The following is a 113,547-nucleotide window of genomic DNA, read 5'->3' on the forward strand; positions in this document are numbered from 1 at the left end:
CCAGTTTATCTAAGTCACTTTGACAACCTCCACTATCAAATCTCCAGCTTTAGACTGGAACATCCAGTTTATCTAAGTCACTTTGACAACCTCCACTATCAAATCTCCAGCTTTAGACTGGAACATCCAGTTTATCTAAGTCACTTTGACAACCTCCACTGTCAAATCTCCAGCTTTAGACTGGAACATCCAGTTTATCTAAGTCACTTTGACAACCTCCACTGTCAAATCTCCAGCTTTAGACTGGAACATCCACTTTATCTAAGTCACTTTGACAACCTCCACTGTCAAATCTCCAGCTTTAGACTGGAACATCCAGTTTATCTAAGTCACTTTGACAACCTCCACTGTCAAATCTCCAGCTTTAGACTGGAACATCCAGTTTATCTAAGTCACTTTGACAACCTCCATTGTCAAATCTCCAGCTTTAGACTGGAACATCCAGTTTATCTAAGTCACTTTGACAACCTCCACTGTCAAATCTCCAGCTTTAGACTGGAACATCCAGTTTATCTAAGTCACTTTGACAACCTCCACTGTCAAATCTCCAGCTTTAGACTGGAACATCCACTTTATCTAAGTCACTTTGACAACCTCCACTGTCAAATCTCCAGCTTTAGACTGGAACATCCAGTTTATCTAAGTCACTTTGACAACCTCCACTGTCAAATCTCCAGCTTTAGACTGGAACATCCAGTTTATCTAAGTCACTTTGACAACCTCCACTATCAAATCTCCAGCTTTAGACTGGAACATCCAGTTTATCTAAGTCACTTTGACAACCTCCACTGTCAAATCTCCAGCTTTAGACTGGAACATCCAGTTTATCTAAGTCACTTTGACAACCTCCACTGTCAAATCTCCAGCTTTAGACTGGAACATCCAGTTTATCTAAGTCACTTTGACAACCTCCACTGTCAAATCTCCAGCTTTAGACTGGAACATCCAGTTTATCTAAGTCACTTTGACAACCTCCACTATCAAATCTCCAGCTTTAGACTGGAACATCCAGTTTATCTAAGTCACTTTGACAACCTCCACTATCAAATCTCCAGCTTTAGACTGGAACATCCAGTTTATCTAAGTCACTTTGACAACCTCCACTATCAAATCTCCAGCTTTAGACTGGAACATCCAGTTTATCTAAGTCACTTTGACAACCTCCACTATCAAATCTCCAGCTTTAGACTGGAACATCTAGTTTATCTAAGTCACTTTGACAACCTCCACTATCAAATCTCCAGCTTTAGACTGGAACATCCAGTTTATCTAAGTCACTTTGACATCCTCCACTATCAAATCTCCAGCTTTAGACTGGAACATCCAGTTTATCTAAGTCACTTTGACAACCTCCACTATCAAATCTCCAGCTTTAGACTGGAACATCCAATTTATCTAAGTCACTTTGACAACCTCCACTATCAAATCTCCAGCTTTAGACTGGAACATCCAGTTTATCTAAGTCACTTTGACAACCTCCACTATCAAATCTCCAGCTTTAGACTGGAACATCCAGTTTATCTATGTCACTTTGACAACCTCCACTATCAAATCTCCAGCTTTAGACTGGAACATCCAGTTTATCTATGTCACTTTGACAACCTCCACTGTCAAATCTCCAGCTTTAGACTGGAACATCCAGTTTATCTAAGTCACTTTGACAACCTCCACTATCAAATCTCCAGCTTTAGACTGGAACATCCAATTTATCTAAGTCACTTTGACAACCTCCACTGTCAAATCTCCAGCTTTAGACTGGAACATCCAGTTTATCTATGTCACTTTGACAACCTCCACTATCAAATCTCCAGCTTTAGACTGGAACATCCAGTTTATCTATGTCACTTTGACAACCTCCACTATCAAATCTCCAGCTTTAGACTGGAACATCCAGTTTATCTATGTCACTTTGACAACCTCCACTATCAAATCTCCAGCTTTAGACTGGAACATCCAGTTTATCTAAGTCACTTTGACAACCTCCACTATCAAATCTCCAGCTTTAGACTGGAACATCCAGTTTATCTATGTCACTTTGACAACCTCCACTATCAAATCTCCAGCTTTAGACTGGAACATCCAGTTTATCTAAGTCACTTTGACAACCTCCACTATCAAATCTCCAGCTTTAGACTGGAACATCCAGTTTATCTAAGTCACTTTGACAACCTCCACTATCAAATCTCCAGCTTTAGACTGGAACATCCAGTTTATCTAAGTCACTTTGACATCTTCCAATTACAATTACAAACTGGAGACTTTTCTAAAATAGATTTCTTCATTTTTTCCCCCATTTTTTTCTAAGCACAATTCAAAATAAGTGAAGTTGTATAACACAAATCTGCAACATTGTAACCAACAATCTCCAGCCTGTGGAAGTCTTATAAACAGCTAGTTTTGACCCTTTACATACAATATTTGTCTGGCCTGCTTTACATTCTTCACCTAGTGAGGATTACTATTGTAAGTGATATCAAAACATTGACAGTTCTGTGGTATATAGATTTTTGATGAAGACATGTTGAGACAATTCACATTGACCCAACCCACGCGCTCCACCACACAAACTCACACCATGAGGCATTCTACACAAAAACACAACCCACCCGCTCCACCACACAAACTCACACCATAAGGCATTCTACACAAAAACACAACCCACCCGCTCCACCACACAAACTCACACCATGAGGCATTCTACACAAAAACACAACCCACCCACTCCACCACACAAACTCACACCATGAGGCATTCTATTTTGAACTCCTCCACTTTGGAAAGGAAGGTGTTATTTATAAAACCATGTTTAATCAGTATGATGGTTGATAGTGGTTGATGATACACTTTCATAAATAAAAAGTGTTTTGTCTGACACTTCCTTAATTTACTAGGAGACAGTTTCCATATTTTGTAAAAACTGTCATGACACTTTGTCAAATCATATGCTGACAGTTTACATTTTTTACTTTCACAAAATAAACATTTGGCAGAAGGTTACTAAGTGGGGAGTTGGACTGCATAATTCAGGCTGAGAGGAATATCTTATGAGCAATATAATCTCTCATACCTTTTAATGTGAATGAAAATAATATCTTCAGGACTTTTGCGGTTACTTCAAAGCCGCAGCAGAAGTTACCACTACCGTTTGCATCTTGGGGTCAATAGGTCATTGAGTTATAGGTCAAATTCTAGAATGACCATCATGCTTCTTTATGATATGAATGGCTTTGTGTAACTTACCAGAAGAAATAAAATGGGATTATAAGAATTTGGTCAGCATGCAAGGGCCTTCGTTAATATTGAACAGTACAGACAGCGGTGGAGAGATTGTTTAGTAAACTATACGTAACATCAGGCCCTATATCTGTGTGTAGACAATCTGTTAAAGCTACCAAGTTTGATATTTGCTAAGTTTTTTTAACTACTTCAATAAAATAAAGGATTATCTGTGTACATTTCATTTGCAAACTTTATTAAATGTTTTACTGACTATATGTGTCCTCAATTGTCTGTTATATCAATGATCTAGGTCAACATAACGGTTACCACATCGTCAGAACTGCCTCCCGTTATCTGTTACCGTTATATCAAACGTCAACAATAGTGGTCACCATATCGTAAGAAAGGGTGCGGCTTATATTCCAGTGTGGCTTATATGTGGATCAAATAGAAAAAAAATCGGTAAAAATTCACTCTGTGACTTACATACAAGAGCGGTTAATAACCCGTAAACATGGTATACATAGAATATGAAGTTGTTCATGTACAACCTGACAATTAAACTTGCATATTATTTTACAACTTTGTATGGTTGTCCTCTAAGTAAAGGTTCCATCCTAATGTAACATTTGGAACATCTACCAACGACATTTACAATAAATCAGTGTCACTCTTTATCATTAGTAAGACATTACTCTCAGCTCTTCCGACATCCACTCACCCCTTAGTTACCTCCTTCCAAATGTTTAATTTGGGAAAGAAAAAGGTGTAACCTGCCATTTGTGATTTCGCAAAGAGTCATGACAGTTTACACTTTTCAAAAAATGTGTAACATATCTCCTAGTAACCTTACAAAGTGTCAGATATAACACTTTTTACCAAAACGGGTTCTTTTGTTGGCTGCTATCGTTAAACAGGACACGATAAAATCATGCCGCAATGTTTATTTGTGTCTTGCTCAAAATGATATCATGTCAATTATGACGTTATCACAATACCAATTAAAAAAAACTGACGAGCCTCTGAAGAGATGAAAGCACTAGTTCAAGAAAGATGTTGACTTTGTTATCGCATTCTTTACATACTACATTTATATATATATCATTTTAACATTTTCTGGAAAATTTAAATTTCTTAAAGGTTTATTATATCTATCTGCCAGTGCAAGTTATATGCTCATATCCGAAAATAGTTTGCCCTGCATTAACATTTACTGAAGTTGTCCTGTAATAAGCCCATCCCCCGATTTGAGTGGCAAGTTCAGATTTTAAGTTCTATTTTTAAGGATGGATATGCTATAGATATGATATTTAGAATATGTCTTGAAATCGCTTGAGTAGAAAATCCTTTTGAGTAAAATAATTTTCAAATCCTGATTTCTTTGCTTTTATATCTTGGTAATTTTAGTTTCGGATGGCTGAAATTTCATTGAAACACAATTTTGGTTAAGTCAAAGCAATTTTGCAGTCCTTTCAAATGTAAAGCAAGGAAAAAAGTCATTCATTGTCTCGAAATTAGTTTTTGTCAAAACATCGGCACGTCTTCTGATTAAATTAGTCAATACATACACAGAATAGAAAGTCACCTGTGCATAACGCATGACTAATTACCGCGTATTGGTCCTTCGTACACACAACACTTGGTCTCTGGTGTTTAATTACCAGTTTAATTATCCAATTAAATGTTGGCTTCTGAATTAGTGTCACCATCCTGTGACAGTGACTTACCTGTTCATTGAAAAAGTAGTGTGTTTACACAAAACAAGAAAATATTTAGCTTGGTTGCATGCATCTTCAGGAATGATAAAAACGAAACTGTCAAACCTGTACAAACTTTTTGACAAAATCTGATTCCCACATTTCAAAGAGAAGCTGATTTTGATCTAGCTTGTTTACTTATAGGACTGTGATCGAGCACTTTGTCCAATTCATTGTTCGAACAATATGAAGTGCTGAAAGTATTTTTCATTGAGAGACTATATCTGTGCGTATTTGTTAAGTCTAGTGCTTGTACAATGTTTTCTGTAATGGGTAAAAGCTTTCTAGGGCCGCGTTTTACATATGTTTATTTATTTACAACAAAGTCATATTAACACGATCTGTAGCTTCATGCATCGTTTCTTGTACTGGATCAAAAACAAATTTTAATTTCATATTATTGTCATTCTGTAAAACATATGCATATGTGCTTGGTCAGTAAGGGTATTGTACACGTGTGTGGGATGGAACAACACGAGTACGAATGTATTTGATTGGAGTTGTTGTTATATGTTTTGTTGTTTGGATAAATTAACAGGAGAAAAAGAAGAAAGTAGAAATCAATTTATTTGTTATTTACTGCCATTTCAAATAACAGATTAAACAACGCTGTTTGCCTGCTATCGTAGCCCTACTTCGTTCAACTGTAATCGACTTAAGGATACTGCTATTGTCAACCTTATTTATACATATAAATAATATATATTTGTAAGTCGAAATTTGGATAAGTTGAAATGTTTTCTACGGTCCCTTGAGTTCAAGATAAAGAGTTTCAACTGTACATGTACAAGAGTTAATGTTCACAAGAATTTATAAAATTCTGCCTAAACATTAGAAGCACGTCAAATTATTGTATTAATCACAATATCTTAACAAAGCTTTTTATACATTTATAGACATGCATTTATTCAACAAGAAAAAAATAATGAGGGTTTCTAATCATGTCATGTCAACTTTTATGGGTCAAGCTGTCTTCATGAGGTACTGAAAGACCTAGTTGTGCAAAAATTTGACCTTGAGTTCAAAATTGAATTAATTACTGATACCAGAATGAATTCATGTTTTTTGTAACGAGTCTTACTAGCAATGAATTATGATATAATTGTCAATTAGCTTTTCAATACTTGTTCTAGTCTGATATATATGTATATTTTCATTTCAGTAATAATTACCATAACTTTAGTATAGTATGCAAATACAGTACCTACACCCATCTTTGTATCCCAACAACAAAAGATTCAAAAGAAAAACAATCCCGCCCTCCCTACGATCCATGAGCCATCACGACAGGAACGCAGAGTGATCTCCCTTCCTCTTACCTTTATGGCTGCCGACGAGTGCGGAGGTGTCTGAGCTAAGTGCTTTTCTTACTCCTTCTCTTCGTACTGCCATTGTCGTTTGAGTATATTGTTACTCTATTAGTAGTCTATAAACCCATCTCCCAACTTATATTGTGAAATTAAGTATTGTCATTTGTTTATTTTGACCGTATTTCCGGCCGTTTTTTCCTCCACGTATTCGAGTGCGTGACTACTTGTCTCGTTGCTCGGATTTGCGTTAAGTTGGAATTTGTTTTCTTGCTGCTTTGTCGGCCGTGTTGTACGGCCGTTTTATTTATGCAGTGCAATCTTGCTGCGTACGGTAGGCTTTGTGCTCTCGTTCGTAGTTTTTTGATTGTTCGAGAACTTCGTTTCCGGCCGTGTTTTTACTCCGCGTGTTCGAGTGAGTGACTACTTGTCTCGTCACTCGGATTTTCGTGAAGTTGAAATTGTTTTCTTGCTGCTTTGTCGGCCGTTTTGTACGACCGTTTTCTTTTTTTGCAGTACAATCTTGCTGCGTACGGTAGGTTTTATGATCTCGTTCGTAGTTTTTTGATTGTTAGAAAACTTTTTATCCTTGTTTTCATTGTTACAATTTTTTATTGTTTCGATGCTGGATAAAGGTGCCGGGTTTACGTCGGGGGTCAGCGCATGGATGTTCCTATTTCTATAGATAATGGGAACCCCATGATACCTGTCCCATTTGCCGACATTACAGCCAGACCTCACTATGTGAACTTTGTTTGCACATGGAGTCTGCTGCTTAGGCTTCCATGCCTTTCCAGCTAACTTTCCGCCGGAAGAGGGATTCGTCCTCTTCTTCCGGTAAGGGAAGTAAGCTTTTTAAGACCTCCCTCCTGAAGTTCTGAACCAGAGCGTTCCTGCTGGGGGTGCTCTCGTTCCACCGAGCTCCGCCCTTCAGCAGGGGGTGGCTCCCCCTGTCCAGGTGCGTCCTGGAGTAGGGGGGGGGCAGCCCGACCCTGACTCGGCGCAGTCAAGGGTCGAATTGGCCGGTAGCTCTCGATAGGCGGCGGTGTTACCGTCGGAAAGGGACTTCCGGTCGAGGTCTCTGATTCCTTCAGGGACCTCGGCACGCCAGGTGGCGTCGTTGGTGGGGGCCGCTTTGACTCCAGAACTGTGCCTTCGGGTATAGGTTCAGGGGCCACAGACTTTTTGTCAGGATTGTCTGTGGCTACGGGGATTAGTGACACTTGAGTTCACTAATCCTGGTGTCAGCGCGGGGTCTGTTTTCCCACCCTCACAGGCTTCTGGCTCTGGGACTTCCGTCCCAATCCAGATTTCCCAGTGCAGGGTTTCCCAGGGGGTTTTCCTCCAAGGGTTTGGGGCTTCAGGCCAGGAGTCCGGTTTCCGGTCTCCCTTTCCCCCAGGCTCAGGGAGTAGGGGTGCCTGCGGGCACTTATTCCTGGGTCGCCCAGGCCAACCTGCGGATGGTTTTGGGTACCAACAGTTACTCAGCAGTTACGGGCTTAGCCTGTACATGTCTGGGTTTCCACCTGGTGGGAGTGGCGGTTCATCCTGGTCCTTTGGACAGGATGTCCAGCCCCAGACTCAGGCAGGCCATCTTGGCCAGTTCTGGGGTCACTCCCGGCCCGCTGGACCGTTCCCATTCCCTCAGGGGTTTGGGTTTTTACCCCATGGGTCTTCACTCGTGGAACCCATAGGGGTTGGTCTCTCCTCTAGGAGATGTTATAGCAGTGCGGAATCCCCCCAATGTTCTGCTACTTCGGGGGCCTTGTTGGCCGGTCCTATAAAGGTTTGCCAGACCTTAAGGACTTCCGCCTCCAGCGCGGACCCGTCGGTCTCCTGTTCCCAGGGGTCGGCTTCGGGTCTCCGACCCAAGCCTACAGCTACAGCTGTTGGTCGCGCTGCGTCCAAATGCCATAAAGAGGAGTTCCCCTCTGCGGAGATGGCTCCTCTGGCGGCCCCTGTTCCTCCCAAGGGGACTTCGGTCTCTATTGAGGAGGAGATGGACATCGAGGGTGCGGGCTCGGCAGAGGAAGACGATGTCATTCATCTTTCTCCTGGGCCAAGAGGGTTCACAAGGGGAAGATGGCCCTGAGACTGCTGAAGCTGAGGCTCAGCATGTGCTTTCTGGGATGCGGGTCCTCCGGGCCAACATCTCCCGGATTCTCAGGGCGGAGGTTTGCCCACCGCCTCAGCATCGTCGGCGCCTGAATCCACCATCCTTCTGGGTTCCCTGGTGGCTCCTCGGGCTTCCGTTCGCTCAGATCGGTCTCTGCCAGAAGGCAATATCATGTCTTCGGTTCTGGCCACGGCCCGGGCTCCGGTTTTAGAGAAGGACTCCTTCTCTACCCGTGCTCTCGGGTTTGTCGGTCTGCAGCTCAGTGTTGGTGAATTGTCGGAGGCTTCAGCTTCCGACTATGCCACACATGATGGGCAGCTGGCCTCTCAACCAGCACAGCTGGAGTTGAGACAGCTGGCTGCCTGGCCCGGCAAATCAGTGGACCAGGTGGTGCTCGATCCCAAAGAGCACCACAGGATGGAGAGAATGTTGCACCTCTCCATCCAAGTTCTGTCATACATAGACTTCCTGACAGTTTGTCTATACAGGGTATCCGATTTGCCTGAGTGTCGGTTATCCGAGACAGAACAGCCGACATACAGGACACGGCAGCCTTGCAGGTTCTCTGCTCGTCAATGCCGTGTTGGCTAGGCAGTTTTCAGTTCTGAAATTCCGCCCAGTCCAGTAACCCTACCGTTTCCGCTTGTTGAATGCCCCCTTCTAGGGCTCTACCCTGTTCAGGGGAGCTCTTCCTTGGGTTCAGAAGGATATGAAGGAGGACTCGGTCGCCTCAGCACTTCTGGTGAAGAGGTTTCAGGCTGAGAAGGCCAGTGCCTCGCAGGGGTCAGTGCCTCCTAAGAAGAAGGCGAAGTCTTCGGCTGCTCAGTTTTCTGCACAGCCCAAGTCCCAACCTCACTTCAACGGCAACAAGGGGAAGGGTAGGAAGGGTAAGAAACCTCCTGGGGGCAAGAAGAAGGGTTCCTGACTATTTCTGCTTCTTGGCCGCGAAAGGCGAAGGGTATGGCCGGGTGGACGGTGGTTCTCCTTTCCCGGGCTCTTGTCCTTCTCCTGCAGGCTCAGGCTCCGGGTGGGCAGACGATTCTCTGGTCTGGCAGGGGCTCGATCTGCCCCATCCGGAACTCCCTGTGGGCGGACGTCTCTCTGCTTTCCTTTCCTAGTGGCAGGATATTACAGAGGACGCTTGGGCTTTTGTCGGTGGTCAGGGAGGGTCTAGGTATTCCCCTTCTTCAGGATTCGTCCCTCACCTCCTGGCCGTTTTTGTTTCTTTCCTCCTCCCGGGGATTCAGAAAGGGCACGGGTGCTCCAGGAGGAAGTAGGGACCATGCTGCCAAGGCAGAGATGCCCTTGGGGCTCACGACAGCTCCTTTGGTGTTCACCAAGTTGCTGCTGGTGTTTCCTTCACTCCTGCAGAATAGACGTCCACATCTATTTCGACGACTCCCTCATGCCTCTTTTGGTGTGGGAATCGTTAGTGAAGGACACTCGTCTGGTCCTGAAACTCTTGCTCAGAGTCGGCTTCATTCCTTCCAGAGAGAAGTCAGAGGTTCCTTCATATTAGGACTTCTTCTTCCTGGGGAACCATTTTGACATGGTTCGGGGCTTAGCCCTTCCACCTCTGGAGAAGTTTGAGAAGGTCAGGGCTCTGGCTCTGACTTTCATCACTTGGTCACTTGTCCAGGTACATTGGTTCCTCAGTTTTCTGGGGTATCTCAACTCCTTGGCATATGTGGTCCCCCTAGGGAGGATTCACATCGGACCTCTCCAGATGTTCCTCCTGTCTGACTGGGTTCCGTCATCCAGGAGGCCTGGATCCCGCTTACCCAGTCGGTCAGGGAGTTCTCTTGCTGGTGGACCATTCAGGAGAACGTTTTCCACGGGGTACCTCTGACCAAGCCTATCCCCTCTATGATCCTGTTCATGGACGCGTTCATGACAGGAATGTGAGCTTACCTCGATGGGGGAGTGGTCTGGCGAATAACTCTCGGAGCACATCAGTGTACTCGAGATGACACTGTTCATTTGGCTCTGCAGTCCTTTAGGGGTATCCTGCAGTCCAAAGTGTGGCTACCGACAACAGTTGTCGCGTATCTGGAGAGACAGGGGCCACCAGGTCTCATGTCCTGTGTGCCCTCTCCATCCACATCCATCTTCTCTGCCAGGACATGCAGTTGACCATAGCGGTCAAGCATCTTTCTGGCAGGCTGAGTGTGTTGGTGGCCACTCTCCAGGCGCCACCAGCCGGTGTTGACAGAATGGCAGCTGTGTCCCTTGATTTTCAAGGGGAATTGTCAGGCGTGGGACAGACCTATTATAGACCTGTTTGCCACTTCCCTGAACAACCAGCTGCTAACCTTCGTCTCCCCGGTCCCAGACCGTAAGGCGTGGGCTGTGGACGCCCTTTCTCTGGAATAGGAAGGGACGTATGCATATGCATTCCCTCCCTTCAACCTGGTGGGCAGGGTTCTACAGAAGTTCTGGGAGCATCACTGCTCCTTACTTCTGAGAGCCCCTCTGTGGCCGAGGCAAGCTTGGTTTCAGGAGCTCTTGTCGTTTCTGGTGGAGGAGCCCTTGGCTCTCCCCACCAGACCGAATCTCCTTCGCCAGCCTTGGCCCAGAACGACACACTCTTGACCAGAGATCCTCCACCTTCACGCGCTGAGGCTATCTCTGGAAGCCACGCCAAGGCAGGCTTTTCTCAAGAGGTGTCCGATTGCATTGAGCAATCAATCAGGGCTTCCTCTTCTGCCGTCTACCAGTCACGTTGGATGATCTTCTGTGATTGGTGTGTCGGCAAGGAAGCTTATTCATTCGAAGCCTCTGCATTTGATTGCGGAATTCCTAATCTCTCTGTTTAGGTACCGCTATCTGCCACCTGGCACTATTGCTGGCTATCGTACAGCTATTGCCAGAGTTCTTGCTTGTTATGGCAGGAAGGAGATCGGTTAGTCCTCCTCTCTTTCTGCCCTAATCAGAGGCTTTGCTATGAATAGAGTTGTTTTTAGCGAAGAATCAGGTTCCGGGGTTCTCGCACGATCCCATCAGGATCCTGGCTGTGACTAGCTCGGAGGAGCGAGATAGGTTGCTTTGTCCTTGTCGGGCTCTTAGGTTTTATCTTGATAAAACCAGGGGGGGGCGGGGCTCTCGATCCCGTCTGTTTTGCCCATTAAACAGGGGCAATGAGATATCTCCTCCCAGTCGGTTTCCAGGTGGGTTTGCCAGGTGATTTAGTATGCTTACGAGCATTTTGATGATCTGGCTCGGGCGAGAGTGAAAGCGCGGTCTCACGAGGTCAGGGCCCTTGCTTCATCCTGGGCCCTTCTCTCAATGAGTCCTCCTTTCAGGAGGTCATGTCTGCAGTATTCTGGCAGGGCAGGGATACCTTAACAGATTTTTATCTGTGATCCCTAGCTTCCCACTCAGAAGGCCTGTATCATTGGGACCTTTGGTGGTGGCATAGTCAGTGGCTGGGCCTCCTCGTTAGCCCCGGGCCATGTCTTTCCGTACGGCGGCATGTGGGTACACCTGCTCTTTCACAGAGAGGTCCCTTCCTTCACTTTAGCACTCTGTTCTCCCTCCCTACTACTTTGGTTGTGCTGAAGGGGCTGCCTGGCTTCTAGTCACCACTACGGTAAGACGAATTCGCATACTAAAGTTATGGTAATTATTACTGAAATGAAATTGAGGTTTTTTAATGTAAAACCAATTTTCATGATGTAATACTTACCATAACTTTATGGAGTCCCACCCTATCCTCCCCTCTTCCTTATCTGCCTGGCTGCCCCTCTGTGGGGTTTACGCCATAAAGGTTATTAGAGGAAGGGAGATCACTCTGCGTTCCTGTCGTGATGGCTCATGGATCGTAGGGAGGGCGGGATTGTTTTTCTTTTGAATCTTTTGTTGTTGGGATACAAAGATGGGTGTAGGTACTGTATTTGCATACTAAAGTTATGGTAAGTATTACATCATGAAAATTGGTTTTACATTAAAAAACCTCAACTCACTGGCGACAATGAATAACCCACTCACTGGTGACAATGAATAACCCACTCACTGGTGACAATGAATAACCTACTCACTGGTGACAATGAATAACCCACTCACTGGCGACAATGAATAACCCACTCACTGGTGACAATGAATAACCCACTCACTGGTGACAATGGATAACCCACTCACTTGCAACAATGAATAACCCACTCTCTGGTGACAATGAATAACCCACTCACTGGTGACAATGAATAACCCACTCACTGGTGACAATGGATAACCCACTCACTTGCAACAATGAATAACCCACTCTCTGGTGACAATGAATAACCCACTCACTGGTGACAATACACAGCCCACTCATTGGTGACAATGAATAACCCACTCTCTGGTGACAATGAATAACCCACTCACTTGCGACAATGAATAACCCACTCACTGGTGACAATGAATAACCCACTCACTGGTGACAATGAATAACCCACTCACTGGTGAAAATCAATAACCCACTCACTTGCGACAATGAATAACCCACTCTCTGGTGACAATGAATAACCCAATCACTTGCGACAATGAATAACCCACTAACTGATGACAATACACAGCCCACTCATTGGTGACAATGAATAACCCACTCTCTGGTGACAATGAATAACCCACTCTCTGGTGACAATGAATAACCCACTCACTTGCGACAATGAATAACCTACTCACTGGTGACAATGAATAACCCACTCACTGGTGACAATGAATAACCCACTCCCTGGTGACAATGAATAATGAATAACCCACTCACTTGCGTCAATGAATAACCCACTCACTTGCGACAATGAATAACCCACTCACTGGTGACAATGAATAACCCACTCACTGGTGACAATGAATAACCCACTCTCTGGTGACAATGAATAACCCACTCACTGGTGATGTGTGGTGTGCTTTGTTATTGAAACTTTCTTGGGTAAAGTAGTTCTGTTGTAGTAAGTAAAATATTTCTAAAATGTTCTTACATCTGTTGATCTTGCACAGCTGGAGTTACACATGCATCAAGTTTGAGGATGTGATCCACAGAGATTGTGTCAGTGTTGTCAGTGCTAAACTGACTTCCAATGAAGGAGACTTCTGGATTGATGCTCTCACAGTAATAAAACAGGATCCCTTTGATTATGAATCAGGTAAGTTCATGTATTTCAATGGTGATTAGAAGTTGTCAATTTCAGTACGAGTTGTGGTAGGGGTGTTGTCTAAATTATACATTTTTCTTTAATGCACAGTGAATAATTTTCTTGAATTTGGATAAAGTATCTTTTTTTAAGTATTTTAGATGATATAACTACATTGTATGTTAGGTGATAGAGCTACATTGTATGTTAGATGATAGAGCTACATTGTATGTTAGGTGATATAACTACATTGTACGTAGATGATATAGCTACATTGTATGTTAGGTGATATAGCTACATAGTATGTTAGATGATATAGCTACATTGTATGTTAGATGATACAGCTACATTGTATGTTAGGTGATAGAGCTACATTGTATGTTAGATGATATAACTACATTGTATGTTAGGTGATATAGCTACATTGTATGTTAGATGATATAACTACATTGTATGTTAGGTGATAGAGCTACATTGTATGTTAGATGATATAGCTACATTGTAAGTAGATGATATAACTACATTGTATGTTAGATGATATAGCTACATTGTATGTTAGATGATATAACTACATTGTATGTTAGATGATATAGCTACATTGTATGTTAGGTGATAGAGCTACATTGTATGTTAGGTGATATAGCTACATTGTACGTAGATGATATAGATACATTGTATGTTAGATGATATAGCTACATTGTATGTTAGGTGATATAGCTACATTGTACGTAGATGATATAGATACATTGTATGTTAGATGATAGAGCTACATTGTAAGTAGATGATATAGCTACATTGTATGTTAGATGATATAGCTACATTGTATGTTAGATGATATAGCTACATTGTATGTTAGATGATATAGCTACATTGTAAGTAGATGATATAACTACATTGTATGTTAGATGATATAGCTACATTGTAAGTAGATGATATAACTACATTGTATGTTAGGTGATATAACTACATTGTATGTTAGGTGATATAACTACATTGTATGTTAGATGATAGAGCTACATTGTATGTTAGGTGATATAGCTACATTGTATGTTAGGTGATATAGCTACATTGTATGTTAGGTGATATAGCTACATTGTATGTTAGATGATATAGCTACATTGTAAGTAGATGATATAACTACATTGTATGTTAGGTGATATAGCTACATTGTATGTTAGGTGATATAACTACATTGTAAGTAGATGATATAACTACATTGTATGTTAGGTGATATAACTACATTGTATGTTAGGTGATATAACTACATTGTATGTTAGGTGATATAGCTACATTGTATGTTAGGTGATATAACTACATTGTATGTTAGGTGATAGAGCTACATTGTATGTTAGATGATATAGCTACATTGTATGTTAGATGATAGAGCTACATTGTATGTTAGATGATATAACTACATTGTATGTTAGGTGATATAACTACATTGTAAGTAGATGATATAACTACATTGTATGTTAGGTGATATAACTACATTGTATGTTAGGTGATATAACTACATTGTATGTTAGGTGATATAACTACATTGTATGTTAGGTGATATAACTACATTGTATGTTAGATGATAGAGCTACATTGTATGTTAGGTGATATAGCTACATTGTATGTTAGGTGATATAGCTACATTGTATGTTAGGTGATATAGCTACATTGTATGTTAGATGATATAGCTACATTGTAAGTAGATGATATAACTACATTGTATGTTAGGTGATATAGCTACATTGTATGTTAGGTGATATAACTACATTGTAAGTAGTTGATATAACTACATTGTATGTTAGGTGATATAACTACATTGTATGTTAGGTGATATAGCTACATTGTAAGTAGATGATATAACTACATTGTATGTTAGATAATATAGCTACATTGTATGTTAGATGATAGAGCTACATTCTATGATAGATGATATAACTACATTGTATGTTAGGTGATATAATTACATTGTATGTTAGATGATATAGCTACATTGTAAGTAGATGATATAACTACATTGTATGTTAGATAATATAGCTACATTGTATGTTAGATGATAGAGCTACATTCTATGATAGATGATATAACTACATTGTATGTTAGATGATAGAGCTACATTGTATGTTAGATGATAGAGCTACATTGTATGTTAGATGATATAGCTACATTGTATGTTAGATGATATAGCTACATTCTATGTTAGATGATATAGCCTCATAGTATGTTAGATGATATAGCTACATTGTATGTTAGATGATATAGCTACATTGTATGTTAGATGATATAGCTACATTGTATGTTAGATGATATAGCTACATTGTATGTTAGATGATATAGCTACATTGTATGTTAGATGATAGAGCTACATTGTATGTTAGATGATATAGCTACATTGTATGTTAGATGATATAGCTACATTGTATGTTAGGTGATAGAGCTACATTGTATGTTAGGTGATATAGCTACATTGTATGTTAGGTGATATAACTACATTGTATGTTAGATGATAGAGCTACATTGTATGTTAGATGATAGAGCTACATTGTATGTTAGATGATATAGCTACATTGTATGTTAAATGATATTGCTACATAGTTTGTTAGATGATATAGTATGTATGTTAAATGATATAGCTACAATCTGTTTTTGATAGATGATATGGTGAACATGATTAGACGACAGCCGAGACCTGGAGGTCAATTACTGAAAGGTATTGATGTGACAAAGGTTAACAATGATGATGGCAGTGTCAGCTATGGTATAACCCTGGATCCTCAAGAATGTGGCCATGAATTGCCCCGTTTCAAACTATTTGGAATTGTAAGTGTTCCTTTCATTACTATCATAGTCCTAAATTTTACAGAAATTTAAAAAATTTACAAAAAGGCTTTGTAATTTTGAGTTTCCATTGCATGAAGCTTTGTGTTTGCTATCACTGTGAGGACAGTGATGATCAACTCTGTTTGGTGTATAATTACACAGGAAGAGCAGAACAACAAGTTCCTGATAGGATCAGGCGGAGAGATGACCAATGAAAGGCTGACTGCTGCTAGTTACCCTGTGGATGGTTCAGTCACATTCGGGTTCATGGGCAAGTCGATCAGTGAGTATTTAATAAAGACTGGTCAGTTGGTGACAGGTTTTCTTCCATTTTCACGATTCTTCTTATCACTAGGAACTGTTTTGCTGGCTTATTTCACTGTTCTGTCTTCATGTTTCATAAAGAAATAAGTGATTAATCTGATAACATTGACCTTTATACCATGATCGTGTTTAAAACAGTAATGAAGTGAGAACTGCTTTCAGCACAACATATAAAACATTTCTTTGGAGTGACTTATATTATTGGTTCCAGTGGTTTTAGGTTTAACCTGTAACCATGGTTTCACCTTGTAACTATGGTTTTAAACTATAGGTGTAATCTTAATCTAAACTACAGTTTTAACCTGTAACTATGGTTTCACCTTGTAACTATGGTTTTAAACTATAAGTATAATCTTAATCTAAACTACAGTTTTAACCTGTAACTATGGTTTCACCTTGTAACTATGGTTTTAAACTAGAAGTATAATCTTAATTTAAACTACAGTTTTAACCTGTAACTATGGTTTCACCTTGTAACTATGGTTTTAAACTAGAAGTATAATCTTAATCTAAACTACGGTTTTAACCTGTAACTATGGTTTCACCTTGTAACTATGGTTTTAAACTATAAGTATAATCTTAATCTAAACTACAGTTTTAACCTGTAACTATGGTTTTACCTTGTAACTATGGTTTTAAACTACAAGTATAATCTTAATCTAAACTACAGTTTTAACCTGTTAACCTGTAACTATGGTTTTACCTTGTAACTATGGTTTTACCTTGTAACTATGGTTTTAAACTATAAGTATAATCTTAATCTAAACTACAGTTTTAACCTGTAACTATGGTTTTACCTTGTAACTATGGTTTTACCTTGTAACTATGGTTTTAAACTATAAGTATAATCTTAATCTAAACTACAGTTTTAACCTGTAACTATGGTTTTACCTTGTAACTATGGTTTTACCTTGTAACTATGGTTTCACCTTGTAACTATGGTTTTAAACTATAAGTATAATCTTAATCTAAACTACAGTTTTAACCTGTAACTATGGTTTTACCTTGTAACTATGGTTTTACCTTGTAACTATGGTTTTAAACTATAATTATAATCTTAATCTAAACTACAGTTTTAATCTGTAAGTATTTTTATTTTTAGGTGTAGTGCACATAAAGAATCACTCTCTTTTGTATAATTTAGGAGTTATGGCCCTTTGCTATTTTCCATATTTAAATTTTGTTTGGAGTATTACACTAAAACTGAAAGTGGCATCAACATGAAACATAGGTAGATATATCTCAACGTTAAGTGCTCAAGAACCATGACTCGTCTTTTGCATTTTATAGGAGTTATTACCCTTTGTTATTTTTCGTACTTAAACTCTGTCCAATTCGGAAAACATAGCCTGTCTCTGACAGCCCTTGTTTTAACATGTTACTATTTTTAATCTCTAACGATGGTTTTAACCTGTAGCTATAGTTTTAACTTGTAGCTATGGTCATAAACCTCTAAGAATGTTTTTTTACCAGTAACTTATAAACTTTTAACTATGATTTTAACCAGTAGCAATGGTTTAAACACTTAACTATGGTTATCCTAACCTCTTACTATAACTTTAATGATACTTTTAACCTGTAACCATTGACTTGACTGGTAGGTTGCAGTATTTCTTCACTGATAATTCATATTAATCACTATGTTGGGTCACTTTGGTTTTACCTGTACTAATGGGTTTTTCTTGTATGGTTTAAGGGGTCATTTTACGTCATATTTTACTTTGTTATATTTTGAGATCCTCCATACTTTTTGTTAACTTTTTTATGAGGAATTGAAGTTTTTAGTACATTTGTTATAAAACAAAACAAATCTAAAACAACACCCTCGTCCCCATCCAAAAAAAGACTCTACTTTCACTCTGTATTAAGTATGAATTATTTGAGTTTTTAATTGATGAACAGGTGTGCCAGTCAGAGCAACAGCACTAGAAATCGAACAAATATTTGGAGACAATGGAGAAGATGTGGATGTTGTACATATTGGCAACTGTTCCCACTTTGAGTGGCATGTAACATGGGTCTCACGTACAGGAAACCTGCCAGAAATGACGGTAAGTTATATGCATGATAAAAATGACAATTATTGCATTAAGCTTGCAATACCAATAAATTCAATACCTTTACAGACATTAAAAACTTTTTTGGTCATTATTTATCAAATGGTCAATTTTACCTGGTGACCAATTATCAATCATTGGTCAATTTTACCTGGTGACCAATTAACAATCATTGGTAAATTTTGCCTGTTGACCAATCTTCATTCATAAATGGCCAGTTTTACCCCTTAATCAATCTTTGCTCAATGGTCTACTTCATTTGTTTACCATCATCAGTCAGTTTAACCAATCATTGCCCATTGGCCAGTTTTACTCCCTGACCTACTTTTCACTCAGTCTTCAGTTTCTCCTGGCAACCAACTTTACCTAATAGTCCATTTTACCTGCTGTCCAATTTTCACCCTATAGTCAATTTTACCCTGTGACCAATCTTTACCCAACATCAATTTAACCTGATGACCAATCTGTACCCAATGGTCATTTTTACCCATAGACCAATCTTTACCCTATGGTCAGTTTGGCTTTGTCGATAATTTTCAATATTTTGTACAGGAAATCTTCCACCAAAGGATGTTTACACTCTCGATACTAACTTTCAATTTTCATAAGTGTTAAATCAACCCCAAAATATATACATTTCATCACACTTTAGACTGATTGTATTTATGAAAGATTGAAGTCCGGAAAATTTAAACTATGCCGAAATGTATCTTACATACCGGTACAGGTCCTTTCCTATATTTTTAACATTTACTGTGTGTTTAGTTTTTCTTGTCTAATAACAGCTTTTCTTTATCTGTCTGTTTCATTTTCTTTGCAATTGAAAAATGAATATTAGCGATACCAAGACACGGGAAGTTTTTTAATAATTATTTGTGGTGGTTATATCAACAGGCAGAATCTGTTGGCCTGACGGGCAATATCCCAGATATGGCAATATCAACTATGATCCATGGCTGTACAAAATTAAAGGAGCTTGGAGGTGACTGGACATGCGCAGCTGAGGAAGGAGAACAGGTAAGGATTATCAACCTTTTCATATGCACCTACTCTTGATGGTGGACGAGGGAGGGAGAGATCTGTTCTGGCATTTATGGATGTTATAAATGCCAGAGCATTTTTATGGGCAAATGTCACAATAATTTTATGGGAGTTATGCCCCTTGAACCATAATGTAAGTGGAGTCCTGTGAAAAGTCTTTCAGGTGGTATTCATAGACAGGTGGTCTTTTCAAAAAGGTGGTCTTTATAGACAGGTGTTTTTTTTTTTTTTTTTTTTTAAAGTTGGTCTTAAAAAAAGGTTTCACTCTATCATGTAGTGATAAAAATGAGTTAAGACTGTTCACATTGCGTAATGAATGTATTTTACTTTTATGTTCTTAAATACAATATAAGTAATATTTGGTGTAATATTTAAATATCAAATTTTTGTTCGTTAGGTGACAAGTTCAATCAATGGCATACCGGCGGCCTGTGGTGGGAGTTGTACGTTTACCTATTCCAGTGATATCACACCGATTATTACTGGTTTAAGTCCACTCCAAGGTAAGACAGATATAAGGTACTATAAAACAGTACTGTAGAATCATTCATTTTCATGAGAGGTATGGGGGGTGTTTCATCATAGTCCTCAAATTTATATGTCTATGAACTATTGAAATCAGTGGTAGTAGGTTTATTGTGCTGTATTTAGTATTTTAGGCACAACATGAAGTGCCAATGAAATCATGAATTTTTGAAAAACCGTGAAAATTGAGCCTAATGATTATATATAGAGAATACATGGTCAGTGTCTCAAAGTATAAACTGTATTTTGGCGAAGGTGAAGAAAGACACAAGTGATGAGCCACTTTTGTCGTTTTGTCTAGAACCAATGAGCAGCATATTGTAAGACATTGACCATGTATTCTATTTATCGTTTATCATTTACTAAATATTCAGAAATTTTGACAGTTTGTATTTTAAAAAACAATTTTCTGAATTTTTGAAAAGAAAATTTTTTTGTTTTAAAAAACAAGTTTAAAAAGTTTTTTGTAATTTTGATAGAATTCTTTAAGTAAACAAGAAAGTAATTTTCTCAAAATTAGTGCATATGTTAAATTACAGCTGTTTGCCATCACTGCAGCACACAGAAAAAATATGTGGCAGATGTATTCTGACAATGGAATTGTGAGTCGCAGTATAAATGATTTTACAGTGTATATTATGCACAAATCCCAACATTTTAAATTTTCCATTTTGGATATTGTGTGTCTCCAAATGTTCGAACCTCATGTGCAGTTGTAATCCTTCTTTTGGTGAACTAAAATCTATGAATTCATATGTCTATCACTAGTTTCTTAAATTAGTATCAGAAAATCAGTTGAGTCATATTTCAATAAAATCAAGTTTCCACTAAAGAGTATTTCTTTAAAATCAAACCTCAGATGTCCAGGTGAAAGGCGATTTTTTTACCACTGCGCCATCAGACCACAAATGTTTTTTCAAAGGATAGGTGTTGCCCTTTATGAAATTCTGATGGCTAGATTTAAATAATGAAGAATTATCATATTGCAACAAAGGTTTGAGTGTTGATATAGGAATATTTTTTCTATACAAAAGTGGTTTTTACTCAAACTTTCCGAACTTGTCTATCTGCTTTAATTCACTCAGGATGGAGCTGCTGGGGGATTACATTGATATTTCTGTTGCCTTGTTTTATATACATAAAGGTTATGCACAATTTTTTATGATTCTTAATACCATATCTTTCTGGATGTGTTACCAGGATCACAAGTACTTGGCACGGTTCTGACGGTGACAGGCATAAGGTTCAGTTCAACACCTACAGTGCGGATTGGTAATGTCTTGTGTGAAGTAATTTCTTTCAAAAGCACTGAGATCCAGTGTAATGTTCCTAATGCACCCTCAGGACCTTCCAATGTTGCTGTCCATATTGATGGGGTTGGAAATGCTCCCATAGATTCATCAACTCAGTTTACCATCTTGGAGGGTGTTCAGACTATATCTCCAGAACTGGGAAGTCTGGGAGGTAAGTCTTACTGTATAGCTACAGTACAGGGAAGTCTGGGAGTTAAGTCTTACTGTATAGCTACAGTACAGGGAAGTCTGGGAGTTGAGTCTTACTGTACAGCTACAGTACAGGGAAGTCTGGGAGGTGAGTCTTACTGTACAGCTACAGTACAGGGAAGTCTGGGAGGTGAGTCTTACTGTACAGCTACAGTACAGGGAAGTCTTACTGTATAGCTACAGTACAGGGAAGTCTGGGAGGTGAGTCTTACTGTACAGCTACAGTACAGGGAAGTCTGGGAGGTGAGTCTTACTGTACAGCTACAGTAAAGGGAAGTCTGGGAGGTGAGTCTTACTGTATAGCTACAGTACAGGGAAGTCTGGGAGGTAAGTCTTACTGTATAGCTACAGTACAGGGAATTTTAGTAAAAGACAAATATACAGTTTAAGGATCGCACAACAAACTTGAAGTGCTGTTAGCATATAATTTGTACACAATGTATTTATCATCAATGTCGTCACAAACAAAAATAAAAAAGAAAAAAAAAACGGGAAAAAAAGAATGAAAGCAATGTCATTATCCCGTAGTTATGGAGTTAAGGTCAGTATTTTGTGATGATGATGAATAACAGACCTTGCTCCTTATCGTTAGTGTGTTAACCCTTTTCTTGCTGTCTGTGATTTACAGGTGGAACAATATTGACGTTGACTGGCTACGGTTTTCATCCAGATGCCACTGTGAAAGTGGGAGGAAATCCTTGTCAGGTGACATCAATTGAGTCAGGACAGATTATTTGTACCACACCTGGTTCGGTAAGGAAAATTTTGACATTGTGTCCATTTCTCATACCGTACAGCCAATTTGTTTTGTGTGGATGATATTTTTATCATTTCATGGTTTCTTAACGTGATCAAGAAAATCTAATTCGTAAAGTGATAAGACACAAGTGTATTAGATGTCTTTTTCATCCATATCATGAAATCTACATTCCTTGTAAGAAAATCACGAAGATATGGACCTGCAGAAATTAGCGGCTACATAGTATTCTCTGTGCTGATGCTCCATCATTTCTCAGGAATGATGCGTTGCATGGATACAGTTTTTGACACAAACAACTCCAACAACTCTCAGTCGTGTTTGTTCTATGCTGTAATCGTCATTATTTGTATGTCTTCTGAGTAATGACAACATCTAGTGACAGATTTGGAAAATACTACTTTCATTCATATAATTATTTCATTCATAAAATATCAGAACTTTGACCAATCAAAAAACTGCAGTAATAAACTAAGAACTTCGGGTTATGAAATTTGTTATAAGCATGTTAATGTCATAATAGAATTTAAGATGTATTCTGGGAAGGGTGAAGAAAGACAAAAGTGGTGAGCCCCGAGCCGAAATACGGCTTATATTTTAAGACACTGACACCATGCATTCTATTTATCCTGCAACATTGTTTTAAAGTCAAATTATATTCATTTAAGTACTGAACGAAACTGTGACTTGAATGAAATATTAACACTTGCCAGTTTTGTTGATTTCCGTTCAGGACACAGCAGGTGCAAAGGATGTTGTGGTATCTAACCTCAACCAGGATTTGACTTCAGATACACAGTTCACCTATGACACATCCTCTACCTCTCAACTTCTCTCTGCTTCACCATCCAGTTCCAGTGTTCTTGGTTTGTACAAAATTAAAAAAGAATTATTTGTATAAGATGAGAATTAAATATTTGTTGTTGAAGACAGTGGTTTATTGGGGCTATTCCAGGAAATGTCTACTTGTTTCTTTGCCATCATGTTCCATTGTTTTTATACACTGGTTGAAAGGCTGTAGGGCGGGCAGTGGTAGGGCTGTCGGTTGGGCATTGGGGGCCGACGGGCACACATGGTGTTAGCATGATAACTTGAGTAGTTTTCAATATATAACTTCATAGGGAGTTCATTACACACATAGCTCGGACAAATTTTATCAACATTATTTTTAGTCCACTGTCATTGAAACTGGAGATAACTATAGTGTTTGTTTCTGTTTGACTGTCTGTCTGCCTATCTGGATGAAAAGGTAGATTGATTTGAATGAAACCTCATTTAATGTTAGCTTATGAGGTAATACTGAGTTGGACTGAGTTAGGGGTCAAAAGGTCTTTGATGCTAAAAATAGACTTTGGCAAGTTTCGGTTTCCAGATGATAACTTCAGAAAGTATAGATATATATGGTTGAAACTTCACAAAATATTAGCTTATGAAGTTATGAAAAATGCGATTGAGTTTGGGGTCGAAAGGTTAACTACGAAGGTAAATGTTACCAAAGATCAACGCTTATCCTCATATTTTGGCTTCCAGATGATAACATGTGATAGGGTTGACTGATTGTATTGAAATTTGATGCAATTAAATATTATTAGGAAATATATGACAGAGATTGAGTTAGGGGTCAAAAACGAACCTCTTCAGGCTGTGAAGGTCACTTACTACAATAGACATTTATCATTATTTTTAGGACCCTGAATCAAAGATGCGGAAAATGAAATTTGTCAGAATAACACCAGTAGCCTCCTAATCAATGTCAAAGGTCGAATTTTACATCTTGTCATGCATATACTGAATATGTGACTAGAATGGTTGAATTTACCCTTAAAGGTCAGACACAAAACCGGGTCCTTTCTGACATGTCAGTGTTTTAGTTTGTTTTCCAGATAATCACTTAATTGAATTAGGGATGATAAACCTGATTTAAATTTCATACAGAATTAAGCACAAGGAAGTAGATTAAAAGTTTTTATATGCCTGTCGTTTGATGGGACGTATTATGGTATGGCGTTGTTGTCCGTCCGTCCGTCCGTCCATACGTCCATATGTCCGTACATCCATACTTTGTACACATATATATCTTAAGGTGACAGAGTGTTGTGTATAAAAATTCCCTTAATACATAGTTTTTGAGTTATTCCCCTATGTTGATTTTTCGTAAACTTCCCTTGTCCGCGTCATAATTTCATGACTCCTTGCTCTCTGGTCACCATAATTTGTACACATGTATTTCAAGAGATGCCGGAGTGTTGCGTATAAAAATTGCCTGCCTTGCATGCATAGTTTCTGAGTTATTCCCCATTAGTTGATTTTTGATAAACTCTCCTTTTTAGTATATATTGTATAAAATCATAAGTTCACATACTATATTAGCAAATGGTGGTATGAAATGGCTAAAACTCCCCAAAATGATATTCAGATTATTCCAAGACAACTTTGTTATTCAGGCAAATACTGCTTCTCCATCGAAGACTGGCGACAGGCGTATGTTGTGCCTCAATTCGGCCCTGATTTTTCCATGTTATTTTCTGGTTATTTTGTCCTTCCTGTCAACACACTGGCTTCTGAAGGCAAAAATTTATATTGTGAAAATGAGACATCTGTTCACTGCTATCAAGGTCAATGTTGCTTAGAAAATTTAACTAATGGCTGGGGACGAGTGTTACATGCAACACTAACTTTAAGCTTGTTCAACCATAGTGAACGGAGTTATGGCTTCTTACTGAATTATGTGTATGTGTGTAGCTCTATGAAAACCTAGTTTTCTTATTGTGCACACATCCTGCACACATCACATTACATGTAATAATGTGTGATCCTAACCTTGTAGCTATGGATCCTTGTTCTCTAACAACTGAGGTTTTCTGTTTTACTCTGTAGGCGGTGGTACGTTTACACTCTCCGGTGTTAACTTTGGAACATCACCATTAGTTCTGATTGGTGATATCTCAGCAAATGTAACAGCATCTACAGACACCTCCATCACTGGTATCTTCCCATCACAGGGAGTTGGATCCTACCCAATCAAAGTCAAAGTTGGCAACAATGGCTATGCAGTAAGAGGGTAATTATTGCAGATAATAGTTGGATCAATATGTGTATTTGTTTGAGGGTGCATGTATGTATAAATTCTGAAAATTTTCTTACAATTAAAGGGAATTAGCTTTCAGTGATGTCCCTGGAGGAGATATCGCATCTAGCTTTTTCAGGTGTGGGGTTTAAAGAATATCTCCTTGGGTGAGATGTCTGCCATCCACAGGGGAGGGGAGATAAATGTAGGTCAACAGTCTGTGTGTAGTTTAGTGACAAGTCTTCATTAATTCATACAATTGTTCTTTTGTTTTGATACAACATTTTTGGGGTCACAAGGTCAAGGTACTGATACAAAGTAGCATTGGTTTGAATACAAATGGGTGGGCTTACCAAACATGGACTTCTTGCCAGATAAATACATTTTAAATTTTCAAAATTTGTTAGAATTTGAGAGTATTTACAATATTACGATATAGTCTTTTTTGGCGTTTAATTCACAAAATTGTAGATGAATATTGCAGCAGATAATGTTTTCTTAATTTAAACATATTAAGCAATTTATCATAATTTTACATCCATGCACATAAAATGACAATTCCAGAAGTTACAAAATGCAGAATCTAAAATTTCATACTTTGTATGGCATATTTAATCAAATGTTTTTTCTTCTGATATAGACCTGGTGTGGCAGATGTTAGCTACACATTGACTTTGGATGCTATTTCACCTGTGGAGGGATCCCTGTTTGGACGGACTGTCATCACAGGTGTTGGTCAAGGTTTCGGTACAAATGCCGACAACCTAACTGTTTTAGTTGGTACAACTCCATGTGATGTGTTGGAAGTGACAGACACCCGATTCGAATGTCGGATACGATACACTGTCAAAAATCATACCGTGGACAATTCCGGACACTCAAGTAAGCTGTAATTGTATATAAGATTTCTTATCTATGGGAATCAACCAGTATGATATCCATTTTCTGTCCATTAGTCCGTCTGTCTCTTGTCTTTCTGTTTAGTGTAAAATTTCCCACACAGATGAAAACCTCTTACTGACTATGATGTACTTGACAGGTAGAGCCATGCTTTTTGACCAGTAGTAATGGTGTTTAGTAGGGCTAACAACTCAAATGTTTGACCTTTATCCACTTTCGAGGTCATGGGGTTAAATGATGTGTCCTAATTATGTAACTGCTTAAAGTCAATGGAATCAATCATATTGAACATTGCTAAATTTCATCAACAAAGTATATATATAAACTTTATTTATTTGACAATAATTGCAAAAAAAATTATTTCAACTTCTACTGGTCACTCTTGTTGACCTAGATTTAAGAGCATGAGGGGTGGGAGGAAACCAGAGTATCCGGGGAAAACCCACGTGAACCCTTACCTTTTCAAGTCCGTTTTGGGAATCGAACCCCAGACGACTTGGTGAAGGGCGAGTGCGTTACCACTGCCCCATCAGACCACCCTGTGGTTATCAGCACATGAACAAGTCTGTCTAAATCACCAATTAATAGCACAAGACTTTGGGTTTGATGTAACCATTCAGAAATAAAATGTTGAGATCAATATATGAATATTGTTGTGACGGTAATCACTTAGATTTTGTGACTACTTGTTGTTAGTTCTTACCTCTTCAGACGTATTCACGGATTTTGTGAACGGTGATCTAGATATAACTTAAAATTCACAAATTTAATTTAATTTATCGGTAACACGATCAACATAAATGTCATTCAGAATTATTTTTGTACAAACAATCGCGAGGGATTGGAATGTGCAAGAATGAATTCCATGCAAAATATAAGTGATTTTCAGTATACTGTCCTGATTAATGAAGAAGGTTACTTATGTCTTTCAATCCCTTTACATGTTGCAGTAGATTGTGAATTATGTTAATTAAACTAGTGCAATTTTTAACTGACCAATTAATCCAATACTACCTTTTTAATGGTGCACTGTGCTTGTTTCTATGCCAACAGTAATGATGTTATAATTGTCACACTTGGGGAGAGAGGGGTGTGGCCAAATTTGGGAAACAGAGCAAAGTATATAAAATTTTACTCCTCCATTAGAAATGATGCTACAATGACGTTGAGGATGACAAAAGTTTTATAACATTGCAATGACTGTGTAGTTGATTACAGTAAGAGACAATGATGATGTTGATGATACTGATCAATAATCATGATGAGGATTTATGTGTTTCAGGTACCCTAGGGCTTGGATTTGCATGGAATCCTTCTCCTGTCTATGTTGAGACCGGAGATTATGTGGAGATTTCTTGGTCAGGAAATACACCATATAATACTTTTAAAATTCAGCAGATTGATGGACCAAATGGCAACATAGTAACTGGTGGATTTAAAAGTGGAGCTGCTGTCAGGACAGGTATGTGATGATGATACATGCTTTAAATACTGCTGGTAATTGATAAGTTGGATATTAATTGGTGGTCAGGTACCATAGTTGTAGAATGCACATGCTTTTCACCAAGATTGGGTTTCAGACTCACCGAGTGGAAGTGACAAGGTATGGACAGGTGACCGCTTGACCACATGAACTTTTCTCAGGTACTGCTTTGTGCTCCTCATCCTCATACCCTTCCATTCTAGCCAACAACAGTGACTGATATAAATGAATTGCTTGTTTTGGAGCTGTGTTAAATGAAGTTTATATATATCAGATGTTAATTTGCTTGTTAGCTGTAGATTAATGAAAATTATTTTCAGCTTTAGCAGATATGGATGCTTTCTGTTTACCTCGAGAGGATAAGGTCACTATAGTTTGAACAGAACAGACAAATTTTACAATATTCCTATATCTAATGGATATGATTCTGACCACCTCTCAATCTGTAGTTGAGCTAATCAAAGCCATTTTTTCTTTTAAGGTACCTTCCGTATCCAGATGACAGAACCAGGAGATATTTATTACACTAGTAATGATAATGATGGGATACAGTTTTATGGGAAAATAGAAGTTGCTCCAAAGCAATCCTATGAAGTTGATGTACAAGTCCATTTAAATGGCTTTGAGGCTACTTACAACCTACATTCAGGTATCCTAATTCCCTATCATTGTTTTATTGGAGGGGACGATATATTTATTGTAATAATTGGGACCCTAAAGTAACACTGGGAGAACAAGGATATTACTATTTATAGAGTTGTCATTACTACCACAGAGGAATAGAGGATTGAAATAAGTCTCCCTCCAGTACTACCACAGGGGACTATAGGATTGAAATAAGTCTCCCTCCAGTACTACCACAGGGGACTATAGGATTGAAATAAGTCTCCCTCCAGTACTACCACAGGGGACTATAGGATTGAAATAAGTCTCCCTCCAGTACTACCACAGGGGACTATAGGATTGAAATAAGTCTCCCTCCAGTACTACCACAGGGGACTATAGGATTAAAATAAGTCTCTCTCCAGTACTACCACAGGGGACTATAGGATTGAAATAAGTCTCCCTCCATTACTACCACAAAGTACCATAAGATTGAAATTAGTCCCCTCGTGTACTAACATAAGGGACCATAGGATTGAATTTGTCCCCTCCAGAACTAACACAACAAACCATAGGTTTGAAATTAGTCTCCCTCGAGTAGTAACACAGGGTACCATAAGATTGAAAATAAGTCTCCCTCCAGTACTACCACAGAGGGCTATAGGATTGAAATAAGTCTCCCTCCAGTACTACCACAGGGGACTATAGGATTAAAATTAGTTTTCCTTCAGTACAACCACAGGGGACCATAGGATTGAAATTAGTCCCCTATTATACCACCAGAGGGCACAATAGGTTTGTAATTAGTCTCCTTCAAGTGCCACCAGAGGACACTCTAGGCTTGTAATTAGTTAGTCCCCCACATTGGGAATACAGAGTATTCAAACAATCAGATGTAAGTCATAAACCAAACGGGAGCAATCATCTGTGGTTGGTTGCAGTCATGTGTGACACAGGTAAATTTTGGCAAGCATGACACCTGTGCTGAAAATAGAGGTGAAAGATACTTTGAACATCTGAAAGATTGAATGTGAAATGAGCTTGAGGAATGTGGGGTATTTAAGGAATAATGGTTCCAGGAATCTGAGGTGCCAACAACAAGATATACCCATAAAGACATGTTTGGTAAATAGGCAGTATTCAAATTATGTAGGTTCACTGAAGTGCGATTTTCTTACACTAATGCAAATTGTTAACTGACTTGATTTGTATTTTTATTTTAATTAGATGGAACAGTGCCTTCCATCCCAGGAGGAGAGTGTGGTGTGGTAGAATCACCAATTGCTGGATGTAGTGCTACAATAACATCTGGTGGAAGCTCTGATAAATTCAATTATGTGTTCAGTGAATGCCGAGCAGGGGAGGTAACCGACATAATATGCGATAAAGACATGGTAACCCTTAGAGGAAGTGGATGGAGCAGCATACCATGTCAGAATATGATCAATATTGGTAGTCATGTCTGTTCAGTTACGAGCGCTAACGCTACTGAAGTCAAGTGTCAGATTAACACTACATCACCAACAGAAATGGAGGTACGATTAAATAATATAGATATTATTATTACTGAATTGGTCTTATGTGCAGAATTTCTTGAGCTTTTCAACAATTCTAAATTACCATTCATGATATATAAATAAAACAGTTGATGTACTGTTACTTATCGCAAAACCTTTTAATTACAGAGTTATTGCCCTTTGTTAAAATTTCATATGTAGTGCAAAGCTTGCTTACATTTAAACTGCAATAATGAAACTTAGTAGACACATTGATCATAATAAGGCAATGTGTTGTGTACCAAATTCAGAGCCCTTTATTTATCATTTACAGAGTTATTTCCCTTTGTTGAAAAATTCTTGTCTGGAAAATAACTTTGTTTGCATTGAAGGTAGGATAATGAAAATTGATGTATACATTGATTATACATAAATGTACAAAGACAATATGCAGTGTACCATTTGTCAGGCCCACAACCCTTGATTACAGAGTTATTGCACTTTGTTAATTGTTTTTGTCTGAAGGATTACGCTGTCTGCATGTAGACTAGAATATGTTAATGTGATGTATACATCAGTCATATAGCTTGTACAGTGAAAATGTGAAATGAAATCACTGTCTCTCCGCTAATGGATCAGTGTGACTTGTACATAATATTTAATACAGTCTGTCACTCAGCTGATGGGTCAGTGTGACTTGTACAAAGTGTGAAATACAGTCTATGGTACACAGCTGATGGGTCAGTGTGGCTTGTACAAAGTGTTAAATACAGTCTGTCACTCAGCTGATGAGTCACTGTGACTTGTACAAAGTATTAAATATGGTCTGTGTCTCTTACCTGATGACTTGTACACATTGTCAAATACGGTCTCAGATTGATGCATTTGGCTTTGAAATAAATTTCAAAGAATAAGTAATATATTCTCTGGAAAAAAATGTAGTAGCTAATGTACATTTTTTTAAAATCATGATCTGATTTGTAAATGCAAAGGAAAACCATGAAAATGTTGATAATCTCCTTTAAAAGTGGAACAGTAAAACCTAACCATAAATCATAAGTCAAAGAATTGATCTTCAATCGTGGTCTCGGAAAAAGTCAGATATCCTGCAAATCCATGGAACTGGATGTTTTAATTCATTAATTATATACCAAAGGCTTTTGTCATATGATGAAATGAGAAAAATACTTCATAAAGATGCAAGTATCATATTCTAAAATTTGGTTTCATTTCAATTCTTCATCAAAACGTTCTGTTGAATATGACTGCACTTTTTTTCATTCTGTTCTCTTTTTTTCTCAGACTTTTGTGAATTATGAAGTGTCAGCCTTTGTAGCCGGTCGTGGAGCCTCCCTGAACAAGGTGACGAATCCAACATGTGTCCTACGACCATTTGTCCGTGACTTCTCACCATTGTCCGGTTCTTCGCTTGGAGGAGGAACGATGACCATCAATGGTGTTGGACTTACAAATACCAGAGTTCAAATTGGGGCTTTCCCCTGTTCGATTGTCAATCAGACATACACACAAATAAATTGTACTATCCCACAAGGCAGTGTTGGACAAGCTCAGGCTGTACAAGTGATTTCAACTATACACAATTCTCAGTACAGCTGTTTGCAAGACTGTGAATACATCTACAGCAATGAACTACGGCTCATAAGTATAACACCAACGACTTTAGATGGGTCAACAATGACAACATTTACAGTGCACGGGAACGGCTTTGGTACGGACAGTTCAGTCTTGGCAGTGACAATTGGGTCAGAGGTCTGTGCTGTGACAGCTGTAAATGATAAAGAGATAACTTGTGAGAGGCAGCATTTACCACTAGGTGGACACCTTGTCAGTGTTACACATAACTCAGAAGGAGTTGCTGAACAGGCAGGAAGTGTTACTGTAGAAAGTATTGGCATGCTTACAAATGTGATTCCTTCAGTTGGAAGTGAAAAAGGCAATACCAGTATCACATTGAATGGGAATGGCTTCATTGATGGTGACACATCTGTTACTATAAATAGCATTCCTTGTGTCATTTCATCAACAACTTTGTCTTCTGTAATATGTTGGACCCCCAGTGGTACTGGTACACAAACAATAGCTGTTACAGTGAGCAGTTCACTTTATCCACAGACTCTGGAATTTGGATATGATTTGAATAAAACACCAAGAACAACAGGTGTAGATCCATTGGCTGTGACGGGGAACACACAAATAACAATAACGGGGACTGGCTTTTCAGCATATGATGGAGAGAACTTGGCTCTTATTGGTAATGATCCATGTCCAGTTTTAACACAAAGTGATACAGAAATTGTCTGCACTGCTGGAACACATTCTGCGGGGACCTTTCCTGTTTCTTTGTTTAGAACAGGATATGGAAGAGCTGACGGTGACTTCAGTGTAACATATGGATTTGAAGCCTCTGGAATTAATCCAGATTCAGGTAGGGAAATTGGTTTTTTCAAATTAATTATTTTATTCATTTATACCTATGAAATTGTAAGAAATGTTTGATGAAATTAGAACTTCAATATCTACTTCTGCAGTGGTGATTCGTACATTTGTCAATACCAAATCACTTCAGATAGAGGGGTTGAGATTACGGGCTGCTGTATTAGACTTTGCTTATAAGAGGGGAAGTGGGGTTGCTGTATTAGACTTTGCTTATAAGTGGGAAAGTGGGGTTGCTGTATTAGCCTTTGCTTATAAGTGGGGAAGTGGGGTTGCTGTATTAGACTTTGTTTATAAGTGGGGAAGTGGGGTTGCTGTATTAGACTTTGCTTATAAGTGGGAAAGTGGGGTTGCTGGCCTTTGAAGTGAAGTGGGGTTGGGTTGCTGTAGCCTTTGCTTATAAGTGGGGAAGGGGTTGCTGTATTAGCCTTTGCTTATAAGTGGGGAAGTGGGGTTGCTGTATTAGACTTTGCTTATAAGTGGGGAATTGGGGTTGCTGTATCAGCCTTTGCTTATAAGTGGGGAAGTGCATTGCTGTATTAGCCTTTGCTTATAAGAGGGGAAGTGGGGTTGCTGTATTAGATTTTGTTTATAAGTGGGGAAGTGGCGTTGCTGTATCAGCCTTTGCTTATAAGAGGGGAAGCGGCGTTGCTGTATCAGCCTTTGCTTATAAGAGGGGAAGTGGCGTTGCTGTATCAGCCTTTGTTTATAAGAGGGGAAGTGGGGTTGCTGTATTAGCCTTTGCTTATAAGTGGGGAAGTGGGGTTGCTGTATTAGACTTTGTTTATAAGTGGGGAATTGGGGTTGCTGTATCAGCCTTTGCTTATAAGAGGGGAAGCGGCGTTGCTGTATCAGCCTTTGCTTATAAGAGGGGAAGTGGGGTTGCTGTATCAGCCTTTGCTTATAAGTGGGGAAGTGGGGTTGCTGTATTAGCCTTTGCTTATAAGAGGGGAAGTGGGGTTGCTGTATCAGCCTTTGCTTATAAGAGGGGAAGTGGCGTTGCTGTATCAGCCTTTGCTTATAAGAGGGGAAGTGGCGTTGCTGTATTAGCCTTTGCTTATAAGTAGGGAAGTGGCATTGCTGTATTAGCCTTTGCTTATAAGTGGAGAACTGCAGTCAAGTGGTGGAGTGTCCAGATTAAGACCTACAAGCTGCTTTTTAAGCTTAAGATTCCTATGGTGCAGGCCAATTTTCATTACACCTTCCTATTACATATTGGGAGAGGCTATAGGAAAAAGAGATGCTTGCCACAATACTTAGACAGAATTTCTCTATAGCTGAGAGTTTTGCTCTGAGACCAAAAGGTCACTTATTCAAATTCAGGTGATGGTAGGGTGTTTTTTAAAAAGTCCTTCCCAGTACAAATTTGGTACCATTGCCCATTCCAAAGGAAGACACTATAGGAGATTCCTAATGGGGTTATTGAGTCTGGGCTATTGTTGTCTTCTGAGTCAAAGACTTTGGAAAGGCGAGAGTACATTGATTTAGAAGTCACCAGGTACTGTGTAGAGGCCTTGTCTTGCTTGAGATGTAAGGGTTGCTTGTGGGAACTATAGTGGGGAAAGATGTTTTTCATTACACTACTCTTTTTTTTTACACAATACAATACAATTTTGAATATAAGCATATCAGGTCTAAGGCACACACCTCACTGTTTCATATTTTGTTTTGCTTGTAAACTCTTATTTTTGTGAAAATCCTTTTCCTGGAGAGGTACATCTGTGTTTCTAAAACTACATGAAAGTTATTGTACCCCTTACTTAATACTGAACGATACATGTGTAATTGAAAGGAGTAATATAGATCGTCGTGCCATGGGTGGGATTTGCTAGTGAACCCATCACCCTTTAGTCTCTGGCTTGACACTGCCGCATAATTAAAGGTAAATTCCTACAAGCCAAATCTAGTAAGGCAGCCTGTTCTCTTAAGTTTACTCGACCTCCCTCTTTTCATTCCCAAGACAACAACAATCCAGATTTGATATCTCCGAGAATTCACTCTTTATCTCCATTTATCTTCTATTGTTGAAGTGGTCAATGGCACCAAATCTGAAATGTAAGGAATATTGAAAAACACCCTACCAACACTTGGGTTCGAACTATAGTGACCCTTTGGTCTCTAGCCAGACCCTCTATCACTCAGCTAAAGAGAAATTCCCTCTCACTAGTATGGCGACCTTATCTTCAGTTCTGCACATGTACTGATCACTTTGTTACTGCTTGTGGGATATTTCATGAAAACCTGAAAATCTTCAGTTCATACACACAATAACATTTGATGTTTAAGGTCAACACTTTGATATGGCCCAGGGGTGAAGGTCACTCTTAACCTGACTTTTCAAATAAAATATTGTGTCTTGGATAACTCAGGAACATTTCAAGAGATTTAGTTTATATTCACACCATAACATCACACCATCAGATTCTATATATAACTAAATTTTGGGCATTATTGGTCAGAGATAACGGTCAAAGTTCACGATTGTAAAAGATTTTTTGTGAACCCTGAACCAGATTTAGATCTGTCTGTGATCACTTTGTTTTTATTGAAGAATAAGTTGTTTTTGAAGATGATCTGTATAAACTTTACAATATCTGTTATTTTCCATTATAAGATGACATTAAAGACTGACCTCTGACCTTCTGTTGACCAATGTCATTATGTCACAGCAAATGTTAACATTAGTGCCCATTGATATGTAAAAAAAACATGACATACTGTAAAAATATTATTTTTTGTGGTGGATTTGTTTTTGGTGATTTTGTGAGATGTCTTCTTCCAGGAATTTATTTGTCCATGAAGTGTTAGAATTAGTATATGTAGATTCATTGAGCTATATTTAGATATGAAATAAAGTGTCAAAGATATACTCATTTTTAAAAAAAAAATTTAAATCCCATGAAAATATGATTGTGCAGTATATGACAGTGTTTTGATGTTTACAGGAGGTTTACCAGGAGGTCAAGCAGTATATGTCACTGGCCAAGGATTTGAACCTGAGACAACAGTTACAATTTGCGGAGAACAAGCACGTGTCTTGGAATTAAGATCACCATCTTTACTGATAGTCGAGACACCTGTGTCCACAGGTAAAATGACACTCCCTCCAAGTAGAAACTTTGTTCAGTATCTTCAAGACCTATAATAAAATCTTACACTCTTAAACAGATCTGTTCCATAGACAGGGATATTTTTCAAAAGTAAGAGTTTGGCTAGGTAGCATTAGGTTTATGTGGTTCATGATGTTTTCCAATTTTGACATGATAAAGCTATATAAAGTGATGGTAAAAACCTGTCAACAGATATACCACAATCATCAGTCCAGTGTTAAAATTTGTAAACTTGCAAAGTTTCACCTTTCTGTACTTATGAATCTAACTTTAATTATTGGTACAGGAGAGGTTGTTTGTGACGTCCTTGTAACGTCTGGTACCCAAGTTATCACATTGGCAAGTAGCTACTCCTATCAATCGAACCTTGCAGCAGAAATAACGTCTGTCATTCCAGCCTTTGGAGGCACAGATGGAAATACATTAGTGACAATAACAGGAACTGGATTTAGGTAAGATCGATGTGTGGAAGGTGTGGGTCTGTGTGGCTTGTATAGTGAAAAATACAGTCTCTATCACACAACTGATATGTCCATGTTGTTTGCATATAGAGTAAAATACTGTCTCTGTCACTCAGCTGACGGGTCAGTGTGACTTGTACACAGTGTTAAATACTGTCTCTGTCACTCAGCTGACAGGTCAGTAGGACTTGTACACAGTGTTAAATACTGTCTCTGTCACTCAGCTGACATGATGGTGTGACTTGTACAAAGGGTTAGATACAGTCTCTATCACTGCTGACAGGTCAGTGTGATGTGTACATATTCTTATATATAGTCTGTGTCACACAGCTGATGGGACATTGACGTGTACATAATGTTAGATATGGTCTGTGTCATACAAATGATGGGTCAGTGTGACGTGTACATAATGTAAGATATGGTCTGTGTCATACAGCTGATGGGTCAGATGGTCTGTGTCACACATCTGATGGGTCAGTGTGACTTGTACATAATGTTAGATATGGTCTGTGTCACACAGCTGATGCAGCATGCTTGTTTCGCACATTTGGTAGACCTAATCAATTTCACACTGGAGACCAAAGTTTGATTCCTTGGCACTGGACAGGAATGTGTATTTTCACTCTTCTTTCTCCGAGGATTATTTCAATATTTCGATGCGAAACAGTGAGGAGTAGATAGGTGTGGCTGGTACATATATTGTTTGATGTGACCTCGGTCATTCGACTGCTCTGTGGAGTAGTTAGGTGTGGCTGGTACATATATTGTTTGATGTGACCTCGGTCATTCGACTGCTCTGTGGAGTAGATAGGTGTGGCTGGTACATATATTGTTTGATGTGACCTCGGTCATTCGACTGCTCTGTGGAGTAGTTAGGTGTGGCTGGTACATATATTGTTTGATGTGACCTCGGTCATTCGACTGCTCTGTGGAGTAGTTAGGTGTGGCTGGTACATATATTGTTTGATGTGACCTCGGTCATTTGACTGCTGTGTGTAGTAGATAGGAGTGGCTGGTACATATATTGTTTGATGTGACCTCGGTCATTCGACTGCTGTGTGGAGTAGATAGGTGTGGCTGGTACATATATTGTTTGATGTGACCTCGGTCATTCGACTGCTGTGTGTAGTAGATAGGAGTGGCTGGTACATATATTGTTTGATGTGACCTCGGTCATTCGACTGCTGTGTGGAGTAGATAGGTGTGGCTGGTACATATATTGTTTGATGTGACCTCGGTCATTCGACTGCTGTGTGGAGTAGTTAGGTGTGGCTGGTACATATATTGTTTGATATGACCTCAGTCATTCGACTGCTGTGAGGAGTAGATAGGTGTGGTGACCTCGGTCATTCGACTGCTGTGTGGAGTAGTTAGGTGTGGCTGGTACATATATTGTTTGATGTGACCTCGATCGTTCGACTGCTCTGTGGAGTAGTTAGGTGTGGCTGGTACATATATTGTTTGATGTGACCTCGGTCATTCGACTGCTGTGTGGAGTAGTTAGGTGTGGCTAGTACATATATTGTTTGATGTGACCTCGGTCATTCGACTGCTGTGTGGAGTAGTTAGGTGTGGCTGGTACATATATTGTTTGATGTGACCTCGATCGTTCGACTGCTCTGTGGAGTAGTTAGGTGTGGCTGGTACATATATTGTTTGATGTGACCTCGGTCATTCGACTGCTGTGTGGAGTAGATAGGTGTGGCTGGTACATATATTGTTTGATGTGACCTCGGTCATTCGACTGCTGTGTGGAGTAGTTAGGTGTGGCTGGTACATATATTGTTTGATGTGACCTCGGTCATTCGACTGCTGTGTGGAGTAGTTAGGTGTGGCTGGTACATATATTGTTTGATGTGACCTCGGTCATTCGACTGCTGTGTGGAGTAGTTAGGTGTGGCTGGTACATATATTGTTTGATGTGACCTCGGTCATTCGACTGCTGTGTGGAGTAGATAGGTGTGGCTGGTACATATATTGTTTGATGTGACCTCGGTCATTCGACTGCTGTGTGGAGTAGATAGGTGTGGCTGGTACATATATTGTTTGATGTGACCTCGGTCATTTGACTGCTGTGTGGAGTAGATAGGTGTGGCTGGTACATATATTGTTTGATGTTACCTCGGTCATTCGACTGCTGTGTGGAGTAGATAGGTGTGGCTGGTACATATATTGTTTGATGTGACCTCGGTCATTCGACTGCTGTGTGGAGTAGTTAGGTGTGGCTGGTACATATATTGTTTGATGTGATGTCGGTCATTCGACTGCTGTGTGGAGTAGATAGGTGTGGCTAGTACATATATTGTTTGATGTGACCTCGGTCATTCGACTGCTGTGTGTAGTAGATTTGGCTGCTGAGCCATATGTCTGTTTCCTTTGCTTAGCTGATATAGACCTGTAGGTTGGTTATTGTAAATGTGGAAATTGATGCAAGGGGGAAATTTTCACTAATTATTTAAAGGTCATTAGATATCGAAAATTTCCCCTGTGTGTAATATTTTGTGATGAGCTGAAATATCATAAATGAAATACAATGAAAATTGATCGTGAAAATAACCTCCTTGCATGTAGTTTACACACAGAAATTGTTCATGTGTTTACCTTTCAATTCTCATTATAGTATGTATTTATTTAAAATGCATATAATGCACAACTTTTATTAGAATGTGTTGTGTTTTACTTTTCTCTGTCCCCTCCCCTCCCCTCCCCAGTGTTCCCCCATCCTCTCCTGTTCCATTCTAAATTCTTCAAAAGATTTGTTCATATTTACCCCCATAGTATCATAACGGCGAGTTCGACACATCAGATACTTGTTTGCGTAGGAGAGAGGCATTCATGTCTTTTTCTGGTTTGTATTTAGTGCTATAAATTTATCTTAAATAAATATGGACGATTTGCTCGGGTGGATCATTACCACACGACACTGAAGAATGAAATTGGTGTTGGTTACAAAAGCAGTTATATTGATTTTGTATCAGTGCTGGTGGAACATCTAAGAAGAGAAGGCGAAGATCTGTGCTGGATGGAGTGACAGTAACAATGGGAGGTGTGCCGTGTTCTGTCCAATGGGAGTCAGACACGGAGGTCAGGTGCCTCACTGGGCAAAGACAGGGTTCTGTCAGCACATTCGTGGAGCTGCGAAATGCGAATGGAATGGCACGGCAGGTTAGTTGTGTTGGTCTGCTTATATTGATTTTAACAGTTTATGGGTGGTTGGGTGGTGCATTGGTAACACATCCCCCCTTTCACCTAGCCGTCCGGGGTTCGATTCCTGTAATGGACGTGAAAAGGTATGGGGTCACCTGCCCGACCACAGGAGTTTTCCCCGGGTACTCCGGTTTCCTCCCACAATAACACCCCTCGCACTCTTACATCTGGGTCAACAAGAGTGATTAGTAGAAGTTGAAATTTGTTGCACAATTGTTGTAAAATAAATAAAGTTTATTTATTTTATTATACAGTTCATGGACACATGAATTTATGAATTAGGAGAGCCCACAAAATCCATGGAAAATAAATCCCCTACATGATTTTTCTGTAGTTTTCAGGCTGAAAATTACTATTAACCCGTTCCCATTTCACTGATCATATTTATCTACTTTGTCTTTTGTTCATAGAATTCATCAGATAAATGGGTATTTGTGTAATCGTGATTTTATGTTTCATGAAGACAAATGCTAACTTTGAGTATCTGGATATTTGGTCCTCTCCAACGTCATGGGGTGGTTTACCTCCACCAGTTGAACAGGATTTTGTCGTCATTCCATCTGGCCAAACGATACTGTTGGACGAATCAACACCAATTCTTAAGATACTTCTAATTCAGGGTAAGTACATACTACATTTAGTATCAATCAAACGTTTTTAAGATCGTACAAAAGACACACGATAATAAAATAAAGAGGAATAAAAAAAATTTGTCCTGATGACGGTCGCATAGCGGCCGATACATGTAGACAGTTTCACAAAAAGTCTTCATGTTGTTTAGATTCCTTTTTGTTTTATTGTTTTCTTAGTAAGGAACTCTACTGAATCCTAGGGATCCGACTGAAGGCACTACCGCTAGTCTTACATAAGGAGTGTTGGATCACCCATTATTTATTATCCAAAAGACACACAAATGAATCCTACTGATACAAATTTAGAGTTAGATTCAGTACTGGCAAACAATGAATTAAACTGCATCATACAGCTGTTTTTTCCTTTTAGATACTAAGGGTCTAAATTTGAAAGTCTAGAAGGGGACAATACAAAGCGATAAAAAGAGAAGTCTGAATATAGACTGGAAGGTGTACTATCATCCAGGTTTAGGCAAACCTCTGAGACACAAAGTCAACCAACAGTTTCTACCATCAGGGAGCAGTCATCTGTTAAACTGATGTAGAATTGATACTGTTAGATGGCTATTTGATGATGTGCACATGTTGATTCTGGTAGACACCCAAGGGCTGGTGGGCAAGGCCAAAAGGGATCAAACTGACTCAAATTTCAAAGACTTCTCAATACATAGATATTATAAAATCTATTACATTCTGTCATGGATGGAAGATATCATGTTGGAAAATTACATTTTGACTATAATTTCTCGTAATTCAAAGGTAGTTAGAAGCCTTCGTATGCAGAGCCTATATTATGTAAACATTCCATGTACAATGTACAGTTGTGATAACACACTATGCACCAAAAACTTCATACCCAGTTCCTGTGCACGTCAAACGCACACACACAGGATACATTATTGTGTATACAACAGTGCAATAGATTGCACAATTTGTGTGGTTTAGCTAAAATTACGAATTGAAAATAAAATGGAAATTTATTACTATATAGCAATCACATGAAGATTAACAAACATTAATCGGTGATTATAAAAGTCATTTTCAATTCGACAGTTTTTTAAATAACCATGGACCTGCATTAATTAGTCTTATCACATTTCATAGTTTCATACCTCAGAAAGTGGCGAGTCGTGTCTACTCGGACAACAAACGTTTATATGCTGGTATATATGTGATAGATTCGGATACGATACCAGCTCATGTATCTGAGCAGATATTTTTGTTTACAAAGTGAATGGAAAATGAGAGTAATAGGAAAGTAATGGAAATAAAGTTTCCTTTCTGATGGTGTGAAATTTCAAATGATCTATTGCTGTGACATAAAGAGATGTACATTTAATATCAACATAAATATTGTATTTATAATGTGTGTCCATACACTGAGGCTGGTCATGTGTGGCTCATTGTAAACAAAACACTTAAGATCACGAGTGTACCTAACTACATCCGATATATCTACAAGTGTCCCACTTTTATATTAATGGCTGAATAGGAAATATACTTGGTTGTAATCTAATATATCTAGAAAATAAGTAAACCATATCCAACCCTTATTTATAAGTCATTTTAAGATTTATATCAACCATGATAGAATCGCACAACGTGCGCACATATGTGCAATAGCTTATTTATTCCAAATTTTCTAACGTGCAGACATCGTGCACAAATGACACATTGTGTAACATTGTGTGATCCTAGAACGGTAGTTTAAGTTATGATACTCTATTAACAAATTTGTTATGACATGTTACAAGAAGAATGCCAGCAAATGACCATTAAGGCCCTTGGGCCTCTTGTTTTCTTTCTCAACTGACCAGGAAAACAAAATGGCTAGCAAGTGGCCTTTTTCAATGAAAGTGTGTCCTTGCTCTTTCTTGAACAATTTTGATTTGATTAATTTTTCTCATTTTTTTTTTTTTTAATTGTGTCAGTTCCCCTTTGTCATTAAATGTGCTCTTCTAATTTTGGAACTGACCAAAAAAGCAAAATGGTTGACAGGCAACCATCTTTGTTATTGACTGTGAAAGTTTGTTTCCACTATTTAATGAATCTACTTAAAATTTCGTTTGGATGGATCTTTCCCAGATTTAGTATGTAGGTTCCCCTTGGGTCGTTATTGTGTCCTTCTGTTTTAGGGACTTATGAGAAAAACAAAATAGATTTGTCAGTTAGAGATTTTTTTGCCATTTCTTAAGAGGAACATTCAAATTTCATAAATTTTAGAGTAAAAATAGAGGAAAGAAGCAAAATAAAGGGAAACAATCCAACTTGTAAAGAAGAAATAAAGACAACAGAATAGTGGACACCTAGATCCCTCTGTGTTGTCTTGTTTCTTACATGGTCAGCCTTTAAATTTAATTTCACAATGTTCTGGTTTCCTGTTTCCATTGCTGATGAAGATAAATGTTTCTACATATTTTGTTGGATTCTATATAGCACTTTTGTTATTTTTTTTAGGAGGAACAGTAAAATTTGCTGAAAAGGATATAGAACTCAACACTGAAATCATCTTGATAACAGACAATGGTACCCTTCAGGTGTGTATCCTTGTGCTTTCGTCAGCTTTATGTCCCTTAACAACAACGAACAACTTCACTAACCCTCATATTCCTTGACAATATAAACTGCACCCTTAACCCAAGGAATTCCTTGACAACAAACTGAATCCCTAACTCTCATATTCCTTGACAACAACGAACCACATCCCTAACTCTCGTATTCCTTGACAACAACGAACTGCATCCCTAACTCTTGTATTCCTTGACAACAAACTGCATCCCTAACTCTCGTATTCCTTGACAACAACGAACTGCATCCCTAACTCTCGTATTCCTTGACAACAACGAACTGCATCCCTAACTCTCGTATTCCTTGACAACAACAAACTGCATCCCTAACTCTCGTATTCCTTGACAACAACGAACTGCATCCCTAACTCTCGTATTCCTTGACAACAACGAACTGCATCCCTAACTCTTGTATTCCTTGACAACAACGAACTGCATCCCTAACTCTCGTATTCCTTGACAACAACGAACTGCATCCCTAACTCTTGTATTCCTTGACAACAACGAACTGCATCCCTAACTCTTGTATTCCTTGACAACAAGAAACTGCATCCCTAAATCTCGTATTCCTTGACAACAACGAACTGCATCCCTAACTCTCGTATTCCTTGACAACAACAAAATGCATCCCTAACTTTCGTATTCCTTGACAACAACGAACTGCATCCCTAACTCTCGTATTCCTTGACAACAACGAACTGCATCCCTAACTCTCATATTCCTTGACAACAACGAACTGCAATCCTAACTCTTGTATTCCTTGACAACAACGAACTGCATCCCTAACTCTTGTATTCTTTGACAACAACAAACTGCATCCCTAATTCTCATATTCCTTGACAACAACAAACTGCATCCCTAACTCTTGTATTCCTTGTCAACAACAAACTGCATACCTAACTCTTGTATTCTTTGACAACAACAAACTGCATCCCTAACTCTTGTATTCCTTGACAACAACAAACTGCATCCCTAATTCTCATATTCCTTGACAACAAACTTCATCCCTAACTCTTGTATTCCTTGACAACAACAAACTGCATCCCTAACTCTTGTATTCCTTGACAACAACAAACTGCATCCCTAAGTCTTGTATTCCTTGACAACAACAAACTGCATCCCTAACTCTTGTATTCCTTGACAACAAACTGCATCCCTAACTCTCGAATTCCTTGACAACAACAAACTGCATCCCTAACTCTCATATTCCTTGACAACAACAAACTGCATCCCTAACTCTCGTATTCCTTGACAACAACAAACTGCATCCCTAACTCTCGTATTCCTTGACAACAACAAGCATACAATAACCTGTAATAACCACCTGACTTCCAAGTTACTTAATGAATGTACCCTTGTGTATGATTATGTATTGTGACTAAAGATCTAAATAATGACATGACATTAAATATATACTAAAATGATAAAGAAACGCAGGGTGAACTTTAAACCAGAAATTAAATATGATATCGGGCTTCATTTAAAACGAAATTTTTGTATACTTACAGATAAATTAAAGCTTAAAAATTTCCAAAGTCTGTATTTTGCATCTGACTATTGGTTTAGAGGTACTAACGATTAAATTGAATGGACCCATAGGATTTTGAAATTGAAATTGAACTGAGTCATCAATATCTTGTGTGTCTGCCGTTTGCTGTGGTCACGGCCCTTATTCTTCTGGTCATAGAGTTAATGAGAGCGTTAATCCGTCTTATGTTGATGTTGTCCCTCTCTTCAATCAGAGCTCTGGTCAATTGCTCTCGAGTAGCAGGGGGTGGCTGGCGCTTTCGAACCTGTCTATCCAACTGGTCCCAAAGATGCTTAATCGGGGACAAACCAGGGCTATATGGCGGCCGATCTAGTGGTTGAATGTTGTTGTTGGCCAGAAAGACTTGGCAAATCCTTGCTACGTGGGGCCTAGCATTATCCTGCTGGAGGGTTAGATTATGCTGCTGTAAGAAAGGGATAACACGGGGTCGGAGGATCTCATCTCTATACTTCGCTGTTAAATTGCCATCAATAACAACCAATTGTGATTTTAACCCGTGTGAGATTCCTCCTCACATCATTACTTAACCGCCCCAAAACCTATCCCTCTCTACAACGCAAGTGTCCGTAAAGCGTTCGCCACGACGTCGGTAGACACGTTGACGGCCATCAGATCGATAAAGACAGAATCGAGACTCATCCGTGAAGAAAACTTGTCTCCACTGCCTCAGTGGAAACCGTCATGGAGCATGTGCAGCGACCCAGGCCATACAACGCTGACGTCGTGCAGGGGTAAGGTGTGGACCTACGTAGGGGCGACGTGCTCTTACACCAACATCTCGTAATCGATTCCTTACAGTTTTTGAACTTATAGGATGCCCATGATTTCCACGAACATTAAGTGCACTCTCTCAACGGCAGTAAGGTGCCGATTAGGCACATGAGAGACGATGATATAGCGATCCTGACATCGTGACGTTACGCGCGGGTGTCCTGACCTAGGTCGATCGGCCAATCGCCCAGTTTCCCGAAGACATCTTACAAGACGTTCTATGGTGGAAACATTAACACCAAAGTGCTTAGCAACCTGATTTTGCAGCTGTCCTTGCATCAGCATCAGAATGGCTTGGCCCCTCTGAACTTCTGTGAGTCGTGCCATTCTTAAAACGAATCAAATTCTCAATTAATTTTAGGGAAGCAGTTGGTCTGTATAAAGACTAACGAAGAGTGACTTGACCAACGCCGCATGAGACCAGAACAACACGGTGCATGAGATTCTTGTTTTTTCCTTGCTCCATTTACCAGAGCTGTGCACTGTACCGTGACTAAATTTTCAATACATGACAATAATATGACCTAATTACTCAATCGACAAAGTTTCACTTTATTTGGAGAACGCGTTTTCAAAATATCGGAATAAATATTACCCTGCGTTTCTTTATCCTTTCAGTATACTAAGTCTGACCATTATATTGATTCTATTTGATAATTTATGAAACTTGTTACAAATTTTGCTTTTTAGTGAGACTTGGGGTTAGATATTTTTAGACTCGTTTCATAAATCTTGTAATTATCCAATGGAAACTTAAATAAGACACTGATTTACATTTATTGCAATTTATTGTAGGTAGGAACAGAAACACAGCCATTTCAGCACCAAGCTACCATCATTTTACATGGCAGTATTTCAGATTTGGGGATACCAATTTATGGTACAAAGGGAATCTTTGTACGCAATGGAATCCTAGATATTCATGGTAATCAATTTCAGTTAACTAATATGTCAAACATCCTTTGTTTTCATAGAAATTCTTTATATATGTTAACTTTTCAGTTATGCTTAGGTTTAGATGAACTATATTTGAACAGTTTATTGAAGTAGACGGAATCACTGCACCTCGATTTACATATATATGATTCCTCTAGCTCACCTGGCCCATGACAAGTCATCCATCATTCTTCGTCCATCGTCTAGCATCAACTTTTTCCTTTAAATAAATTCTTCTCAATAACCAATGGACCAATTGTTTTGATACTTTGTTGGTATGATCCTGAGATGAAGCCTGATAAAGTTTGCAAAAACAAAAAATAATAATCATTTCGACCTGTACTCAAGTTCACAGGGGTCAGATTTGTAAAAACCTTAAATAACTTCTTTTCTTGATCTAAAAGGCCTAGAGGCAGGATATTTGTCTGGTATATATAAACATATTGTATAAACAATGGGTCTGAATACCTTTCAAACTGTTTTTTGAGAATGGTATGAAAATTTGATATAAGAAACATTTCCAATTCAAGGTAAAAGTTCGCCAAGGCCATGGACGAAACTTGCCCAAACTGCAGATATTGGAAGCGACAAATTGTATCTACAGGAGGATATTGGTGCATCTGTTAATGATGATGTTGTTGTGTCAACAACTGGTGGTCGACACTCACAAGCAGAAACAGAGGTCAGGTAGGGCACTGGTAGTCACTACTCACAAGCAGAAACAGAGGTCAGGTAGGGCACTGGTGGTCACCACTCACAAGCAGAAACAGAGGTCAGGTAGGACACTGGTGGCTACCACACACAAAAACAGAGGACAGGTAGGACACTAGTGGTCACCACACACAAAAACAGAGGTCAGGTAGGGCACTTTTGGTCATCACACACAAAAACAGAGGTCAGGAATGGCACTTTTGGTCACCACTCACAAGCAGAAACAGAGGTCAGGTAGGGCACTGGTGGTCACTACTCACAAGCAGAAACAGAGGTCAGGTAGGGCACTGGTGGAAACAGAGGTCAGGTAGGACACTGGTGGTCACTACTCCCAAGCAGAAACAGAGGTAAGGTAGGACACTAGTGGTAAACACACACAGAAACAGAGGTCAGGTAGGGCACTGGTGGTCACCACTCACAAGCAGAAACAGAGGTCAGGTAGGACACTGGTGGTCACCACACACAAAAACAGAGGTCAGGTAGGACATTAGTAGTCACCACACACAAAAACAGAGGTCAGGTAGGGCACTGGTGGTCACTACTCACAAGCAGAAACAGAGGTCAGGTAGGACACTAGTGGTCACCACACACAAAAACAAAGGTCAGGTAGGGCACTGGTGGTCACCACACAAAAAACAGAGGACAGGTAGGACACTAGTGGTCACCACACACAAAAACAGAGGTCAGGTAGGGCACTTTTGGTCACCACAAACAAAAACAGAGGTCAGGAATGGCACTTTTGGTCACCACTCACAAGCAGAAACAGAGGTCAGGTAGGGCACTGGTGGTCACCACTCACAAGCAGAAACAGAGGTCAGGTAGGACACTAGTGGTCACCACACACAAAAACAGAGGTCAGGTAGGGCACTGGTGGTCACTACTCACAGCAGCAGTGGTCACTACTCACAAGCAGAAACAGAGGTCAGGTAGGACACTAGTGGTCACCACACACAAAAACAGAGGCCAGGTAGGGCACTGGTGGTCACTACTCACAAGCAGAGACAGAGGTCAGGTAGGACACTGGTGGTCACCACACACAAAAACAGAGGTCAGGTAGGACACTAGTGGTCACCACACACAAAAACAGAGGTCAGATAGGGCACTGGTAGTCACTACTCACAAGCAGAAACAGAGGTCAGGTAGGGCACTGGTGGTTACTACTCACAAGCAGAAACAGAGGTCAGGTAGGACACTAGTGGTCACCACACACAAAAACAGATGTCAGGTAGGGCACTGGTAGTCACTACTCACAAGCAGAAACAGAGGTCAGGTAGGACACCAGTGGTCACCACACACAAAACCAGAGGTCAGGTAGGGCACTGGTGGTCACCACACACAAAAACAGAGGTCAGGAATGGCACTTTTGGTCACCACTCACAAGCAGAAACAGAGGTCAGGTAGGGCACTGGTGGTAGGGCACTGGTGGTCACCACTCACAAGCAGAAACAGAGGTCAGGTAGGACACTGGTGGTCACCACACACAACAACAGGTCCTGTAGGGCATTGGTGGTCACCACTCACAAGCAGAAACAGAGGTCAGGTAGGGCACTGGTGGTCACCACTCACAAGCAGAAACAGAGGTCAGGTAGGACACTAGTGGTCACCACACACAACAACAGAGGTCAGGTAGGACACTAGTGGTCACCACACACAAACACAGAGGTCAGGTAGGGCACTGGTGGTCACTACTCACAAGCAGAAACAGAGGTCAGGTAGGATACTAGTGGTCACCACACACAAAAACAGAGGTCAGGTAGGACACTGGTGGTCACCACCCACAAAAACAGAGGACAGGTAGGACACTAGTGGTCACCACACACAAAAACAGAGGTCAGGTAGGGCACTTTTGGTCACCACCCACAAAAACAGAGGTCAGGAATGGCACTTTTGGTCACCACACACAAGCAGAAACAGAGGTCAGGTAGGGCACTGGTGGTCACCACTCACAAGCAGAAACAGAGGTCAGGTAGGACACTAGTGGTCACCACTCACAAGCAGAAACAGAGGTCAGGTAGGACACTAGTGGTCACCACACACAAAAACAGAGGTCAGGTAGGGCACTAGTGGTCACCACACACAAAAACAGAGGTCAGGTAGGACACTGGTGGTCACCACACACAAAAACAGAGGTCAGGTAGGGCACTGGTGGTCACCACTCACAAGCAGAAACAGAGGTCAGGTAGGGCACTGGTGGTCACCACTCACAAGCAGAAACAGAGGTCTGGTAGGACACTAGTGATAACCACACACAAAAACAGAGGTCAGGTAGGGCACTAGTGGTCACTACTCACAAGCAGAAACAGAGGTCAGGTAGGACACTAGTGGTCACCACACACAAAAACAGAGGTCAGGTAGGGCACTAGTGGTCACTACTCACAAGCAGAAACAGAGGTCAGGTAGGACACTAGTGGTCACCACACACAAAAACAGAGGTCAGGTAGGGCACTGGTGGTCACCACTCACAAGCAGAGACAGAGGTCAGGTAGGACACTGGTGGTCACCACACACAAAAACAGAGGTCAGGTAGGACACTAGTGGTCACCAATCACAAGCAGAAACAGAGGTCAGGTAGGACACTGGTGGTCACCAAACACAAAAACAGTGGTCAGGTAGGGCACTGGTGGTCACCACTCACAAGCAGAAACAGAGGTCAGGTAGGGCACTGGTGGTCACTACTCACAAACAGAAACAGAGGTCAGGTAGGACACTAGTGGTCACCACACACAAAAACAGAGGCCAGGTAGGGCACTGGTGGTCACAACTCACAAGCAGAAATAGAGGTCAGGTAGGACACTGGTGGTCATTATACACAAAAACAGAGGTCAGGTAGGTCACTGGTAGTCACCATACACAAAAACAGAGGCAAGGAAGGACACTGGTGTCATTTTTGGTCTGTTTATGGTGTGTATAAGCATAATTATGATATATTTATTCCCTAATGAGGTAGTTAAAGGGGATATACTGTAACCGGTTTGTCTGTCTGCCCATCCGTCTGAGTGGACACAATTTCGTACTGCCTTCCCTTCTGTGGATTTGGCATGGATTTTGACGTAACTTGGCTTAAACACTCCACTTCAACACAACAAACCACTCCACTTAAACACAACAACCAAACCATTCCACTTAAACACGACAATCAAACCACTCCACTTAAACACAACAAACCATTCCACTTAAACACAACAAACCACTCCACTTAAACACAACAACCAAACCACTCCACTTAAACACAACAACCAAGCCACTCCACTTAAACACAACAACCAAGCCACTCCACTTAAACACAACAACCAAACCACTCCACTTAAACACAACAATCAAACCACTCCACTTAAACACAACAACCAAGCCACTCCACTTAAACACAACAACTAAACCACTCCACTTAAACACAACAATCAAACCACTCCACTTAAACACAACAAACCACTCCACTTCAACACAACAAACCACTCCACTTAAACACAACAAACCACTCCACTTAAACACAACAAACCACTCCACTTAAACACAACAAACCACTCCACTTAAACACAACAACTAAACCATTCCACTTAAACACAACAATCAAACCACTCCACTTAAACACAACAACCAAACCACTCCACTTAAACACAACAATCGAACCACTCCACTTAAACACAACAACCAAGCCACTCCACTTAAACACAACAACCAAACCACTCCACTTAAACACAACAAACCACTCCACTTCAACACAACAAACAACAACACAACAAACCACTCCACTTAAACACAACAAACCACTCCACTTAAACACCACAAATCACTCCACTTAAACACAACAACCAAACCACTCCACTTAAACACAACAATCGAACCACTCCACTTAAACACAACAACCAAGCCACTCCACTTAAACACAACAACCAAACCACTCCACTTAAACACAACAATCAAACCACTCCACTTAAACACAACAAACCACTCCACTTCAACACAACAAACCACTCCACTTAAACACAACAAACCACTCCACTTAAACACCACAAATCACTCCACTTAAACACAACAACCAAACCATTCCACTTAAACACAACAATCAAACCACTCCACTTAAACACAACAATCAAACTTAATTAATTTACTATGCACCACTTTTAACATTGTATTTTCAGATCAGTTGATGCAGTGTCTGATAATGGAAAAATCTTGACCCTGAATAAACCCTTGGAATACAAGCATTTGAGTACGAGAGAGTGGTTTGGAGACATATCTGTAGAATATAGGGGAGAGGTTGGCTTACTGACAAGGAATGTTGCTGTAAAGGGATCGGTTAATAAACAATTCTCAGAGACAATAGAAGCTTGTGGAGATGGCTTTGACACAGGTAATAAAATTTCAAAAAGACTTTTTATGAAAGAAGTTGAAGGTTTTATTATTGCAGGCCTTGGTGAACAAAAAAGTCAAGTTTCACAAAAGCTCATATAAAATGGAATGAAATTTGAAAAATCTTTTTTTTTTTTTTTCGCATAACTCCAAATAGTTACATTTTGGCAGGTTTCCATCGATAGAAGTGAAAATGCAGAGGACAAAATCAAATAGGTCCAGCCTTTTTATTGCACAATCTTCACTTCATTAAATTACATCGTTAGACATGAAAACAATTTCTGAATAGCCCGGCCAATGATAAACTGGCCAGGGGATAATACACTAGTGATATCCATAAGCAAAATACTGCTTGGGCAAATTCACTGGAAAACAGGCAGATTATATATTAAGTAGCCATGATGTCAAGATCTGAGGCCGGATGGTGAATCTAGGACAGTGGAGGGATTAGCATGTATTAAAACGTTTGATTATTCAAAACTTTCTCCAGTTGCTTCAAGGAAAAGCAAATTTTAGCTCACCTCTTGAAGAGAGAGGGATCTGATATTGTCAGCCTGTCGTCAGTGTAGGTGTCTTTTATAAAGCAAAACCACTAAAATGAACAATGTTAGTAAGAATTTTTGTAAATTTTCTTTAATTAATCTTTCAACTCCAAACGTAACTATAAAACAGCCCTACCTCAGTTGTAAAACTTTGGATGACATGTTATTTGAATATAAGTAATGAATGGTACCTCTCAAAGTAGGGAAATGGACAAAGAGGAATGTTGTCATAAGCCTTGCACACATACTGTGTCTGGTAACAGCACTTTGCTTCCGAGTTAGAACAAACTTCACATTCCTGGATTGAATGCTGTCCACCATGTGTCTTGGAGCTAGGAAATGCCTCTGTGTCATTCTTAAAGGGAGGTTGGCTGCAGGCCTCACAAATGTCTTATTTTTCAGTCTGTCATACCCTTCAAGAAGACCAGAGATCACAGCCAGATGAAATTTGTTTGAACAGTACCTTTGCACACTTGGATTGAAGTGCTTTCACAATATTTTGGCATTGCAGTAACTTACTTATAATGATCTACACTGTACCAACTTGTTCCACCTTTTAAGCATTCTATGCTTAGTGACACAGTATTGAGTCTGTTGATCCCCACTATCAACACCTCCCATATATTTTGTATAGAGCTAAATTGCCTTTGGGTGCTCCACTTCCCTGAAATGATTTTGCTGAAACATCAATAGGATGATGTATTGTGGACAGTTGTCACCACATTCACAAGTCTATTGTTATAAATGATATGTACAGAAAGTGGCAATCGCTGTGTACAATGCTCTCACCTTTCTCACCTTTGAGGGATTTTGCAGTTTTTATGATGGCAGGGACACCAGACTGGTTTGTCCGCAGGGTCCCACATGCCCTAATCTATTTATCACATAAAGGAGTAGAGGGATGTTTGTCCCCATGCACATTTCCCGGTTGTACACAAAACCGGTTTCGGATTCAACTAATGTCCAAACTGCCAACCCCCATTAGAGTGGTTTTGATGGAATACATTGGACATATTTGGTTATTGCCTAAAAAAGGGAGTAGTGTTTCATGCATACTTATTTTGCTGTAAGGACAGTGATAATGCTGTCTGTTGTTGATAAGTAGTCAGGTAGGCTTTCAAAACTTGTAAGTTGGGTCATAAACTGGGCTGCCTCTTGGAGGCTCAACATCCTTGTCGGCTGTATGAAAATAGGCCAAAATGTTCAGAAATCTGTCTCTAGACATCAGAGCAGAACATCCATTTAAAGATATTGATTCATCTTGGTTCAATTGGTAATCGCACAAGAACAATATAAAACACCATTCCGAGAGAAGCTTTAATTTTGGATGTTAAATATTCTGCCATTTTCAGGCACGGGCTTGAGGTTTCAAAACATTGATACCACATACATTAAGCAGCTGCTGTTGGTAATAATTGTTGGTTTTTTCTGTTAGTAAAGAAGTTTTTGAAAATATTTTGAACTCATTAGAATCTTTGTCTCTGTGATGAGGCCCTGGTTGCTTTGGAAAATCTCGCAGCCAATTGTAATAGTAAGCATTCATTGTTAGACCTCTCTCTTTCTGATCCATTTCCTCTTCATCAACTTCAACTATTTCTGGGATTGTTATCCGTGTAAAGTTTGTTTTCACCATGCACTTCACCATGCACAATACCATTGTCCACGTTAAATCCTGAAAACTCCCCATCTTCTCTGTCACTTTCCACCACAGACATTTCTATATCCCTTGGGTATTCCAGGATAAGTAATTTTCTGGAGGGTGAGTATGTAACCTTAGTAAAATAAAAGTGACAATATACTGCTCAGGAAGGGGGAACATCACCTTAGTTTGATCTTTTGACCATTAGACCAGTAAGTCAGGGGTCGTGGGTTTGAATCCTGGCAGGGGCATTGAAATAGATACTCACTTCAGTTACATTGACAATAATTGCTATACTAAAGATTCCTTATCTTTATCATGACAAGCACTGCTTAAGTCTGTATAGTTACAGTGTTCAGTTTTTGTTCTTGTACTAACTAACTTGTAAAATTGCATTCATGGTTCCAGGCGAGTTTGCGACTCAGACCTGTTTCCAAGGGCGCTTTGGCGACGAAGTGGGAAGTGATCAATTTGGAGGTCAAATTTTGATTCATTCTTCAAATTCTTTGGGTCGTTTATCGAACTTTGAAATCAGTCATGCTGGACAAGCCTTCCGCCTTGGTCGTTATCCAGTCCACTTTCACCTGGCAGGAGATCAGTCAAATTCTTATGTGCGTGGACTCTCCATCCATCATACATTTAATCGTGCAGTGAATGTTCATGCAACTTCTAATCTATTGATTGAAAGTAACATAATATACAATGTCATGGGCGGAGCCTTTTTCCTGGAGGATGGAGTGGAGATAGCTAATACTTTTGAAAACAATGCTGCCATCTTCGTAAGTATTGTCAATTGACAACTGAAGATTTTTTAGATGTTATGTCCATATCTCTTAAAAGGATTAGGGATTAACTTACGGGAAACTTCCTGTCAGTCCATTGTCAATCAATCGATTCAACTGGCTGCCAATCAGTCTGTATAGAAGGGAGAAGAACATGGTATTGGGTAGTTGCAAAGAAACTATAAAGAGTTTAATGAATCACCATGTGTTAGAGTCATTAAGTTTCAGGGGGAATTTGTTTGGGTCTTCTCAACAAAACGACTTATCTTTGTTTTTTTTTTCAGGATTATCATTTTTATTACAAGCTAGCCTGTAACAAGTATAACAAATATCACTGTATCTGAAATGTCTTATTCCTTAGCATTTTCACCTGTTGGAAAAATTGCAAAATATCAGTGGTTTTGCGATTCTTTAAATGGATACCTAAACTGCTTAAGACGAATATTCACTTATCAAAGCATTTTGTTGCATACATAAAAGAAATGATGGATATATCTATTTAAAGTAATTAATGAAATATTCTGGTAATATTGATTTTTATCAAACTCCACTCGCCATCAGTAATTTGTTAATCAGAAAGCAATACAAATGAAACTATTATTGAAGGGAGGTAACTCTAAACAGTTTGGATTAAAATTTAAATCACATTTGCTTCGGCAGGAAAAACTTATGCAATGTGTGGTCAGATCTTCTATTTTAGTCAAAATGTACTTGCATCAGTTGTTGTATAGTTGCTATGGTCATTTACCCAAATATTAATATTATGTTATCTTTACATGTTAACTATGTCTAAAATGTCAAACTTCCTATCGTTTATTATAGATTTACAAACAAAACGAAAACATTCTTTAACCAGATAGCTGTCTGTTAGCCAATATTTGTATTTGCAAAATATATTAAGTACCTTTTTATAATTAACCTAGTAGAACTGTATTTACAATCACCAAGGCTGAACCAAATGAAGTTGATCAGTACAAAGGGCTCCCATGTTTGTCAATATTACTGACCTTGACATACTTTCAAGGTCATAGGTGTCCATTATATCAAAACCTTAGAAAGGCATTCTTTCATTAACCAAACGGATTTAAGGTGCTGGTATAAATTTTGTTAGAATTTGTGACCTGGATACATTTTCAAGGTCACAGGGGAAAATGTGTAAAAAGTCTTTAAATGACTTTTTCTCAATAACCAAAAGTCCCAGAGTTGAAAATCAATCTCTATCAACTGGCATTTTCTCTTTTTAAAGGTCTTAGGGGTCATTGTTTTAAAATCTTCAAACAACTTCTTCTCAATAACAAACAAGTTGCGGCTATTTATATGGTTTTGTGACGGGTGAGAAATGGACAGTTTGTTAGATCAGGGAAGAAAGTAATTAAAAAGATATTTGAAAGAGATGTAGTGAGTAAAGCGATGACCAGACCACACACTGTGGCTGGATTTCAAAGAGAGTGAGGAATGTGATGATATTGGTGTGAGGGTTGCTGGACAATGGTGTGTGGATGTAAGGTCCATTTGGTGCAATTGGTAGAAACGTAAAATCTGGAACCTTAGAAAGGGAGTGGGCATCTGAAACAAGACTTCATTGAGATAGGTTAGGCCCACCTCCTCAGTATAAAACTGACCAATAGAATCAGAGAATAGAACTGAAAGGAATGACATTTAGACTATCTTTATATTAGATGACATAGATAAGGTAAGGGAGTTTAGAGAGAGAGTCCGGATACAGAGTCACGGAGAGCAAGTTGAGATTGGAAATACAGAGAGACCACATGTTAGAAAATATTGTATAGAAGAACCAACAAAATAAAAGGATGTGGAACTGTCCATGGGAGTTATTTATATTGATTCCCCAAAAACAAGAATGATGTAGACCGCACGGTCACAGTTCTCTGATAGAAGTGTATAAAGGTCTGCCGATTTGTTTAGATAATCAATCTTGACCAATATTCAAGATCTCTTGTGTTACATTTAAGTGAGTTGCCAAGGGCTTTACCACATATGAAAGAGTTGTCTAATTGCCCAAGGATCCCACATGGGAAAGTAAGTCAATAATTTGGCTTTGAAACACTACTTTTCCTTAATGCTTGAATGGGCTTAAACCAAATGTGGTCTGAAATATCATTGTGGGTAGAGAATTATTATTTGAATGAGGGCAAATGATTCGACCATTAGGTACTTGGGAATGGGAAGAAGTTGGTGAATAGTTTGCTTCAAAATGCTCTCTTCCTTAATGCTTAAATGGATTTCACTCAAATTTTGTCTGAAACAACAGTAGGGTGGGCAATTAAATATTAAATTCAGAAAGTTGATTTGACCCAAGGGACTCTAGGAGTTGGGCCCCTGATAGGGAAGTTAGTCAATATATTGCTTCAAAATACTACTCCTCCTTGATGCTTGAATTAATTCAACCAAATTTGGTCTGAAAGATCATTGAGAGTGGAGAATCATTTTTTTAACACAAGGTATGAGATATATATATAATGACTGCAAATAACTTTTTGTACACATGTGTACATTGTATTACTGATAATGTCAAATAGGAAGGGACATGTTACAGGTTATTAATTTGCGCAAAAGAACTTTCTAAATGTGACCCCTTCCTAAAACAAAATCACTTTGTGCCTCTCATTAACTGAAAAGAAGTCATTTAGAGATTTCAACAAAATTTTACTCTGTGATCATGAAAGCAGATAAAAATAATTGATCTTTCCAAACCTGATAGGTGATGACCAGAAAGTCTTACATGTGAAATATTAAAGATCTAGACCTTGTTGAACTTGAGAAGTCTGTAAAAGTCTCAAAATAACAATTTTCAACTTTGACCCCAACTGAGAAACAGAAGTTAAATTTTCACTCAATGTTTTGTGAATACAGTCAATAGGAATTGACCACAGAGTACTACTGACAAAATTTCATCACTGTGTGCCTTTTGGTTAATGGTTGCTATATGTTTGTGAAGATGACTGAACATAGGTGAAAAGAATGTCAAATTGTTGAGCAACAATATCTGGCTTTTGTTGTGTGTGTTCTCTTCATTCACGAATTGATAGTCCACACACTCTGGATATCTGTACAAGTAGATTTATTGAATTATATTCATCCACAGGAAGAATGGTCCAGAAATTAAGAAAATTTTGAAAAACCATGAAAATTGTTTCATTTTCAGTTTGAGAGAGATTATAATGTACTTTTCTGTTTTTTAAATGACAGGTAATAGGCAGTTCAAGTCTTTTAAATGATGACCTCACCCCTGCTGCTTTCTGGGCCACCAACCCAAATAATACATATAGACACAATGTTGCCGCAGGAGGAAGCCACCTTGGTTGGTGGTACAGACTTAAAGAACATCCTGAAGGACCGTCTGCAGACTTCCCTGTTATCCCATGGAAAGTGCCGTTGGGGATACATGAGGACAATGAAGTACACTCTGTTGGATGGATTGGAATTTGGATATTTGAGGCATATGATCCACGGGAAAATGGTAACGAAGATGGTCTTTCAGTACCTGCAACATTCAGAAGGTTTTTTTCATGGAACTGTAACAAGGGTTTTGAGGCTGTCGATATAGGAAGTTTGGAATTAGTGGACTTTATTTTATCCAACATGGAAACAGCAGCTGCTGAAATAAAGCTTTTAATCAGTAGTGATCAGAGTATTCACAGAGTATATAACAACACCTTTATAGGCAGAAGTACTCTTCTTGAACAAGAGCCGCTGGAGCAGGATGAGGTAAGGAGTGGATTGGTATTAAGTTACAGAGGAAAGCCTTTCGAAGTGAACTCATCAACATTTTACAATTATGATGTAGAGGGATCGGTGGCAATTTCATGGTCTACCATACAAGGAATTTGTATAGAGGATTGCAGTGGTTGGAGCTATACTTTGTATGCAACAACCTTCACCGATTGTGTGAATCTAATAGGATTTGAATGGGAATACCAAGCAGCTGTGTATGACATCGATGGATCACTGACTAATGTTCCTGGCAGTGTAGTTGTACCTCAGAGTGATTGTAATCCAGACAGGTAAATAGCACCAAGCATGAAAATGATGTAGTGATTAATGTTTTGAAGGAATTTGGGAAAGACTTCAAATGTGATATTATCTTTAATGATTAGATCTTTCTTTTGACTGCAGTTTCATAAAGCAAATTCAAAGAAAGTTGTGTGAATCAAGTCAAGCTTTCATGCATGTGCTTGATATTGGTTTTATGAATATTCAAAATGCAATCCTGTACATAGCACATCATTCACTTTGGGAATTTTACCATTCTTGTATAAAACTTGTCCTTATACCACCAGCTTTCAGTGTTTACACCTGATTTTATCTTGCCCTACTGTTAATCACAAAGTCAAGACAGTGTTTTTGCCTAATAGATAATCCTCCTGTACAGTATATATCTAGGACCTAGGTTTGTCTGTGTGACGGGTCTGTCCTCCTGTACAGTATATATCTAGGACCTAGGTTTGTCTGTGTGACGGGTCTGTCCTCCTGTACAGTATATATCTAGGACCTAGGTTTGTCTGTGTTGTGTACAGTATATACTGTGTATATATCTAGGACCTAGTTTGTTTGTCTGTCCTCCTGTGACGTGTCTGTCCTCCTGTACAGTATATATCTAGGACCTAGGTTTGTCTGTGTGACGGGTCTGTCCTCCTGTACAGTATATATCTAGGACCTAGGTTTGTCTGTGTGACAGGTCTGTCCTCCTCCACAGTATATATCTAGGACCTAGGTTTGTCTGTGTGACGGGTCTGTCCTCCTGTACAGTATATATCTAGGACCTAGGTTTGACTGTGTGACGGGTCTGTCCTCCTGTACAGTATATATCTAGGACCAAGGTTTGTCTGTGTGACGGGTCTGTCCTCCTCCACAGTATATATCTAGGACCAAGGATTGTCTGTGTGACGGGTCTGTCCTCCTGTACAGTATATATCTAGGACCAAGGTTTGTCTGTGTGACGGGTCTGTCCTCCTGTACAGTATATATCTAGGACCTAGGTTTGTCTGTGTGACGGGTCTGTCCTCCTGTACAGTATATATCTAGGACCTAGGTTTGACTGTGTGACGGGTCTGTCCTCCTGTACAGTATATATCTAGGACCTAGGTTTGTCTGTGTGACTGGTCTGTCCTCCTGTACAGTATATATCTAGGACCTAGGTTTGACTGTGTGACTGGTCTGTCCTCCTGTACAGTATATATCTAGGACCTAGGTTTGTCTGTGTGACTGGTCTGTCCTCCTGTACAGTATATGTCCTCCTGTACAGTATATATATCTGTGTAGGACCAAGGTTTGTCTGTGTGTATATATCTAGGGGTCTGTCCTCCTGTATCAGTAGGTTTGTCTTTGTATCTAGGACCAAGGTTTGTCTGTGTGACGGGTCTGTCCTCCTGTGCAGTTGTATCTAGGACCAAGGTTTGTCTGTGTGACGGGTCTGTCCTCCTGTGCAGTTGTATCTAGGACCAAGGTTTGTCTGTGTGACGGGTCTGTCCTCCTCCACAGTATATATCTAGGACCAAGGTTTCTCTGTATGATGGATTTATCCTCCTGTTCAGTATATATCTACATCCTGTTTTTGCCTCCTCAGTGCTAATATTTTGATGTCCCATAATTTTGCCTCTGCATTACTAATACTTAACAGTTTTGCCCCCTGAATGCTAAAATTTAGGTATCCTGTAGTTTGCCTTTCAGGGCTAATGAGTCTTTATTCATTACCTTTTCAGCTGTGTTCCTGGCTCTGCTGGGCTTTCTGCTGGTAGAAGGAATGCTGCCGTCTGTCCAGAAGGACTTGAATTTGGTAACTTTGGTTTTAACAGCTTATCGCCTGATTCCCTTTCAAAAAAGAATGCTGTGCTCACGAATGACTTCGGTACTTGTTACGTACCTTATCATTTGCATCGGGTTGATTTTCCACAGGGCTATATGGCTTTGTTGCTCTTAAACCAAACATACCATTTAAGCTTTGAAGATGCCTTTCAGGTATCCAACCTCAGCTATTCTGCTGGCTTCGACCTCAAGGTAAGAACTTCACCAAGAAAAGAAAAAAACTTTTGAAATTTCTTTTGAAAAAAAGTATACCTCTTGCAACAAAGTTGGGAGAGAGCTATAATGAGCTTGATTGTCCATCTGTCCATCTGTCCATCCATCTGTAGACAAAATATGATCTAAGCAAGTCCTCTTCAACTTGAGAACCATAATATACAGGATATAACAAATATGTAAGATGGGCCAAGTGAACATAAGCTGTGGTGCATTGTCCTTCATCTATTGTCCATCGTCAACTTTTTCATTTAAAAAACCCCATATCAATAACCAATAGACTGAATGTTTCTAGGATGAAAGAAAGATGAAAAGAAATGACCTTGAATTATATTCAAGGTCACAGGGGTCAGATTGTTAAAACCTTTAAATGATTGCTTCTCGTAAATCAAAATGCTCATGAGGCATGATATTTAGCTTGTATGTTCCTATGATGAATCTTGACAAAGTTTGTAAAACCAAATGACCTTGACTTGTATTCATGTTCACAGGAATAAAAATTTTAGTCCACCATTATGAGATGGTGAGCTATTCAGATCGCTCTGCATCTGTGGTCTGTCCATCCGTCCATCGTCAATCCATAAACAATTTTTGTTATTGCTATTTCTTGAGAAATCCTGGATGGATCTTTCTCAAATTGCATATGTAGGTTCCCCTTAGTCCCTAGTTTTGCCCGTTTGATTTTGGGACTGATAAAAAAATAAGTGTCCGGCAGACAGCCATCTTGGATTTTTTCAATGAAGTTTATTATTGCTATTTCTTTTAAAGTGTTGAATAGGTCTCTCTAATTTTCATATGTCAGTTCCCCTTGTTGTTTAGTTGTGCCTATGTAATTTTGGAACTTATAAGAAAAACAAAATGGCTGAAGAGTGGCCATCTTGGATTTTGACTTTGAAAGTTTGTTATCGCTATTTCCTGAGAAGTGCTTGATGGTTCTTTCTTAAATTTCATTTGTATGTTCCCCCTAGTCTCTAGTTGTGCCTGTTTTATTTTGGGTATATAAAAAAAAAAAAAAAAATGGCTGACAGGCAGCCATCTTGTATTTTAACTTTAAAAGTTTGTTATTGCTATTTCTTAAGAAGTACTCGATTGATCTTTCTCAGATTTGATATGTCAATTCCCCTTATTGTGCCCATGTAATTTTAGAACTGATCAGAAAAACAAAATGACCGACAGGCAGCTATCTTAGATTTTGCCAAGTAAAGATTGTTATTGCTATTTCTGAAGAAGTACTGACTGGATATTTCTCAAATTTCATAAGTATGTTCCCTTTGATCAGAGGAAACAGAATGTCTTCCAGGTAGCCATATTGGATTTGGCAGGTAAAGATTATCATTTATTTTTTCAAAAGAATGTCTAAATGTCTGATACTCACAAGGAATGTTCAAAATTTGAATTCTTCAGATTTGTAAGACCACCATCAACAAATTCTGTGGTTTGTTCATCTATTCGTAGATTGTCTGATGACTGTTTAGGGCGGTGGCCTTCTTGTTTAAAAATCTAAATGATTTCCTCTCATTAACTAAAGGGCCATGATATTTGGCTGGTATGTTCCTCGGATAAAGCCCCACAGAGTTTGCGAAAATTAATGAGCTTGACCTCAATGTCACCAGGGTCAAATTTGTGAAAACATTTAAACGACATCTTCTCATTAACTGAAAGGCCTAGAGGCATGATATTTGGCTGGTATGTTCCTAGTAGGAAGCCAGACAAAATTGCGAAAAAGAAATTACCTTGACACTTATTCAAGGTCACAAGGGTCAAATTTGTTAAAACTGTAAATGACTTCTTCCAAGCGGTAATGCAAAAGCATGGTTTTTGGCAGATAGGTTTCTAGGATAATTCTCAACAAAGTTTTAGGAACAGAAATGACCTTGACCATTGGTCACTGGGGTCAAATTTGTTAAAGCATTAAAACATCTTCTGACGAACCAAAAGTCACAGAAGCATGGCATTTTGGTGATAGGTTTCGAGGATGAAGTCTGACAAGGTTGGCAAAGAGAAAAGACCTTGACCTTTACTCAATATCACAGGGATCAAATTTGTTAAAACCTGTAAACAACTTCTCCTGACTAACCAGAAGGCACAGAAGCATGGTATTTGGCTGACAGGTTCCTAGGATGATGCCTAACATTTGCAAAAAGACATGACCTTAACCAATATTGAAGGTCACAGGGATCAACATTTTTGAAACCTGGAAAAAATGTTTCTGGTAACCCAAAAGTCTGGGAAGCATTACATTTGGTGGAAAGGTATTTCTAGGTCAAAGCGTAATCAAATTTAAGAAAAACGATCAGGCATTTACTTACAATCCGGGTCATACCTGTCACTGTTTAGAGGTGAAAATTAGGATATCTTTGTTGTTGTTGAAATTGAATGAAATTGATTGGATGTGCCCACTGTGAATGCCAATGGTGTATATGTCATTATAGTTGTGATATTAACACCAATTCTATTTTTCATGAACATTGAATACTGAATAACAGGGGAGCAATGCAGACCAATGGGGTCTCTTGGTTTTTTTTTAATCTGTAGATCAATTTGAATGAATTTTTGTATTTGAAAGGTAATGGAAACTGCAATTGTTCTAAAAATTTGTTTATTACTAGTCTAAGTCATCAGATGTCATTTGGTTGACATGGAAGCAAAAAAAATGGCATCTTGTACAGACTTCTAAACGTTGAAACTAATCTCAATGAAACAAAAACAAAACATTATTGACCATATTCTTACATATGTAAATGTATTTGTGAGGGGCTTATTTTTCTCTTTTGAAAAAATTTAGTTTCAGTGGTAAATGTGTCACCTTACATCACACAATCGTGTAATGTGCCATAGCTCAAATTCAGGTACATTGTAAGGAGAATTGGGCTTAACAAAGTGAAAATATTGCAGGTCTAAAGAAATTCAAAATAAAATTTTCATAAAACGTTGAGGTCACTGGGTCTGAAATTAAAACAATTAATGTATATGTGGAGGATGGAGAATACTGTGTTTAGTTTAGCTGTAAGTTGTCCTCAGATTTAGAATGTGTCTGATTTCTGAACAGAAACAAACATTGGGTTGTGTAAATGACCTTGTAAAACATTTTTAAAGCAATAATCTTCAGTCCTAGATATCCAAGAATTCATGATATTAATAAAGAATGGAGCCAATCATAGAATTTTTCACTTTCCATGTCAAACGAGCATTGTATGATAACTCATACAAGAAACATAAACAAATTTAAGATTCTGTTAATCACCTTACTTAATATACCTGGTAAACGTTTTGCATCATTTGTAAAAACAGTATTTCATTAATAGACTGATACAAAATCAGTGTAGATTGTTGATATCCCCCTTGGAGTCGTGTTCTGTAGTTGATGTTGCCGTACTTTATTTTCAGCCGTATACCTACGTCATTATATGTCAAGTGCTAGAGACCATGCCAGACAGGTTCTATTACTATATTGGAAGTGAATGGTGGCCGAGTTCAAGCCACCCGCTGGACCCAAATGTCAATTTAGATGGGGATTGGTATTATGATGAAACTGAGAAAAATTTCTGCTACCTTGGTAAGATCATTGTCTCAAAATGCTTCTTCACATTAGAAAGATTAGATTCCTCCTAACATGAAGTGGCAGATTCCTAATTTATGGCATAACTTTCAGAAAAACAATTGCCACTATTTTGCTATTGGGTCATGTGACCCTGAGTGTCACGATAAATTGTTTCCTTTGTGTTTTGTCTGACATTGTGTGCATAAATTTTTTGACATTCAAGTTTCTTCCCAACTTGCATTAGTGAGATTCAGCTGAAACTTTCCTAAATATGGTCCTGAGATGGTCCTGATCAAATACCATAACATTTTGGAAATGATATTTTTGAGCATAATTTGATTACTTATCATTGCATCACATGTACCTTATTCTGTTAACAAGGTCATGTTAGGGCTCTTGAGCCTCTTAATTTGATTTCTTTTGTCATGAAATTATGAATGAAAGTTGACCTAAATTCAATGTTGCTTACAAAGGTCAAGGGTTGAAATTTTATGGTAGTGTTTATCAGAATGAAATGAGAACAGTTTTACTATTTTAAAGTTGGTTATTGCAGCTGAACTTTGTCAATTGTTCCTGTAAACAACTTTAAATTCAATACTTGGCAGCAATACATCACATGATCTGTTGTTGCTAGCCTTATTATCAAAGTGGTGTACATATAAAACTAGTGGAATATTGTCGTTTTCAAAAGGTTGATTTCACTATTTCCATAAATGGACTAGAATTGCGAAAAAATGTGACAAATAAGATGGATGGAAAAATCTCAGTCCTTTGCATATTTTCATGAGAAAAATTCATTGATTTTGCTCTTAAAATTGTTTTTTTTACCAAAACCACAAAAATTTGAAATATCAAAAATGAAAGCTGTTCCAGTATAAGTAAGATTTCTTTTTATGTTGCATTTGTAGTGAGCTGGAACAAAAATCAGAGCAGAAACGTAAAAGACCAACTCTTCATCAACGCCTTTAAGTGTGCTCTGAAAGATTGTGAACCAGTGGACCCTAACAGCATTGCTCCGGTGTGTACTGGAGAAAACCCCACAATGTGGTCTGAAATTGAATGGGGAAATGTGCAAAGGCAAAATTGCTATACTTGGAATGAGGACGATTCAACATGTATGCCGCCCACTGACAATGATAATGTTCTTGTCCCTGAAGGTATGGCTGTGAGGTCCAAAGATTTTATGCTACTAGCTTTTTCTTAAACTGTTTTTCTACATCCTTTAATTCCAGTGACTCCATTCATCAGAGTTGATTGTCTATTATTTTTGATGTCCTGTTAACAGCCAGGGTCATTTAAGGATGTGCCAGGTTTAGGTGATGGAGAATAGTCAGAGTAGACTGACCTATGGTCAGTACCTGGTGGTTGCCCCACATATATCTAGGTCTCGAACGTTTGACCCAATGTGGAAAGGTCATGCAGTCAGACTCTTAAACACTTGGCCACCGTGGCCCCAAAATCAGCCGTGCCAATTATTTTACAACAAACAATATCTGTCATTGTTAACAGACTTTTTCTATTTTCTAACATGCAAAGTGATGTTGAGTACTCTAAAACCATATGTCAGATTTAGACATAGATAAAACACTAACCGAAAAGAAGAAAAAAAAAAAACTTGTTTCAAATATTAAAATATTATCAAATGGGAAGTGGGTTCTGTGTATCCAGGCAACAATGATTCATATTTGTGTGCTAGGTTTGTTGTCCTGATGTAAGTCGGTCATTTTGTCACTGAACAACATGCAGGAGGCAAATCAGATGTCATCATGAAAATATGGGAATATGTCTTGCTTAAAGACATGAACATAACTATTAACAGTTCTTTTCTGGGTTTCCTGAGAAGCAAACCGCCATGGGTTTTCAAGCATTTCCTTGGAACTCTAGATAACATTTTATTACAGAAAAAGTTAAAAAAAATCAATGTATCATTCAGTTTACTTTTGCAATTTATGAAATGAGTTTAAGAATTTTTCAATTTTGACAAGTTTCATAAATGAAAACAAATTCATGATGTTCAGGTCATCCTACCCGAAGAGTCAGGCTGCTTATTATTAAATTATGATTTTAATGGCCCCAGGGTTTCACATTTCCCCATGGGGAGGGGGTAAAGTTTACTATAATTCATATAGAAAACTAGTTTTTTTAGCATAATTTGTGTAATTTCCATTGGAAATATTTCAGACTTGATTAGAATTGAGTGAAGGGTGCAAGCTGATGTTATGCCCATTTTGCTCCTGATTGACCCCCAAGGGCTGGTGGGCAGGACGGTTTAATCATAATGCATACATACAAAACAGGACTGCTAGCTGCTGACATGCTGACATAAGTCCAACATATGAAATCGGTTATCAGAGACCAATCACATTAAGATTTTTGAAAAAGTACAAGGAGATTGAAAACATGTCCCATATTTACATTTTTAACCTTTTTTTTTTGTTTTTGCAAGATGAATGGTGGGTGCTGGATACTAGTCCTCCAGTATTTAACGAGCTTCATATCTATGGATCATTGGAAGTTAAGCAAGAAGCTGAGGGAATTGAGATCACTGCAACTTACATATACATCTTTAAAGGAAGGTTTATAATTGGTTGTGATATGGCTAACCCTTTCACGGGATCAGTCGTTATCAGCTTAAAAGGTGACATCAATACACCAGTATTTCAAAATCCTGTTGGACACAGAACACCTACTTTAGGGTCAAAATTTATTGGTGAGTACTTATTTTCTCATATTATAAACCTTCAAGATCAGTACAATGCATCATGTCTGACTCAATGTCAGGGGGTGGGCTTATTTCAGGAAAATAATCCACTATATTGCTGATAATTTTCACAGGGTCAAAATTTTTGCAATTTTGTTTTAAAAAGATCACATCAAATCTTCTTAAATTTTAATTTAAGAATTAATTCAAAATTTTGATTTAAAAATTGATTTAAAATTTGAATTGAAATATCACAATCTGGATGTAATGGGTCATCTAATGCCCAATTATCTCTTTATTTTACAGATTTGATTATCAATATCATATTAATTGTATAAAATGTATTAAATGAAATAGAACAAATATCCCCACAAAAACAATCAGTTATATGGCATCAACGGTTTTAAATATTTCATTTCAGTTATAATTACCATTGTTTGGCTTGTTCGTTCATATTATTACTCAAATGAATGGGAATCATTGGGGATGTCTCACATCATAAAAAACCTCAATTCTACATGTGTGTGGGCTTATTGTAAGACAGGTAAAGTAATCAAAGTCTGGTATCTCTTTGCATTTACATGTACTTACATCACAACCAGTTAGAAAAAATTGTTCTTCAAAACTACACAATACTTATACATATCGTGAGACATATTCCACTTTGCATCTCGACTAGGGATTGCTTCGTCGACCATTTTGTCATGCTGTATATCATTGTAATCCTCATCTACCTACACATAAATCAATCAATTTTCTTTTAGGTCACCTGAGACAATATAAGTCTGACCTATTTTGATTTCCTTTTAGGTCACCTGAGACAATATAAGTCTGACCTATTGTGATTCCCTTTTAGGTCACCTGAGACAATATAAGTCTGTCCTATTGTGATCCCCTTTTAGGTCACCTGAGACAATATAAGTCTGACCTATTGTGATTCCCTTTTAGGTCACCTGAGACAATATAAGTCTGACCTATTGTGATTCCCTTTTAGGTCACCTGAGACGATATAAGTCTGACCTATTGTGATTCCCGTTTAGGTCACCTGAGACGATATAAGTCTGACCTATTGTGATTCCCGTTTAGGTCACCTGAGACAATATAAGTCTGACCTATTGTGATCCCCTTTTAGGTCACCTGAGACAATATAAGTCTGACCTATTGTGATCCCCTTTTAGGTCACCTGAGACAATATAAGTCTGACCTATTGTGATTCCCTTTTAGGTCACCTGAGACGATATAAGTCTGACCTATTGTGATCCCCTTTTAGGTCACCTGAGACAATATAAGTCTGTCCTATTGTGATGCCCTTTTAGGTCACCTGAGACAATATAAGTCTGACCTATTGTGATGCCCTTTTAGGTCACCTGAGACAATATAAGTCTGACCTATTGTGATCCCCTTTTAGGTCACCTGAGACGATATAAGTCCACAAGGTGGTAAGCATCATCAGTCATAAACAATTAACATTTTCTTCTTGAAAGGCCCAGAGTTTTGAATTTGGGACTATATCATGCTTGGATGAAGGGTTATCACGTTTGTTCAAGTGAATGACTTTGACCCACTTTCAAGGTCACAGAGGTCAAATGCATTAAAATCTTCAAATGATTTCTCAATAACAACTTCTTCTCAATAAACAATTGGTCCAGAGTTCTGATATTGGGCCTGTAGCATGGTGAGATGAAAGGCTACCAAATTTGTTCAATTGAATGACCTTTGCCCATTTTCAAGGTCACAGGTGTCAAATTGATTATAATCATAAAATGACTTCTTCTTAATAACCAAAAGCCCACAGGTCTGATATTGGGCCTGTTTCATGCTGGAATGAAAGGCTACCATTTGTGTTCAAGTGGATGACCCTGAACCACTTTCAAGGTCACAAGGGGTCAAATGTTTTAAAATCTGTACACTAGATATTGTATTAGGCAGTTTTGTTTAGTTTGTGTTTGTCATTTGTTCAAAACAAAAATTCAAGTCAGGTGACCATTAAGGCCTATTGGCCTCTTGTGTTATCTTACATGTAAGTTGCTTACATTAAAACTGAAGTTCAACACAAAAGGAAACTGTCTAGTATCAAATTAGTGTCAAAAGACAACAAGAAGTATGATTTACAATGTTAAAGGGCATCTCAGATCGCCTTCAGAAATAACAACCGGAAGTTTACAAGTGAAAGTAAATACAGACTTAATGGAAAAACCTTGACATTTTACACAAGCCACCTGCAGAGATCTGTCCTCTGTTACCAGCTATAAATTCAAATCTCTAGAGGAGGCCACCATATTTGACCATATCTGAAATTAGGTAGGGCCTCTAACTATATGACACTGCTAGGGTGGGGCAGGTGAGGCTCACCCTAAATTTCGTCACCCCCAGACTTATTTTCGTTATTTTTGTGTTTATATGACTGAATCAGGGCAAATAGCAAAACAATTGCTAAACAAAGTAAATTAGTCAGAAAATATGACAAGTGCTTCACTTTACCATGGCCATGTTTTGTTGAAAATTTGAAATCTAATGCTATTTCAATATTCTGTCAGAATCTCACGTCCGGTCACTTAAAAAGAAATGAATTGTCCCTCTTGTTGTTAAGTCATCTGTTCATATAAAGACCTAGACTTAGCAACTACACAATACCTCAACGTAAATCTTTCCCTGGAATCAACTTGGAATTGGAAATTTTTATCTCACCTTGTCCAATGGAAACAGATTAGATGACTTAACAGCAAAGTTTATCAAATTATGGTGTTCTCTCTTGTAATTTTCAAAGTTAAAACAAAAAAGCTCTTTGAAAAACCAGAGAAATATACAAAATGTGTCATACATATTGTTTTTCTATGAAAATCAATGTGTTTTTTTTTTATTGAAGTAAAATTTTGAAAATCAAAAAAAAAAAAAAAAAATTGGAGTCTCTTTCCCTTTTTTTTTGTAGCTGTGTTTGGAGCATTGATGTTGAATGGTTTGACCAACATTAGAACATGGACAACCATAACCAGAACTGCCCTCGCTGGTAGTAAAACCATGTATTTAGCTGAAGTTGTTGACTGGAACGTAAATGATGAGGTCATCATCACAGCAACTAGATTCAAGATAGAGGAGGCTGAATATGCAACAATAGAAGCGATACAGAATTCAGTCAATGATCAGGGTGAAAGCTTTTCAATTCTAACTCTGAAGGAAACACTGATGTATGACCACTTGTGTATGTATTTAATTAATCTCTATTATAACTGACCATAATTGCCAAGATTTTGAATAGTCACTTGTTTATAGTAATTTTCGATAGATTGCTATGTATTAAAATTCCACGAAGCTGGTTCTTTTTATGTCGACAATATTTTCGTTATTTTAAGGTACATTAAAACAGTGTTCCTGAAAATTTTAATGTGTAAAATTATGAAACATATATATTTGATGTCCTTTTAAATCCAAGTCACAAAATTTTCAATTTGTTTAGATATAATTTGATTTTTTTTTTAAATGAAATTCATGAAAAAATTTGACCTGTTAAGACAACCAGCACAATTCATTAATTAAGCTGACTTTCTTAATTGCATTCTTTTGTTGTCTTAAAATCAATATTGCAATCATTTGTATAATCGTAATGTTCTGTGTGTGTTTTCTGTTGGTATGTTTAACAAATATATTACAAAATGTTACATAGCCCCTACGTAGATATTACACCTGGTGTATTACAAAGGAGAGAACAATGCTATACACCTTAAGTGATGGTATTATATTACAGAGTATTTTTATCATTTTGGTACAAGTTAGGTGGGGAGGCTATTTCATTTAAATACGAGTATCACATACATGCAATATTCATCTGAACAAATATTCCTTAAGGATGGAAATTTTTCAGTATACTTGTTAGAACTACTTTTTAGAAGAATTCCACTTTCCTACCAGCTAATGTGTTGTGTATTGTCATTCGTCTGATTTGTCTTGCGATTCCCATTTTTTGTAATGCAGAGTTATCTGCTCTTGTGAGCAAGTGTTAATTGTTATGTTATGTATTTGTGAGAGTATTATTATGAGAATACGATGTAAATACTTGTATACATAATTTTCTCATTAATTACATATTACGATCAAGAGCAGATAACTCTGCATTATAGAAAGACAGAATAAGGTAAATGATTAGCTCCACCACGTGTATAACTGAATTAGTGGCAGTATGTTTGTTCCTTTACACGCTATCTATGTAACAATAATAGCGTGAAAATACCATGTTGAAGGCTTGTTTCTTTAGTAAGGAATATTCATTTCAGTACACGAGAAAAACCTGAAAGACAGATACTTAATTGAAGTATCACATACCAAATTAGGGGACATAACTCTCACACCTAATAGCTAGCCAAATTTCCTTATGATCCTGAGATCGGCATAAATTAGTGTTGTTATTTTTTGGGTTGGTCCTATATCCAAATATGCTGTCTGGGAGATTTTTTTTTAAATACCTTCTCAAGTTCCCTCTTGTGGCAGTGAACAGAAAATTTGTAGGGAAACTAAGGAAAAAAGCTGTGTTGTTAGTTTTCTGCCTCATAAAAAAGTTCAATATGGCAGCCACAGCAGTGGCCATTTTGAAACAGGATTGCAAACTCATGGTTTCCCTGCACCTCTTTCAGACTTCTTCTCAAGTTCTCCAATAGGATGGTTCTGACCAAGTGTTGTAATATTTCTGAACAGTCAGAAATCCAATATGGCCGCAAATAAATTGGAATACACAGAATTTTAGGTTTTTATCATTAAATGACTGTTAAGGTGCATGGACCTCTTGTTTTCTTAATGTTTGTTAGAATATTGTACTGTGTGTATATTAAATTCAGCATTATACAAGGTAACTCCCTCACTGTTGTGATGAAATGCAATTCAATCAACTTTCATATATTTATTTCAGTAAATTGATTTCATTTTTCAAATGGTTGATTTCCAGACACAAAAGAGACATTTGACAATGGGCAGTTTTATATCATGGCTGGTGAGGTGGGAAGGATTACTCGCAACATTCGAGTGGAATCAAAACCTTATGACAATATGCAAGCAGAAGCATATGGGGGGCATATTATTGTCAGCCAAGTTCAGTATGAAGACTATTTGATACAAGGTGAGTCTTAGAATGACGAGACCAATTCATCAAAAAGCTTGTTTTTCTTTAAAACTTTAGTGAAAATTTAAACCAATGAAACAATTAAAAAATCAATAGTTTAACACTGTCTTATATGTTTTTCATACAGGATACGCCAGAATTTCTGGCGTACAGTTTCAACGCCTGGGTAAGCTAGGTTATACAGATCCCAATGACCCACGACAAGCACTTGTGTTTAAGGACACTGGGGATGCTTCAAATCCTGATAAGCCTAGCTTTGTCGTTGGATGCAGTTTTCAGAACAGTTCTGGCATGTCCTTGATGGCTATAGGCGCTGATAATTTGTTCATCGAACAGAATGTGTTCTCCTATAGTGTTGGATCTTGTAAGTAATGATGTTGTCAAAACATGCCAACATTGACTTTGATGAAAATTTAATGAAAAAAAAAAAAATTATTAAACTTTATATGTATCTAATAACAATCCTGAAATAATTTTTCCAACTTATCACTTTTGTTGGCCTGGATGGAAGTGCACAAGGGGTCATACTTTTGATGTAGACCTGAGAACTTAGGAAACAACCATATGATTGCACAGGTGACCCCAATTTCACGTCCATTATTGGAATCAAACCTTTTGATGTCTAGATTAAAGGTGACTGGGTTTCCATAGCGCCACCTGACCACCCTGTGTTCATTGATTTTGATGAGGGTTCACCACATCAGCCCACCATATGGCATCACTCGGTCAACTAGTGTCATCCAACTGTCAACAGTTGTACAATCTTACATATTTTGCCTACAAACTGGTTGATGTTTTTGACTAAATGCATTATACCATTAAATGGTATCACATCATGTTAACTGGTCCTCAATTTTAGGTGCTACAGTATATTAATTTTACAGAAATTTGTAGAAAATATTTATGTATCAAGGCATTTGCCAATGAAGGAAATAGCCTTATACTTTTTTTTAACAAAATCTCAAACCAACAAATGTATCTGCTACATATTTCCGAAAATTTTCCACAGGTTGATTATGTCAGTAGAATAGTAATTCTTGTAACTAGTAGACGATTAGAGAGTGATGTTTCGATGACGACAAATTCACATCCATCTGACAAATGACCAGCGTAGAGCGTACTAAAATTGTAACTGAATCGACTATACATTGTTACCATTGTATATATAGTATGTTTTCGTCTATAATCTATTTGCCATTTCCTAACACTACTTTTGATTAGCGGAAAAACGTCAATTTCTTACCATTTTATGCACTATGTACATCAGTGCTAGTACTCGTCACACTTGTCAGATGATTTACAAAACAAAACTTAATTTCTAGTTACAATATACAGAAGTTGTGGGTAAACTGTCTTTCTATCCTTGATTTGAGTTGGAATTTCCCTTCAGTCTAGTAATTAAATGTCTAACCAAGAGTTACTAATTGAAAGACCAACAGAATGTTTTTCTTTACTCCTTCCGATTTCAAATTTGTAACCTGGGTGGCATTGCAGGACAAGTCAGTTAGGGTTTGATACACAAACCGGGTACCTCCCACTCATGTAACACTTTTTCCGTAAATATACTAAATTAAGTGCATTCAAATTTTACTGAATAATCACTATTAAAAAATTTAAGAATTTACAAAATGTAGAAGGTGATGAGAATAACCCAAAGTGATTAAAAAATGTGGAAACCTGGATGGTGCACAGAAATATCTTTCTTGTTTTATAAGGCAAGTGTTACTACAACATGGTTGTTTAGTGCAGTTCTTCACTTTCGATGTTACCAGATATTTAGATAGTGTGAAGTACATTTAAGCAATAATTTTTGTTGTTTTGGCCTTGTGTATGTAAGCTTTGTTTGTCTTTGTCTTTACCATACTTTGTATTCCTTTTCATATTTTAGCACTTTGGATCTCGGCGGACCGTGTCAGAATAAACTCTAATTTGATGCTTGGATTCCAATTTCCTGGAACTTATAATAACCGATATGAGGCTAGTAACATTAATGTGGATGGCCTTTTACATATTAACCCAGAAGAAGCCACAAATATGTGGCTTTCGGGAAATTCCATGTCGTCTTCGGAGAGAGCTTGCATCTATGGAGGCGCTGAACCTGTGATTCCAGGAAGTCCTATCCCAGCATGGTCTGATAATACCTGTCACTCTTCGTTGATGGGAATTATGCTTTTTCCAAATACGGTTTCAAACTGGGAATATGGAAAATACCAGTTCTCCAACTTTTTTCTATACAAGATCTATCTTTATGGAATGTACATTAACACGTAAGTACATAAACACATAGTTTGATTTGGCCTATTTCTGTTATTGTAGGACTAATGATCACGTCATTCTTTCTATTCACTGTTCATGACATCACTATGCTATGTTGCTTTCATGACGTCACCAATCTACGTTGTTTTAGTCCGTAATGATGGAGTAATAATCTGTTATTGTTGTTCTGAGGACAGGTCACTTGGACACGAAACATGTCAACAACTTGATGCACGAATAAATCGTGAATTGTTGTCTTCACTCTCCTTCTACATAGTTTGATTTTATGCAAAATGGGAGCAAGTATAGAAGTGTCATATATTAATATACATGCTGTCTTGTCATCAAGTCCATCAGTCTATAATGGCTTGGACTCTGGAACCTCAGGTGAAGGTCTGAGATGTGTTGAGTGTGACACTCCCTATCCGTGGCATTTGTACTTCTGATGAGAAACAGAATCACATATTAGTTCTGTGCTTCTTTTAATTATGCCCTTGATCAAGACACTTTACCCTAATAGCTTAGGATGACATTCTGTTCAGTGAGGTCCAATGACTACAGGGACACTCTGCCTCAGAATGACCCTGGCTGTTCACCTAGCAAATGAACCGATGAAACATGGTATTGTGAGGCAAGGTGAAAAGGGGGGGGTCAAGATACCATAATGGTGAAATGAACCAAAGTTATAGTGACCCCCCCCCCCCCCGCCCTCCTACCATCCCCTCTTTTATACTTTGATTTCAGTTGATGTTTCTTCGCTTAATTTCTTATCTGTTTGCTTAATTAAGTCCCTCTATACATAGTAATTAAAAAATAACAAAGCTTTGTGGAACGTTAAGCATAAAGGACTTCCGCCTAGTATCAGTGTATCACACACTGGACTTGAATTTCGCAAGATTTAAGATGCCTCTGCAAACTGAAGGCCATTTAAAATATGGCGCATATGTCAACTTTGTCAAACTTTTGAGGTTTTCTTTTAGGAAATCTCAAAAGAATAAACTTTAGAATTTTGTATGAATGATGGATGAATATATGTTAATATTAAAACATCATTGTTGGTTTTGTGGTTGTACGGCAAACAAAATGTTTTTGTTAGTTTTGGTCTATATAAACTTTGGAATCAATAAGACATTAGTGAAATGCTGCACTTCACTATGGCCATATGCTTAAGTGAAACCACTGTCTCACCCTTAAATTTCCACCCTTACTTTGTTTTGTGTTTTTTTGTTTTTGTTTTGCTGTTTTATTATGTATGAAGGAACACGATTAAGTTAATTGATAAAAAATTAAGCGAAGAACTTTTTTTCTATTGAAATATTCAAGCTTTCAATACCAAACCAAAAATATATTTATATGTGTATGTAACAGAGGTCATTTTTCATCTCAATGCCTCTGCTAGGAATCGAACCCGGGATCCCTGGCTTACTAGTCTGATGCTCAACCAATCGAGCTAAAGAGAAGTTCTCTGTAACCAAGTGGTATATTGCGGCTAGTATTTTACCAGGGTTACATACTCCCCCTCCAGGAAATAACTCATCCTTGAGTTTCCAGGGGTCACTGCGACGCTGGTGGGGCATGGCTAAGTACTTTTCCCGGGTCACTACATGGGCGCAATGTAACAGAGGTCATTTTTCATCTCAATGCCTCCACTAGGAATTGAACCGGAGACCCCTGGCTTACTAGTCTGATGCTCAACCAATCGAGCTAAAGAGAAGTTCTCTCTAGCCGAGTGGTATATTGTGGCTAGTATTTTACCAGAGTTACATATATGTGATCATTTCAATACACATATCATATTCGGTTTTTCACCTACAGTGTATTGTTAGTTAAAATAAGTAACCTGGTGATTAACTGTGCAGATGTCAAGTTTTCTGTCTAGCTTCGTGTTCAGTTTTATTTCTCTTCAAGAACATAAACTGTCATGACTAGAATTTGTATATATTTATCTTTTGTGTAGCAGAATTCCTCAAATATTTCAGATCCTGAATTTCACCTACAGTTTACTGTTAATTCAACTTTGATAATAAATTGTGCTATGTTAAGTTTTCTGTTTAGCTCTAAACGAAACTCTCTCCATACATATTGGTTTGATACTGATGTGGAAAAGGGAGGACCATTTATAATAACTTGTAATTCTTGTGTTAAATGCTAACAATTTCAGACTTATCCAACTTTTTTTCCTTTCAGACATACTATAAGTATCAAACTTTCTAACAATACGTTAGTGGATGACAGATTCGGTATATTCACATTTTTGATTGGTCCACCATCTGTTGAACACATGTTTGATTATGATCAAAGCGCGGAAATAGAAGATTCACTGTTCGTTGGGTACTCTTTGGGTGATACTGATTGTACAAACAACCTGGTTGACACTTCCGCAGGCTATTACAGAGTTTCTGTGGAGGGTACTGCACCTGGATTTAGTGCCAGGCCACACGATTACTTTGGTATATCATTGCCAATTTGTACAAGTGGAACAAATAATTCTCCTGACAAACCTTTAAATAAGATTATGAACTACAATTCCATCGGCTGTAATTTAACAATGAAAGGTAAGTAAATAAAGTCTGATTAAATTTGTAAGATTCTTATATTTTTAGAACTAAAATTTCTTTCTGTCATGTTCATAGTTTCAACATTAACACTAGGTTCTTATAACTGGAGGTTCCCCTCTTCCTTAATATTTGGTTATAAAATTTTCTTTAAAAACAGATGTCCCTGCATAAATACACATGGCAGCATTCTCTGCTTCGATATATTTGATAGTCTGATATCACAATTTGTTTATGAATATGTAAAGGATGCTGAGGTCAAATAATGATGAATGAGACAGTGCAGTTCAGTGACTATTGGCTAGAAACAAACGAAATGCTATAGCCCGAGCTGTAATTGTCAACAAAGGCTCAATATCAAAGCAGTCTAGACAACAAAGACTGACTAGTACAACTACCCACTGCCCTAGCTAGGAAAGCCCTTCGGAAGGTTGCTGTGCCTCAGCAGGAATGTTTCATGAGGTTTCAGCGTTTGTACACCCAGTTTAGAACTGCACAAAAAACTGCAACTCAGAAATCAGGGATATACAAAGACCATGCACAAGACAAGATACTGTGCAGGGGCATCTCTAGGGCATTTTGCCATGTTACAGTGGGGTTTCCACTTTGACGACTGCAGCAAGGTCAGAAGCCATTGGCTCCGAGAACACCATCCAAGTGTGTTCCTTATGATGCAGAATATTCTTTTCTTATGAGTCGAGATTTACGCTGTATTGTCAAGATGGGTGCATGTTGGAGTGTGCTTTGATGCCAAGGTAAACTTTTGGCCAAGACTTGATGCTGTACTGCAATTTGTTGTGCTGCTTATTGACCAGCACAATGTAATTTTTTTTTCAACAAGACTATTCTTGGTGTCATGTAATAAGCATGATTTAAAATAGACGATCAATGCAAAAAACAACGTAAACATGTAACCTAAGTCCCCATACCATCACGATATTTTGCCATTAAAGCATTTGTGGGACAGGACAGATTGGCACATTCCAACACATGCAAATCCTGCAGAGATTGTACCTGTTGTGCACAAGTCGGTTTCGGAAATATTGAATAAAATCCCATTGCAACAACAAATACTAACAAGTGAGCATACCCATTATTAAAGTTGGAACGTCGTCAATGGCTGCCACATCTTTAATCTTTACATTTCTTGTTATAATGGCAAACATTAGATTCACTGGGTTATCCATTAAATGCGTTTCTAACTTCAACTGGTTGTATCGATTTGAGGTAGCATATCTTTTGTGTTAAAACATCCATAATTATCTATATTTCTCATGAGTGAAATAAAAAAAATAATAGATAAATTATCATGCCTTCTTTTAGGATGGCATTCATAGTCCATAAATTATAATGACGTATTTGAGGACGGCATTCATAGTCAATAAATTATAATGACGTCTTTTAAGACAGCATTCATAGTCAATAAATTATAATGACGTCTTTTAAGACAGCATTCATAGTCAATAAATTATAATGACGTCTTTTAAGACAGCATTCATAGTCAATAAGTTATAATGACATATTTGATGATTGCATTTATATTGGCTTTGAATATAAACTAGCAACTGTTAAATGGTTATTTTCACATTTCAGATATAATATTAAAGTATTAATCAAATTAAAATGGTTTCCCTTATATGTATAATGCATTGGAAGAGCTTCATGGTTATCCAGAAGATTACTGTAAAGGGATAAAGAGTGTGTTAACTGATGCAACAAGGAGAGCATTAACATATATTTGTAGGTCAACCTGGAAACATGAGGACATCTTATTTTTGTCTTGTGATGTAGAATGTATGAATACAATCCAGGTTAATATCAAATTAATGGAAAGTCACAGTGCAAAATGTACATGTAAAATTTTATGCGAAATGCTAAATGCTTCCAAAAAGAACATGTAGTCACTGATTTGTCTGTCCGTCTGTCATTATTTTGTCCGAAACATAATATAAAATTATAAGAGGTATCAACATAAAATTCATAGGTAGATCTCAACAAGTGTACAGTAACCCGAACTCTCTTTTGCATAATATAGGAGTTATTGCCCTTTGTACATTTTCATACTTAAATTTTGTCCCATTCAGGCAGCGTAACCAGTTTCTGACGACCCTTGTTCTTGTGTTTTCTTGTACTTTAGATTTTTCTGTTTTAATCTGGAATGTTTATGTTGTATTTTATATTAAATTTTGTCTTGACAGGGAACACATTTGCCAATTATAACTCTGATAAATGCGAAGGATATAGGGCAGTAGCTATAACCACAGCTCCGAGCAACGATGATTTTGCCCACCCATTGAAAGCTTCTTCAACAAAGTGGTATAATACAGATTTGGATTCTAAAACAGGATTTAAAATCCCATCCATTACGTAAGTTATCGTCCAAAAGAAAGGTTTTCAGAAAAGGCTTGATCTAATGACTGTTATATAGGGTAATTTGACTTCATATACAAAATGCTATTAGTCATGATAAAAAGCATCATTGGGTAATAAGAATGTGTGTAAATGGTGGGTCTCCGCCCCCTGGGTCGGGAAGGATGGAGTCTAATAGGGGAAATAGAGCAAATTCTTTAAAATCCAACTCCTGGAAGAATTACTGAAATTTGCCCAAATATGATCTAAAGCATTCTTTGCTGAAGGGGAATCAATTTTGAATCATTGACGGGTATCTGCCCCTTATGGTGGGTCCTTCTACAGAAAATAGATCTTTTGAATACTTTTCCTTTTGTTTAGATCAAGTATTTTAGTAGACTGAACCATGCGAGCTTCTTTTTATGACCCCAAAAAATTTATGATTCAACAGCAGGATGTCAGGATACATAATGTAGGACTTTTGGAGGTGAAATATGACACCAGGTATAATTTGTGATAGATTAGGACACCAGGTATAATTTGTGATAGATTAGGTCACCAGGTATAATTTGTGATAGATTAGGACACCAGGTATAATTTATGACAGATGAGAACACCAGGTATAATTTGTGATAGATTAGGACACCAGGTATAATTCATTACAGATTAGGACACCAGGTATAATTTGTGACAGATTAGGACACCAGGTATAATTTGTGACAGATTAGAACACCAGGTATAATTTGTGATAGATTTTGACACCAGGTATAATTTGTGACAGATGAGAACACCAGGTATAATTTGTGATAGATTTTGACACCAGGTATAATTTGCCACACATGAGGACACCAGGTATAATTTGTGATAGATTAGGACACCAGGTATAATTTGTGATAGATTAGGACACCAGGTATAATTTGTGACAGATTAGAACACCAGGTATACTTTGTGACAGATTAGGACACCAGGTATAATTTGTGATAGATTAGGACACCAGGTATAATTTGTGATAGATTAGGACACCAGGTATAATTTGTGACAGATTAGGACACCAGGTATAATTTGTGACACATGAGGACACCAGGTATAATTTGTGATAGATTTTGACACCAGGTATAATTTGTGACAGATTAGGACACCAGGTATAATTTGTGACACATGAGGACACCAGGTATACTTTGTGATAGATTTTGACACCAGGTATAATTTGTGACAGATTAGGACACCAGGTATAATTTGCCACACATGAGGACACCAGGTATACTTTGTGATAGATTTTGACACCAGGTATAATTTGTGACAGATAAGAACACCAGGTATACTTTGTGACAGATTAGGACACCAGGTATACTTTGTGACAGATTAGGACACCAGGTATAATTTGTGACAGATGAGAACACCAGGTAAAATTTGTGACAGATTAGGACACCAGGTATAATTTGTGACAGATGAGAACACCAGGTAAAATTTGTGACAGATTAGGACACCAGGTATAATTTGTGATAGATTAGGACACCAGGTATAATTTGTGACAGATTAGGACACCAGGTATAATTTGTGACAGATGAGAACACCAGGTAAAATTTGTGAAATATTAGAACACCAGGTATACTTTGTGATAGATTTTGACACCAGGTATAATTTGCCACACATGAGGACACCAGGTATAATTTTATGACAGATAAGAATACCATGTATACTTTGTGACAGATTAGGACACCAGGTATAATTTGTGACAGATTAGGACACCAGGTATAATTTGTGACAGATTAGAACACCAGGTATACTTTGTGACAGATTAGGACACCAGGTATAATTTGTGACAGATTAGGACACCAGGTAAAATTTGTGAAAGATTAGAACACCAGGTATACTTTGTGATAGATTTTGACACCAGGTATAATTTGTGAAATATCAGAACACCAGGTATACTTTGTGATAGATTTTGACACCAGGTATAATTTGTGATAGATTAGGACACCAGGTATAATTTGTGACAGATTAGGACACCAGGTATAATATTTGACACCAGGTATAATATTTGACACCAGGTATAATATTTGACACCAGGTATGTGTATATATTATAAACTTTTTATTTACTAACAGGATGATTAATCCCACAGACTGTGTTGATATGGACTGTGACGGCTATAGAAGCCCTTCCATAAAGGATATGGATGGCTCGTTTACTGAAACTGGTGTCAGATCAGATATTTTTGGATTCATGGAATTTGAATTTGATGGTGACCCACGTCGTGGAATAGGAAATTACAGAATTCCTAAATCCATGTTGACAAGCCCAGATGGTGAAAGAATCCAATATGAAGAATTGTACCAAGGTTTAGGTAAGGTCTGATTTAATGCACACAGATTTGACTTGTTCATTGAATAGTTACGGGATTCCGGGAGGTGACACATTGAAAGGATTCAGGGAAGTGACACAGTGACATGATTCAGGGAGGTGACACAGTTACAAGATTCAGGGAGGTGACACAGTGACATGATTCAGGAAGGTGACACAGTGACAGGATTCATGGAGGTGACACAGTGACAGGATTCAGGGAGGTGACACATTGACAGGATTCAGGGAGGTGACACATTGACAGGATTCAAGGGAGGTGACACATTGACAGGATTCAGGGAGGTGACACATTGACAGGATTCAAGGGAGGTGACACATTGACAGGATTTAGGGAGGTGACACATTGACAGGATTTAGGGAGGTGACACAGTGACAGGATTCCAGGAGGTGACACATTGACAGGATTTAGGGAGGTGACACAGAGACAGGATTAAGGGAGGTGACACATTGACATGATTCAGGGAGGTGACGCAGTGACAGGATTCAGGAAGGACACACATTCACAGATTCAGGGAAGTGACACAGTGACATGATTCAGGAAGGTGACACAGTGACAGGATTCATGGAGGTGACACATTGAAGGATTCAGGGAGGTGGCACATTGACAGGATTCAGGGAGGTGACACAATGACAGGATTCAGGGAGGTGCCACAGTGACATGATTAAGGGAGGTGACACAGTGACAGGATTCAGGGAGGTGACACAGGGACAGGATTCAGGGAGGTGACACAATGACATGATTCAGGGAGGTGACACGGTGGCAGGATTCAGGGAGGTGATACGGTGACAGGATTCAGTGAGATGACATAGTGACAGGATTCAGGGAGGTGACACGGTGACAGGATTCAGGAAGGTGACACAGTGACAAGATTCAGGGAGGTGACACAGTGACATGATTAAGGGAGTTGACACAATGACAGGATTCAGGGAGGTGACAAGGTGACATGATTCAGGGAGGTGACACAGTGACAGGATTCAGGGAGGTGATACGGTGACAGGATTCAGTGAGGTGACACAATGACAGGATTCAGGGAGGTGCCACAGTGACAGGATTCAGGGAGCTGACACAATGACAGGATTCAGGGAGATGACACGGTAACAGGATTCAGGGAGGTGACATAGTGACAGGATTCAGGGAGGTGACACAGTGACAGGATTCAGGGAGGTGACACAGTGACAAGATTCAGGGAGGTGACACAGTGACATGATTAAGGGAGTTGACACAATGACAGGATTCAGGGAGGTGACACAGTGACATGATTCAGGGAGGTGAAACAGTGACAGGATTCAGGGAGGTGCCACAGTGACAGGATTCAGGGTGGTGACAAATTGGCAAGATTCAGGGAGATGACGAAGTGATACGATTGAAGAATGTGACACAAGGACAAGATTGGTCAAAGGAAATTGTCCTAAATCATCCTCTTCAGATCTGGCTGGAAGGCACATGTGTGGTCATATACCATACCACATCGACTGCTGTCGGTTTGTCCACTTAACAACTTAATAACTAAATATTAACTTCTACAAATTGCCTGAGGGACAGTGCCAAATAGGTAAAATGGGGTTATATTAAAAATGTCCACAAACAGATGAAAGTGATAGTATATTGAATTGAAAAGATCAATTCATCTTCTTTTGAATTTATAAAAGTAATGTCCCTTGGGTCAAAGGGTCAAGTAGTAGGGCGGGGTCAATATTGTTTTATGTAATTACATGATATCTATTAAACTAAAGAGATCCCAAACCCCATAACAATGTATGAATTATTTCTCATTATGAAAAAACACAATTATGACATTGGAATTGTACCCAGGGTCTGGCCCTACCCCTTAGGACTTACTTTCTTGGTTATATCTTCGAAGAATGATTAAATTTTGACCAAATTTGGTCTGAAGCATTTTTTGGTAAAAAGGATTAAGTTTTGTATAAATGGTGGGTCTTTGTCTCCTGGGAATAAAGGGTGAGGTCCATTCGGGGAAATAGAGCATATTCTTTAAAATCCTGTCTTCTGTTGGAATGATTGAATTTTGCCAAAATTTAGTCAGATACAACCTTAAGTGAATCAAAATCACTTTTGTATAAATGATGGGTCTAGGAAAAAATAGAACAACTTCTTTTTACTACTTTATAGCAGTATTCTGTCCCAGTTTGGTGTAATCCATGGATTGGTTGACTGACCATTGAGAGAGAGGGATGGGCCCAATTTAGGAAATACAAATAGTATGTGTTTTGCGTTTTGAAATTAAGAATTCCTATGCCTTTATATTTGGATGAAGCCAGGTGAGCGGTTCAAACCATTATGGTTCTACTCTCAGGAAATAAGGAATCAAATCTCAAATATTATTGTAAATTTAGTGATTTTAAGGATCTGTGGTCAAAAACATGCTCGTCTGTTACAATTTTCTGGAGGATTTATGTTATTAAACTTCTTAAGGAAGTAGACCAAGTTTGTTAGGGACTATATCTGGTAATAAAAGATGAATCGATTATCTTCACAATTAAAACGTCTTGTGAACTATTGTGATTTTGACTTACTATATACAACATACTAATGAATTTATCTTAGTCACATGACACCGATGTTAGTAAACAGTGACACGTGTGTCGGGTGTATAAAGGGTATTACAAGTAATTTGCATAGAGCTTGAAGGTTATGAGACTGCACGTGATTCACGTATAATTTGCGTGTCAAGAGTTGTAACGGTAAAGTGAAATGATACCATATATCATTCGAGTCTTGACGGTCCACCAGATAACAGTAAATTTGTCATTTTTATATTTATATTTACATTGTAATTGCAGGTGTCACTTAACTCAGATGTACATGTACCAGTACGAACAGTGGACGGTGTTTGTTGATTTTATTGTATAAAAAAAAGGAAAAAACATTAAAAGAGAAAAGTTGGACCGTTGAAGGTCACGCCCATATATTGGTGTTGAGTCTATATGATAAATGTTTTATGTTCGTTTGAACGAAGTGAATTAGAATATAATGGATATATTCATTTAGAGATGACCCTAAATGTGGTTCATTATATTGTATAAAATTAACCTGTAACAAACTGGTGTTGAAACGGGTTTTTTTTTGAGTTTTGGGTTTCCAGAGTCTAAATGAAATTAATATATCTAGATTAAAGTTTATCATGGATTATAGTCCCACTTTGTACTATGTTGTTATTTTTCAGATTTCCTTTTTCATTATTTTTAAGAATGAAAGAAAATAATGTAAGATCAAGAATTGCAAAAAGGTTATTGAAAAATATCAACATCAACTGTTCTTTCCATGTCCTTGTTGAAAAATTAATCTTTTTACCTTAAAGTTTTTTTTTTGTAAAATCAGCAAAATAAATGGAATATAAACCATTTTTTGTTATATTTGAAATTTCAGGCATTCTTCGTGATGAAAGCTGCGTGAAAAATGATGTGTCACGTTTTTGGCAATGTTCTGGATATGACCTCCAACTTGTAGTAGCAGAGAGCATGGATGACGATACAGAGACTCGGAGATTATCCCCTGTGGCAATAAATAATGCTGGTCGTGGTGATGATGGGAAGTATCTCCAGTTGGTAAATGGTCCACAGGATCATGGATGGTGTTTAGGATACACCTGCATGAAACGTCTGTCCACCTTTTCATTTCTAATCGCTGATGGTAAGTTTGGTTCTTTTATTTTCATTGGATTGAGAAAATCATTTGCAATGAATTTTCTTTAAACAGCAGTTTAACCTGTTACCAAATTGTCAAAACTCATAAACAGATTAAACCAAACACTGTTGTTAAAGCTCCGGTTTATTTAGCGCACAATCATCATATCCTTGAGCCATTTATAGAAAATTCTTGTTATTGTTGGTCACTTGAGAAGTACTACCTAGGTTTCTCTCAAATTACTGATGTAGGTTTCCTTTGCTCACAAGCTGTGCCTGTTTGATTTTGGGACAGATGAGAAAAAACAGTATGGATGAAAGATGTAGAAAAAAAAATAGTTTTTGAACATAATTTGTTTATTTTCTTTGCAAAATAGTTGAAACATTTGTTTTTATTTTACAACAAATATCATTGGTATCATCACCATTTTCTCCTATGAAGTATCATTATACACCACAAAAATTTTGGAGGGAAGAATATAGTTGCCACTAGTCTTTTTTTGTGTCTGGAGTCAAACTTTGCCCACATGAAAACAAGGATCATTAAACTGTGCAATGTATCAGTTGGGGCCCACAATCCCTGAATAACTGAGTTATGTCTCTTTGTTCAAATTTTGTGTCCATAATAGAACCTAAGGTAGATTGCATGGTAAAGTTTGATAATGAAATTTTTTGTATACAATTGTCATTCCAATACTGAAACGATGTGCAGTGTACTAGTGTCAGGTTTTGCGACCCTTCATGTATCAACTTATTCCACTTTTGAAATTTTGTGTCTGTAGCCTAACTTTGCTCTTACTAAACAAGTTTATAGCAGCTGTAAACATCTATAATGACTGCTTTTTTCAGAAACAAGTGCTGTAATTTATTTCTCATCGACTTCGCCCAAAGAGCTTCGCTTCCATATGCCCATGTCACACCCCAGCAGCACAATCGTGATTGGAGTGTATTACACTTTCACTAATAGTCTAGATGTGTATGTCGATGGGAATCTTGTAAATCCCAAAAATAGTAAGATGGAAAATGGTGAGAATGTCCTTCAGCATCCTTCGTCAAAGCCTGATGGCTACTTTATGCCCAATTTGACAGATGCCTGTGGTACCAATTTCTTGAATAGATCTACTAATCTGCTTTACTTAATTCTGCAAGGAGGAAAGATTGTTGATATTAAGACAAAGGATGCCATCACCCTTTCTTTAGATGTTTTTGTAGAATTGACTGAAGCTGAGTTTTTTGGAGAAAATATTGTGAGAAATTTAGCAGCTTTTCTGCTTGTTCCCCAATCAAAAGTACGTATTCTAGATATACAAAGGTCAGATCAAGGATCCGCTCGAAGGAAGCGGTCTACTGGTATAACCACCTATTATGTTGAAATTTCTGATTCGTCTTGTGCTACTGCCAGCTGTACAGGAGAAACTAGGACCTTGACATACACCGACTTGGAAACTGTCGCAAGTGACGTCCTGAATGCATTTCAGGTAGGGTTTAATTTCCACATGTAGCAAAAACAGATAAAGATAAATTGAATGTCAGACTGACATTTCAACTGCATTTGATAAAGTATGATGTTTGAAGTGTAACAGACAAACTACAGGATCCAGTACTCAAAGTTTTGTTAGAGTTGACCAGCTATTAACATATGTTGACTTAACATTCACTTGATACTTGTTTATATCTAATACTGGTGCAAGTGAATTTTTTATTATTATGTCCCTTATTTTACTTGCTCCTCAATGCAACCCAAAATGGTACTATTAAGATTACTGTTAAACTCGACTTAAAGGCCATCATTGTACAAAGAACTCCTGTCAATAAAGGTCGCTTTTTGGTTCCCTATATAACGCCATTCCTAGTAATTGAACCTCTCTATAAAGGTCACCTGTGTATGAAGGCCAGTTTTCAGGTCCCCTATTTAATGTCATTCATAGTAATTGAACCTCTCTATAAAGGTCACCTCTTCATCAATGTCACTTTCTCTGCTGCCTTGAGTGGACTTTATAGACAGGTTTAACTCTTGTCTTTCTAAAGTGTTGATACCTGTTTTTTATTCAATTGAATACAAATTGTTCAGGAGTTGATGTTGTTATTTTCGCTTGACGCAAACATTTTCTCTGTAGAACATTTTTTACATTGTCGTCACGTGTAGTGCATCATGTTCAGTGTTTTTATTGTTCATTGAATTAGTAGATTAACCCCAGATAGAAACTCTCAGCGCACACATTAAACCATTATGTCCAATGTGGAGCAGTTTCTCAGTCACGGTCAAATAGCTGATATTTTTTTGCTTTTAAAGTTAAATACTTGTATGTGAAGTTATTAATTGGTCAAAGCCAAAAGATTCATGTTTTTGTACATTTAAAGTTCAATATTTGGTGTGAACAAAGTGATTTCTCTGTCAAGGTCAATAGATATGTATCAGTCAATGCTTCTTTGGAATTCAATGTTTAATGTTTGTTTCTTTTTAAAGTAAACTACATGAATGTATAGTGATTTCAGGCCCCAGTTTCATGTATCTTCCGAAACTTAAGTTATTCTTCCAAACTTAAAATTGCTCATGGGGAAGCATTACATAAATTTCAGGGGTTTTTTAGTTATGTTATGATTTTCTACAATGGTTCAGATTTCCTGAAGTAAAAACATGAAACTGGGGCCAGGGGCTATCATTTTATAATATTTTTCTGCTCACCAGAAGTTTTGAGGAAGCATATAGCCAAACTTTGCCACAGTTAAGCAAGGATCATGAAACTTGGTGTATACATTGATCATATGAAGACAATGTGCAGTGTACCAATGTCAGGTCCTGCAAACCCTTCAATCATTTACAGCGTTTTTGCCCTTCGTTTAAATTTTGTGTCTGGAGCATAACTTTGCCTGCATTTAAATTAGGATATTGAAATGTGATGTTACACATCAATCATACAAAAGCAGGGTGCAGTGTAGCAAAGTCAGAGCCCTTTACACCTCAGTAACAGAGTTATTGCCCTTTGTTAATTTTTTTTTTCAAATAAAGTCGTTTCAGGGGAGCATTTCAGTTTCACTGATACTATTACTTCACTAATTACAGAATGGCATCATATCCTCACTTTTGAACGTCACCGTCAATGGAATGAGCATTGCTGAAGTTATTCCACCAGTAAATGACGCTAGCTGGCAGACATTTGTTGAAATGTCAACTTCAGAGCGTATTGTCCAGGTGATAGACTCCTTCAGTTTCTTCAGCACTATCGTGTCAGGAGCCGAAGGAAGTGCCTTTACCCAGCAACCCAAACTACATTTCATGGACATTGCAGTAAGTTTCGCATGGAGGTTTTGTTTTGTAAGCCATGACCAAAAAAAAACTCATGCATGTATGATAGCTGTCTTAACCTCCTATATCTTCATTGGAGAATTCATATGACTACCCTTGTTGTATCTCACGGCCAGCCACTTGGTGCAATTACTTATACAGATATAACAAACTCATACCAACTATGAAAACTTTTTATTTTGTAAGGACAAAGAAGGGAAGATCAAGAGATGACTATTTAGTTATGACAAGCAATTTTTTTTTGTAATTCACAGTGGTAAAAGACAGGGTCGGTTTCTGGGGGGGCGGGGTTTTCAGGTACATAGGATGTACAAGAATACAGAGTGTTTGCTAAGTTATTTCACTGCATAATTGAAAATTGTGACAACAAAGACATTCATTGGTTTAACTATATTGATGAAGAGATAACAATTTATAACAATAGTTATAACCAATCATTTTTATAAATGAAGTTGATCGGACCCATGGTGATGAGAAAAAGGTACGGGCTGGGTCCTAAATGAGAAATGGGAATATTGTGCTTCAAAATACCACTTTTCCTGAACAGGTTACTTGGAGGCATCATTTAATGGGCAAAGGTGAACCAACATTGTGAAATATAAAGACCCTACCTTTCAGAGGCCTGATAGGTTGGGCCAAAAGGGGTCATTTTGGCTAAAAAAATCCTTTTAAATCTGTTCAATACTACCGTATTCGATCTAATAAGCGTCCAGGGCGCTTAAAAATTTGCAATTAAGGGGGGCGCTTATTAGAGACAATTTTAGATGTAAAAGAAACACATTCAGTACTAAAACATCTACTGTACAGTTCCTGTATTTATAAAATCACTAGTTGTTTAACATACAATAAAACCATCTTAGACCATCTTAGATATAAAAAGTGTTTTACGTTTTTCTGGAGTACAACTCCTTATAAACCGACTTAAAACAATTCTTGATTGTGATTAAAAGGTAAGTAAATCTAGACTTTTAGGTATCTGAAAGGGGGAGGGGGCGCTTATAAGGACATGGGTGCTTATTGGGTCAAATACGGGAGATAGAATCAAAAGCTCTTCATGGATGAAAAGGTCTTAAGGCGCTAAATCAGTTGTCTGCTCTACCTAATAGAAAATTTTTCAAAAATATTTTGTTGTATTTTGTTGTATTTCTTGCTTGTCAGGGTGTTCATGTGTCTTCATTGGGTGTGGCTGCTGTTCCATGGAGGGTGGAGGCTGTTCTGAGGTCTGGGTCTGGATCAAACATTTTGACAACCTTGGCAGGAAATACCACCGTAGAGTTTGTCAATGGGTGGGCAAACTTCACTGACCTTTCACTGAGCCATAGTGGATCTGGTTTCATCATTGACTTCAATATTATATTTCCGGAGTCCAACTTCACCTTGGAATCTGATCCTCTGATGGTGACCTTACGACCTTTCAAGGTTGACCTGGCTTATAGCGCTGGTGATGTTTACACAAACAACCTACATGAGTTGAGGTTCAAGGTCGTAGACACCAGTACCAACACCAAAGTTGATAACTTGGTGTGGAATGTGAGTATAGGAATTTAATTTTTGTAATCTCTCCAACCGTGATTACTGTAGAATTGATCCCGTAATGATAAGCCAAGTAGTGAAACCTACAAATTCTTCCCCAAATTAAAGGAATGGACTTATCATATGACCATAAATTTTAAAAAAAAAATGAATTACCGTAGTATTTCCATATGATCATGGATTAAAAAATATTTTAGTTTGCTTATTTTCAATTGGTAGAGATTGAAGTATCACCCAGCCATTGGTCTGCAGGCTATCGCAGAATGCCTTCCGGTCCTTTGTGAAGCCGCAGTGCATTCTGGGAAAGGCTACTGAGACACCAATTAGATATTAATTGTCTCCGATGATGAGATTAAGCACTATGTGATGAATGATTTCAGCTTCAAAATCTTCAGCTGATTTGTAAAACATGAAGTTTATACGAGTTACAAAATGTTCAAAATTGAGACGAAAATCTTTACATTTTCTTTTCTTCAGGGTATGCCATAATTTTGAGTTCTAGATCAAAGACTTGGGGAGGAAATTTAGCAGAGTCTGCAGTGTTATATATAGAGTGGGAATATTTTGTGGGAAGGATGATAAGGGGATGAACATCAATACTTGTCAAATTGGAAGTTAGTTTTTCTTGTTCCCCTTTTTCAAACAAGTTTTCCATCAAAGCTGGAGAGGCAGTATACATGTTCTAAAGGTATTCCTTGAAAATAATTCTTTTAGTTGAATAGCTGAGCGATCTGGATGTCTGACTTTTTTGATTGGGAAAATAAATAATAGTGAGAGCAGAATAGTGTTTATTTTCAGTAATTGTGCCATTCTTTTCAACTTATTTTCCAGGGTGGAGTTTGGTCAGCAATGGTAACTGCCTCCACTACAAGCGGTTACCAAGGAGCTCTCGTTGGTACAACATCAGCAAACTTCAACCCTGGAACAGGTGAGGTGACCTTTAATGACCTTGCCTTTGACACTGCGGGTGTCCAAGTCTTGACCATCACAGTCACATCGACAACAGGCTACTCCCTCACCATGGAACATGACGTCATAATCCGAAGTTCTGCTCTGCAGTCTCTGGTGCCGGATGTCTCGCAGGTGTTGTCTGTTAAGTATGACATTGATTTCAATACGTATGGCAATCTGGACTTTGCTGCTGGAGTATTCTTGAATCCAAAGATGGCACTGCATCCAAATATCCTCTTCTCGAACTTGGCTGTTTCTGAAGGTATGTTGGTTTTATAGTTATCAAAAAAAAACCACATTTATTTTTAAGTGATATTATACATCCCTAAAGAAGTTCATTTATCAGGAATGAATAGGTATGTCTAGAATGTCTATTAGATCACTGCTATATAGAAAATGATATTTCATATTTAAACAGTTTTGCTGACCTTTTGCCAATTTTTTCAATTCACTGGTGCCATAAGTGATGTAGGAATTACCTTGTTCACCACAGTAGTGAACATGGTGTCATAAAATTGGCTGAACCATTTAGCAATCTGGCCCCACTTGTATAAAACATCTCAGCTTGAGATTTCCTCAAGTCGAGATTTTCCTCAGCTGATATCTCCTCAAAAACGGCTTGTATAAAATTTTCTTAAGGAACAGGAGGAAGTCATCGGCTAGGATGTCCTGAAATTCCTTGAGGAATTTTCATACAAGATATTTTCAAGGAGATATTAGGTAAGGAAAATCTCGACATGAGGTAATCTCAAGTTGAGTTGTTTTATGCAAGTGGGGCCGGATCTCTTTTCACAACAGGTTTCTGTCTCTGTATCTGATTGACCTTCTTCACAGAACATACTGATTGGTTCTTCTGTTTGTCCACGATCTTGCCCTCAGTATATAACATGATCTTCGTTGTTTACACGGTCTGTTACAACACTTTCTGGTATAGTCTGCAGATCTAGTAAAATTTCTGTTGTCATCAATAGATTCTGCTTTACATTGATGTACTTTCAAGCCTGTATGATATTTCAGACATGTTTCACCTGTGTTTACTAAATTACAGTTCAATTTTGTAAGCACAATTACAGGTGTCACTAATGGAGAATTCTTTCTTCGATGCACAAGAATGTTACAAAAATAGTGTTGTCTCCTTTCGACGCCATTTATGCTTTTGAAAACTACAGTTGAATCTCCTTATCTATATGTGATCAAGACCATGAGGAAACTTTAGAGTTGTCCAAATATTCAATTTAAGTGAGTTTGAATATTTGGTGTCAAGTTTTGCTGGGATCAACGGAATACTGTAAATTAAACAGGATGTTGGAGTTTTACAAGAGAGAACAAGGCTTGCCTGTAGGTGTCATCTGCCTGTTGTCTTATCCATTAACTATTTTTTGTCAGCATTTTTTTCTTCATCTTGTTTTTCTCTGTCATGATGGTCAATTTAGGATGCACATATTTGAACATTAGTGTAATGGTCTGTTTATCTATGATCTTTTCTTTCTCATCTGTAACCACATTGCTAAAACAAGCCATACTTAGAGATCTATTGTCCAGCAGTATCAGATCTGTAGCCGAGCAGTATCACATCTATAGCCCAGCAGTATCAGATCTATAGCTTAACAGTATCAGATCTATAGCCCAGCAGTATCAGATCTATAGCTTAACAGTATCAGATCTTTAGCCAAGCAGTATCAGATCTATAGCCCAGCAGTATCAGATCTATAGCACAGCAGTGTCAGATCTATAGCCCAGCAGTATCAGATCTATAGCAGCACAGTATCAGACCTATAGCCCAGCAGTATCAGATCTATAGCCTAGCAGTATCAGATCTATTGCCCAGCAGTATCAGATTTATAGCCCAGCAGTATCAGACCTATAGCCTAGCAGTATCAGATCTATAGCCCAGCAGTATCAGACCTATAGCCCAGCAGTATATAGCCCAGCAGTATCAGACCTATAGCCCAGCAGTATCAGACCTATAGCCCAGCAGTATCAGACCTATAGCCCAACAGTATCAGATCTATAGCCCAGCAGTATCAGACCTATAGCCCAGCAGTATCAGATCTATAGCCCAGCAGTATCAGACCTATAGCCCAGCAGTGTCAGACCTATAGCCCAGCAGTATCAGACCTATAGCCCAGCAGTATCAGATCTATAGCCTAGCAGTATCAGATCTATAGCCTAGCAGTATCAGACCTATAGCCCAGCAGTATCAGATCTATAGCCCAGTAGTATCAGACCAATAGCCCAGCAGTATCAGATCTATAGCCCAGCAGTATCAGACCTATAGCCCAGTAGTATCAGACCAATAGCCCAGCAGTATCAGATCTATAGCCCAGTAGTATCAGACCAATAGCCCAGCAGTATCAGATCTATAGCCCAGTAGTATCAGACCTATAGCCCAGCAGTATCAGATCTATAGCCCAGCAGTATCAGACCTATAGCCCAGCAGTATCAGACCTATAGCCCAGCAGTATCAGATCTATAGCCCAGCAGTATCAGATTTATAGCCCAGCAGTATCAGACCTATAGCCCAGCAGTATCAGACCTATAGTCCAGCAGTATCAGATCTATAGCCCAGCAGTATCAGACCTATAGCCCAGCAGTATCAGATCTATAGCCCAGCAGTATCAGACCTATAGCCCAGCAGTATCAGATCTATAGCCCAGCAGTATCAGACCTATAGCCCAGTAGTATCAGACCAATAGCCCAGCAGTATCAGATCTATAGCCTAGCAGTATCAGATCTATAGCCCAGCAGTATCAGATCTATAGCCCAGCAGTATCAGACCTATAGCCTAGCAGTATCAGACCTATAGCCCAGCAGTATCAGACCTATAGCCCAGCAGTGTCAGACCTATAGCCCAGCAGTATCAGATCTATAGCCCAACAGTATCAGATCTATAGCCCAGCAGTATCAGATCTATAGCCTAGCAGTATCAGACCTATAGCCCAGCAGTGTCAGACCTATAGCCCAGCAGTGTCAGACCTATAGCTTAACAGTATCAGACCTATAGCCTAGCAGTATCAGACCTATAGCCCAGCAGTATCAGACCTATAGCCCAGCAGTATCAGATCTATAGCCCAGCAGTATCAGACCTATAGCCCAGTAGTATCAGACCTATAGCCCAGCAGTATCAGATCTATAGCCCAGCAGTATCAGACCTATAGCCCAGCAGTATCAGATCTATAGCCCAGCAGTATCAGACCTATAGCCCAGCAGTATCAGACCTATAGCCCAGCAGTATCAGATCTATAGCCCAGCAGTATCAGACCTATAGCCTAGCAGTATCAGATCTATAGCCCAGCAGTATCAGACCTATAGCACAGCAGTATCAGATCTATAGCCCAGCAGTATCAGACCTATAGCCCAGCAGTATCAGACCTATAGCCCAGCAGTATCAGATCTATAGCCCAGCAGTATCAGACCTATAGCCCAGCAGTATCAGATCTATAGCCCAGCAGTATCAGACCTATAGCCCAGCAGTATCAGATCTATAGCCCAGCAGTATCAGACCTATAGCCCAGCAGTATCAGATCTATAGCAGCACAGTATCAGACCTATAGCCCAGCAGTATCAGATCTATAGCCCAGCAGTATCAGACCTATAGCCTAGCAGTATCAGACCTATAGCCCAGCAGTATCAGACCTATAGCCCAGCAGTATCAGACCTATAGCCCAGCAGTATCAGACCTATAGCCTAGCAGTGTCAGATCTATAGCCCAGCAGTATCAGACCTATAGCCCAGCAGTATCAGACCTATAGCCCAGCAGTATCAGATCTATAGCCTAGCAGTATCAGATCTATAGCCTAGCAGTGTCAGATCTATAGCCCAGCAGTGTCAGACCTATAGCCCAGCAGTGTCAGACCTATAGCCCAGCAGTATCAGACCTATAGCCCAGCAGTATCAGATCTATAGCCCAGCAGTATCAGATCTATAGCCCAGCAGTATCAGATCTATAGCCTAGCAGTATCAGATCTATAGCCCAGCAGTATCAGACCAATAGCCCAGCAGTATTGATAGGTTTTTGATTACCACTGTTATATATGTGTGATGTTTGATTCAGTATATAATGATGAAAATAAAATAACTTTTTTACCAGGGAGTGTGGTTATCTCGGTGTCCGTTTCTGGTAACACGACCACTGTTAGTGATATATATACCAGTGTATGCAGCGACATTTCCACAGGATCTACTTTCACCTACAACGGTACAACCTTCGCCTTGTCCTCCACCATGACGGTCGATGGTCAACAATACTACGGAGTGAATTGTGAGGAAGAGGTCAGTCAGCGTATCGCTGTTCAAAACATCTCAAAAATAAAGCCTAGTGAATGAAGTGCTTAAAATGTGGACATTAGTGTACTGTATTAGGTCCATATGAAAGGAGATCTTTTCTTGTTCATATTTTGCCCTAGCTTCATAAAATTTATATTTGAATAATGATGTCCGTTAACATGTCAGTATTTTGTTTCTGCTATGAAAAATCATATAAAGCATTCACCAAGTGAAGATATCTGATTGGTTGGTTTCAAGAAATCGAAAAATTTTCACAATTTACCACAAATGTTAATTTGAATTTAATACACTCTTTAAATCTCAGATTTTTTAAGCCAAAATGTGATAACATCCACTTAATGGTTTGCATGAAATGTGTAGATGTTCATTTCATTTTCTTGTCTTGAATTCAGTCACAGGTGGCAGAGGAATCTTCAAAAATTGGTCTTATTATTGGATTGGTCATCGGTCTTTTAGCTGTACTGATACTGATTGGCGTCATCATCGTTTGGAAAGTCAAAATTCTTCCCAAGACAAAAACACACAGTGAGTAAATTATCATGTTTATTAAACCAAGTGGAAGACAGAGATATAAAGTTCAGCTCGATGCATTCCAGACCCGACCAAAAAAGTTTTAATATATTAACTTGAAAATTGTGGGGAAATCCCACAGGTGAAAGGAACCTGAAACTTACTCAAGAACATCTCAAATGGTGCCTTTTACTAATGTTTTATTCTGAAATTTTTTAAGGTTTGATTAGCAATGCAGAATAGGAGAAGCACAGTTTAAGAAACTTGACTCAATCTGGTTCTTCAGGCAGTTTAATTCTGCAGTTTTTTGATAGTTAATGTCCCTTTGTGTTTTGAGCATCTATAACTTGTACAGAGACCTTCTCCCAAACATTTTATAACAATTTCTGTGAAACTTCGTAAGTTTTATAACTACAAAATGAAATTGTTCCATGAACAGCTGTCTGATTCAACAGTTCCAACACTGTGCCCTTTGGTGTTTTAAGCATTTTAATCTTGACATATTTTTTTTTACATGGTTTTCAACTCATCTCTTTAAAATTTTGTATTCTTTGATTCATCATCACAACATACAACACTGTTTTTCCTCTTGACACTTTGATTCCTTGTTGTTTCTGTTTGTATTAATTTCTATGACATAAATCACGATTGTCTCTTCTGTATGGACCAAATGTGTGTATTGTTCCACCAAACGGCATATTTACTTATTGTGTGGTTTTGTTTAAAAGTGTGTACTATCGAAAGGTCTTCGATCAAAAGTGAACATTCTTATTTGTTATATTTTAGCAGCAATTGTGATTTTTCTCGCTCGCTTTCGTTTTTTTCTCACATTATGACATGTACTTTGCAATGGCGAATCTTTGAAAGATGAAATCACTCTATGATACAGTTAAAATGTTGTTGGTATGTACACTGATTTGAAAGATGCTGCATTATGTGTTTGTTTGTACATGTAACCTGTCAAACTTTTAAATTCTGATGTGTACATATTTTATTGAGTACCTTGATTTTCTAAACTTGGGAGTTTCCCTAAATTTTCAAGGACATTGTAAGACTTATTTACAACATATATGTTTGTGCTTGACAGAATTGACCACGAAAGAGGATGAGGTAAGGTACTTTGGAACAGTGTCCCCTGTTGAGGATATCTTGTGGAGGGAGCAGTCATTCATGAGTATCCGAGAGAAAGGACTGCCAGACAAACCTATGCCAGGTTTGAGCACACACATCGGAGGCCGCACCACACCAATGTTTTGAACATCCGAGTAACAAAAAAAAAAATCTCAAGAAGATGCGGGGATTTCTTATTGTGAATTTACCAGCAGTGACAATTTAGTGATGTCACACCAAATATAACTATTTTTCAATTTTTTTTCTCTTAATTAAAATATTTGCAGGTGTTGTAGGTGGATAACAGACCAAACTTTACACCTATGTACAAAATCAATTTAAAAAAAAAAGAAAATTGATTATTAGAAGTGAATATAATTAATTAGGGCCGACAAAAATGTATAGGATAATTCGAACTGTTTGGCCATTTTTTCAAAGATAGAAAAATAAGCTTTTTTATGACACTCTGGAGAGATGATAAGTTGACAAGTCCTAGGACTGTTTGTTTTGCTGTGTACAATATTTATAGAGAAATATGCTAGGTTTTGCTTGTAATATGTATTTAAAAATGATTGGCAAACAGCTGGAGCAAAAACATGAGAACTTTGAAAAAGATTTGTTTTTTTCTTTGTTTTAATATATTTGATTTCTTAATGACTGCTTTGAGTTAAACTGTTTGTTCAAACTACTCATTAAATATGTAGAGAGCCTGTTTTAATATTCAGTTCAACTTGAACTAAACAGACAACGTCTGTTGTTTTTGTAATTAGTAAATGACGGTTGAACTTACCTAATATATATAATTTACCCTGTACCTGTTTTGTTTGACATTTTTGTTTTTTTGTTTATATTATTCACCGACAAAATTCCTTAAAGGGAAAGCTTTGTGTTAAGTCTGGAGACGGGATATGCACTAATAACATCGCCTTTTTTTTCAAATTAAAATAAAATCTTTAATGATATTAACAAATTATCTGTAGCAGTAATTTATGCCACTTTTGACAACAACAATTATTGTTTGATTAAATAAATAAAAATATTGATTAAGAATTGTTTGGAATAAGCTTGATCTTTATATTTTTGTACTAAATGCGTGTTTTGAATTATGTAGCTGTGATATTTTTACATATTTAGATTTATTTTCTCGTAAGATAAGAACTCCCCATTCTCTCTACCAATGTGATAGTGATTTGTTTAAAAACTTCAGTGATGTGTGATTTTACTTATATTTCGTAATTTTTATGAAATTGAAAATTTATTTAATCATTGAATGTATGCTGTACAATCTTTATCAAAGAAATTTCCTCCCAAGTATTTATGGTCCAATCTGAGCTAAACAGGTGATATTTGATCAATGTCATTGTTTGGTTATGATGGTTGGTTTTGTAAATTTATAAATATTTTGGTACTTTAGATTATTCATCAGATATTTGATAAACATTAAAACTATGAAGATTCAAGTTAAAAAACAAATTGCAATAATCTCTTTTTTTTTTTAATTAAAAAAGATGAAAATTTACATGAAATTTTTGGCATTTTAGATTTTGGAATTCTAAATAATTTATATGACAAACCATTGAACTTTTTATCTGTGAAGTATTTTATATCAATGTCCATGTTAAAGTATATAGCACTGACTGTGATAACATTTATACTAATTGTTTGTTTGATAGCAATAAAAAAAATCCATTTTCAGTATTTGTTGTTATATTGATGACTTCTTTCATGAAATTCGTGACAATGGGAACTGAACTGAAAACTCAAATTTGAGGAAACTATATGAACAAAAGAAAGATTTATGCGGAGACTCATAAACAAGAACATGGGTAATAAGACCAGATGTTCATGAAGGATAAACGTTTTTTCCTTCTATGACTACACTTATATACGTCTCTGGTCAGACTTAGTAATTTTTCACTCTCTTTCTCTGTTTGTTTCTCAATCTCTCTCTCCTCTCTCTCTTTGCCTGTCTCTCTCTATTAAGAATCGTTAGTGTCAAAATCATTTCGAAGTCCCTATTTTGTTTCATTTTTAGGCTAAACGTACTCAGTACGTACAGCCTATTGCGACGGCCTTTCAGACAAAATTTACCGATTATGGCCTTCTCATTGGCTGAAATATCGAAAAGAGTTAGAGCCCTCTAGCGGCAATTTGCTGCGTAAATAATGCCGCGATCTTTTAAAATCATCCACAATCAGTTTATTTTTTAATAACAATACGATTACTATATATTTAAAAAAGAAGCACAGTGTGGTTGAACTATTGATAAATTTTGAACAATATATTTTACGGAATTTGCTCACGGACATCCCCAACCTGTGCTGTTCAAGAAGATCGAGCTGACGTGATTCTTATCGCCTGCTGTGAATATTCCTAGAAAACAACCATATGAACCGTAAGCAGAGATACGTCTCTGCCGTAAGTAAGCAAAAAAATGATTTCTTGTATCTTCAAAGTTCATTGTAACTGCATGACTTGATTTACAGTGTATTTACTGTATGGCGGCTTATGAATCCTTCTCGACATGACGTAAGCGTACAGAACACTGTACGTGCGATTTGGCGCCATGATAAGAAGCTAGTCTGGGGGCTTGGTTTGAATTATTAACTAACAGCACTTATAAACAAACAAAACTTACAAACCGAACATCAATTTTGCTTTAATCCTTGTCGTTGTGGCAAGATCGTCTTAATATTATAACATTACTTTACCTCATTAGACGTCACAAAATTGGACGCGCATACCCGCCGATATGACATTTTTTCAGGTTTTTCACACCCAGCGCCATGACACTTTTTCAAGTTTTTGTAGATAAAAGTTTGCGCTTAGTAGATAAGGTACATTTGGTGCTCATGATTTATGAATAATATATATTTTAAAACCGTACTGATCATGATGTTGACTTTGTTATAACTTATATTTTTTGTCTTTTAGTTTTATTTGATGAAGATTGATTGTGCTGATTTTTCAAGGTTTGTTAATGTGTATCAAAGTTCCTTGAAATGAAAATATTCCTTCAAACAAAGCGCGTATAAAAAACCAAAATGTTCATGTTTATGATTATCAGCTAACTAGAACGAAATATTTCCATAACATATTTATTCATTTTGCGTGTCATGGTGACATTATCTAATGCATTGGAGATCAGAAATAGTAGTAGCTATAGTGAAAATATTGTAAATTTTGTATATGGAAGTCTAGTTCATTTTTAGTTCGGGTTACTGGAATATCATTAGGTCGGAATTTCGTTTGAGTCGAGGTGAATTTTCTGTCCCTTACAATTGTAAAGCAAATCATTCCTTTTCTCAAAATTAATATGATCAAAACATCGGCGCGTCGACGTCTTGTAAACAGATTGATCAATACTTATACAGAGTCGAACATCACAAATCACAGAGCTAATTACAGCACATCTGTCTAGACTACACACAACGGATCATTTCTGACAATAAGCTATCAGTTTGTTTATCTAATTAAGAGTAAGTTTTTTAATCAGCGTCACCGCCTGGTAGCAACGATTTACCAGTACGTCAAACGAACCTACGCTTGATAGACCGGTAGTGAGTGTAGTTGGCTTAATTGGTTGCATGAATCTATAGCAGCATAGACCGAAAGTGAGTGTAGTTGGCTTAAATGGTTGCATGAATCTATAGCAGCATAGACCGGAAGTGAGTGTAGTTGGCTTAATTGGTTGCATGAATCTTTAGGAGCATAGACCGGAAGTGAGTGTAGTTGGCTTAATTGGTTGCATGAATCTTTAGCAGCATAGACCGGAAGTGAGTGTAGTTGGCTTAATTGGTTGCATGAATCTATAGTAGCATAGACCGGAAGTGAGTGTAGTTGGCGTAATTGGTTGCATGAATCTATAGTAGCATAGACCGGAAGTGAGTGTAGTTGGCTTAATTGGTTGCATGAATCTATAGCAGGATAGACCGAAAGTGAGTGTAGTTGGCTTAAATGGTTGCATGAATCTATAGCAGCATAGATCGGAAGTGAGTGTAGTTGGCTTAAATGGTTGCATGAATCTATAGCAGCATAGACAGGAAGTGAGTGTAGTTGGCTTAATTGGTTGCATGAATCTTTAGCAGCATAGACCGGAAGTGAGTGTAGTTGGCTTAATTGGTTGCATGAATCTTTAGGAGCATAGACCGGAAGTAAGTGTAGTTGGCTTAATAGGTTGCATGCATATTTAGGAGCAATAAAAGCAAATTAAGGCCGGCAGCATGTACATGTTGAGATATTGCGTGTCAAATACAATATGTCATCGTATATAATTGAAAATAATTTGGTAATACGATGTATCATTCTCAGCACAGAAGGACACGTTACCAGAGACATATGTATTATATATGTCTCTGACGTTACCGAGCTTCACAGTTAAGAATTTGAAATCTACGTACGTAACTTCTCCAGCCCAATCCCTACACCACTCTAACACTACAAATGTTACACAGCCAATTGATCAGGGAATAGTACACTATCCTTAAGTAATCACAGGAAACTAGTGTTCACGTGAAATAGAACGATCAACAGACGGCGGGATACAACTCGTGGTGTTGAAAGCGCGTGTTATTCTGTGGTCCGTGTTATGTATTTACTATTTTGGTTAATTCCAGATTTTCGGACACATCTTTCGGCTATGTAAATGGTCCCGCCCAAATTGTAACTCTCCTGTATAGAAAACAATAAATGGTCTCTTGCGTTGAAGGCATTGCTGGCTTCGGGTTGTTTGTGACAGACACAACAAATTGGCGACGAGGATAACAATTTTGAGAAACTGAAGTTTCAATGTCAGGTAAAATAGGCCGCATTGATCCATCTAATAAAAGCATTGAGAGTTGGGATTCGTATAGCGACCGGCTCGAACAGAATTACATATATAATGAAGTGAAGGCTGAGAAACAGGTTCCCGCCCTTCTCAGTTTGGTAGGGGGCACTACGCACACCCTGTTACGAGGAATCACGGCTCCTAAGAAGCCCCCTGAGGAAACATTTGAGAGATTAACTGCCCCGTTAAAAGAACAGTATAACCCCAAGCCATTAATTATTGCCGAGAGATTCAGATTCCATAAAAGGGAACAGCGCGAGAGGGAAAGTGTTCGTGAGTACATAGCAGCCATTAGGAAGTTGTCCGAATATTGCGAGTTTGACGAGAACTTAGCCGATTCTGTGTGGTCTGAAAAATGAAAACATACAAAGAAAACTGTTATCGGAAGACAAATTGACCTACGACAGAGCTGTAGAGCTAGCAGTCGCCATTGAAACGGCAGCTAGAGACGCCATTGAGCTAGGTGGTAATACAACAAATGTGAACAAGATAAAGGAGGGGAATCCAAGGTCGGAAAACAGTCATGTAAGGGACAAACAAACACTCACACAAACAGTAAACCTCCCTGTTGTCGATGTAATGGTAACCATAATCAGAAAGACTAGATATAGAAATGAAACCTGTTTCAAGTGTGGGGAAAAACGGTCATATAAAAAAGGCATGTAGAAGTAAGGTCCACAAGGCACACTACCTACCAGCTGAATGTAAGGCTGGGGATGAGGAATTCATTGCACATATTCAGCTGGTCATTGTAAACACTACCAATAGCTGTGGTCGAGACTCAATTTGGTTAAAAGCCACAATAAATGGACATAAACTCAAAATGGAATTGGGCACAGGGTCTGGAGTTTCGGTCGTTACAGAGGAAGTGTATAAGGGACACTTGGAAGGTAAATTGAAACACTTGTTGAAATTGTTGTACACTTGGAGTGGCCAAGATCAAGGTTGAGTACAATGGACAGACCAGAAAACTAGATCTATATGTTGTTGCTGACGGAGGCAGACCGTTATTTGGCAGAGAATGGCTTCGTGAAATCACACTCGATTGGTCAAACATACACCATGTACGCACACAAGAGGATTCCAAGTCTGATATTAGTTCAAGTGTACAACAAATGCTGGAGTCAATAATGAATGCCCATCCGTCAATCTTCAAAGATGACTGGGGTACGTTGAAAGACATAAAGGCCAAACTTAGTGTTAAGCCAGGGTCACATCCAAAATTTTGCAAGGCCAGGACAGTACCTTATGCCATTAAACCCAAAGTCGACGAGGAATTGGATCGTCTAGTCAGTGTTGGAGTCTTATCCAAGGTCAACTACAGTGAGTGGGGTACACCAATTGTCCCTGTGATCAAACGCGACGGCTATTTGCGATTATGTGGTGACTTTAAAGTAAACCCCACCCCAATGTTGGAGGTTGATCAATACCCATTATGATCCATTCAAATACTTAACTTTTAACCGCAATAATTTCAAAACTATTATAATTGCCCCCTCTGTCAACGATATTTACACTATTGAAAAAAGGATAAGGAAAATAAGACCACGTGTTCCCCAAGGAACCAGCGTCTTCTGCTTCATCGACTACGCAACCATTATGTCTTGGTAAATCAAAAGTTATGTCAGATTCGCAAATAAAGATAAGGTATACAGCGACGGAACCAACAGACAAACTAACGAGCTTTAAACACGTCCAACTTTATATCACACAAAGAAAAAGAATATTTCTGAAGGAGAACACAAGGACTACCATAAAACCTCCTCATAATCTTCATCAGCCCGCAACTTCCGAAACCTGTGTTGAGTTTGTCACTTGACGTAATCTTCAACGAAAAATGTAGTAAACTAACGCAAAGATTAACATTGTACGCCACCACAGAAAAGATAAATATTTACACACATTTCGTTTGAATTTCGACAAACGGAATTAACAGACTTTGTCGTCAGTCTTCGAAGGTTTAGACCACGAGAAATTACTAGTGGAAAAGGTATTTACGGAATGAGCTCCTGTTCTGTACACTTGGGTTGTCACGGAATCATTTCAAAGCGAGGCTATGATTGGGCGACTACCAAATATTAATTAACATAAAGAATATATATATACTTATGTTTTATCCAATGATGTGTTGTTTTAACAATTCTAATGGATGCAAGAATATAAAAATTTCTGGACTGAACCGTAGCGACGGTAAGAGAATGTCAAAGAACAGACGAATACTTCTACAATCTGTCATCAGCAAATAGTTTATCTAGCTCATAATTGGTTTTCATCACAAGTCACAAGTCATTCTTTATGTTAAATGTTTAATAATACTAAACTGAAATAAGTTTAAATTTAGAGGAATTCGTTGCTGTTTTTTGTTTGTTTGTTTTGTTTTGTGTTTTTTTTGGGGGTTTTTTTTTTATAGTTTCTTGTCTTTTTTTAAAATTTTGTTTTATCATTTTTGTTTTTTTTTTTTTTTTTTTTAATGGTTTTTTGTCTTTTTTTTTTAAATTTAAAAATAATTTTTTGATAATATAAAACAGATATAAGTTAAATTTATAATTTTGGGGGGTTCTTTTCAAAGAATATGTATGAAATTCTTTATCATTTACAGTTTTAGAATAAGAGACCTATGGGAGCATCTTCTTATTTATACATTCTATTTCGATAACGGCTTGATGACGTCTTTACAAAAAAATCAATGCTTTTAATGTCATTAACCTTCGTTTGGATAGTTATAGAGGCCAGTGGTCTGTAATAACGTGATACATAATTGTATAGCTGTTCCTGGAAAGGTAAAAAAAATCCTGGTATTTTACGAACCTTTAATTATAGCTTATCCGATTCCTGACAAAAGAGTATCTCGTTACTCCTAGTCATGTTGTCTTCCCTGATGATTAAGGTTGTATAAATCTTAAATCTGTAATGGTGAGTCATCGAAAAGTGACAAAGACATGACAAAGAGCGTATTAGAATATCAAAAAATCAAATGTATATTACAATGCTTGTGGTGCAGTGCATCTTAGAATAGCGGCATTATAAGTCTAATCTAATTAGATTGGGCTACAACTACATCTGGCAGCCTCCTCTTTCATACGTCCTTTTTACCGATCGCGATAGCTCGTTTCGTTTCCGTGGTTTCGTCATTACTTGATAAAGTTCATCGGAGTTTTGTGACAGAGAAAATGTGTTGTAAAAAAATTGGAACACATACACATTTTTTTATTGTTCAAACGATATCGAGAGTGTAACATTGCTAAAAAAAACAGTTAAAAACCCTCGACAACGTGTGCGCGTGCAAGCCAAGGAATATCGGCCGAAACGACTACATAATTCACTTTTGGGTATGCAGGGCTTCTAAGGTGTTTATATACCTACCGATCTATCAATATCTAATTAACAAACAACAGATCACTATTAAAACGTGTCTAGCACGCGGTTTCGGACGGGTAGGCCAAGTTAATCCGATAATGATGTTTACTTAGTTTCACGCCACCTGGTGACAGGGTCGGTAACCCGTGACGAAAACAATGGTCGTGAACGACACACATGTACGCGGTTCACTGCCCACCAGGTAAACTTTAATCACTGGTCAGGCCGTGGTCGTAATTGTGAGGTCAATTATCATTAATAAATGGTCGTTGGGACTGTAGGAAGTGGTCGTAATACGGAATAGCGGGATGGTCGTAATACTGAAGCGACCAATACAAAGATATATAGTGGGAAAAAACGGGACTGAAAAAAAGTGCCCGTAATAGCGGGGTGGTCGTAATTTTGAGGTGGTCGTTAGGTGAGGTTTCACTGTAATATGTCAAAATATCAAATTTGCTTAACTGAAAAAATAAATAAATAAAAACAAATAATTATAAAGGAACAGCAACATTAAATGTAACCATTATCCAGACTGAAATAAAACGTTTCTCTGAGCCAAGACTTTGAAGCCTAAGAAGATAATGAGGGAAACCCCGACACTCAAGATCTAGACGGGAAGGTGCGGCAGTGCAACATGAAATAAATTGCGTAAGGAAGCAAAGTGATTAACAAAGTTCGGCACAATGGTTCGATTTATAAATTCAAAATTTTAAATGTGAATTAATATGTTAAGTTATATCCTTTAACTGGTAGGAGACAAAGCGTAATCATAGATCGCAGTCAATTTGTTTAACATCAAGATTTTGTTAGCGTGTTGGTATTTTGATGTTGTTATTAAAATTTGTGACGAAATCCAGTATAATTTTTTCATGGATGATTTATTATGTAATCTATATTTTAGAATGAAATAAAATTGTTACCTAATGAATATTAACAATTTGTTAATAGCAATAAATGACAGTTATGTGTATATTTAATTCGGCTAATTTGGGATCAAACATGGATTACGTTTCATTATATAATATCGAATGGTCTACATTTGTCTTACTTACCTGGATGTGTATTGTTTATCAACCAAATACTTGTTTTATATAATATCGAATCGTCTACAGTTTTATTACATATATGAATATATCTGTTTGTTTTATATAACATCTGGTAGTTAGATGTACCCAAAATTATTCGATCACTGATATCAGTTGACCAATCGCAATCCTGCGTCTGAATCACGTGACACGACTGCGAAACTTATATATGATATGATAGCCGGTATATTAACTATCGCGCCGTTAAGATATAGCAATAGAGAGTAAACCACATATTGTCGAAGAAGTCCGTTGTTATCCACTGATTTTGACTAAGATATTCATTTCCTAAGGTAAGTGATTTTGATCCTTTCTTGTCATGGTGTTTTCATATATTTCATTTTTCATATATAAGGTTTGGGGTGAAATCGCAATGCTAAATATTTACAATCTTTATATACTGCAAACATACATACTGTTATGTATAAATGTTGTGTATTAATCCAAATTCAGATGTGCTGTGTTTACATTCATTGCATCATACTGATTGTTCACATAAAAACCTGTTTATGATTATTTGTCACAATATGTGTAGATAGTGCAAGGCAGATTTTTCTAGAAAGCTCGGTTACTAGAATAACCTGTGAGTTTCTGGAAGTTTCTTAATCTAGAAAGCTCGGTTAATACAATGACCTGTGTGTTTCCGGCAGTTTCTAAATCTAGAAAGCTTGGTTATTAGAATTACCTGGGTGTTCCCGGAAGTTTTGAAAGACACATGTAAACAAGCTAGGTACTTGCTAGTCTAGAATCATCTAGAAAAGAGGGTTCTAGAAACCTTTATTGTATATAACATGATAGAACTGAGCCGAAAGTTCTGACTTTTGATTAATTAGTAACTTGCTCTGTACACCATAGCAATATTTGTCATTTTACTGTATAGAATTTTATTTGTTGTTATTAAATTGTTGAATTTTAACCTAGCTGTTGGGTTTTATTTGCTGTACGTTAATTCCGTAACGTAACAGATCGAATTATTCTATCTCTTTGAAGACTTAAATTTGAAATTTCTATAAAAAAAAACGGTTGATTCAAAATTCAAATTATTTGTATTTAAATTTGAAACCAACAGCTAGACAACATGGTTGTAACTGTAGAAGAGTTTCTTAAAGTGCCATCCTTAGAGATTTTTTTAAATTTCGTAAGCCAGATTTGTGAACACTAGGGAAAGTTTTAGACTTAAGAGTGAAAGGTTCTATGAGAAAAGTAGAGATCAAGAATATCATTATTCAGCATTTCGTTGATGAACCAACACTTGAAGAAGCAGCTTTAGACGAGATTATAGAACTCAGATGTGATTAAATCAGGTTAAAAGAAAAAGAAATGAAAGAAAAAAAGAAAAAGGAATGAAAAAAATGCAATAGAGATGCGATTGAAGGAAAAGGAAATGGAAATGGACAGGTTACAGGCTAATATTAGAATGAAAGAATTAGAAAGGGAAGAAAGAGGTGAAACAGAATATAGAAAAGAAACTGCTTGAGTTTTTGATGTTAGTAAGAATGTTAGATTAGTACCCCCTTTTCATGAATAAAGAAGTTGATAAATATTTCTTACATTCTGAGAAAATAGCTGATAGCATGAAGACAAACTTACACTTTTACTTCAGAGTGTTTTGATAGGCAAGGCCAGATACATGTATTCCTCTCTTTATCTGTAGAGCTAATTTCTAATTATCAAGCTGTAAAGAAATCTATTCTGAAGGCATATGAATTGGTTCCTGAGGCATATAGGCAGAAATTTCAAAACAGCAAAAAGAAAGATTATCAGACCCATGTAGAATTTGCTAGAGTGAAAGCACAACTTTTTTGCTAGGTGGTGTGAATCTAAAGAGCTTAACAAAGATTATGGCAAACTTAAGCAATTATTGTTGATAGAAGAATTCAGACGTTGTGTCCACTTTGATATCAAAACTCACTTAGATGAAAGGAAAGTTGATACACTCAACGAAGCGGCTGTAGTGACTGATGATTACTCTCTCACTTACAAAGGCTCATTTGTTAAACCAAGTACTCAGAGTACATTTAACTCTGGTAGATTAGGTCAGTCAAGGAAATCTACCTTTTTGTGTCCCTTCTTCTGATAAACAAAAGGTTACTGACAAAGATCAGTCTGACTCTAGAAAGGGTCAAAGGGCAGGTGCAGAATCTCCTTCTGGTCCTATTTGTAATTATTGTAAGAAAGTATGACATGTTATGTCTAATTGCTATTCTCTTCAAAGAAAAGAAGAAAGAAAGAAACAAACAGTCAGTTCTTGCAATGTCAAAGTCTTGTCAAATACCCAGTGAGGTATTGGAAGGTTCAAAGGTCAATGTTGAGGTCAAAAGTTCAGAGTCTGAAAGTGTTCTGGAGAAGTACTCTCTCTTCATTTCTGAAGGTTTTTGTGTCGCTTACGAGTGACGATGTTGCTAGCCCACTGATAGCATCTGCACGTTGATATGTTATTACCAGGAATTGACAGATGAATTTATTTAGCTTTGATATCATAAATCACTTTAAATTTCAGTTGAAACATGGAAGACCGGAACATAAGCCTTCAAAATCAAACGTCACCTTGGTTGAACGGAAGTAACCTCTCCAACAATTATACGGACCATGACGACATATTTTCTGGAATCGACTTTTTTCTTTACAGATTCATCTGGCCAATAACCTCTTCTTTGGGAATCGTGGGTAACATTTTGTCGTTTGTGGTATTGCAGCAGCTGTCTAGTTCATCGTCTTTCTATTCGTATCTCACTTGCCTTGCCTTGTCTGACTTAACTGTACTGGCTGTCGGTGGGATCTACCGTATGATAGAAATGTCTGTATTGAACCAGAGATTTGATATCACTGGACAAATGTTGTGCTCTGTTCCCTTTGCATTGACTGTCACATTTTCTACATTATCCGTATGGATAACAGTTGCTGTCACCGTCGATCGTTACATAGCTGTTTGCCATCCTTTCAAACAAAACAAATACTGTAAAAGAAAATTTGTTCTTATTTTTTTAGTTTTAGCTTTTCTTGTTAAATGTGTAATTGATATTCCAGCAATTTGTATGGAATGGGATGTTAATCATTTGTCCTGCATTGCGCCAGAATTCACAAACGATTATTGTTTAATATATCACAGCTATATTACAGTTGCTGTTGGGATTGTATTTCCGGTATTTTTTATCTGTGCTTTCAATGCATTAATAATAAGAGGTATTCGCAACGCAGCTCACCGTAGACAAAATCTTTCCACAGCAACCGCGAGCTCTCTTAAGAATAATACCAGTTCCACAAAAAGGACAGTCATGATTTTATTTACTATTTCCACATTCTTCATTTTTACTACCCTCCCAGTTTTACTCGGAACCCTGTATGGGATAGCACGTGGTAAAGGCTGGAATGAACTCAAAGAAGAAATGCCAATGGCTGATGCTGTAGGAAATACTCTCGTTCTTGTAAACCATTCTTGCAATTTTGTTCTTTATTGTTTGATGGGAAAACATTTCCGACAAAAGTTTGTCGATATCGTTTGCTGTCGGCACCCTGTAATAAGATAGGACAGGACAAAGGTATATTTTCTATAGGCATACTCAGGACATATATATATGAGAGAGAGAGAGAGAGAGAGAGAGAGAGAGAGAGAGAGAGAGAGAGAGAGAGAGAGAGAGAGAGAGAGAGAGAGAGAGAATTAATCACTTAACATGACAAACAAATATATTTTCAGGTGATTACATTACATGTACACTGTACGTTACTTAGTGACCTACATTGTGACGTAATGTAGGTTACTAAGTAACGGACAGTGTACATGTAATGTAATCACCTGAAGATGGCCGCGAGGCCTGAAAACATTAGTGATATATTTGTTTGTCATGTTAAGTGATTAATTTTCTCTGTATATACCATACACAAAGTTTTTATCTTTTAAAATTATATATATATATTGTTTAAACCAAACGTTCTGACTGTTGATACATTCATCTATATAAACTGGTTGTATAATTTACCTCACTGGTCAAACGAAACGACCCAACTTCGGAAACGTGATTATCACTGAAGTTTTCAAGATATTTTAGTTTGGTATAGAAAGTGTTATATATGATGCCGTAAAACCCGAAAGACTTGAGGAATCATCTTCCATCGCGCGTTGTTGACAAAAATGGTTACGGGTATTAAAATGTGATTGATAATAAATAAATTGGACATAGGTTCAAAGTATGAGAGCCATAAAATAGAAATAAAAGATTTTCCATTAATGTAAATTTGCAGGTCTATTGCATATGAGCTCTAACATAGATATTTACTTAACTGAACATGTAACTAGATTTATGTGTTATGAAATAAATATTTACGTGGTATATTTTTGTATATTAACTAGGAAGATTTTGTGTAGAAAATGAATATTAACTATGTAGATGTTTTGTATTGTAAAATCAATATTCACTAGGTAGAATTTTGAGTTGTAAAATGGATATAAACAAGATATATTTTTGTGTTGTAAAATAAATATTTACTTGGTAGATTTTTTGTGTTGTGATATTCACAATAACTAAGCAGATTCTCTTTGTTGTGATATTAACAATTACTAACAATAATAACTATTCATATCATTATATCAACAAGGAGGAATGTGGTGGTCGGTACCACCCATGGGTCCATTGTCATGTCGATGTAAAACAATCCAAGCGGGAAACACTCAAACATGTATAGTACAGTTATTTTGGAACATTTTCTTCGGGTTGATAATACCAATTGAATAGACACATAACCAGTAGAAGATTAGATTTTGACGTTTTGATGACTACACGGTCAACTTTATCTTATAACATAACCTGTAGAAGATTAGAGTGTGACGTTTTGATGACTTCACGGTCACCTTCATCTTATAACACAACCAGTAGAAGATTAGAGTGTGACGTTTTGATGACTTCACGGTCACCTTCATCTTATAACACAACCAGTAGAAGATAAGAGTGTGACGTTTTGATGACTACACGGTCATTTTCATCTTATAACGCAACCAGTAGAAGATTAGAGTGTGACGTTTTGATGACTACACGGTCACCTTCATCTTATAACACAACCAGTAGAAGATAAGAGTGTGACGTTTTGATGACTACACGGTCATTTTCATCTTATAACGCAACCAGTAGAAGATTAGAGTGTGACGTTTTGATGACTACACGGTCACTTTCATCTTATAACACAACCAGTAGAAGAAAAGAGTATGACGTTTTGATGACTACAAGGTCACGTTCATCTTATAACACAACCAGTAGAAGATAAGAGTATGACGTTTTGATGACTACACGGTCACCTTCATCTTATAACACAACCAGTAGAAGATTAGAGTGTGACATTTGGATGACTACAAGGTCACCTTCATCTTAGAGCATAACCAGTAGAAGATTAGAGTGTGATGTTTTGATGAATTCACGGTCACCTTCATCTTATAACACAACCAGTAGAAAATTAGAGTGTGACGTTTGGATGACTACAAGGTCACCTTCATCTTATAACACAACCAGTAGAAAATTAGAGTGTGACGTTTTGATGACTACACGATCACCTTCATCTTATAACACAACCAGAAGAAGATTTTAATGTGACGTTTTGATGACTACACGGTCACCTTCATCTTACAACACAACCAGTAGAAGATTAGAGTGTGACGTTTTGATGACTACACGGTCACCTTCATCTTATAACATAACCAGTAGAAGGTTAGAGTGTGACGTTTTGATGACTACACGGTCACCTTCATCTTATAACACAACCAGTAGAAGAAAAGAGTATGACGTTTTGATGACTACAAGGTCACGTTCATCTTATAACACAACCAGTAGAAGAAAAGAGTATGACGTTTTGATGACTACAAGGTCACGTTCATCTTATAACACAACCAGTAGAAGATAAGAGTATGACGTTTTGATGACTACACGGTCACCTTCGTCTTACAACACAACCAGTAGAAGATTAGATTTTGACGTTTTGATGACTACACGGTCACCTTCATCTTATAACACAACCAGTAGAAAATTAGAGTGTGACGTTTGGATGACTACAAGGTCACCTTCATCTTATAACATAACCAGTAGAAGATTAGAGTGTGATGTTTTGATGAATTCACGGTCACCTTCATCTTATAACACAACCAGTAGAAGATTAGATTTTGACGTTTTGATGACTACACGGTCAACTTTATCTTATAACATAACCTGTAGAAGATTAGAGTGTGACGTTTTGATGACTTCACGGTCACCTTCATCTTATAACACAACCAGTAGAAGATTAGAGTGTGACGTTTTGATGACTTCACGGTCACCTTCATCTTATAACACAACCAGTAGAAGATAAGAGTGTGACGTTTTGATGACTACACGGTCATTTTCATCTTATAACGCAACCAGTAGAAGATTAGAGTGTGACGTTTTGATGACTACACGGTCACCTTCATCTTATAACACAACCAGTAGAAGATAAGAGTGTGACGTTTTGATGACTACACGGTCATTTTCATCTTATAACGCAACCAGTAGAAGATTAGAGTGTGACGTTTTGATGACTACACGGTCACTTTCATCTTATAACACAACCAGTAGAAGAAAAGAGTATGACGTTTTGATGACTACAAGGTCACGTTCATCTTATAACACAACCAGTAGAAGATAAGAGTATGACGTTTTGATGACTACACGGTCACCTTCATCTTATAACACAACCAGTAGAAGATTAGAGTGTGACATTTGGATGACTACAAGGTCACCTTCATCTTAGAGCATAACCAGTAGAAGATTAGAGTGTGATGTTTTGATGAATTCACGGTCACCTTCATCTTATAACACAACCAGTAGAAGATTAGATTTTGACGTTTTGATGACTACACGGTCACCTTCATCTTATAACACAACCTGTAGAAAATTAGAGTGTGACGTTTGGATGACTACAAGGTCACCTTCATCTTATAACATAACCAGTAGAATATTAGAGTGTGACGTTTTGATGACTACACGGTCACCTTCATCTTATAACACAACCAGTAGAAGATTAGAGTGTGACGTTTTGATGACTTCACGGTCACATTCATCTTATAACACAACCAGTAGAAGATTAGAGTGTGACGTTTTGATGACTTCACGGTCACATTCATCTTATAACACAACCAGTAGAAGATTAGAGTGTGACGTTTTGATGACTTCACGGTCACATTCATCTTATAACGCAACCAGTAGAAGATTAGAGTGTGACGTTTTGATGACTACACGGTCACTTTCATCTTATAACACAACCAGTAGAAGAAAAGAGTATGACGTTTTGATGACTACAAGGTCACGTTCATCTTATAACACAACCAGCAGAAGATAAGAGTGTGACGTTTGGATGACTACACGGTCACTTTCATCTTATAACACAACCAGTAGAAGAAAAGAGTATGACGTTTTGATGACTACAAGGTCACGTTCATCTTATAACACAACCAGTAGAAGATAAGAGTATGACGTTTTGATGACTACACGGTCACCTTCATCTTATAACACAACCAGTAGAAGATTAGAGTGTGACATTTGGATGACTACAAGGTCACCTTCATCTTAGAGCATAACCAGTAGAAGATTAGAGTGTGATGTTTTGATGAATTCACGGTCACCTTCATCTTATAACACAACCAGTAGAAGATTAGATTTTGACGTTTTGATGACTACACGGTCACCTTCATCTTATAACACAACCTGTAGAAGATTAGATTTTGACGTTTTGATGACTACACGGTCACCTTCATCTTATAACACAACCTGTAGAAAATTAGAGTGTGACGTTTGGATGACTACAAGGTCACCTTCATCTTATAACATAACCAGTAGAAGATTAGAGTGTGACGTTTCTATGAATTCACGGTCACCTTCATCTTATAACACAACCAGTAGAAGATAAGAGTGTGACGTTTTGATGACTACACGGTCATTTTCATCTTATAACGCAACCAGTAGAAGATTAGAGTGTGACGTTTTGATGACTACACGGTCACTTTCATCTTATAACACAACCAGTAGAAGAAAAGAGTATGACGTTTTGATGACTACAAGGTCACGTTCATCCTATAACACAACCAGCAGAAGATAAGAGTGTGACGTTTGGATGACTACACGGTCACTTTCATCTTATAACACAACCAGTAGAAGAAAAGAGTATGACGTTTTGATAACTACAAGGTCACGTTCATCTTATAACACAACCAGTAGAAGATAAGAGTATGACGTTTTG

General features: G+C 37.9%; 1 protein-coding gene across 1 annotated transcript; it reads left to right on the forward strand.

The window, feature by feature from the left end:
* Positions 1–13,376: 13,376 nt before the first annotated feature.
* Positions 13,377–97,516, forward strand: LOC132559395 (fibrocystin-L-like; the record flags this gene model as incomplete). The annotated part of the gene is given in 44 exon segments (XM_060224007.1): positions 13,377–13,522; positions 16,158–16,324; positions 16,487–16,607; positions 18,551–18,699; positions 19,600–19,722; positions 20,144–20,249; positions 21,472–21,735; positions 22,402–22,526; positions 23,264–23,396; positions 25,408–25,591; positions 26,238–26,479; positions 27,780–27,959; positions 28,462–28,650; positions 29,835–30,118; positions 31,382–32,525; positions 35,479–35,622; positions 35,930–36,095; positions 39,116–39,269; positions 39,775–39,931; positions 42,401–42,480; positions 45,626–45,755; positions 46,297–46,453; positions 50,617–50,828; positions 53,417–53,787; positions 57,001–57,815; positions 59,514–59,808; positions 63,217–63,385; positions 64,279–64,527; positions 65,817–66,080; positions 69,001–69,270; positions 71,005–71,175; positions 71,306–71,542; positions 73,067–73,445; positions 75,622–75,989; positions 78,188–78,356; positions 80,447–80,685; positions 84,091–84,354; positions 85,197–85,825; positions 87,412–87,636; positions 88,813–89,184; positions 90,019–90,400; positions 94,229–94,410; positions 94,818–94,950; positions 96,023–97,516. Coding segments are annotated over 44 exon segments (11,110 nt in total), but the record flags the coding sequence as incomplete, so codon positions are not given.
* Positions 97,517–113,547: the final 16,031 nt, after the last annotated feature.

The sequence above is a fragment of the Ylistrum balloti genome, unplaced genomic scaffold, assembly GCF_031769215.1.
Source record: "Ylistrum balloti isolate Yb309-2 unplaced genomic scaffold, AGI_CSIRO_Ybal_v1 Utg370904, whole genome shotgun sequence".
Taxonomy (NCBI): Eukaryota; Metazoa; Mollusca; class Bivalvia; order Pectinida; family Pectinidae; genus Ylistrum; species Ylistrum balloti.